The sequence below is a fragment of the Hemitrygon akajei genome, chromosome 12, assembly GCF_048418815.1.
Source record: "Hemitrygon akajei chromosome 12, sHemAka1.3, whole genome shotgun sequence".
NCBI lineage: Eukaryota > Metazoa > Chordata > Chondrichthyes > Myliobatiformes > Dasyatidae > Hemitrygon > Hemitrygon akajei.
The window spans coordinates 21379434-21501329 of record NC_133135.1 but is presented as its reverse complement, the minus strand read 5'-3'; the positions used below and the strand labels follow the sequence as shown (position 1 = coordinate 21501329).

The window sequence follows — 121896 nt, the reverse complement described above, 5'->3', positions numbered from 1 at the left end:
TATGTCTACATTGTAAGGGTCGAGGTGTAGGAAACTGGTTGCTAATCTAGTTGACTTATATGAGTGAGTTAGAATTTTTTAAATAACTTATTGATTTATTATGTTGACCCTATTTTAATACAATTCACATTTGAAATAGTTTATCTTATGTTTTGCAAACCCCAGTCACCAAATAAAACCCTTGGTTTAAACCAGAATGAACTAAAAAAGAGCTCAGATTGACAGAGTAAATCATCTCCAATGGAGCAACATGAGAACGAAAACTTGTACCACTTCTTTCAAACTAAATAACTGGCAAGATACAATATATAGACAAACTTCTTACAGGTCAAAGTAATACCTTCAGGGCCTAGGATTCTTAATTAAGTTTTTGTCCAAGTTTAGTAAACTAAGATGATAATTTCTTTTATTTAATGCTGTGAAATACATTTTGAACATTGCAGCTCTACCATAAGTACATTGTCACACATTTACAATATGTAAGGATTACACTCAATGAATTCTCATTTAATATAATAAAAATGCAACCAGGCCAGAAGAAGATAAGACCTTATTAGGGAGAGAGAGAGAGCCTGTAGTATGTCGAATACCGGATGAATGAGTGGTCTCTGGGGTAACTGCAAGTCTGTGTCTGCTGTTGCTTTGCTCACAATTGAGTGCTCGGTGGTGGGTGCCGATGGTTTTTTTTTGCTGGTGGGGGGTAGGGGGATCGTTGCTTGCTACCACTTACACATGGGAGGAAGGGGAGCTGGGGGATACTTTGGGGTTCTAACATTTAACTGTTGTTCATTCTTTGGGGGCACTCCTCTGTTTTTGTGGATGGTTGCAAAGAAAAAAACATTTCAGGATGTATATTGTATACATTTCTCTGACATTAAATGTACCTTTGAAACCTTTGAATATGAGAGCAGGGGCTGGAGTTGATTCAGACATGCCCACTAACTCAGTAAGGTCATGGTTGTCCCAGCTCCAATTTCCTGCCTATCCCTTGATCCCCTTGTTCTAAAACTCTGCCCTGTTCCCATAACAGGAAACATCTGGCCAGCATTTAAAGCCTTCATAACCGAGAAATTCTCTGCATAGTTTCCTTCTGAATGCCTGAAATATTGATTTTTTTAAACAAGGTCTGACGTTAGATAGACACAATTCTTCAATGTTTTATCTTTCAGAGGTCGATTGTAAAATACTGAACCGTCATGTCAGGGAGGAGCACAGATCTACCAGTAAGTTACCAAATGTTATATATTGATGCTTTCACAAATTCGTCACCTTGGATGATTTCTGTTGTACAATTAGTTCTGCCTGCTTTTGTCTGAATAATCATTTCATAATATTGTTAAATAAACACACAACTTGACCTTGTGGATAGCCAGAGGCTTTTTCCCAGGGCTGTAATGGCTAACACGAGGGGGCATAGTTTTAAGGTGCTTGGAAGTAGGTACAAGGGGGATGTCGGAGGTAAGTTTTTTTACACAGAGAGTAGTGGGTGCATGGAATGCACTGCCAGTGAAGGTAGTAGAGGTGGATAGAATGGGGTCTTTTAAGAGATTCTTAGATACGTACATGGAGCTTAGAAAAATAGAGGGCTATGCTTTAGGGAAATTCTAGGCAGCTTCTAGAGTAGGATACATGGTCGGCACAACATTGGAGTATTTCCATATTCTATGTTCTAAATGGACAATGCATACCTGCATAAAAGTTTTTTTGTGAACATCTAGGGGATGGCTTTGAGAATTTCTTAACCTAATAGAAAACTTTATACAGGTAATGATGAATCTTTTTTGAGATCATAATACTTCGATATACCGTTATCTATTAGGTATGACAATGCTATGTAAGGACAGAAAGTTCCTAGATTTCGGATGGGCTGCAAGGTGGATCAAAATGATTTAACAGTGACACCAGCAGCAATTGGAACAGCTGGGATAACTGGAAATCAGGTGGGATCTGAATGGCTAAGTGACATCAATGGGAGTAGCACTGGAAATGATCTTGATTTGTGCATTATCTTTACCAACAAGAACATCTCTGTTGCCACAGCTGTTTTGATATTTATGTAATAAAGCAAAATCCATTGGGTATTTGAGATAGAGAATTAGCCTGTTACATTATAACGTTGCCTGCTACATATGATGGCAGTCATTTTAGGAGTGAACTATAGTGCATGGTCACTGGGGTAGTCAAAAGTGTCCAGATCCAAGTCCACGGGAGCTGAAGAATATGGAATGTATTGGGCTTAGAGAATGTGTCTGTGCATTGGTTGGTGGGAGGGAGGAACGGGTCTTGTTTTGCTGCTGCTGTTCTGTTGCTCATCATGTTCTGTGTTCTTCTACCGAGCATTGTGGGCATGCTATGTTGGCACGGGATGTGCGGCGACTCTTGTGGGCTGCCCCCAGCACATCCTTGGATCTGTTGGTTGTTAACGCAAATGGCACATTTCACCATATGCTTCAATGTACACGTGATAAGTTGCTCAGTTCTGGTCGCCTCACTACAGGAAGGATGTGGAAAGCATAGAAAGGGTGCAGAGGAGATTTACAGGGATGTTGCCTGGATTGGGGACCATGCCTTATCAGAATAGGTTGAGTGAACTCGGCAGAGGATGAGATGTGACCTGATAGAGGTGTATAAGATGATGAGAGGCATTGGTCATGTGGATAGTCAGAGGCTTTTTCTCAGGGTTGAAATGGCTGCCACAAGAGGACACAGGTTTAAGGTGCTGGGGAGTAGGTACAGAGGAGATGACAGGGGTAAGTTTTTTTACGCAGAGAGTGGTGAGTGTGTGGAATGGGCTGCTGGTGACGGTGGTGGAGGCGGATACGATAGGGTCTTTTAAGAGACTTTTGGATAGGTACATGGAGCTTAGAAAAATTGAGGGCTATGGGTAACCCTAGTAATTTCTAAGGTAGGGACATGTTCAGCAGAACTTTGGGGGCCGAAGGGCCTGTTTTATGCCGTAGCTTTTCTATGTTTCTATATTTTATAAATAAACTTGGATCTTCAAATCTACTCGAACGGGAGATGCTCAAGATGAAGCAGCCAGTTTCAATGCCAGTTCACCTCTGGCAAAGTAACTAAATGGAAGGGAAGTATCAAGTGATAGGACATTACCTTAATCATTTCTATTCAATGTTTCAGGACATCATTGTTGATCCTGCCCAGGACACCCCCAGGCCTGCTAACTAATTCCCCAATCTGAAGTTAGGAATTAAAGGGTATGAACTATGAGGAGACCTTGAACAAACTCTGGTTGTTTTCGCTGGAGCATTGGGACTGACAGAAGCTTAAAACTGATGAGAAGCTAACAGAAGATAGACAGTCAGAATCTTATTATCAGTGCAGAAATAACAAATTCTAGAGGACATGCATTTAAGGCGAATGAGAGAAAATCTACAGAAGATATGGTGAGAGAAGTTTGTGTAGGGGAACGCTTTGATCATAATGCCATTAGTTTCAAGGCAATTTTGGAAAAGGATAGGTCTGGACCTCGGGTGTAGATTCTAAATTGGTGAAAGACCAAGTTTGTTGGTATCAGAAAGGATCTGGCAAGTGTGAATTGGGATAGGTTGTTCTCTGGCAAAAGTGTACTTGTTAAGTGGGAGGCCTTCAGAAGTGACAGTTTGATTGTACAGAGTTTGTATGTTCCTGTCAGAGCAAAAGGCAAGGATAACAGGTTTACGGAAATGTGGTTTTCAAAAGATACTGAGGCCCTGATTAAGAAAAAGAAAGAGGTACATAGCTTAAGAAGGAAATCAGTAGGCGTGAGGTTGCTCTAGCAGACAAGGTGAAGAAGAATCCTAAGGGCTTCTATAAATATATAAAGAGCAAAAGGATAGCAAACAACAGATTGGTCCTCTGGAAAATCAGCATGGTAATCTATGTGTAGAACCAAATGAGATATTAAATGGATTTTTTGCATCTGTATTTACTTGGGAGATGAACACAGACGTGAGCCAATGCGGCAACGTGATCATGCAGATTACAGAGGAGGAGCTGTCTGCTGTCTTGAGGCAAATTAGAGTGGATAAATTCCCAGAGCCAGACAAGGTGTTCCCTCGGACCCTGTGAAGGCTAGTGCAGAAATTGAAAAGGCCCTAGCAGAGATATTTCAAACATCCTTCGCCATGGGTGAGATGCCGGAAGACTGGAGGATAACTAATGTGTTCCATTGTTTAAGGAAGGCTGTAAGAATAAACCAGGAAGTTGTAGTGAGTCTGACATCAGTAATGGGCAAGTTACTGGAAGGTATTCTAATGGGCTTGGTATATAAGTATTTGGATAGACAGGGACTGATTAGGGATAGTCAGCATGGTTTTGTGAATGGTAAGTCATGTCTGACCAATCCTATGAAGTTTTTTGAAGGAGTGACCAGGAAGGTTGATGAAGGCAAGGTAGTGGCTGTTATCTACATGAACTTTAGCAAGGCCTTTGACAAGGCCCCACATGGGAGGGTGATCAAGAAGGTTCAGTCACTCGGCATTCAAGATGAGCTGGTAAATTGGATTAGACATTAGCTTTGTGGGAGAAGCCAGAGAGTGGTAGTAGATAGATGCCTCTCTGACTGGAGGCCTGTGGCTAGTGGAGAGCTGCAGGGTTTGATGCTGTGTCCATTGTTGCTAGTCATCTATAACAAAGGTCTGGATGATAATGTGTTAAACCAGATCAGCAAAATTGCAGATGACAGCAAGATTGTGTGTGTGGTGGACAGTGAGGAAGACTGCCAAAGCTTGCAGCGAGATCTGGACCATCCAGAAAAACAGGCTGAAAAATGATATGGAAAAATGAAATTTAATGCAGACAAGTGTGAGGTTTACAAGGATGATTACAAGATTGATGAGAGATTTGGTAGAGATATGTAAAATTATGAGGGATATAGATAGGGTAAATGCAAGCAGGCTTTTTCCACTGAGGTTAAATGAGAATACAACTGGAGGTCATGGGTTAAGTTTGAAAGGTGAATTGTTCAAGGAGAACATGAGGGGTAACTTCTTCACTCAAAGGGTGGTAAGAGTGTGGAACAAGCTGCTGGCACAAGTTGTAGGTGCAGGTTGATTTCAACATTTAAAAGAAATTTGGATAGCTACATAGATGGGAGGGGTATGGAGGGCTATGGTCCAGGTGCAGGTCGATGGGATGAGGCAGATTAATGGTTCAGTGCAGATTAGATGGGCCGAAAGGATTGTTTCTGTGCTGTAGTATTCCATGACTCAATGACCAAGATAAGCAAGACAATTTTTTTTACACAGATAGTGGTAGTTGCCCAGAATGGTCTGCTGGGGGAAGCAGATAACAGAGTTTCAGAGGATTTTAGATAGACACATGAATATGGTTTAATTCAGCGTTGTATTCTAAGCAGACATCATGGGGCAATGGGCCTGTTCCTGTGTTGTACCGTTCTGTGCTCTATGAAGAACAGTAACAATTTCAGAGTCTGAGGTACATTAGTTCTTTTTCCCAACACTGTGATTCCATCTAATTACCCACTTGGAAACTGGAGCTCCAGTCTGTTTAGGCTCTTCGCTCAGTGCCATCGATCCTGAGCCCAAAAATCAGGACTCCTTCCCATTAGAGGGTTGGGACTGCTAACACTGCTGGTGAGAAGTCTGAGGACTTTCCCGAATTTCCCTCACTTCTTTAAATGTGGTCAGTCGTTTGAACACTTCTAGAGAGCTGAGTCACACTTTACAGTAGAGGCAATTCCCTCAGGCCTGTATTATGAAGGTGGCATGGTAGCGTGGAGTACAGCGATCCGAGTTGTCCCGCTGTTGTCTGTAAGGAGACTCTACGTTCTCCCTGTGACCACATGGGTTTCTTCTGGGTGCTCTGGTTTTCTCCCACAGTCCAGAGATGTACAGGTTGGTAGGTTGTTGTAAATTGTCCAGTGATTGGGATTAAATCAGGTGACTGCTGAGCGGTGTGACTCGCAGGGCCTATTCCACACTGTATCTCAATAAATTAAAAAAGCAGACTCAACTAAGAACTAACATTAAAAAGAGATGACTACTAGCTTTTCCATTGTTGTGGTGAATATGGCTACTCCTTACTGCTTGCTTTACCTAGATTAAAACTCTTCCTGCTTCTCCACCTTAGCAATTTAATGAAATTGAGGCTGGCATGGAAGACCTTGTCATGATGGAAGACCATCTTGTAGAAGGTGTCAATGGGGAGATCTCCATTAGGATCTGCATACTTCAGAGTTGTCATGGGGGTATAAAGGGTGTTTGTTTGGTGACGGAACGGTGGGTTGTCTGACAGGATGATCTTCATTGTATGCTGGTTATAAAAACAAAGAGAAAATTTGAGTAAACTTTAAGCCACAAAGTGAGTTAGAATTCATAAAGAATTAGCTCTAGAACTTTCTCTGTGTTGTCCCTCACCTGCCTCCTCTCCAAAATCTCCACAGCCTAAGAGTCTTTGGTTTTTGATTCCAAAGCGTTAAGATCATGCTTTAGGGTAAGGGTTCCCAACCTAGGGTCCACGGACCCCTTGCTTAATGATATTGATCCGTGGCATAAAAAAAGTCAGGAACGGTGGGACATTCAAGAGACTCTTAGATAAGTACGTGGATGAAAGAAAAATGGACATAGCAAAATTAGACCCATTTGACCCATTGTGGCAATGTGTGGATTGCTCTTGGAATAGGTTAAAAGACCAGCACAACATCATGAGCCAAAGGGTCTGCACTGTGCTGTAATGTTTTATATTCTATTTCACTCAGAATCAACGGGGACCAGAGAAAATGGTGTCCAGCTGGAGAGATCTCTGTGGTGGCAGGCAGTCAAGGTTATTTTCATCCCAGTGAAGAGGTCTTGCTCTGGAAAGCCTGTGCAGAAACGTTTTTAAAAGCTTTCCTTACTGGACAAGATTGCAGTTTACAGAGATTTGTTATGGAACTATGGGACAATCTCACTGCCATTTAAAGGTGTCGTTGTTGCTTTTCACGCCTTGTGGCGCATCGGGTGCCATTTTTGCAGCTTCTTTAGCATTTGTCTGTTTTTTACAAGGCCAAGTTGCTAGCTCGATGCTCAACCCATCAAAGGGCCAGCTGGATTGAACCCAGGACCACTCACCTTGAAATCTGGTTCTGTTGCCACTACACCACCGGCTGGCATCTTCAGATTCCGATTCCGATTTATTTATCATATATACATCGAAACATACAGTGAAACGCATCATTTGCATTCAAAACCAACACCTTTAAGGATGTGCTGGGGTCAGCTCACAAGTGTCACCACATACTAACAGCGCCAACATAGCATACCCAACAATGTTCAGCAGAACATCATAGGCATCAACAACAACCAAAGGTCATTGAGGACATTTGCAAAAGGCGATGACTCAGAAAGCTGGCATCTGTCATACAGGGCCCCCATCACCCAGGACATGCTACCATCTGAGAGGAGGATCAGGACGGAGCCTGAACACAAACACCAACATCAGATTTCTCAATGGCCAATAAACTGCGAAGACCACCCCACGATTCTTTTGCTCTCTTTTTGTGCTACTTATTTAATTTTTAAACATATAAATATTTCTTATAGTTTATCATATATTTATATATTGCACTGTACCACTGTCACAAAACAGCAAGTTTCATGACATATGTCAGTGATAATAACTCTGAATCTGAAGAACAAAACAAGCCACAGAAAACAAACCCCTTTTTTCTTTTTTTTCCTCACAGACAGCCGCACACACGCACACACACACACACACACACACACACACACACACACACACACACACACACACACACACACACACACACACACACACACACACACACACACACACACACACACACACACACACACTCACTCCTTGCAGAAATGTTTGGGTTAAACGGCTACCACTTTAATTTATTAGTGGAATTACCATCACACCCCACCCTGAGTTGGTCATATTCCATCATTGCTGGCTCAGAGTTCTGGAAATCCCTGCTGTAAAAATCTCTTTCACTCTGCAAAGCAGCAAGTTAAGATGTTGGTTCATCATTACCTGCTCAAGTATAATTGGGAAGGCACTATTTCTCTATTGCATTTCATCTTGTAACTTATAAATGCCACCCACATCTCCTGAACAATTAAGTCTCACAGATGGTAAGTCTGAGGACAGAAGAGTTTAAAATGACCAAATACTTCCCTTTAAGTAAACTTGCACCTGAAATGATTTCAATCATTATTACTCTGCACTCCAAAGTTCAATAAATTCTGTTCAATTATTGTACCTCAGCCACTTCATCTGCACTTTGTCCCAGGCTTGAGAATATTTCCTTATAGTTTTGCAAATAAATGTTTGTGAACATGTCCCTCGTTTCTTGGTCTGCGGCAGACAAATCAATTTTCATTCCTTCTTCATAAACCTTCTTCTCAAACTCAGTGACCACAGGACCAGGTTCGATCAGAGTTATGCTGCCAGATAAAAAGTAAAGTTGATTTATCAGGTGGATGATTACTTAGAGCAGTAATTAATGCAGAAAGTCTTCTTGTTTAATAAATTTATTTTCTAACAGCTGAACTGTGCCAGCCAGACCACCATACAAAAACAAATTCAAAATGAAATGCTTAATAAACGTTTTGTTATATTCTAAGAGAAACAGTTACATAATTATTGTTAGGCATTTGTTTAAAACAATTTATATTAAAATAACAATGCCAAAATTAGCTTTCTGAAAAAAGTCAGTGTTTATGTTGTAATTGTTTTAACAGCCATCTCCCCCACTGAGAAAACATCAGATCAATTTTAATCGATGATAATATCCATTTAAGTTTGTGCTCAGTAAGAAGGTTGTGGTCTAATTGTACCATGGACTATGTACCGTGTATAGAATCTGGTCTGATATCTCACTCGGCATTGAGGGACTGGAGCATTGCCAGAATGGGATATCAACTGGCCGCCCAAGTGGTCATGACAGCATGAGACAAAAATGGCAAAGGAAAGCTCTGGTGGTGCCTGCACTAATTCTTCATCAATGAGCACCCGCAAAATCTGAAGAATCTGGAAACACTCAGGAGGTCAGGCAGCTTCTGTGGAAAGAGATGTTAATGTTTCAAGTTTAAACCCTTCTGGTAATCACCAACGCCCACATTACTGTCAATCATTGATTTTCTGTTTGCAGCGTGCAAACCAACTGTCACATCTGCTTCCAAAACAGCCCCTTAACTTCATTTTCGAAACAATCCTTTGGCTTCTTTATTTTCCAGCTTGCAGTACCTTTGCTACAATCCGCTGGAAGATCTGCAAGCTTTTTGCTTCAGTTAACTTTATTAGAAATATCTTTTTCAATGTACCAGCATTCTGCAAGACTTGCACCTGGTTGCAACATTGAAAATTCTACTGCTGAAAAGCAATTTAATAAGTTCTGAGGATATGACAAGGCTTCAGCTAAGTATTTAATTTAAGATAAATTACGATCAGCAGTGCAGTTGTACAGCCAGAAAAACACTCTCTCAAAGCGCTATTGACCCAAGTACATTCAGAATCACAATCAGTTTTATCATCACAAACGTACATTGTGAAATTTGTTGTATTGCAGCAATACAGTGCAATATATACAAAAATTACCATAATTTATAATAAGAACTATATAAAAATATGTAAATAGTGCAAATAGAGAGCAAAATAGTGAGGTAGCGTTCATGGGTTCATGATGGAGGGGAAGAAGCTGTTCTTAAAGCACTAAGTGTGTATCTTCAGGTTCCTATACCTCCTCCCTGATGGACCTCAGGAGATGTCTGTGTGAAGTCTGGATGTTCTCTCTAACTACACATTTCTTCTGCTTATTCTGGTTTCCTCCCACACATCAAAGACGTGTAGTTGGTAGTTGTAAGCTGCCCCTCCTGTTTAGCCAATTAGCAGAATCGAGGGAGGATCCTGATGAAGGATCTCGACCCAAAATGTCGGCTCTTTATTCCTCTCCATAGATGCTGCCTGACCTATTGAGTTCATCCAGCATTTTGTGCATGTGTGTGTGTGTTACTCTGGATTTCCAGCATCTGCGGAATCTCTTGTGTTTATCAAAGATGGGTAGTTTCCATTTCAGGCCTCGGAATCATCCCAGATTTTCACTGCCCCACAACTGGATACTGTGGCTACTGCTACCAAGATCCTTTGCTTTGTATCTCTCTTCTTAATCGTTCCAATTTTGCCTCCTTTAAATGGACTTTACAATTGACCTCTCATCAAGCTATTGGTTATCTCCCCATACAATACCTCTATGTGGCATCCTGTTCAATTTTCGTGTGGCAGCATCCTTGTGAAGTGTTTTTGGATAAATTGCAGTGTCAAAGAATGCTGTACTGATACATTCCTAGAAAGCTCAATGGGTTAGATGTGGATAGGATGTTTTTGCCAAGACCATAAGATATAGGAGCAGAATTAGGCCATTTGGCCCATCATGTCTGCTCTACCATTTCATCATGGCTGATCCTGTTTTCCTCTCAGCCCCTATCTTCTGCCTTCTTCCTGTATTCCTTCATGCCCTGACTAATCAAGAATCTATCAACCTCTACCTTAAATATACAGAAAGACCTGACCTCCACAGCTGCCTGTGGCAAAGAATTCCACAGATTCACCACTCTCTGGCTAAAGGAATTCCCCCTCATCTCTATTCTAAAAGGATACCCCTCTATTCTGAAGCTGTGTCCTGTGGATACAGGATAGAGTCCTGTGTCTTAGACTCTCTCAACACAGGAAACATCTTCTCCCCATCCACTCTATCAAGCCCTTTCACCATTTGATAGGTTTCAATGAAGTCACCCTTCATTCTTCTGAATTCTAGTGAATACAGGCCCAGAGCCATTAGATGCTTTTCGTATGACAAGCCATTCAATCCTGAAATCATTTTCATGAACCTCCTTTGAACCCTCTCCAGTTTCAGCACATTCTTTCTAAGATAAGGTGCCCAAACCTGCTTACAATACTCCGTGAGGCATCACCAGTGCTTTATGAAGCTTCAACATTACATCCTTGATTTTATATTCTAGTTTTCTTGAAATTAATGTTAACATTACATTTGCCTTCCTCACTACAGACTCAACCTGCAAATTAAACTTTAGAGAATACTGCACAAGGACTCCAAAGTTCCTTTGCATATCAGATTTTTGTATTTTCTCTCCATTTAGAAAATTGTCAGCCTTTTTTTACTTCACCAAAGTGCGTGACCACACACTTCCTGACACTGTATTCCATCTGCCATTTCTTTGCCCATTCTCCTAATCTAAGTCCTGTAGCCTCTTTACTTCCTCAGAACTACCTGCCCCTCCACCAATCTTCATATCATCTGCAAATTTTGCAACAAAGCCATCAATTCCATCATCCAAATCATTGTCATGTTCCTCCAAGTATGCTGAGACCTCATCCTTAATAATCGACTCCAATATCTTCCCAACCACTGAGGTCGGAGTAACTGGCCTATAGTTTCCTTTCTTCTGCCTCTCTCCTTTCATGAAGAGTGGAGTGACATTTGCAATTTTCCAGTCTTCCAGAACCATTCCAGAATCTGGTGATTCTTGAAAGATCATTGCTAATGCCTCCAAAATCTCTTCAGCCACCTCTTTCATTGGTCCAGGTAACTTATCTACCTTCAGACCTTTCAGTTTCTCAAGAGCCTTCTCTCTAGTTATGGTAGCTTCTCACAATTCATGCCTCCTGACACCTGGAGCTTCCACCATACTGCTAGTGTCTTCCACAGTGAAGCCTGATGCAAAATACTTATTCAGATCATCCGCTATTTCATTGTCCCCCAATTACTACCTCTCCAGCACTGTTTTCCAGCAGTCTGATATCCACCCTCACCTCTGTTTTACACTTTATGTATCTGAAGAAACTTCTGGTATCCTCTTTAATATTATTGGCCAGCTAACTTTCCTATTCCATCTATATCTTCTTAATGACTTTTTTAGTTGCCTTCTGTTGGTTTTTAAAAGCTTCCCAATCCTCTAACTTCCCACCAATCTATTATATACCCACTTTTTGGCTTTTATGTTAGCTTTGAATTCTCTTGTTAGCCATGATTGTGTCATCTTTCCTTTAGAATACTTCTTCCTCTTTGGGATTATATATCCTCTGCCTTCCAAATTGCTTCCAGAAATTCCAGCCATTGCTGCTCTGCCATCATCCCTGCCTGTGTTCTTTTCCAATCAGTTCCGCTCAACTCCTCTCTCATGCCTCTGTAATTCCCTTTACTCCACTGTATTACTGATACATCTGACTTTAGCTTCTCCTTCTCAAATTTTTAAGGTAAATTTGATCATATTATGATCACTTACTCCTAAGGGTTCTTTAACGTCAAGCTCTCTAATCAATTCTGGTTTATTGCACAACACCCAATCCAGAATAGTTGATTCTCTAGTGGGCTCAACCATGAGCAGCTCTAAAAAGTCATCTCGTAGGTACTCAAGAAAATTCCCCTCCTGTAATTCAGCACCAACCTGATTTTTCCGATCTATCTGCATATTGAAGTCCCCCATGACTGTTGTAACATTGCCCTTTTGGGCACATCCTTACTAGTGTTTGGGGCTCTGTATACAACTCCAATCAGGGTCTTTTTACCCTTGTAGTTCCTTAGCTCTAAACAGAATGATTCAACACTTTCCAACCCTATGTCACCTCTTTCTAATGATTTGATTTCATTTTTTTTTACCAACAGAGCAACACCAACTCTTTCCCCCCAACTTCCTCTCTATCCTTGCAATACAATATGTATCCTTGGACGTTAAGCTCCCAGCTATACTCTTTCAGCTGTGATTCAGTAATGCCCTGTGGTGAACTACATATACCTGTCTGGACACGCCCCCTGATGACTGCTCCTGTGGCTCCTCCCACAGACCCCTGTATAAAGGTGATGGAGGTTTGAGCCAGGCCTCTCTGTCTCCAGGATGTAGTATAGTGGTCACTCACTGCTTGTTCCTTCTTCCAGTCAATAAAAGCCGATACCTCGCCTTTACGTCTCAGAGTGAGTTATTGATGGTGCATCATGCCCACAACATCATACCTGCCAATTTTGCAACTGTGTTACGCACATTCAGGTACAACACCTTCAGTCCTGTATTCATCCTTTTTGATTTTGTTGCACCATTCTCAACCTTTTGATTCCTAACTTTGTCTGAGGTCTTACCAACATATGCCTCCACAACCTCTCCACTAACTCTGATTCCCATCTCTTTACAACTCTAGTTGAAATCCCACCGTGTAGCATTAATAAACCTTCACACTAAATTATTAGACCCCTCCACTTCAGGTGCAAACTGTCCCTTTTGTACAGGTCCCATCTTCCCTGGAAGAGACCCCAATGATCCAAGAATCTTATGCCCTCCCTCCTACACCAACTTCTTAGCCACGTATTAAACTGTATAATCTTCCTAGTTCTGGCCTCACTAGCACATGGCATGGGTATCAGCCCTGAGATCACAACCCTGGAAGTCCTGCCCTTTAACTTAGCACCTAACTCCCTGAGCTCCCTATGGCGAATTTCATCACTCTCCCTACCCATGTCATTAGTACCAACATGGACCATGACATCTGGCTGTTCGCCCTCTCACTTAAGAATGCTGAGGACTCAATCCGAGATATACCAAATCCAGGCACCCAGGAGGCAACGTACTATCTGGGAATCTCGTTCTCGCCCACAGAACCTCCTGTCCCTGGCTGAGGAGTCTCTCTCTCTGTAGCTTCATTGATTACATTTGTACTGAGATTGATGAACATGCCAGCGGCTGAACTTCATTAGGATTTGGTATGTCACCAAAGACTTAAGCAAAGCTCTGCAGTTGTATGCTGGAGAGCATTCCGACTGCATGGAATGGAGGCTCCAATGCACAGAATCAAAAGGGACTGCGGAAGGTTGAGAACTCAGCCAGTTCCATCATAGGCCCTACCTTCCCCACAATCGAGGACATCTTCAAACGGGGGTTCCTCAGGAAGATGGCATACTTCATTAAGGACTCTCACCACCCAGGACATGTCCTCTACTCATTACTACCATCAGGGAGGAAGTACAGGAGCCTGAAGACCCACATTCAAATTCTTTCTCTATGCCATCAGATTCCTGAACGATCCATGAAGCCACACCCATTTCCTTACTGTTTCTTTTTGGCATGTTTTATGTCTTGCACAGTACTGCTGACACAAAACAGCACATTTCATGACATATGTCAGTGATAATAAACATGTTTCTGATTTGATTCTTCCGAATCATATTTTAGATAATAAAGCAATCAGGATATTAGGAGGATGATGTTATGGTAGAAGATCAACCCTGATCTTATCGAATGGCAGGGCAGACTCGAGGATCCAGATGGTCTACATTTATGTATTGTTCGTACATTCTATGTATGTAATTGGAAGTTATTTGTGGTTAAATATTTATAGACCCTGGCACCAAACTAAGATATATGTTATCTAAAGGTATTAAGTTCTCACTGATAAATAGCAATTCATATGGGAAGGGATATACTGTAATGTTTAACGTATGCCATAAGTTTCAGGAACAGTTGTTACCTTTCAACAATCAGGTTACTGAACCAATGTAGATAACTTCACTCACCTCAGCACCTAACTAGTTCCACAACCTATAGATTCATGTTCAAGGACTCGACAACTTGAGCATGTTGTTTAGAAGCAGTGCAAGTTGAGACTAGCAATGCTGAATATCATCTGAGGCAGCTTTCACATCCAGCTCAACACTGCCTTTGACAGAGAAGTTTTCAGTCACCGCCTTTCCAGTCCATGGTCACTTGCTCAACTGCTCTGTTTAAGGCAGGAGTCCATGGACCCCTCGGTAGGGGAATCTTAAAGGTGTGACTTAGAGGGAAACAGCCTTACATCTAATTTCAGGACTCAAGTACTGATGTCCAGGCTGACACCCAAGTACAGGCCAAAAGAGTGCTGTACAGTTGGATCATTTGGAAGAGATTGTAGATCAAAGTCCTATCTGCTCCATCAGATAGACTTCAGCGAAACCCTGCCACTATTATGAAAAGGAGCAGGTTGGTTTTCTCCAGCATCCTGGCCAACGTTTCTTCCTCAAGGGACAATGCACAGCATTGGAAGAAGAGTTTGAGGAACCATCATGATATTAAATGGTGAAACAGACTTGAACGGCCTACTCCTGTTCCTAGTCTCTTCTGATCTTGAACTCATCTGGCAAAGACTTTCTGTGCTGACAGCAGCCTAGGGCATGCAAGCCTGCTTACAGTTGGAGCCTGCATGTGGGTAGTTTGAATCAGGGCTCAGGTCCAAAGCTGATTAAAAATGATAAAATATACTTCAGAATGAGTGATGACCTTGGATTTATTCAGCTCTGCTTGTAAATCATTTGTTGTCCAGGGCATATTAGCAGTCATAGAGTCCTAGAGTCATAGAAAAGTACAGCACTGAAAAGGCCCTTCGGCCTATCCAGTCTGTACTGAACCATTTAAACTGCCTAGTCCCATCGACCTGCACCCAGACTATAGCCTTCCATACCCCTCCCATTCATGTACCTATCCAAACTTCTCTTAAATGTTGAAATCGAGCTTGCATGCACCACTTGTGCTGGCAGCTCATTCCACACTCTCACCATCCTCTGAGTGAAGACAGTGCCCCTCAGGTTCCCCTTAAACTTGTCATCTATCACTCTTAACCCATGACCTCTAGTTGCAGCCTCACCCAACTTCAATAGAAAAAGTCTGCTTGCATTTACCATATCCATACCCCTCTCAATTTTGTATACTTCTCTCAAATCTCCCCTCTATCTTCTTTAGTTCCAAGAAATAAAGTCCTAACCTATTTAATCTTTCCTCATAACTCAGGTCATCCAGTCCCGGCAACATCCTTGTAAATTTTCTCTGTTCTCTTTCAACTTTATTTACATCTTCCCTGTAGGTAGAGGACCAAAACTGCACACGATACTCCAAATTAGGTCTCACCAAAGTCTTATACAACTTCAACATAACACCACATCTCCTGCACTCAATACTTTGATCTACGAAAACCAGTGTAGATAGGGTCATAAAGTTTTCTTTATGACCCTATCTGCCTGTACCACCACTTTCAATGAAATATGGATCTGTATTCCCAGATCCCTTTGTTCTACCGCGCTCTCATTGCTCTACTGTTCACTGAATAAGACCTACCCTGGTTTCCAGGTCGGACCTGAAAATCTTGAAGCTCCATGTGTTTAAAGTTTGTTTTGGAGCAGACTGAGGTAAAACCAGCAAAGGATTTTCCTGATGAAGGGTCTTGGCACGAAATGTCAGAACTTTATTCCCTTCCGTGGATGCTGCCTGACTGTTGAGTCCTTCCAGCATTTTGTGTGTGTTACTCTGGATTTCTAGAGCCTTCAGAATCTCTTGTGTAAAGGGCTTTTCTGATGATCCACTCAATTTTCTCCTTAAGATCATGCCCATCAAATTTGGATTGGCAGTGGATGTAAATGTAACAGAAATGGATCTCCAGGCCAGTAATCTTATCTCGAGGACCCTTCAAATGATCATATGATGATTCGTATGAAGGATCACAGACTCTTTATTCCTCTCGTAGATGCTGCCTGACCTACTGAGTTCCTCCAGCATTATCTCTGTATTAATTTGTGATGCTCCAGTTAGGATCTAGTGCCTGTTCAAGAGGTTTTTCACCTCAGCAATGGCTCTTCTGTAGCCTTCAGCTCCTAAGCATTTGTTGGAACAATTTCTCATCTACTCCCCAACTGTTTCTCCATCCATGGGTGCCAATGGACACTGGGATCAGAAGATGATGTCTGGTCAAGCAGACTTCCATTAGCAGGGTTGAACAGACAACAGATACTAAGTGAATGGGTTGCACCATAATCATTCTTAAATGAATGATTGTAGTCTACATTGCAGTCATTGAGTCTGCCCTCTATTGTGGACCTGTACTCTTCCAGGTTGAAGAAGAGGGCGGGGAACATCATAAAGGACTCCTCCCATCCTGCGCACGGACTGTTTGATCTGCTTCCGTCTGGTAGGCGCTTCAGATCCCTCCAGACTAAGACTAATAGGCACTGGAGAAGTTTTTTCCCTACTGCGGTCACTTTGCTGAACAGTTAACTGCCGGTTAACTGTCAGCTAACTATTACTTGGATTGCACTACCTGTATGTACAATTTATATTTTCATTTATATTTATCATTATTATTGTTATGAGCAGAGAGACAACATATGCCGGAAGTAAATTCCTTGTATGTGCATAGGTACTTGACGATTAAAGTCTGATTCTGATTCTGATTCTGATTCTGATATTATGAATTATGAACTTCAAGTTTTGTCTATATCAATCACCAAATATACACACCACCCATTGTAGTGCAATAACATGGCTGTTTTTGAACAGTGATCATTTGAATAATGGAGTGAACTACACAAGAAGCAACTTGTCTTTATCAAAGTAAACACAATGACACCTACTTCAGTTTGAATTTGATGGCCTGGATTGCCAAACTTTCACAAAATCCTTCCACTGCAAATTTCGAGGCAGCATAGACGTCATTGAATAATATCCCTATAAAGGAAAGTATTAGCCAAATCATTCCCACATCAAAGGCAAAGCAAAAAGCAAGAAGCCATAATTTCTTTGCAGCATTCTTTAAATTAATGCTGAGCTGTGGAAGAATTTTAATTGATCTATTCTCATGAATCATCACGCTGTAAAATGTACACTCAGGGTCCATTTTATCAGATACAGAAAGAACCTAATAAAGTGGTCACGGAGTTATGTCCATGGTCTACAGCTGCTGTAAACCATCCACTTCAAGGTTTGACATTGTGTACATTCAGAGATGCTCCTCTGCACACTACTTTTGGTTATTTCAGTTACTGTCATCTTGAACTCATCTGGCTGTTCTCCTCTGATCTCTCTCATGAACAAGACAAACTGCCACTCACTGAAAGTTTCTTCCTGTGCTTCTCTTCTCACACCATTCTCTGTAAATTCTAGAGACTGTTATGCCTGAAAATCCCACAAGGTCAGCAGTTTCCATCCCATCTGGCACTAACAATCATGGTCAAAGTCACTTAGATCACATTTTTCCCCATTCTTATGTTTAGCCTGATCGACAGCTGAACCTCTTGACCATATCTGCATGCTTTTATGCATTGGGCTGCTGCGACATGATTGGCTGATTAGATATTTGCATTAATGAGCAGGTGTAAAAATGCACCTAATAAAGTGGCCACTGAGTGTACTGTAGATCATACCTTGAATGCCCATGACACTACTGATCACCACGATGTGGCCCCTCTTCCTCCTTTTCATGTCGGGCAAGATTTCTTTAAGGAGTCTAACAAGTCCAAAGAAGTTAGTGTCCATAACTGTCTTCATCTCATCCAAGGTTTGGCACTCAATGGGTCCAATCATCCCCATTCCAGCATTGCTAACTGAGATAAAAGGTACATAGATTACAGAAACACAGAGCAACTCCTTTTTAATTCTCCAGACCTGGTTAATCTCTGATGATGTGTAGATTATCTGTATTTTAATATACTATACTCATTATACCAAAATCTCCCAAATTTATTATGAGATTTTCTTGGATAATGCCACTCTCTAATTTTTCTGTCCTGTATTGCAAACCCATTCATTATATTGTTTAAGCTACGAGTGGAGAAATTAAAATTAGTCACTGGGAGGAGGGGAGAGGTAGTGTTTTACAACCCTCAGCTTTGAATGGTGCCTTGCTTCCTATTCCTATTTCAAAGCATCCGTCTACAGTAGAACTCTTTTGATGTGGTGCATCAGGATTTTGGTAGCGCTAGATGAGCAGACTTTCCAGATCATTGGATCTTAGTGTATTCTTACTCCAAGGGGATAAAGGGATCAACTTTATTTAGAATTTGACTGTGGTGTGTTGGGTCAGAGCATGATATGCAACAATAAACAACAATCAACAATTATAAAGAATAAAGAATTACACAAAATAAATTTAGAAGTACAGATATGGACAAAATGTGCATAAATACCGACATGTATTTACAATGTAAGGAGCAGAAGATGAATTTCAATGTTGTATATGGTATACATACTTGGAGAATAAATTTACTTTGAATTTATAAAAAGTGCTTTAAAATGTTTATAGTATGGTGCAGAGACTGAGGTAAATGTTAGAGAGAGGTGGGCTAATTAGAATAGTTGATCAGATTAATTACTTGAGGAAAGAAACATTTAAGATGGTGCAAAGTTTTTTCTTGTTTTAATAACCCTGTAGCACTTTCCAGAAGAGAGCTTTAGGAAAAGGCAGTTTGCTGGGTGGGTGGTGTCTGTGATAATTTTTCCTGCCTGCTTCTTTGTCCGGGACACATCCGAGTCCTGCAGTAATGGCAGACTGCAGCCAATGAAGCCCTCTCTGATGGCAGTGTAGAACTGCACCAGTATGTTCTGGGGAAGATGGAATTTTACCCGCTGCCTCAAGAGGTACCGAGCCTTTTAGTTAATGAAGGAGATAAGATTCTCCCACATAAGGTCCTCACACTTTTAATACAATTTTTAAAACATAAACTTTTCAGTAAACCTGATCAGTTTAAAGGAAGGACAGGAAACAGAACAAGGTAAGTTTCATAGGAGAGCAATAACCATGGCCACAATGAAGGAGAGGGAGCATGGATCCAGGATCCTGGTGAATGGAAAGACTTTGGGATCCAGGGCCCCAGTGAGTGGAGGAGACTGAGGGAATCTGAGCCCTGGCAAGCCAGAAAGAAGAGTACGAACTGGAGCACTGGGGATTTGGAAACAAGCTGGGGAAAATATTAAGGAAACTTTTGATATTGCTCTGTTATTGGATCAGTGATTACATCCTTCGCAGCATCTAACAACATAAAGCTTCGTTTTATTTTTTCTTTAAAATTCCAGAGTTGCCACATATTTTAAAAAATGCCTATCATTGAAGTAACTTTATTGGTGAAAATACTGCATTTTGTTCCAACAAGATGTTAGTTTTATCACCAACAGATCTTATCAATGAAGCTAATTCTACTGATAGGTGCCTGTTTTAAAATTGGGAGGATCAGTAGAGTAAGTCACCTCATAAGAGAAATTTCTCTTGAAATGGATTGTTTTGTTTACTGATATCTGATTAGATTTAGGTGGAAAGAAAGTGTGTGTCACGAAAGCAGTGTGCATAAGAACTATATGAGAGAGTGAAAGGGAGAGGGAGAAGGATAGGGAGAGGGAGAGGGAGAGGGAGAGACCATGCTCAGAGGTGCAAGGAATGTATTATAGATTAGGAGTTTGAAACTGGTGGTGAGGGATCTGTTTTGTGGGCCCATCATGTACTTAAACCGGTGAAAATAAATCAGTCACCTATACTGATTGGTACCAGAGCCAAGTGGGTTAAATTGTGGGAACAGATTGTATAGTCTAGGCCAGTATTTGTCTGAGTGTAGAGATTAAATAATGATGTAATTGAAATGGTGAAGATGATTAAAGGATTTGACTGACTACTCAGAGAGAAAAATACATTCTTCTCTGTGGGGGAATCTGTCAGAAGAAGATTAAATAATTAAAGGTAGCCCCCTGCTGTTCAGAACAAATTCAGGAAACATATTTTCACACAAAGGGCAGTGTAGATCGTGGATTCAGATTAATTTATTTATCACATCTACATTGAAACGTACAGAGAAATGTCCCATTTGCATTGACAACCAACACAATGTAGAGATGTGCTGGGGGCAGCCCACATGTTGGAACTCTCTCCCACTTTAGAGGCTGGGTGACCACTGATACTTTTAAAACTGTGTTTTGAGTCATGAAGGAACGTGGAACCAAGGCAAGTGAATAGGGCTAAGGTGCAGATCAGCATCAATTCAGAGGAAAGGCAATGGGACAGGGGATGAATAACCTGCTGTTAACGTTCTGGAGAGGTTTCCTATATGTTACATTTATAAGCAAAATTTACTTCAACATCAGATTGCCTTACTGAGTATATCGATTTTCCTGTTGGGGATACTGTTGATGCAGTCTCGGATAGATTTTTCACTGCAAACATCCAGCTGTTTAATCTCCAGCGTTTTTCCCAGTGTACTTCCAGCAATATCCACAAGATCTCTCTGTTTGTCCAAATTTCGCATGGTGGCATAGACTGCAAATGAAACCACAAAGAAAGAATATGGTCATATTGATCGTATCCTTCTCCATGGGCAAATATCTCAAGTTCAGAAGCTACCAGAACATTTCAGCAGAACTACCCAAGAATATATCCAACAATTGGAGCAGGCGTAGGCCACCAGTTTTCTCAAGCCTCTTTTTGCTCCTGGCCTCCAGTCTGCTTCTAAGCCAGGGGTTTCCTACCATTTTTAGCCATGGACACCCACCATTAACAGGAATCCATGTTGGGAATCATGTTGGGAACCCCTATTCTAAACCAATTCAAAATGACCTTCAATCTTTCAAATATTTATCTCCAATTTAAATATATCTCACAATCTGTCTTTCACCACCCTTAGGGGTAGAGAATTCCAGAGATTCAGTGCCAAGAGAAGAATACTCTACAGATCTCAGTTTTAAATGACTGGCCCCTTGCTTTGTAGCTTGTTCATGCTCTCAACATTTTCCCTGTCAAATACCTTTAGGATTTTATTTGTCTGAGAAAGGAAATCCTTCTAAGCTTCAGGGTGCGCAGACCCAAACAGTCAGGCCTCTCTTGATGGGACAAAGCAGCCCATAAAACCATAAGACCATAAGTAACAGGATCAGAATTAGACCATTCAGCCCATCGAGTCTGCTCCATCATTCCATCATGGCTGATCTATTATCCTTTTCAACCCCATTCTCCTGCCTTCTCCCTGTAACCTTTGACACCCTTATTAATCAAGGACCTATCAATCTCTGTTTCAAATATACCCAGTGACTTGGCCTCTACAGCTAATTGTGGCAATGAATTCCACAATAAATTCTACTGTCACCCAGGTGTTAACCCAGTGAATCTCCTTTGTACTGCTTCCAAAGCTACTAAATTCTAAGAAGACCAGAACTGTGACTTCACCAACATCCTGAACAGCTTTAGTACTAAATAATTAAACACAACGGCTTCTGGTAAATAAAGACAGAAAATGCCAGAAATACTCAGCAAGTCTGGCTGCATCTGTTGGATGGAATCAGATGAGCGGTCTTCAACTGAAACAGTGCAGTTTCTCGTCCGTCTGATGTGGTTCATCCTGCTGAGTATTTCCAGAATGTTTTGATTTTTTTGTTAGACTTAAGCTGCCAACACTTATAACAATGCATTTTCTGTAGTGACTCCCACCTCCTCCCTTTAGCTCAATCAGTTAGCAAATTGTATTAACAATTTGTTTGTATTCAGATCAATGATCCAGGTAAACAGGTAACAATGAGAGATATTCACCTTAAATGTCAACGGATCCAGCTCAGTTCTGATGAAGAAGGTTCAACCCGAAACACTAACTCTCTCTTTCCACACAGCAACCTGCTGAGTATTTCCAGCATATTTTGTTTTATTTCAAATTTCCAGTTTCAAAATCTGATTTTCTTAAAATTTTCAGATCCATATTAGTATTATCTATTCTTTCACATTACCATAAACAGCCTCAGTCAGACCCAGTTATAGTTACTATTCTGTACTTTACCTCAATGTATAAATTTGCAAATGCGACAGAGAGAAAAAAATCAGTGCCAAGAAAGTATAAGTGAGTTTACAGTTGAAGCAGACTAAGGGTGATTTTTCATTGTGTACATCCAGCTGTTTATCCTCTTGTTCTTCACCCAATTCCTACTCACCTTCATACAAGCAGTGGGTCCTGGACCCAAGAGCAACAAATGAACTGCTGTTTGGCCAGTTTAAGCGCCGAGCCAGGTTGAAAGGATCGGGACGTCGGTGCCAAGTGCAAAGGACAAACCGGTGTTCAGCTCACTGCTCCGTGAGGTTCACTCGCCTCAGCGCCAAGCTGACTTTGCAGCTGTTGACATTCACTCACTCACCTCACTTGCTCCGTGGCTTTGGCCTGCAGCCATCGGGCACCTGGGCCAGCTTCACTCACCTCAGCGCTGAACGGGCTCCGTGCCCGTGTCCTGCAGCCATCAGGCTGCTCGATCAGCTGCAGTGCTGAACTGTCTTCTTGCCCGTGGACTCACTTTCAGGATTCTGCGGTTCATGTTCTGTGTGTTATTAGTTAACTTTGATCTGTTTTTTTTGCACGTGGGCGGTTGTTGCTGTGTGAGTTTTTTAAATGGGTTCTGTTCTGATTCTTTGAACTTTGAATGAAACCATTCCTTCCGATATCCATTTTTCCCTGTTCATCCTTGGTTTTCACTTCATTTCTGCTTTTTATTTTTATTTTTATTACTTCTCTCTTCTACTAATGTTCAAGTTCTTCTTGCTCAATCTTAATGTACTCATCCAATTACATTCCATTTCTGTCCTTTTTTCTTTCTTTACCTGCACCATCTATCCTCCCATGTCCTTGATTCTGTTTAAATATGAACATAAGAACATAATAAATAGGAGCAGGAGTCGGCCATCTGGCCCGTCGAGCCTGCTCCGCCATTCAATAAGATCATGGCTGATGTGACCATGGACTCATCGCCATCTACCTGCCTTTTCCCCATAACCCTTAATTCCCCTACTATGCCCCATAAACTAACTATAGCAGCCCCTAATACCAGACTTTTATTATGAAGCAATGATTACGTTCTCCTTTACACTCTACTGAAAAACGACACTAAATCAATCTTGAAACTCTTTCTATTAACGTCAACGTGTTGTCTCTTCAGAGATTTTCATTATCCCTGCTCTGTTTATATCCCAGTCACAGTCTCCCCGAGGGACAAGACATTCTGTTTGCAACTCACCCAGAAACCGCTTTTTTTCATCCCTGGCTAGTTTATTTGCGATGGCCAAGCCAATCCCAGAGGAACAACCCGTGACCAAGACCGTTCTTTGAGCCATCCTGCCAGGCTGAAGTTGCAAGGTGGAGAGAAACGATTTGGCTTTGAGAAAGCAATGCATTCATTTATCAGTGGCACAGTGGACTCAGCACTTCCTGAACTCACATCCCTCAGATCAGAGGGATAATCTCACACAGACAGATGGCCAGCACAGAAAGACTGCTGTAAGCATGATACAAAATATCACCCACACTTGTACATTAAGTAAAGCAAACCTTGTCAGTAATTGAATAGGCACACACATGTCTACGTCCTATTGACTGTTAAATTAACTAAATTTATCTTGTTTTCAAAGTCAAAGTTTGGCAAGTGTTTTATTTTAATATTTCAATGATATGAAGTGATGGATGACTTACTACATGAATGGAAAGAGTTCTAGTGAATTTTTTGCTTTGCAGTTTGCAGTTCCAGGTGTGATAGGACTGAGGTAAAAGGAACTTCCTTATAAAATTATTTATTGCAGAACAGGCCTGTCCTGCCCTTCGAGCCAGGCCGCCCAGCAATCCCCCCGAATTAATCACAGGACAATTTACAATGACCATTTCACCTAACAACCTGTACGTCTTTGGACTGTGGGAAGAAACCAGAGCACCTGGAGGAAACCCACGCAGTCATGGGGAGAACGTACAAACTCCTTACTGGCAGCCGTGGGAATTGAACCTGGGTCACCTGTACAGTAAAGCGTTGTGCTAACCACTAAGCTACCGTGCTGCTCTATCAGACAATAGTTTGCACTTATTAATACACACATTGAATTTATTTGAGTTTGTACAACAACCACGATTTAATGCCCTACTAAAACACGTTTATTTAATGCAAATATTTTGACTAAAGCTAATGCCCCATTGCAGGCTTTTGGCATCTTGTGTTAAGTAATGTTCATTCTCCAATAAGTCCAATAGGACCATCTCAGCTGTACACAAACTCCCAGCTCTCTTCACCAATGTATATAAATTGGGCATCCCTGTGCCCCTGGTCCACTTCATCAGGAGGCTAAAGAAATTTGCCATGCCCCTGTCAATGCTCTAGTATTTTGTGTCGTTCTGAATATTTCTCTTATTGAACCAATTAGCTGTTTAGTTCATCACTTGGTGGAGAGGACTATTTCTGACTCAAAGCCAAAGTACAGCTGGCAGATCTTTGCTGGGATTAGAATCTGTAGGATGGGAACCAGAACAGCGAACAGAATGCTGGGAGAGTTCAGTCTTGACGCAGAGTTTCAAACCAAAGTTTCAGCTTACACCTTTTGCCTCCACAGACGCTGCCTGGCCCAACTTGAGCTCTTCTGCATTCTGCTCATTTGAGATTCCTGCATCTTTTTCGACTTCGTAGATAGGGCCTGTTTGCACTGCTTAGAGAAATGGTATGATTAAGCACAAAGGAACCAAGGGAATATATTTATATCAATATCATCTGGGAAGGTGCTGGCTCAAAAGCTGGCGAAAGCAGTTTCAGTGTAACATTGAAGGAAAACTTCACCAGGCTTAGCCAAAGGATCAAAAGTAAATGGGACATTGCTTTCAAAGAACTAGCAGTAGTAAGAGGGGCTGAAATGCCTTTCTTCTACTGTTAGAATCTATGAAATTCTGCAAGCAGTTGTCTCAGAAAAGCTGGTACTCTTTTTGACATGGCCTCTACAGCATATAGTCAAATGACCAGACGTGGAGGTTTTGACACAGAATGTTAACCTTAAACATGAAACTCAGTAAGAACAGTCCCTATGAGCAGGCAACTTTGTTTGTGTTGCTCAGGACCTGCTCTTTTAATTTAATTCAAATACTATGAAACATTTTAACTGTAAAAATAAATGTTTCGATAGGATTGTCTGCAGAGTCTTTGATCTCTGAGTTTCAACACAGATGTTATAAATTAACTTATCACAAAATATTTTGTGTAATGCAGAATTTTTTTTTTTTTTTTTAAGAGATACAGCACAGTAACAGGCCCTTGTCGGAATGGGAATGGGAAGTCAAATTAAAATTAAAGTGGATGGCCACTTGGAGATCCTGCCTTTTGTGGTGGATGAAGTGCTTAATGAAGCAGTTTCCCAATCTACGTCATGTTCTCTGATGCAGAGGAGGTGCTGCACGTGCACTGGGTACAGAAGACCCAGTGCACAGAAGAACTGGCCGCCCAGTTATGCTTCTGGGCCCTCAGTCGCAGCATGACAGAGCAAACTCAGTAAGAACAGGGACACCAAGTGAAGGTGTTTCTATGAGCACAGTAGTTTAGGAGAGGCCATATTCGAGTGACCTCCTGCATGGCAAGCCAGACAGTGGTCCTATGGTGAGCACTACACCTGGAAAGGAGGCTTTGGGAGATGCTTCACCTTCCTTAAGTGAGCAGGACGTCCAGCCCAGGACTCATACCATCTCCCAAACTGCAATGTCCCCTCGCCTAAACCCCAAATATGTTAACTGTTGCACTAAGTACCTCCTAAGCTTCCAGCCTAACCTCTCTTCTGAACTCAGACACTAAGTCTCTTCGCTTAATACACTCTTAGAATTAGATTGACCCAGTTTCTTGTGGGTCCTCTGTAATAGTTCCATTTTCAGTCTACTGAAGACCTAACCTCAGTCCAGCCAAATGGAATTTTCTCACACCAACCATTTACTGGGTTTCCTTTAATAAACTATTCAGGAATTAAGTCTTGAGATTTGTTTTGCTTTAGATTTTAGTTTAATATCTTATTTTTTAAAAATTTCTCTGTCTCGAGGAATGTGATTGAGTCAGGTTTTGCATTTTCTCTTAAAGCTCACTTTGCCCACCTCGTACAAAATGATTGATCCTCTCAACAAACAGGGTCTCGGTGCAGAATCCTCGTGGTGTCGTCTGCAAGCTCCCACTTCAAAGGATCATCAGATACAAGAGGGCAGCTGTAAACTCACTCTGATTGCTGTTTTCTTTAAAAAAAAATCATCTGCCCATTTCTCAAAGTCAGTATAAAATACACAAAATGAGACAGAGAAATAATTTTCCAAATAAAAAGACTTTATTAAGATTCAAGTTAAGAATAAACCAAGAATCTGGACACACATACATTTTTTTTCTCTCTGAGCCAAGCAATTCACGCAAAAGCCTTACTAAAATCCACCCCTAAAATTACCCTACGGTCTGCAAGAACTGGAAAGTCATTTGCTGGCAGTGAAAGGTGACAGCAGACAGTCCAGTACTGCATTGCTCAAGTACACCCCCCACAAGTGGAAAGAAATTCAGTTTCAAGGCCACAAAGGTTCAGAATATTCTTTGTAAATTCATGATGCTGTGCAAAAGCAATATTTTTTTTCAAAGTTGCATCACCTCTAAGGCTAAAATTTAGCATGCAACCAAAGCGTCCTCAAACCTATATATGATGCTGACTCCAAGTGCTTGCCAGTGAATAAGGCACTACCAGAGTTGACAGTGATGTTAAATGAGTGAGTGGCAGTCCGTTCACATCTTCTATTTCCAAGTCACAAACATTTACTGTACATCCCCTCACCAACTTACTGCAGGGGCATCACATACATTCCCTACATACTAAACACCCAACTTCCACAGTTCTTGTCCTATTATTTTACTGCAAGAGGCGGTCAAAACTTTTCAAATGATTTTGGTTATGAATAGCCTGGAGTATATCACGTGCAACACTGGATCGACTTACTTTCAATGGACTTCATCTGGTCAAGAGTTAAGTCAGAATTACAGCACCATTGGAAGGAATTATTGTTCTAGGTCTAGCAATAATTGGTTTTCAATAGATGAATTTTGGTGCACATATGGCAGGAGTGATACCTGTGAGTGTGTGAGTAGGGGTGGGGGAGGGGAGAGACAGGGATGTCAAACTGCTGGGTGAACAGTGGTTTTTGATGCACTGTAGGTCATGGTCTCTTTGGGCACTTTGCTATTGCTTGCCTGGTGAGTGATGAGGAGGCAAAGCCTTTTTGCTAGAATGTGAGGAGGGGTAGGGGGAGGGTTAATGTTTGGTTCTGCTTGTGTATAGGAGGGGGTGGGTCTTTTGGATCCCAACAATTTTCCTATCATTCATTCTTTGGGGTCTTTCTCCTATGTCGTGGATGTCTGTGAGGAGTAAGAATTTCAGGTTGTATATTGTATACTTTCTGTGATATTAAATAGAACCATTGAACATGTTGTAGTTTCTAAAAACAAGTCTGAACCAGCAACAGGGGAAACTTGGAAGTACATCACTGTGATTATTATGATTATTACTTGTGATGTGTTTTAGCTGAGATCAGTGAATTAAATACTCAATCACTCACGTATCCTTAAATTGTGGAGTAAGTTGCCAAATTTCTACTGGCACTGGCGAACCCAAGGCTTCAATGCATTGCAGCTAGAATATGTGAACGAGCAGAGAGGGAGCATCAGTGTATTTCCTTCACATCACTGCTGCTGGAACTTAGCTAGAGCCTTTTGCAGAGGGCTCATATCCCACATGGTTGTATCCCAAGCAAGGAACCAGCCAGTGAAAGTCAATGGCTCATTTTGCTGTTTCACGGTAATGATGGGAGTCCCCATGTCTCGTCCAGCTGGATCAGATTCCAGGTATTTCTTTGCTGTAAGAAAGCAAATGAATGAATGGAAAATTGATACAGGCTCAGTTTTACATCTGTGTCGAATGCTTCCCCCAGTTACTGAAACATCGCTCCCCCCCCCCCCCCCGGCTTCTTCTCTCCTCCCCCCCTTCTCAAAGTAAACTGAGACAGAAGAGCACGTCTGGTGAAGAGGCTTGTCGTGTCCACTCTGGGGCAGCCCACTCACCTTCAGCTCCAAGTAGCTGTTTACATGAAGCCACACCCGGGTACACTGTTTTGACTGGCGGGCTAAACCAGGTAAGGGTAGCCTCCCCCAGTGAGATAGGGGCAAGCCTATCCTAGCCTGTGATTTCGGCTCCAGCGGACTGGGCAGTGAGATCCAATGGCCAGGAAGGTGTTCATGCAATTCTTTGTGGAGAGCAAAGGGCATGACTCAGGCACAAAAGAAGTCAAGGTCATCCACTGCAACCAATGTAGACCCCAGTTGTGATGACTATTCATTCCACCGGACCCGAACATCCAAGATCGAGAGGGTGGAACTGCCCCAGGGCGATGGATTTTCCACTTTAAAAGCTCTCCTCCACAGGTTTCATTGCACTTTCAGAAGAACTACATAAATCTGATCGTCATTGTTGGATACAACAACCAATCAAAATGAGTTTAGATAACTGCCAGAACTAGATTTCTTCGCAGTAAGAAAAGAATCCAGACTTTGTGAGGAAAAATTAATTCCTTGGTCCCCACTACGTCTCTTTGCTGTAACTTTAACCCCTCTTGTTTCAAACACTTCTACACTGGAGAAATATCAATTACCCTGGCCTACATTCTTCATGGTCTTATAAAACTAGAAATACTCATGCAACTTTTCTCTTCATCTATAATTGATCAGGGTTCTGCTGAAGTGAGGAAAACACTGAAACCATAATCTTGCTTGTAAGACAACATTCAAATTGATTGAGTTAACTCTGATCACATGCACCCCAAAGATTATTTAGCCTGCATATCATATTAATGCAATATCAGTGAATAGTTCATGGTCATTCCGAACCCTTTAACACCCTACAATCTTTAGACTGTACAGTAGGTCACTGGGCCAATCTGAATTTGAGTTCAATGTACAAGTGGCCTCCTGATGAGAGATAATGATGTCCAACAACCACGATGCCTGATATTGAAAAGAGCAACTGGGAATGGAAATGAAGTTAAAGTAGGCAGTACACTGACACCTCTGAGGAGTTCACCAATCCCTTTTGTTTAAAATGGAGAAGTCCAAAGAGTGCCCCTCCACTTCTCCAGCTGACCAAAGTAATGGCTGCTCCTGAATTTTATTGTTTGTAACAATAGGGGGGGGGAAAGAGAGAAGCCAGCAATTCTGCAAGTTGTGCAGATTATATTTCAAGTATATTTCAAGCAAGTGCCACTATGACTGATTTTGCGTTTCCTGTATATTCACATCCTCCCCAGCTACTCACCGCATGTTAGGGACTCCGACTTTTCCACTTCGTTGGCCTCCTTGCCAAGCCAAAGAAAGATCTACAAAAGTACGAAAAGAGAGAGAAAGAAAAAAAGATCACATCTCCTGACAGTACAAGTGATCACCACATTACAGCCATTCCAGCAACTAAAATTCACCTGTATAAAACTCACAGATCACCACTTAAAGATTACAGGGGACGCACAGCAGTGTAGGAGCTAGTTTAACGTTAAGTAGCGTCAGCGATTTGGGTTCAATTCCCACTGCCATCTGTAAGAAGTTTGCACGTCCTCCCCGTGACTGCATGGGTTTCCTTCTGATGCCTCGGTCTTCACCCACATTTCAAAAATGTACGGGTTAGGGGTAAGTCGTGGGCGTGCTACGTTGGTGCCAGAAGTGTGGCAACCCTTGCTGATTGTCCTCAGCACATCGTCGTACTGTGTTGGTTTTTGACGCCAGTGATACATTTCACCGTGTCTTTCGATGTACATGTGACAAATAGAGCTAACCTGTACTTTCCACTCTCACAGAATATGGGTGGCACAGTAGCGCAGTGGTTAGCACAACACTTTTCAGCACCAGTAACCCCGGTTCAATTTTCCCCACTGCTTGTACTTTCTCCTCATGACCATGTGGGTTTCCTTCTGGTCCCACAGTCCGAAGACGTTCCGTGTGGTATGTCATTGTAAACTGTCCCGTGATTAGGCAAGGATTAAATCGGGGGTTACTGGGCGATGCAGGTAGAAGACCCAGAAGGGCCTTCTCCATAAATAAATAAATATGATAAAAAATTCTTTTCCAACTTTTGTTTCTTGACATATGCAGAGTTGATATAGCCTTGTGTATGGGAAAATGCCAACATAGATTCTTTCCTGGCCCCCTCTTGTAACTCTTTGTCCTGCTCCTCTCCCCGTAGTCAGAACATTTCCTCCCCCACCACCCACCATGGAGATGGCAGAGCTGAAATTTATTAATTTATCAAACTGGGAGAAATCCTGAGAGCCTGCCAGGGTTACATTCAACCTTTCCTCGGGACGAGGCAATTTACTTGTTGGTGCCCGAATAAAGTGAAAATAGAGCTAACCAGAGGTTGTAGGGATCAGGGAGGGATGTGTAGGGGCAAGAGAAAGCAGGAGCACTGACTCAGTTATTTGCTGGGATCACAGGGACAGACAGCAGCCAGCTGTACTGGAACTGGTCTGGTACCCAGGGTCACACTGGGAGATTCAGCCTGGCCAGGAACATACAGCACAAACCCTGTTTGAGGGTTAAGCACATCTGTATAACTTCAGCACCATTAGAAAGGAGGAACCGGACCATGAGATGTAGCCTGGATTTCGCACACCACAGGGGAAACTTTACGTCAGTGCACGAGACGTCAAACGAGTCACAACTTACTTGATCCCATGTGTCCAACAGCATAACATCATCAACTGCCAGGTCGTTCTGTGTGAAGTCTCCTGGGACTTCCTCAATCTAAGTGAGAAAGTACATACAGGTATTACTCTCAAAACACACCTGAAAGCCAACCTGGTAAAGCTTTAAAAATCCGAGTTTTTTTTTTGCCAAATAATTTCAAATTCTCCCACAATTCAAAAGGTTCCACTCACAACAAATGTCCCTGTTTTGTTTGAGCATCCAAACAGACGAATTGGGTGAGTAACAACTTCATTTTTCAGTGATTTAGAGGTCTGGTATTCCTTCTTCCCACCGAGCGCTTTCCAGAAACTTTCTGTGTTTGGGTAGAAAAGAGAGTGAATTATAATCCTTGGATGGAATTTAAACAGTGGTCCTTCCAACTTCCAACTGACAGGTTCCTCCAACTCTCCACATTTCTTCAGCACCACAGAGCATGAGGACCACTGCAAACATTGCATCTGACACCTGCATGGAAATAGTATTACTTGAGGTGGAGACAAATTCTTAAGACATTAAAAGAATCAAGGGTTCCAAGACCATAGATGTAGGAGCAGAAACAGACCTCTTGGCCTATCGAGTCTGCTCTGCCATTCCATCAGGGCTGATTTATTATTCCCCTCAACCCCATTCTCCTACCTTCTCCCCATAACCTTTGACACCCTTACTAATCTAGAACTGATTTACTTCCACACTGTACATAGTATGTACCCAAGGACTTGGCCTCCACAAGCAACTGTGACAACGAATTCCACTGATTCACCACCCTCTGTCTGAAGAAATTCTTCCTCCCTGTTCTAAAGGGACATCAGAGGTTGCACCATCTGATGCTTGACTCCTCTGCTAAAGGAAACATCCTCTCCATGTCCACTCTGTTGAGGCCTTTCAATATTCAATGGGTTTCAATGGCATCCTCCCTCATTCTTCTAAAGTCCAGTGAGTACAGACCCAGAGCCATTAAACATTCCTCATGTATTTACCCTCTCATTCCCGGGATCAATTTTGTCAACCTTCTCTGGATCCTCTCCAATGCCTTAGATAAGGGGTGCAAAACTGCTCACAATACTCCAAGTGCAGTCTGACCCTTATGGGGAGCAGGAAGGGGAATGGAACCAAGATCAGAGCAGCATTAACGGTGTTGAATGACAGAACAGTCACAAGAGGCTGTCTGGTCCATTTCTGCTTTTACTTTTAGATGTTGACGTGCAACAAGCTGCCAGAGGTGGTGGTAGAGACAGATACAATTAGAAAGTTTAAAATCAGACAGAAAAGGGAAAGAGAGAGATGCAGGCCTAATACAAGAGAATGGGATTAGTGTAGGCAACATGGTTGGTGCAGATGAGTTGGACTGACTATTTTGGTGCCACACAGCTCTACGACTCTAAATTGTGGCAGAGTGATTCAGAAGGACCTATGCCACTCCAGTGATAATTCAGAGTAGCAGGACGTCAAGTTAGGTTGTATAGCATAAAAATCATAGGACAATTTGGCCCAGAGGTGTACTACATGGGTAGATCACAGTTGAAAGTAAATTTATTATCAAAATACACTTGTGTCACCATATACAACCCTGAAATCCATTTTCTTGTGGACATTCACAGTAAATACGAAGAAACAACAAAATAATAATAATAATAATAAATAAACAAATAAACAAACAAACAAACAAACAAATAAATAGATGAATAGATAGATAAAGCAGAAAATATCAAGATCACGAGAAGTCCTTGAAAATTAGTGCATAGGTTGTGGGAACAGATGAGTGTTGGGGTGAATGATTGGGGTGCTTTGGTTCAAGAGCCTGATGGTTGAGGGGTAATAATTGTTCCTGAACCCGGAGGTTCTTGTACCTCTTCCTTGATGGCAGCAGCAAGAAGAGAGCATGACTTGGGTGGTGGGGGTCTCTGATGATGGACACTGCTTTTCCTGCAATAGCACTACATGTAGCTGTGCTCAATGATGGGGAGGGCTTTACCCGTGATGGTCTGGGCTGTATCTTTTTGTAGGCTTTTCCATTCAAGGGCATTGGTGTTTCCATGCCAGGCCGGGATGCAACCAATCAATATACTCTCCACTGCAAATCTATAGAAGTTTGTCAAGGTTTTAGATGATGTGTCAAATCTTTGCAAACTTCTAACACTGCCATGTTTTGTCATAATGGCATTTATGTGCTGAACCCAGGACAAATCTTCTGAAATGATAAGACCAAGGAACTCCAAATGATACCATTCCATATCACTGTTTCCCTTCATTACATTTACACTAGAACCTCTGTACATTACATGGAGAGGAAGAAGAACTCAGGGATTTGGAGAATGGAATTAATTGTGTCATAGACAAGGCCAAGTGTCCCTTCTGCACTACATAGTTTCTTGCTCATTTGATCCAACTGGTTTACACTCAGGAGATCCATCTTCCATCACTCTTCATCTGACACCACCTACCCAGCCCTTCCAGTGAGGCTGGAGATCTGTCCTGAAGTTGGGGAACTGTCCAATGTGTGTGGGTGGGTGGGTAGGAGGGAGGAAAGGACCTTGTTCTGCTGTGATTATTTTGTTGTGTTTGCATTGTTCTAAGTATTGTGGGCATGCTATATTGGTGCTGGAATGTGCTCCGGGTTGCCTGCAGTCCATCCTTGGGTGTGTTGGTTGTTAACACCAATGAAGCATTTCACTGTATTTCCATGTAGGTATGACATAGGCCATTATAGCAGAATTAGGTCATTTGGACCATCGAGTCTACTCTGTGGTAAGTAAATCTGAATCTATTCACCATAACTACTCTTTGCTAGAGAAGTTTGTACTCTAAGCACATCCTGATGAATAAAAAAGTACAAAAAGAAAAGCAATCCTTTGTCTTAAAGGAATTGAACACATCACCTGATTCGTTTCCTTCTTGGATCTCTTTTAGACTTCCCTTCAAAACACCGGCCACCATCTTGGCAGTCTTTAATTCACCATCACTAGCACCCACGCCTTTCCAAATATATGTCTCCTGAGGTGTCTTCAGCACAAACGCATCATTGCTGTTGAGAGACTTGGCATCACTATTTACCTGCATATCACAGACATAAATAAATATTGGATGTTATAATGTACCAGCAACCCAAAGATGGGCAATAATTTCTTAAAATAAAGCCCCTTAAATAGATTCAAACCTTTTCAGCTTTCTTAACAGGTTCAACTAGATCAAATGGTTCAATTTAATATCAGAGAATGTATACAGTATACAACCTGAAATTCTTACTCTTCACAGACATCCACAAAACAGGAAATCCAATAGAACGGATGACAAAACATCAAACCCCAAGGCCTTTCTCCCCCACGCACAAGCGTCGACCCTCCCCCTTCCCCCACATGAACAGTAGAAGCACTGACCCCCCACCCCCACTCAGTATCTTGGTATCTCAGACAGGCTCTCTTCCCCCCGCCTATCGAGGAAGAGAAAGGTCGCCCCTGTAACACAAGAATGGAGACCAGAAACTCGCTGTTCCAATGTACATAGAAGGCCACTTAGCCCAAAGGGTCTATGCTGGCTGTCAGAGATATCGTTGTGTGACTTATTTGCACGGGACTGCACAGTGACGGAAAGAGCATTAAATCATAAACACAAGAAATTCTGCAGCTGCTGGAAATCTTGGGCAACACACACAAAATTCTTGAGGAACTCAGAAGGTCGGGTAGTGTCTATGGAGAGGAATAGACAGTTGATGCTTCAGGCCGAGACCCTTGCTCGGGACTGGAAGAGGGAAGATACTAAAATAAGAAAGTGGGGGAGGGGAAGCAGTTTAAACAAGTGAGTGAGACCAGGACAGGGTGGGCAGGGTAATGGGAATAAAGTAAGAAGCTGGGAGGTGACAGGTGGAAGAGGTAAAGGACCAAAGAAAGAGGGATCTGATAGGAGGAAACAGTGGACCATGGAAGAAAGGAAAGAAGGGAAACCAGAGGGAGGTGAGGAGAAGAGGAATGGGGAATGGAAAAAAATAGAGAAGGGGAGAACAGGGAGAGAGAAGAGAGAGCAGTGGCAGGACTTCACTGCTGGAGGTGCAATCTGTCTCTGACCTCGGCTGCCTTCAGCTCCAGGCTGAGACTTTTCTCACAGCCGCTGAGTGCCATGGCTCCCCCTTCCCCACCACGATTTTAAACTCCATTTCTCTGCAGTGTCCCTGCCTCCGTCATGGTCTTGGCTCAGGTCCCAGCTACCAACCGTTTGAACGGTGAGACAGGTGCTCACACACCCCAACACGCTCGCCCCACCGAGCCAGCAGGGTTTTGCACTCAACCAGAGGAGATCAGGACGGCATCTGTTGAAGGCAGATGAGCCCCTAGCTCTGTCATTTGGGGACAGGCACACCGGCCACAGGTTGCCATTCCAGTGCAGGGCAGACCTCCAGCTTCTCAGGCCTTCTCCTCCTTTGCCCCATCCCAACCCAACAGCTCAAAACCAGCATGGAGCAGATCTAACATCATTTAAAGGAAACTCCAGCACTGAAATGGGCCCTTCTACCCATCTAGACTGTGCTGTACTATAATTCTGCCCAGTCCGATCAACCTGCACGCACTTCATAACCCTTCCATCCATGTACTTTGACTGATCATCCTTACTTCCTTCCACACAGTTCACAGCGTTAGGATACGGGCAATGTCACCTTTGCATTCCCTCGACTTCACTTACCTCAACGGCTCTGCAAGCTCCCGTTGAGCTCAGCCTGATGTGGAAAAGTCGCACGGGTGCCGCAGAGGTTTGGCCACCCTTCCTGGAGGTCCCTCCGAGGTGCACGATGACTGGTTTGTCTTTAAATATGCTCAGCAGGTGAGGAGGCTCCTGACCCTGAGTGACCCGCACCTAGGAGACAAGGAGCAGCCCCTCTCAGTAACAACAAACATGTTGGGGGAGAAAAGCTTTGGTTCCAACCTACAGCAAACAAGGCAGTGAACTCGGTGAGAAAGCACTGGATTGATTTTTGATCTGACGCAAGAAGCAGGAGATCATGTTCAAGTGAGAAAAAGAAAGACGAGCTTTACTTGCCGGATGTGCATCGAAACAAACATCATTTGCATTAAAGACCATAACAGCCAGTGCCAGCACCTAACGTGCCCTCAATTTACTAACCCGTACATTTTTTTTTAAATGAGGGAGGAAAGCCACATGGTCATGTGGAAAACGTACAGATTCTTCATGGACAGTGGTGGGAATCGAACCCCCTATCCCTAGCTGCTACACTACCATGTCACAGTGGAAAGGAGGAGGTTGGGCAAAGGCCCTAATGAGTCCAGTCAGCTAATCCCACCCAATTAAGATGGTGACTGTGAACCATGGCGATGTGTTGCATGTGGTGCTAACAAAATCTGCAGCCTGGAGTTTCCCCTTAAGCAATGACCTTTTGAACCGTCTTAATGAACAAGTGATGTCCCACAACCTGTCGACTCACTTTTGAAGACTCTTCATCTCATGATCTCTTTATTTATGGCTTATTTATTTGTTATTACTATCTCTTTTGTATTTGCACAGTTTGTTGTCTTTTGCACAGTCCTGTTGGGTGTGATCTTTTATCAATTCTATTGTGTTTCTTTTGGATTTACGAAGTATGCCCGGAAGAAAATGAATCTTGGGGTTGTATATGGTGACACACACGTACTTTGATAATAAGTTTACTTAGAACTTGAATTGCCCTCACTTCAGTGGAAGCATAGTAATGAAATTCCTAGCAGGTGGAATGTTTTGGGAGGAACAGTACTCAAGACAAGGCAAGATAGCGGCTATACTTCATTAGGAGTTTGAAGAGATTTAGCATGTCAACAAATACACTCAAAAACTTCTATAGCTGTACCATGGAGAGCATTCTGACAGGCTGCATCACTGTCTGGTATGGAGGGACTACCACACAGGACCAAATGAAGCTGCAGAAGGTTGTAAATCTAGTCAGCTCCATCTTAGGTATTAGTCTACAAAGTACTCAGGACATCTTCAGGGAGCGGTGTCTCAGAAAGGCAGCGTCCATTATTAAGGACCTCCAGCACCCAGGGCATGCCCTTTTCTCACTGTTACCATCAGGTAGGAGATACAGAAGCCTGAAGACACACACTCAGTGATTCAGGAACAGCTTCCTCCCCTCTGCCATCCGATTCCTAACTGGACATTGAATCTTTGGACACTACCTCACTTTTTAAAAAAAATACAGTATTTCCGTTTTTGCACTTTTAAAAAATCTATTCAATCTAGGTAATTGATTTACTTATTTATTATATTATTATTTTTTCTCTCTGCTGGATTATGTATTGCATTGAACTGCTGCTGCTAAGTTAACAAATTTCACATCACATGCCGGTGATAATAAACCTGATTCTGATTCATACAAGTTTTCAAGCAAGGATAGTTCCTGTGAACATTGCACATAGAACTTTTGGAGAGATACAGCATGGAATCAAGCCCTTCAGCCCATTGAAGGTGGCTAACCATCCAGCACTCATTTACTAATCCAAATGTATTACTTTGATTCTCTTCACTTACTCATCAAACCCCATCAAATTTGATCAAAACACACATAAAGTGCTAAAGGATCTCAGTTGGTCAGGCAGCATCCATGGAAATGAATAGACAGGCGACATTTCCGGCAGACACCCTTCTTCAGGACTGAGAGGGAAATCACACTGGGGGAGCAGAGAGAGGGTTTCACTGAACACAAGTCAAAAGGAAGATTTAAACTTCTTCGGGGTAGGCATTCCTCGAGGACACTTTACAGTGAATCAGCAAATCATAAATAAGAGAAAGTCTGCAGACACTGGAAATCCAAAGCAGCACACACAAAATGCCAGAGGAACTCCGCAGGTCAGGCAACATCTATGAAAATGAATAGGTAGTCAACGTTTTGGGCCAAAACCCTTCTTCAGGACTGATGTTCATCTACAGACTTGGGACAATTTACAATGGCCAATTAATGCACCAAGCTCCACGTCTTTGCCAGAGGAGAGATCTGATAGAATTTTATAAGATCACAAGTGGTATAGATTCTGGCTGTCTAACCTGTTCTTCTCCCTGAGGGAGGATGGCATGGTAGCATAGTGGTTAGCACAAGGCAGCAACCCCAGGTTCAGTTCCACTGCTGTCTGTAAGGAGTTTGTACGCTCTCCCCGTGACCACCGAGGTTTCCTCCAGGTGCTTTGGTTTCCTCCCACAGTCTAGAGACATGCCACATGGGACTAGCTGGGTGGCGAGGCCTTGTTTGGCCAGAAGGGCCTGTAACCATGCAGAATCTCCAAGATAAAAAAATGCCAAATACTAGCGAGCAAGTACTTTCAACAGGAAGGGAACGTTTATAGGGGATATGTGGGGCAAGATTTTTAAAAAACTCAGAGTGGTGGGAACCTGGAACACACTGCCAGCTGAGGTAGAAGAAGCAGATACAATAGTGGTGTTCAATAGGCTTTTTGATGGGCACATGAATATTCAGGAGATGGAGGAATATGGATCATGTGCTGGCAGGAGGGATCAATTTGGCATCACGATCATAATCAGGTTTTTTATCACTGACTATGTCGTGAAGTTTATTGTTCTGTGGTAGCAGTTCAGTGCAATACATGAATATACTATAAAATAAGAAATATATATAATTAAATAAGTAGAGCAAAATGAGAAGTAATAGTGAGGTCATGTTCATGGGTTCATTGTCCATTCAGGAATTGATGGTGGAAGGGAAGAAATTGTTCCTAAAATGTGGAGTGTGTGTCTTCACGCTCCTGTACCTCTTTTCCGATGGTAGTATTGAGAAGAGGGCATGTCCTGGGCACTGCCTTTTGGAGGCATCACCTGTTGAAGATGTGGTCAGTGGTGGGGAGGCTAATGCCATGATGGAGCTGGAAGAGTTTGCAAACCACTGGAGCTTTTACCAAATGCGTGCAGTGGCCCCCTCCTCACCAGACTGTGAGGCAACCAGTTAGACTATGGGTTGATGGGTCCGTTCTCTGTATGTTCCTCCAACAGCTTGGTGTGCATGGTCCAACTACCTTTGGTGCTCTGCATCCAAATAGAATCAACTCTACCAAAGGCAAGCACTACATAGACAAATCCATTTATCTGAAATATATAGCTTCCATTTCAATTGCCGGAAGTGGAATACATTCAGAATTCATTATCACATGTATATTGGAACATACAGTGAAATGTGTCATTTACGTCAACAACCAACACAACCCAAGGATGTGCTGGGGGCAGCTCACAAGTGTCATCACACATCCCGCGCCAACATAGCATGCCCACAATGCTCGGCAGAACACAATGAGCAACAGAACAACAACAACAAAACAACAAGCCCCTTTCCTCTCCCCCACCCACCTACATGGACAGTCCACCAACTCCATGACAGGCTTCGGCCTCAGCCACTGGGCCACAACTTCCGGACTTCCAATCGACCTTTATGCCTCGAACTTCGGTTTCAACCCCCAGACTAGCTGATGACAGTTCCCCATTTTAAATGTTAATAAACAGAAATACATGAGTAAGAGGATAATTGATAGACATAACAAGGGTCAAAACATACCTGGACAGGCAAATCTTTCATCTGCTGATCAAGTTCAACTGCAAGGGCAGCTGATGTTCCAAGTTCATCTGTTGTGGCCTTGCTGCCTTGCCTTAAAAAGTAAACAAACATTTTAAAAAAATATCCCGGCTAGCTCTCCTAGTCTGTCCAAAATTACCTCTTATGTGCACATGAACGGAGGCTTACCAAATGTAAATGAGATGTTTCTCTGTGTCACCCGACTTGTAAGTGTACAGGATAAGGTAGCAGTCTCCACCGTAGAACTGCCCATAAGATGAAGGGTCCACAGGTTCTTTCTTGAACCCCTCAATCCGCCAGATCTGCAGGAAGACAGTGAAGACATTTTCATGCTGGCCACCAACTCCAGAACCTCGTGCACAAAGGTACAAACTGTACTGCCGACTATTGACTTGTTACCTGGACCTTGCCCGACCCGTCATCCACCATGTTGTATTGTGCGGCCATGGCTGGCGATTCATGAAGCTTCTTGACATCAAAGGGGACTGATTTGATTTTGGCAACACTGCCAATACTGTACACTTTCCCAAGCCCTTTGGTCTGGCCTACCACCTTCCAGTCGGAAAAGAACTGAGTGAACAATGGTGTCTCACCATTCTCTACGAGAATTTCAATCTGTAAGAGAAGGAAAGAGTGGAGTTTCAGTTTATCACGGATTTAACCAAATCAACAAGTAGATTAACAAGTATCCGTGTTCCACTGGGCCAAATAAGATGCACCTCAAGTAAGATCCATCAGTACAATGAGATAAGCACAAAATATTCTGCAGATGCAGGAAGTCTTGAGAAACACACAAAAAGTGCTGAAGGAACTCCACACTGCTACCGGAGGAAGATGCCTGCATTCCGATGGTCTCCCTCTCTCCCTCAATGCTGTTGGAGGATGGTGCCAGATATGTGGGTTTTGGGCAAGGTTTATTGATGTGGTTTGTGGACTGGACTCTGTAGTTCACATTATGATGCGTTTCTGGCTTCAGTCACTCCTTTTTTTGTTGTGACACACCAAAAATGCTGGAGGAACTCAGCAGGCCAGGTAGCCCCTATGGAAAGGCCAACTGTTGACTCTTTTCCAAGACGCTGCCTGGCCTGTTGAGTTCCTCCAGCGTTTTGTGATTTCCTGCATCTGCAGACATTCTCTTTTCTTGTTGCTAATTTGGGCGATCTTGAATCAGGGCAGCTTGCAGATTATGAACACTGAGCTGAACTGAATATACTTGGACTCTTTCGACTGTTTTTTTTTTGCTTTTTGCCCTCCTTTTTGTTGTAGATTGCAAAATTTGTTTTTTTCTTGCATGTGTGGGGTGGGGGGGGGGTTGACACTTTTCTTTGAACTGGCTCCATGGTTTTCTTTGTTTTGTGACTGTCTGGGAAGACGAATCTCAGGGTTGTATACTTTGATAATAAATGTGTATTGAATCTTTGAAGTCAGGCAACATCGATGGAGGGGAATAAACAGTCAATGCTTTGAGCCAAGGCCCTTCAGCATCATAGATGCTGCCTGACTTGCTGAGTTCCCCCAGCATTTTATGCATGTTACTCAAGAGTTTTAGCATCTCCAGAATTTCTTGTGTGTAATGTTTTAGGTTTTTTTTGAACAGTAGAATAATCGAGGAAGTGGACATTACTTGTGAGCCAGAGCCACACCACACCCTCTGCCTACCTTCCTATCCCTCTGATATAACGTGTAACCTTGGACATTCAGCTCCCAACTACAGCCATCCTTCAGCCACAATCCAGTGATGGCCACAACATCACACCTGACAAACTGTAATAGCGCAACAAGATCATCCACCTTATTTCTTCTACTCCGTGCTTTGAGATATAGCACTTTGAGTATTGTATTTGCAACCCTTTTTGATTCTGCATCCCTAATGCACTTGCTGGCTGCAATTATGTCCTATCATCTGCCTACCCTTCCTGACAGTCTGACTGCATTCAAGCTTTGCCTTTTTACCATCCATCTCCACCTTATCCTGAGTCCCTTCACTCTGGTTCCCATCTCCTGCCAAATTAGTTAAAACCTTCCCCAACAACTGTAACAAACCTACCCATGAGAATATTGGTTCCCCTCGGGTTCAGGTGCAACCCTTCACTTTTGTACAGGTCATACCTCCCCAGAAAAAATCCCAATGATCCAAAAACTTGAAGCCCTGCCCCCCCCCCCCCCCCCACCGCACCAGCTTCTCAGCCACACATTCATCTGCCAAATCATCCTGTTTCTACCCTCACTGGTGTGTGGCACAGTCAGCAATCCAGAAATTACTGCCCTGGAGGTCCTGCTTCTCAGCTTTCTGCCTAGCTCTCTAAATTCTCTCTTCAGGACCTCCTTGCTTTTTCTTCCTATGTCATTGGTATCAACTCATACCAAGACGTCTGGCTGCTCTCCCTTCCAAAATGCTGTGGACGCGATCCGAGATGACATATCGGAAGTCTAGTTATGGGATGAGGTGGAAAGAACCAAAGTAACTGTGGCACGGTACTGTACTGTGGAGGCACGATCTGCCACAAACAAACCCTGTTTTGGAATGGAGAACTTCAAAACAGGCACAAAGCTCCTTGTTTGCTTTCACCAAGACCCCTGCTACTGTTGTCAGTTTTGGTAAATGATCCCTCACCCAACCTTGCGCAATATAGCTAGTCCATGCACCTCTGGCTGTGTGAAGGACAAATACTCTTAAAAACAAATGTTGGCACATAACACAGTTACTGTAGCTTTGATCTGCATATCTAACCAGTGGATCAACATTAAATACAAGAAAAAAAAGAGCAAAAATTAAGGAGACAAATTTCACACACGGTTTGATAGATCATGCATGCATGCATGCATGCTGACTCACACACACATCTACCCAATGACTACAGTTATATGGAAATAACTTCATCTGAAAGAGGAAATGTGCCCTTGCAGAATTCAATGCTAGAAATGGGTAGCTGTACAAAAACGTATACCCACAACAAATAGAGCGGGAAGAAGTGAGACTGAAAGATTAATCTCCAGTATATCCACCCATGAGCTACCAGACGTTGAAACTAAATTAAATGGACCAGAATGCATTGACATCAAAAGTGTGATGTCAGATTCGACCCCACCATTAATCTGCATTTGGGGATTAATCTGCTGGTGAACTTTCTGGAGTCTGTCCATGTTGAATCATTTGATAGTTTATGGGATGCCGTTTTAAGGTGTTCTCTTATTCACTTTCAGTGGAACATGGCATAACAGATTCTGAGGGGTGGGGAAAGGGGGAAAAACATTTTTTTAAATTACTTATCCTTTTATATTTCCACAGGACTACCAAGCAGTTAGGGCGGATGAGGAGAAACATATAAAGAAATTCCTCTACAATGATTACTGCCCATTAGTAAGTAAGATAACACGACAGCTAAATAGAATGAGGTAGTTTTCTATTAAAATGCGCGCTTGACTGAGATTTAATTATGGTCACTGAAGTCCAACTTTAGCCACAGTAACCTGATCAAAAACTACTTAAGGAAAGAATTGATCGGAGAGGTTGTGGACTCCATTTGGGACACTTTAGGGTTCACGTTGTACACCTTCCTGGATGCTGGTTACTCTTTTGTCTCTGCTGCTTTTGGGTGGCTTGATCAGGGCAGTCGAAGAAAGCTCTGCCCTGCGGCCTGCATGGGCTACTGGTGGCATGCTGAACTACACGAAACTGAATAATACTGGGCCTGTAGTTCAACATTTGATATTCTCTGCGCTTTTTGCCGTTTGCACAATTAGTTCTTTTCTCACTCTTTGGGTGTGCGTTGTTTTCTTGAACGGGTTCCATGGTATTTTGTTGTTCCGTGGCTGCCTTCAGGAGAATGCATCTCAGAGTTGTATATTGTATACATACCTTGGTAATAAATGTACTTTGAATCTTTGACTCCTACTTTTATATTTAAAGTAAGACGTTCACGATCCTTTTGCAAATGATCCTCACTTTTGAGGACCGTACAACTCATGTTCTCAATATTATTTATTATTATTAACTTTCTGTAATTGCTCAGTTTGCCTTCTAATGCACGTTGTTTGTCGGTCTTGGAGTTTTTCATTCATCCTTTCGTGTTTATATGCACCTACTGTGAATGCCCGCAAGAAAATGAATCTCAAGATAGTATATGGTGATATGTAGCATGTATTTTGTTAATAAATTCACTTTGAATCATATATGGCCTCTTCCTTTTGACACAGGAAATGATAAAACATTTCCACAGTTGCAGTCACATACCATTAGCTCCAATTGAAGAATGAAATGCTGGAAAGTTGTCATTTACCTGTGTATTTTTTGAATATTTGCGTGTGTTAATGAAGAACTCGCATGTTTCAAATCCAACCTTCCGTTCAGACTTGCTAGCAGATTTTCCTGAGGAGAGAAATACCTGTTTATCTATGAGCTCTAGGGTATTTAATCCAAATTACATCTGACTCACCATTTATGAAGCCATTACCCCTGAAAGCAGGGGTTCACAACCTTTTTCATGCCACGGACCCCTGCCCTAAATGCCAGCGTGACTAATCGCCTCAACAGACTCAGACCTCTTGCCAAAACATTAGCAGAAAAATTCAAAAAGGATCCTCTGCATGTTACACAAGAACAATCATGTTAAAATCGTTGAAAATGAATGGGAGTTAGCTTTTCTTTTGCTGCCTCTTGTTAGATATCATACATCATATAATTAGATGTCATTTAAAACTTCTGAAGTAGACCACATGCACTGTAATGAAAAATCAATTTGCCGCACACAGCCTGTTCCTTACGAGTAGCACCATTTCAGAATTTTTCAAAATGATGCCTCCTGTTTAAAATGGGAACTTGCTAAGCGCCAGCAACACTCGCATAAATCATGAACTGTCTTGCAACGCCTCCAGCTTCACCTTTAAAAGCTTTGGTTATCTGCATTTAGAATATTGTTTTCAGATCTGATCATCTCCATTTCCTCGCTATTTCCTTTCTTCTCTTCTGTACTTACACAGTATGCCGTCTTTTGCACATCGCTTGTTTGTCCGCTCTGTTTGACACGGTCTCTCATTGATTCTATTGTGTTTCTTATATTTACCGAGTATGCCCACAAGAAAACGAATCTCAGGTTTGTATATAGTGGCATATATAGAATATGGAAGACTACAGCACAGGTACAGGCCATTCGGCCCACAATGTTGTGCTGAGCCAGCTAAAAAGCAAATCAGAAACACCAATCCCTCCTGCCTACACAATGCCCTTATGCCTCCATCTTCCTCACATCCATGTGCCTGTCCAATTGCCTCGTAAAAGCCCCCACCGCCACACCAGGCAGCACATTCCAGGCAACCACCACTCGCTGAGTTAAAAAGCTTGCCCCTCACATCCTCTTGAACTGACTTTGACAAGAAATTTACTTTGAACTTTGTTTTAGGAAGGATGTGGATGCTTTGGAGACGGTGCAGAGGAGGTTTACTAAGATGCTGCCTCACTCAGAGGAGAGGTTGAATAAAACTGTTCTTTGTAGAGCGGCGAACACTGAGGGGAGATTTTATAAAATTATGTGAGGCACAGCTGGATACCCAGTGTCTTTGTTCCAGAATTAAAATGTAATTATTGTTGCACTTATTATTACCATGTACGTACACTGCTTACTCCGTGAACTTCATGCTAACAAACAATTTCATGGTACCCTGGTGCCTCAGGACCACACCACCAAGTTCAAGAACATTTACTACCCCTCAACCATCAGGCCTTTGAACAAAAGGGGATCACTACACTCATTCTACTTCTGGTGTTCCCACAACCAACAGTCTCACCTTAAGGACATACAAAATGCAGGAAAAACTCAACAGGCAACATTTCAGGCCAAGAACATTCATTCTCAGTCTGAAGCATCAACTGTTCATTCCCCTCCATAGATACTGACTGACCTGAATTTTTCCAGCATTTTGTTTGTGTTATTGGAGGATCTTAACAGGTCAGGCAGCATTTATGGAGGAAACTAGACAGTCAATCAATAAGACCTTCACCAGGGGTGAAGGGTCTTGACCCAAAGTGTCGAACATCCATTTCCCTCCATAGATGCTGCCTGCTGAGTTCCTCTGGCAACTTGTGTTGCTCTACATTCCATAAACTGCAGTCTCTTGTGTCTCCTTGGTGACAATTGCCTCATCATCAGATTAAATTGTAAATCATTGAAATCAATTCAAATAAAAACATTAAACTATTTCTTAATTGGGACAAGTAACAATGACTTGGATAACTTTGCCTTAAATAAACAGGGTACACTGCGTACATCTTGTAGATAAGGATAGGTATGATCTATACCTGGCTCACCTAGGGAGGACTGGACTGTGGGATCCAGTGAGTCCACATCCAGCGCCCACGGGTACAGAACACACTGAGACAATTGTGGCTTTCGGCACACCTACAAGCTCGCCCTCGGAGTGACCGTGTCAATATATTTGCAGGCGTGAGCAGAGCCCGCACCAGGATATGGTGCCACAGTGGTTAGCTCAACACTATCACAGCTCACAGTTCCGAGTTCAATCCCAGTTCAATTCCAGCGGTTGCTGGAGTGGCACTGCTTGAAGGACCAGACGCTCTATCACTAAAACTCTCCAAACCTCCATCACATGTGAAGCCTGATCCAGCCAAGCAACGATTCCCCAGGTAGAAGCTTTTAACTGAACTCACAGATAGGACACTAAAGCACGTTGGCCATTCAGCCAGTCTAGTCAATGCTAGTCAATTCTGTCCCATCTACCTCCACCCAGCCCATGGCCCTCCATACTTCTCTCATCCATGTACCTATCCAAACTTCTTACAATTGAACCTGCATCCACCACTTCCACTGGCAACTCATTTCACACTTACACCACCCTCTGAGTGAAGTTCCTCCAACAGTTTCCCCTTACATATTTCACACGCCCCCTTAAACCTATGGCCTCTAGTTCTAGTTTCCCCCAACCTCAATGGAAAAAGCCTGCTTGCATTCACTCTATCTATACCCTTCATAATTTTGTATACCTCTATCAAATCTCCCCTCATTCTCCTGCGCTCCAGGGAATAAAGTCCTAACCTATTCAACCTTTCTCTATGACTCAGGTCCTGAAGTCCTGGCAACATCCTTGTAAATTTTCCCTGCACTTGTCTAGTTTACTGATATCTTTCCAGTAGGTAGGTGACCAGAACTGCACATAGTACTCTGAATTCAGCCTCAGTGATGTCTTGTACAACTTCAACATAACATCCCAACCCCAGTAATGCCCCCCACCCTCCCTCTCCTTCACCTTTCCCTTTCTCACCTTATCTCCTTGCCTGCCTATCACCTCCCTCTGGTGTTCCTCCCCCCCTTTTCCCTTTTCCATGGCCTTTTGTCTCTTTCATCAACTTACTTCCCACCTCTTTACTTCATCCCTCCCCCTCCAGGTTTCACCTATCACCTTGTGTTTCTCTCTCCACTCCCCCCACCTTTTAAATCTACTCAGCTTTTTTCTCCAGTCCCACCACATCACCTGTACACTTTTCCCAGATGCTGCATGGCCTGCTGAGTTCCTCCAGCATTTTGTGTGTTTTGCTCGGATTTCCAACTCCTGCACTCAGTGCCTTGATTTATAAAGGCTAACGTGCCAAAAGCTCACAGTTGGACCCTATCTACCTGTGACACCATTTTTAAGGAGTTACCAATCTGTAATCCAAGCATGCTTGCTCCCAATTATACCCTTTTGTACCAGTGCACACAGAGATAAACTGGAGCCAAGATTACAACCACAAATATCAAGCAGAAACAAAAGTCACAGCTCATATAATTATGGAGTGCCTTTGGTCTATGACACAAGGCTGCTTTGAATCCACAGGGACCGTGTCTATTTACCACTTGTGCTTCAGGAGGAAACAATAAGTTGTACATCTTATCAAATTCATCTAAGCCCGACACTTGTTTCTGGAGAGAGATCGTCACTCAAGGTTTTTAACTCAACAGGAACGTGTCTGAATGCAGTACAAAAAAAAACAAACAGTGCAGTTAAAAAGCCGCTTTTTTGTCAACTTTCTTCTTCTTAAGCAACCCCTGGGAATGGAGGATGCCAGCCCTACACCACAGAACAGAGGAGATTACAGACTTGGTCTGGAACAGATCCAAGAATCACACTGAATGGAGAGCTACTCTGTTGGGAAACCCTCAGTACAAGCCTTGCAGAATGGTGGACTGACATACAAGAAACTCCTGGGGACTTGGTGAAACACAGAAGAACAACAGGTCAGATACACAGGATGATTAACAGACAGCCTCACAATTAGCCGGTAAAATTATTGTGTCTAATCCAAAACTTTGTATCCAAACTGATTTAAAATCTAAGTTATCAAATAGGAGAGGATGTAACTAGTGAGATATAGAACACTCAATTACCAGAGTCGTGCCCCATGACAAGCTTTAACTATCTTTGTGAATCATGTTTACTATCACCGGCATGGGTCATGAAATGTGCTGTTTTGCAGCAGCAGTATAATGCAATACATAGAATATACCAAAAATTACAGTAGGAAATGTGCATTAAATAAGTAGTGCACAAAGAGAGCAGAAATAGTTCATGGGTTCATCGTCCATTCAGGGACCTGATGGCGGAGTGGGAGAAGGTGTTCCTAATGCTGAGTGTGTGTCTTTAGGCTCCTGTACCACCTCCCTGATGGTAGCAGTGGGAAGAGGGCATGACATCGGGATACCAGTGGGAATTTACTTCAATTGCCCTTGTCAGATGCCCAGTATCCACTGATAACTGTGCTGTTTTCTTTTACATCTCTTATTCATGCAGTCTGCACCTGAAAGCCAGGATAACATTTAAACTTTGGTTCCTCATAAGCAGTCCCTTGGAATTTGGCATCAAGCAGCTGGTAACAGTTGGACCTAGGGCCTAGGGGCAGAGGTACCTGACCCTCAACCACAGTCAGGTTCCTTCAGGCTTGATAGCAGGGTTCTGGTGAATGTTGGTGAATAGAGCGACTTTGGGGGTACAAGGACATCATTCCCCAAAACTGGGAACACAGTTAGACAGGGTAGAGATGAGGGTCTTTAGCATGCTTGCTTTCATCAGCTGAGGAACTAAGTACAAGAGATGGGACATCGTACACTCCAGATTTTTTATATTGTTTCAAATAGCATGTCCTCCACAGAGCCCTGATCTCAACATCACTGAGACAGTCTGGGATTACCTGGAGAGACCAAAGCAAGCGAGACAGCAGAAGTCTGCAGAAGAACTGTGGCAAGTTCTCCAAGATACTACAAATAGCCTACCAGCCAATTTTCTTATAAAACTGCACAACAGCGTACCTAAGAGATTAGATGCAGTTTTAAAGGCAAAGGGTGGTGATACCAAATATTGATTTGATTTATTTTTTTTACTGTTTACTGCTCTTTATATTAAAGTTTTTGATATTTAGAAACATTACGTTTCATAATTTTTGAAAGCATCTTCACTTTACAGAATTGTGTTACAGGTGTCTAAGACTTTTGCTCAGCACTGTACCACTGTTGTACAAAATATTGGTTAGGCTGCAATTGGAAGATGAAGATTAGCTTTATTTGCCACATGTACATTGAAATGTAGGACTCCGTTAGTCTCGATAGACCACGGATTTGCACCTTGGAAAGTTTCCAGGGCGCAAGCCTGGGCAAGGTTTTTTTTTAATGGAAGACCGGCAGTTGCCCAAGCTGCAAATCTCCCCTCTCTACACCACCAATGTCGTCCAAAGGAAGGGCATTAGACATTGAAATATCAAAACGCTCAATGAAAAGCATCATTTGCGTCAACGGCCAACACAATCTGACAAAGTGTGGAAGCAGCCCACAATTGTCGCTGTGGTTCAGGCACCAACATAGCCTGCCCTCAGCTTACTAACTCTGACTCGTACGTCTTTGAAATGTGAGCACCTGGAGGAAACCCACACGGTCATGGGGAGAATGTGCAGACAGTGGCAGGAATGGGTCGCTGATGGCTGGCACTGTAAAACACTACACTATTGTGCCACCTTGAAGTGTTAGAGTATTGTGTAAAGATCCAGTCACCAGAGCGTAGGAAGGACGTGATTAAACTAGAGGGTACAGAAAAGAATCTCAAGGACATTGCCTGGACTTAACAGCCCAAGTTAGCAGGAGAGATTGGATAGGCTGGAACTTTAGTCTCCGGAACAAAAGAGGTCAAGTGTTGATACAATAGAGAAACAAAAAAAAAGGAGGCATTTTGACAGATACTGGAATAAGCAAGACATATGTACCGTACTTAATGCATACAAGTAGGATTGATACTGGGAGACAAAGACTAAACTATGCTCCCTGTGCTGTAAAGCCATGACTCTTGCAGCCGGCATATCTCTCCCACCTCATGTGCCCGAATCCCACTAATTTCAGTTTTAAGAGGGCTCAGAAGTCACACCTGGCCAGAACTGCTTGAAGGTCAAAGTCAGTTGCTCTCACCACACCTCTGGAATTCATTTGAGGACCAGGGTTGCTATGATATTTTGGGGGGTGTGTGTGTGTGTCTGTATGTGTCTGTGTGATAATGGCTGGCAGGAAACCGAGCACTGTGAGCAGATTTTGGTGTGGGGAAGTGATGCTTGACAGCACCAAAATGGTAACTTTCCACTTAGGTAATTGGATGAAACCATAAGGTTGGATGGCAGAGGGTGTTTTTTTTTAATACAGAGAGAGGTGAGTGTGTGAAATGCGCTACCAGGAGTGGTGGTAGAGGCAGATGTTTGAAAGAAAACTAGAAGGTTGTGTAGGAGGGAAGAGTTAGATTTTCTCTCGTTTCACTGTGAATGCCTGCAAGAAAATGAACCTCAAGGTAGTATATGGTGACATTAACATACCTTGGTAATAAATTTACTTCGAACTTTAAAGTAGGTTAATATGATGGCACAACATCAATTGTTAAACTGTACTGTACTGTTCTATCAGCTCATCAGTTTTCTAGGTTTGTAACTGTAACACTAGATTCTGCATTGTCCTTTCTTTACTTTGTACTACCTCAATGCTCTGTGTGATCTGTATGAACATACAGGACAATTTTTTTCCCTCTGTACCTCAGTATATGTGACAATAATAAGCCAATTTAGTTTGATTTGCAAGGCTTCCTGTAAAATCATACAATTGCAGGCCCTCACTAGCCAATATTTAAGAACAAAAGGTTTCAATTTACACCCTTCGCTGTGGTTTTTTGAAAATGTCCCACTCAAAAATCACTGAAATAAGGGTAACGTCTGTTGCTGAGAGATGGTTAAAATACAATAGGTAGATGAATTCAAAAAATACAAATGTGACATAGGATCAGAAAATGTTGAATCCTTGTGGGCTGAGTTAAGAAACTACAAGGGAAAAAGGACCCTGATGGCAGTTATATACAGGCCTACAAACAGTAGCTGGGATGTGGACTACAGAATACAATGGAAATGGAAATGGCATGTCAAAAGGGCAATGTTATGATAGTCACGGGAGATTTTAACATGCAGGTTGATTGGGAAAATCCAGTTGATGCTAGGTCGCAAGAGAGAATTTTTAGAACGCCTATGGGATGGATTTTTAGAGCAGCTTGTTGTTGAGCCTACTGGGGGATCACCTATACTGAATTGGGTGTTATGTAATGAACTGGAAGCGATAAGGGAGCTTAAGGTAAAGGAACCTTTAGGAGACAATGATCACGATATGATTGAGTTCAACTTGAAATGTGATAGGAAGAAAGTAAAGTCTGACAGAGGTATTTCAGTAGAGTAAAGGAAATTACAGTAGCATGAGAGAGGAGTTGACCAAAGTAAATTAGAAGGAGATGCTGGCAGAGCAGCAATGGTGTGAACTTCTGGGAAAAATGAGGAAGGTGCAGGCTAGATGTATTCCAAAAATGAAGAAGTACTCAATTGGCAAAAATAATACAACCATAGCTAACAAGGGAAGACAAAGCTAATGTAAAAGTAAAAGAGAGGGCATACAAAAAAAAGCAAAAATTAGAACATCCCAAAGGTTAACATGCGGGTTGAGTCGGTGGTGAGGAAGGCAAATGCAATGTTAGCATTAATTTCAAGAGGTCTGGAATATAAGAGCAAGGATGTGATGCCAAGGCTATTTAGAGCAGTGGTGAGACCTCACCTTGAGTATTTTGAACAGTTTTGGGCTCCTCATTTCAGAAAAGATCTGCTGACAGTGGAGAGGGTTCAGAAGAGATTCACAGTGATGACTCTAGGAATGAAAGGGTTATCATGTGAGGAACGTTTGGTGGCTCTGGACCTTAACTCGCTGGAATTTAGAAGGGTGAGGGAGGATCTCATTGAAACCTTTCAAATGTTGAAAGGCCTAGACAGAGTCGATGTGGAAAGACATGTTTCCTATGGTGGGGGTGTCTAAGACAAGAGGACACAGCCTCAGGTTAAAGGGGCGCCCTTTCAAACCAGAGATACAGAGAAATTTCTTTAGCCAGAGAATGGTGAATTTGTGGAATTTGGTACCACGGGCAGCTGTGGAGGCTGGGTCGCTGGGTGTACTTAAGGCAGAGATTGATAGATTCTTGATTGGCTATGGTGTCAATGGTTATGGGGAGAAAGCCGGGGAGTGGAGCTGAGGAAGGGAAAACAGGATCAGCCATGATTGAATGGCGGAGCAGACCTGATGGGCCAAATGGCCTAATTTTGCTCTTATCTCTTATTATGGTCTTATTAGTATATTTCAGAAAATGTGCCTTAAGTGAGGAAGCCAGACATTAGTTTTTATTTTTCTTAGATACAATGAATCTGTTTTACCTGCAGCCATCTTTAGTTCAGTTTGCAACTAATAACAGAATGATAAGCAACTAGCTCCCGGTAAGGAAGTAGCCACAACTGTGTAAAGAGCTGGCTGTTAAAAGAAATGTTATCCCAAATCCTTCAACCAGGATTTGTTCTTGCCTTCTGAAGACCATAAAAAGAAATCAAAGCTCTTCTCTATTTACAATAGGAAAGTGGAAAAAACCTTTGGGAAAGTTCTACCTCTACAATGGCACTACTACATTAGGGGTTTGGAGACTCCTGCAAATTTCTAGATGTACCATGGAGACCGGTTGCATCAGCACCTGGGATGGAGGGAGCCTCCAATGCACAGGACTGAAAGAGGTTGCAGGGGGTTGTAGACTTAGCCAGCTTCATCACGGGCACGAGCCTCCCCACCTTTGACAGGCCATGCCTCAGGAAGGCAGCATCCATCATTAAGGATCCTCAACACCCAGGACATGCCCTCTTCCCATCACCACCATCAGGGAGGAAGTACAGGAGCCTAAAGATTGACACTAACAATTCAAGAACAGCCTCTTCCCCTCAGTCATCAGATTTCTGAATGGTCCATGGACCAATGAACGCGACCTCACTATTCCCAAACACAAGAGATCTCTTCAGATGGCGCCTAATAATTCCTTTCTTTTTTGCACTATTTAATGTATTTATTTTAGAATATCTAGTAATTTTACTGTGCACTGTACTGCTGCTGAAAAACAAGCAAATTTCACTTCAAATAGTCCAGAAGCTTGATTCTAATATTTATGGATTGCAGTGCCTTCTCTGACATACAAGCAGATGAAGCCAGTGACAGAAGAGAGTGGCTGCAGGACATGGGCATCTTCTTACCAACTCTACTTTCACACATGCTGCATTACCACAAAGGCTGAAAGGGTAGAGGTTTTAAGAAAATAAAGATAGAGGACATTGCAGAGACTGGAATTTGGAGCAGCAGACAAGCAGGGGGATAAACACAAGAGATTCCGCAGAAGCTGGGATTCCAGAGTAATACACATAAAAATGCTGGAGGAACTCAGCAGGTCAGGCAACATCTATGGAAAGAAATTTTTAAAAATTATGTTTTCTGGCCAAGACCAAGTCAATACGAAGAGGCTCAGCCTGAAACATCAACTCTTTATTCCTCTCCATGGATGGTACCTGGCCTGCTGAGTTCCTCTAGCATTTTGTGTATGGTACTCAAGACGCTGGGTGAACTCAATGGGCTCGGCAGTATCTGTGGAGGGAACTGGACAGTCTATACTTTGGGTCAAGACCCTTCATCTGAACAAGTGAAGGGTCTTGACCCAAAACATCAACTGTCTACTGGTGTTGCCAGACCTTTGAGTTCCGCCAGCTTATCTTTAGTGGTTTTAGGAAAGGTATCACGACTCTGATCAGTGATAGTCTCATCCCAGCTGCCTGTAGAAAGGATCAGTAGATCACAGGCGTCGTCAAGTAATAATTATGAGAATAAGCAGACAGATTGAGAAGGCAGATTAAAGCACAAACAAATCATTAAAAGCCAGCTCTCTCACCTTTCCACAGAAATATGTGACCACATGACCCATTGTCAAGGATGTAACATTCGTTGGTAGAAAGCTGAGCCATTTTAAATGGGTTCTCCGCAGCTATTTCTGTTAATTTCAACTCCCCACTGGCATCAGAGACCTAAGAGTAATCAAATCACCCAGGTTTGTTACAATGTATGATGTAGTTGACGAAAGTTTTGCATTTGATTGGCAAAACCGTATCATTAAGACTTGACAAAGAATTTGCACATCATCTTAGAAGAAAACTGTTACCATGTAGAGTTTGGCCTTTTGCTTGCTACGGGCATCAGCGGTGCTATCTTCAACAACTGCGTCTGGAATGTCTGGTTTCGGACCCAGTAACTGCCATTTAAAAAAAGAGGAAATGTCAAATCAGAACAGAATCCTTCTTGCGTGGTATCAACTTTACAATAAATCTTCACGTGCCCACCTCAATGACCTCCTTGGGCTCACATCCTTCTTCCACCACTTGCACCTTGGAGCGCCCTCCTCTCTCTTTATCACGGATACTTGTAATAAGTTGACAGCACTTGAGCTTCTCATAAACATTGCTCTTTGATCCATTCCACTGGTAAATCATCTGCAATTACAAATTTAAACAAGACCATGAGTCCTCTGTGGCCAGATGTAAACTTTTTTCAGAATTGAGTACATTACTTGTCAGATTATGTTCAATCTCCTCCCCACCACACTTACAACATTCTGCTCCTTTCACAAGAGTCCTAGGTCAAACAGCATTCCAAAAGTCCCTTCATCCCATTGAGTCCATGTTGACCATTAACATTAATCCTACATAAACCCCATTCTATTCCCCTCACATTCCCAATAACTTACCCCCAGATCCTGCCAGCCATGTGAACAATCCTGAAATACCTTCATTATCGTAGCCAGGCAGATCACATGGGGAAGCACCACAGCTGAAAGAACCATGGAGCAACATGTACCTGTTGCCTCTCATTGCACAACTTTTAACTTGTTGTACTCACAGCTCCAACATCGATGATGAAGCAGTCTCCCTTGTTAAAGCTCTTCCATGAAAAAGGCACTTCACAGGCCCGCACATTTCTCCTGCCCTTCACTTGCAGAACCCTCTTTACGCTGACGTCATTGGTGACGACGTGTGTGAAGCCAGATGCAATACCTCCTTCCTGCAAAAGGAAACATACCCTACATGAGGCAAAAATATGGTTTAAATTTAAAAAGGGCAAAATTATCTTACCAAAACCCAAAGTCCTACTGATGCAAGCTTCAAATATTTAACTTAGAATGAATTTTACTTAGAAATACAGGATGGTAACAGACCCTTCTGGACAAACTGGTCTGCACTACTCAATTACACTTGTGTGACCAATTAACCTACTAATCCGCACATCTTTGGAATGTTAGAGGAAACCGGAGGACACCCACAGGGAGAATGTACAAACTCCTTACAGACAGCAGCTGATGTGAACTCGTATCACTGGTGCTGTAATGGCTCTATGCTAACCACCACATATATAAATCTTTGCAGAAAGGGCATCGAATGACAGAGCAAAAATGTTCTTGTGTCTGTTTAAAGATAGTACCTTGTGAATGGGGTCCTCTTGCTCTCCCCCCTCCCCCCCACCATACTGAGGAAGGACCACAGCATAGGGTCCTTCCGCTACCCCACTTGATTGGCAACAATCCTATTGGCTTTAAGGGATGGAATAAAAAAGTACTGAAAGCATTGACTATGAATGTAAGAATAAAAGAGATTGCACAGTTCATTGTTGTAAATAATTTTTGATTGTGAATAAAGTTTATTTTGATATATAAAAAATAATCTTGTGAATGGGATACATCCTATTATAGGTTCACGACTTCAAGAGACTTGAAGTAAAAGTGTTCTCAGCACTCAATGTAATTCAACAACCCAAATTTGTAACGAGTGCAAGGCACTCAGACCAATTCACACAGACATGCCCCTTAGGGATACGTATCACATTGGTGCAGTAAAGGCTGCTTCGTTCTTTATTTATCCAAAGTCTTTAACCCAGATAAATGTGAGGTGTTAGGTCTTGGTAGGGCAAATACAAGGAGACAGAACACTGTTGAGGGCAAGACCCTTAACAGTGTGGCTGAACAGAGAGATCTTGGAGTCCAAGTTCATTGCTCCATGAAAGTGGCTACACAGGTCTATAGGGTGGCAAAGAAGGCTTACGGAATGCTTGCTTTTATTAGTCGAGGCATTGTTCAAAAATTGAGGTTATGTTGCAACTTTAGAAGACTCTGCTTAGGTCACATCTGGAGTATTGTATACAGTTCTGGTTGCCCCACTGTAGGAAGGATGTTGAGGCTTTGCAGAGGGTGCAGATAAGTTTTACTGGCTCAGAGGGCATGTGCTATCATGAGAGGCTGGATAAACAGGATGTTTTCTCTGCAGTGTCAGAGGCTGAGGGGCGATCTGATAGAGGTTTGTAGGATTATGAGAGGTATAGATGGAATGGACAGAGAGTACCCCTTTCTCCCCAGGGTACAAATAACTAATACCAGAGGGCATCAATTGAAGGTGTGAGGGGGTAGGTTCAAGAGGAATGTGAGGGGTAAGTTTTTTTACTTAGAGTGGTGGATGCCTGGAATGTGCTGCTGGGTACAGCGGTAGAGAAAAATACATGAGAGTCTTTTAACAGATGTTTAGATAGGCACATGAATGCGAGGTAGGAGGGATATGGACATCACATAGGAAGGAGGAATTAGTTTTTTTTTACTGTTTTTGATTTATTCTTTAGCTGGTTCCTTTGCTGTACTCTTCTGTGTTCTACAATCAATGTTCTTTCAGGCCTGGGAATCCTCAAATCAATGCCAGAGACATTTGAAAATCTAAACTACACAAACAATGCGAATAGTAGCTGGCAAAACCACACATTAAACAGCAATGTAAGTTGGGAAATGGGTATAGTGAGTTCTTCCTTGGACATTGCCCCAGATTGGGAAAATATTTACACACCCAACATTTTAGGAAGTTTCTTCCCTTCCACCATCAGATTTTTGAATGGATGATCGACCAACCCAGAAACACTATCTCACACTTTTACTCTCTTTTTGCACGATGTACAGTATTTAATATTATATATATACTTTTTAAAATAAGTGCAAAAAGAGAGCAAATGTATATATATAAAATTGTAATTTTTTAATGTCTACCTGTACTGTCACTGCAAAACCAGAACTTTCATGACATACTGTATGTTGACAATATTAAACCTGTTTCTGATTGTGAAAGGCTTTGCGTAGGGAGCAGTGACTAATTCTCAGATAGCTCAGATTACACTCCAGTGAGTCTCCATTAGCTGTTGTTCAGAATGCCAAACTGCACGCTGACCAGAAATTAAACTAATCAAGAGTCGGTTTAAAAATGAAAAACCTTCACAACATTTTGAAAAAAAAAGAAAACATACGTTGCTTGGTTATGAATTTTTCCCACTTTATGAGTAACTGAATAAAAAGCTGATTTCACCTATCCTCCCTCTTGGTGGTTCTGTTTCTGAATTTAAATAACCAGAAGTGCATTAAATTATTTACAAAGTCAGAGAGCTCCCGGATAGGAAAATCGATATTTCATCCATTACATCAGATGAAGAGCAAAGACAATGAATAACTGAATCTTAATAACAATTCAAGGACTTGAAAGATACTTCAAGATGGTTTCTGGGTTGTCCCACTGACCAAACTCACCACTGCATACATACGGACAGACATAGAACAGTTATTATTATTTAACAAGTAACCCTGAGACATCAGCTGGGACTAATTTTGGAATGTTCAGGCATAGAAGTGGAAGTGAAACCACGAAATGTTTAACAAACATTGTTCTGATCCAATGTGCTCAAAGATGCTTCTGATTGAACAAGGCAAGTTGAATGAGTTCCACTTTTTTATTATGTTGGTTTGGAATTAGGAGTCCTGCTTGGGTGGAGTTCCACTATAACCCTGGGGAGAACCCCCCCCCCCATGACCCAGGCACTATGTAATCAGTCGCACCAATTCTCTTCCTCATATCCTTTTCTCTTGAGACAAGATGAAGTAGGTACAGGATCTCTTTAGACTGTCCTATGTCTGTCCGTATGTATGCAGTGGTGAGTTTGGGTCAGTGAGACAACCCAGAAACCATCTTGAAGTATATTTCAAGTCCTTGAATTGTTATTAAGATTCAGTTGTTCATTGTCGCTACACTTCATCTGATGTAGTGGATGAAATATTGATTTTCCTATCCGGGAGTTCTCGGACTTTGTAAATAATTTAATGCACTTTTGGTTCTTTATATTCAGAAATAGAACCAAAGTTGATGCTCTGACAAGATAAAGACAAGAGATTCTGCAGATCACAAACATGAAAAAGTCTGCAGACACTGGAACTCCAAAGCAACACACACAAAATGCTGGGGGAACTCATTTTTCGTTTTTTTAAGCTTGACGTCATGACAAGTGTGGAACTCAATGAGGTGCGGGCGAAGGGGGCAAAGGTGAAGCGCTTACCAAGGACAGGAAGTTCTGCCTCGGAGAGGGGAAGGCCAGAGGGAATAGCGGAGACCTGGCAAAGATGAGAGCTGGGATCAGGTGGGGGGCGGGGGCAGGTTTGATGGTGGTACTTCAGAGATAACACACACAAAATGCTGAAGGAGCTCAGCAAATCAGGAAGCATCTATGGAGAGGAATAAACAGTCGACTCCGCATGAAGATCTTTTATTGGGACTTTATAGATGCTGCCTAACATGCTGAGTTTCTCCAGGATTTAGCATGTGTTACTCTGTGAACATTGACAGATCTTATCACAGATATTGGACAACTTAAAAACTTAATTCTCTTGCCTATTCCAATTGTCTGCATAGCAAGAGAATTGCTGGGCTACAGAGGACAATTAAGAGTTAACATATAGGATGAGGTGAGGATGCATTTACTTTAAGTACACACAGCATATCTTATCTCCTACAAACAAAAGTCTGGCACGCCTTTAACTACAGATGAAATCAGCAACTCTTAATATTTAAAATATCACCAACATCAATCTTAATTTGCTCATTATTGCTTTGAATATTGTCCACTTATCAATTCTCACTGTTCAAAGTTTGTTTTAATTTTTCAGGTCTACCTGCTCCATACAGTTTATTCTCCTTTGTATCTCTGAAAAGGCATTCTGAATTATTTTTCTTCACCCAACCTAATTTTCTTAATCACATAAAGCTGCCTTCCAAGTCGCTGCCAGGGTTCATGTGTAGCCTTGGCAACAGTGGGTGTAATTAGTTAATTTCAGGATGTGACCCAATCACAACAGCACACAGTTTAAGCACAACTTTTTAGTGTGTTTCAGTTACGTATTGCAGCATCTAGTTTCCATAAATAGCACTGACGACACCATTCAGTACACATCTCTTGGTAGAAAAACTCTATTAAGCAGATTTCCCTGCAAATTACTCTCACAAAAATTCAATTTGCCATATACTCACATTTACGTGTACTGTATTATGAATTTGCTGTGGTATGTTGGTGTGATAGGCAACAAAAAACAATTATAAAGAATTATATAAAGTTAAAAGTACAGTTACGGAGTACAATGTACCTAAATGCATAAATGCCAGCATGGATTTAGAATGAAAACAACATTATAAAAATTGTTTACAGTGCAGTGCAGTGATTGAGGTAATAGAGAGAGCCGGGGAGAGCTAATTAGATTGATTGATCAGATTCATTACCTGGTGGACAAAACTTTTAAGATGGCATGAAATTTTTGTTTCAATAGCCCTTTTGTGTTTTCTGGAAGGAAGCTCTTGAAAAAGGCAGCTTTCTGGGTGGCTAGTGTCCACAATGATTTCTGGGTGGGTAGTGCCCACATCCTCATCCTGGACTCATACAAGCCCTGCAGTGATGGTAGACTGCAGCCAATAACCTTTTCAGCTGTCCGACATTTCATTGTAGTTTCCGTGGATTGCAGTTTGATGTTTATTTTTAGAAGCTTTTTGTATGACGCACAGCTCCGGGTTTCAACACCTAATGGGTTCTTTTTCTTTCTTCTCACCTTTTTCTTGCTTTAGTAGGGTTTTTCTTCTTTTCTTTTTTTTTGTGTCACCATATTTTTCAATCCTTAATATTGTTTTTTTCCCTTTTGAGACATTGTGTTACTTACTTCGATGTACTCTTGTTATTTTGGATAATAATAATAAAAAGATTTGAAAAGGAAAGTAGTTTCCGTGGATTGTGAGAGTCTGCTGATGTGAGGATGCTCTCAATGATGTCGAATTGCACAGGATGTTCTGGGAAAGATGGAATTTTACCACCTACAGCAAGAAGTTTACCCTCTGCAGAACCTTTCTGTTAATGATATGGTTTCCAAAATGAGGACCATACACTGGTCATACAAATTTTTAAACATGTTATACAGAAGAGTCATAAACTCTCCTGCATCTATGGAGGAGAATAAACAAGATCAGGCCTAAACCTTCAATGATTTAAACCCCTCCACAAATGCTGTCTGACTTGCTGCATTCCATCAACATTTTGTGTGCCATCTACTCAATAAACAGGGTTACACGCCCTTGGGTTTTCAGTGAGGAAGCCAAATTCTAGGCTTGAAGTACAACGAGAATGGATCTATATTCAATAGCTGACATTATGTGAAATTCCGAGCTTGCTCAACAATGCATTCATATTACCTGGTACACAACTCCATTCTTAAAGTAGCCCAGGAAACAGTTTGACTCATTGCCTTGTGTTTCCCTGAACTGCACGGGAGCACCTTGCAGACTGTTATCCAGTTGCACACAGTAAATGGCAGCAGATCCAGATTCATCCTTTTGGCAGTGATTTCCTGGAAGAAAATATCCATTAAAAACCAAACCATCCACACAAAAAAAAACCAAGAGCTGCAGCATCTGAAAATACGAATGTACACATACCCAGCCACATATGGATATTATGCTTAAGATCCGAATTCGTGTTAAAGACGATGTAGGCATCACCAGTGTAAAAGTTCCCATGCTGTGTCTCGGGGACTAACACAGGGTTCATGCTCTCGATCCTCCAAATGGTGAGTCCTGGCTTTTTGCCGACATTGTCAAATGCTTTGTGGAGAGTCATTGCCTGCAGGTTAGAAGGGAACAAAGAAGAAACTGTAGATAGGAAATAAACAATTAACAGAACTTCTTTTTTTTAGAGATACAGTAGATTCCAGTTAATTGGGACACATTGGGACCAGTATGTTTTGGCTTAATTCAGCTGCTGCCCCAAACAGCTTAAGTTTCATGGAAATAGTTAAAAAGGTATAAAAAAAGACAAACTGAGTATCAAATTATGCAGTTAGATGAAATACAAAACAAATTAGAGCACTACCAATAGTACTACAGTACTATAACACAGTAATTAGTCCCTAATAGTTATTGACAGAGGAATTCATCTAGTGTACGTTATGACAAAATCAACACAGACACCTAGTGTGCAGATATTGGACTCTCTTCATACAATGCTTCAAACATACCACACTGACACAACTTAAAATACTGTTCACTCCAAGGACGGAGTAGTGTCGAGCGGCCACACAAGTGTGTGCAATTTGCGCTGGTTAGAAACCGTTCAGCAAGTCTCCTAAATAAACAAAGGGAGTCTTGGCAATCTTCTTGGTGAGTTTTTGTCTTTTTAATAGCCATCCCAAATAAGCGGCTGCCCTGATTAACCGATGGCCCCAATGAACTGGAATCCATGGTAAACCATGGGCAGTAAAAGGCCCTTCCAACTCAATAAGCCCATATCTCCCAATTCCATATGAGTGACTAATTAACCAGCTAACCCAAACATCTTTGGATGTTGGAGGAAAATGGAAATCCATGCGGTCATGAGGAAAAAGTACAAACTCCGTACAGACAGCTGCGGGAATTGAACCTGGATCCCTGAAGCTGTAATAGTGTTACGCTAACTGCTATGCTACTGTACTGTATAATAAATGTAATGCTAAGCTGCAGATCCTTTTTCCTTTGTACACTGCCAGCCACAATTGTTTCAAAGAAAGGGGGAAGTAAATCAAGCAATTTAACAGGAGAGATTTATAACTGATCCAATCCCTAAAGTGTAGTTACTACCCAGCTCCTCCACATAAGAGGTAGGGAGCATCCTGGCTTATTTCACTTAATTCCAGCAACACCTCCAAAAGAGGAAAATAATAAAGGGTTTGTTGCAATAAATCTGAAACTTGAAGTTTTGCCAAAAATCAGGTTTCTTGACTTTAAAGTGTACAGATCTTGCAATTCGAGAACAATATTAAACTACAGATACTGGTTTTCTGCAGAACATCCTTTTAGATAGTTGGAATACAGACTATATATATATACCCACATTCCCTAAATAAATGCCACAACCAATATCCCCAAGTCAAATTCAACGCCTGCTGAAAAACTCTTTCCTGTCTGAAAGCTTCGCTCATAGCAGACTCTAAGCAATAAATATTGTACTGCGGCTGGACTGAATTCAGAGAGGATCATTTCCTGTGAAAACTGAGAGAACACACCACTTGAAAGCTCACTCTCTTCACTGCAAGGGAGAACAAAAAGATGGGCTCTGAATACCACCACTTTGTGATATACTGTGGAAAGCCACTCTAACCAGGTTAGACCATTGAACATGCACAAAATGCTGGTGGAACTCTGCAGGCCAGGCAGCATCTATGGAAAACAGTAACCAGTCGACGATTCAGGCCGAGACCCTCCCCCCATCTTCTTACTCTGATTTCTTATAGTTTTTCTCCAGTCGTGATGACTCTTTACTCTTTTCCACAGATGCTGCCGGGCCTGTTGAGTTTCTCCAGCATTCGATGCGTGTTGCTTGGATTTCCAGCATCCGCAGATTTGCTTTTGTTTTATACCACTGAAGACAAGACCATTCTAATCTTCAAAAAGTGATGCCTCAAAAAGGTGGCATCTGTTAGTAAAGACCTCCATCGCCCAAGATATGCCCTCTTATCATTGCTACCATCAAGGGGGAGGTATTGGAGCCTGAAGACACATACTCAATGTTTCAAGGCAACTTCTTCTCCTCCACCAGCAGATTTCTGAATGGAAAATGAACCCATGTACACTACCTCACTACTTTTTTCTCTCTGTTTGCAAAACTTATATATAAAATTGTAATTTTTATCTTTTTATTATGCATAGAAATGTATTGCTGCCACAAAACAACGTATTTCATGACATACAGTGTTGCTAGAAAGATTATGAACCCTGTAGAATTTTTTCTATTTCTGCATAAATATGACCTAAACTGTGACCGATCTTCACGTAAATCCTAAAACTGAAGCCTAAAAGCAAAAAACATTATACTTGTTCATTTATGTATTGAGAAAAATGATCCAATATTACATGTATTTGTTAGAAAAAGTATGTGAACCTCTGGGGTAATGCTTTCAACAAAAGCTATTTGGAGTCAGGTGTTCCAATCAATGAGATGAGATTGGAGGTGTGGGTTGTAGAGGTGCCCTGCCCGATAAAAAAGACACAAAGTGAGATTACTACAGAGCCTGCTCTTCTCACGAAAGATCTGTTTAAGTGCACCAAGCCTCGATCAAAACTTGCAGAGGACCTCAGAAGAATTATAGCTGGAAAAGAGAGTTAGATAGAGCTCTTATAGATAGTGGGGTCAAGGGATATGGGGAGAGGGCAGGTACTGGGTACAGATTGTGTATGATCAGCCATGATCACAGTGAATGGCGGTGCTGGCTAAAAGGGCTGAATGGCCTACTCCTGCACCTACTGTCTATTGTCTAAAAGGCTACAAAAGCATTTCTAAAGACCTGAATGTTCATCAGTCCACAGTAAGAGAAATTGTCTACAAATGGATGAAACTCAATACTGTTGCTACTCTCTGTAGGAGAGGGATCCTGCAAAGATCACACCAAGAGCACAATATGCAATGCTGAAGGAGGTGAAAAAGAGTCCAGGGTAACAGCACAATGAACTGCAGGACTCTCTAGAATTTGCTAAAGTCTCTGCTCATGTGTCCATTATAAAAAAAACACTGCACAAGAATGGTGTTCATGGAAGGGCACTACCGAGGAAACCACTACTCTCCAAAAAAAAGCTTTATTGTACGTCTCAAGTTTGCAAAAGACCAGCCGGATGTTCTACAACATTTCTGGGACAATATTCTGTGGATAGATGAGAAAAAAGTTGAACTTTTGGTAGAAAAGCACATTTCTATTGTTACGAATGTGGAGCAACTCTGATGGGCCGAAGGGTGCAAAGTCGCCCCCTCCTTTTTGAGAATCGCAAGATCGCTATTATTTCGGGTCTGAGACCCAGGAAATGAGAGAAATACACAGCATGTCAGGAAATGAGTGAGAGAGAGAGAGAGAGAGAGACGCAGAATACACAACAAGGTGGAATGTCTCCTAACAAAGCGGAACGGAACCACTGATTACTGCTATTGTCTCTTGGAGAAGGAATTGTGTATTGTAGGAACTGTACTATTCATTGAAACCCCTCAGGGGACAACCAGAGTGGTCTGGTTGAGGGATTGCATCATCCCAACCTGACTGACATCTGAGACCCCGTGAGTGAGGATAAAAGAGGGGTCTGGGGAACACCCCTCAGACACACCAGGAGAAACGCTAGAAATCCAGGGACAGCATTTTATAGCGAAGCTAGTGACAGCTCGTGTGTGTCCTCCCTTGCCTGGGTGGCGGGCTCATCATGGAAGAACGGTTTAGCTAAAGGAGAGGTCACACTTGAACGGCCACAACAACGAGACACCGATGGATCGAAATCATAAAGGAAGGTTGGCAAAACACTTAGCGGTAACTGTTCCCATTCTTCTATCTCTCTCTCTCTCTCCAACAATTACAACACAGCGACAAACAAACGACGGCAGCCTGTGTGAACTGAAACGAACTTTATATTCCCATCGGACAATTCATTATCCCCTAGACAACGATAGAGCTTATTTCTTATTGATTATTATTATACCCGCACTTTTAGGTTTAGTATTGATGACGTATATTATCTGTATATTTGCATTGATACTATTTTTGTGTATTTTTACTAATAAATACTGTTAAAAATAGTATCACCAGACTCCAACGGACACCTCTATCTTTGTTGGTAAGTAACCCAGTTACGGAGTTCGTAACACTATCGTTTGGAGGAACAAGGGCACTGCACACCAACAGCAAAACCTCATCCCACCTGTGAAGCATAGTGGAAGGAACATCATTGTTTGGGGCTGCTTTGCTGTCTCAGAGCCTGGACAGCCTGCAATCGTTGAGAACAATGCATTCAAAATTGCATCAAGACATTTTACAGGAGAGTGTCAGGGTAGCAGTCTGTCACTTAAAACTTAATAGAAGTTTGATAATACAACAAGACAATGATCTGAAAGACAAGAGTAAATCAACAGCATGATTTAAAAAGAAAAAAATTTGTGTTTTGGAATGGCTGAGTCAAAGTCCCGACCTTAACCCTATAGAAATGTTGTGGAAGGACCTGAAGCAAGCAGTTCACGCAAAGAAGCCCACCAACATCCCAGAGTTGAAGTAGTTTTGTAAGAAGGAATGACCTTCCTCCAAGCCGATGTGCAGGACTGATCAATGGTTACTGGAAATGTTTGGTTGTAGTTATTGCTGTACGAGGGGATCATACCAGTTACTGAAAGCAAAGGTTCACATACACTTCTCAACAAATGCATGTAAATTTGAATGTAATATTCTCAATACATAAATGAACCAGTATAATGTTTTTGTGTTATTTATTTAATTGGGTTCTCTTTACCTATTTTTAGAATTTACATGAAGATCTCATCACATTTAGGTCATATTTATGCAGAAATAGAGAAAATTCTACAGGGTTCACAAACTCTCTACCCAGTGACATTAAACCTAATTTTATTCGCTTTTTGTTTTAGTTTGAAAATGGAAAGAAAATTGTTGAGTTTTATTTGACTTATCAACTTCTATATTTTGCTTCTCCAAAATTTATGTTTGCACTAGAAATAAATAAATAAATTCAGTTAATTATACAGGGCCAGGACACCACCAACTTCACTATTACCAAATCATAGTCTACATCATTTTAGGGGTGGGGCTGAGAGATTTTTAACCGGGGCAATTTATTACTTGAAAAAAAATTATAGATGCTGGAAATCTGAAGCAAGAACAGAAAGTGCAGGTAAACTCTGCAAGTCAGGCTGCAAGAGAAACAAAAAGTCTGTGGCCTTTCTACATTCTCAACATATTTTCAAGGCCACTACAGGGATTAAGTGGGCTGATTTAACCACCTCCCATGCCTGCAATGTTTCCCCAAACCATATTTTGATTATTAATGTCTCCATTAAAATAAGGTGTCTTCACTACCACTTTTTTTCACCATACCTTTCAGTAAGTCAACTGTGGAAAAATTACTTCTCAAAAACAAGCAGCAATGACACCTCCAAAAGGCTGCAGATGCAGACTGGGTTCAGCATGGGCAGTGGGGTGGCAAATGCAGCTTAACATGCAGCAGTACATTCCGTACGTTATGAAATGATAAGCTGTGGGGAAAAAAACTCATGTCCTTTTTGGAACCATGAAACAAACCTATTTTCTTTTAAAAAGTAGCATGCAAGGCCATAATACAGTATACTAAGCATTCCTTGCCAAAAGACTCAACCACTAACCACAGACACAATTTACTTTTGTCCATGCTGCACCAGAATACGTGGATCACCGATCAGCCTCCCCAGCCACCTGTGGATGCACTAATAGGCAACCCCTTAGGAGAACATCATGCCCAACTTGAGTGATGACACTACTACTGATACAGCATATATATATATATATATGAACTTCCTGCCATATAGATAGGAGTTTGAACAAAATAGCAACAGTTTAATGTTGAACACATGGAAGACTACAAATGGAACATTGCTATGGGTACCCTAGCACAGGAATATCATTTAATAGTGCAGACAAGGGACAATCTGCAAATGCTGGAAATCCAAACAACACACACAAAATGCTAGAGGAACTCAGCAGGCCAGGCAGCATCCATGGAAAAGAGTAAATAGTCATTTCATGCCAAGACTCTTCATCAGGACGGGAAAAGAAGATGAGAAGTTAGAGCAATAAGGTGGGGGGAGTGCAGGAAGAAATACAAGGTGGAAGGTGATGGGGGTGAAGTTAAGAGCTGGGAAGTGGAAAGAGATAAAGAGCTGGAGATGGGGGAATCTGATAGGAGAGGGTAGATGACCATGAAAGAAAGGGAAGGGAGAGGAGCACCAGAGAGAGGTGATGGACAAGTGAGGGGATGAGTTGAGAGAGGGGAATGAGAATAGGAATGGTGAAGGGGGGGGGAACAATTCTTTGAAGTTTGAGAAATCAATGTTCAAGCCATCAGTTTCGAGACTGCCCATAATGAATATAAGGCGTTGTTCCTTCAACCTGAATGTGGCCTCATCATGGCAATGGAGGAGGCCATGGATGGACATATGGGAATGGAAATGGGAAGAAGAATTGAAGTAGATGGCCATTGGTTGAGCCTACTTTAACTGGCAGTCGGTGAAGCGATCTCCCAATCTATACTGGGTCTCACTGATATACAGGAAGCCACACCAGGGGCACTGGATACAGTAGATTACCCCAAAAGACTCACAGGTGAAGTGTCACCTCACCTGGATATACTGTTCGGGGCCCTGAATGGTAGTGAGGGAGGAGGTGTAGGAGCAGGTGTAGCACTTGTTCCATTTGCAAGAATAAGTACCAGGAGGGAGGTCAGTGGGGAGGGACAAATGGGCAAGGGAGTCGCATATTGAGTGGAGGTGGGGAGAAGGGAAGAATGTGTTTGGTGGTGGGATAATCTTGGAGATGGTGCAAGTTATGGAGAGTTTTGTGGTGGGGTGGTAGGTGAGGACAACAGGAACCCTATCGCTGGCGGGGTAGCGGGAGGACAGGGCGAGGCCAGACATGTGCAAAATGGAAGAAATGCAGGTGAGAGCAGTGTTGATGGTGGAGGAAGGCCTCTCATTAGTTCTGGAATGAAAAGCCTCATCCTGAGAGCAAGTGTGGCGAAGAGGGAGGAACTGAGAGAAAGGAATGGCATTTTTACATGTGACAGGGTGGGAGGAGGTATAGTCCAGGTAGATGTGAGAATCACAGAGCAGATTCACCAGGGAGTTGCCTGAAATGAGGTTTATAATTAGAATCACGGTGGCTTGGAAAATTAGAGCTCATTATGAGAAGTTATGCCAAATGGCCTGGTGGAGTTCGCTGGAGTTTTACAAAGACTCATGATCTGAGAGATGGAAAGCTGGTTAGACGAGTGGCTTAAAACGTGCAACAGCGCAAGCCCTTGCGTGGCTGTTGCACTGTCAAAGAACAGAGCGGATCCGCCCACTCCGCTCAGTTTCAATATTGTATAACAATTTCCCAACCTTCCCGACTCCCCCCCCTCCCCCCCGGAGACACATAGGATCAATCCAGGGATACAGGACCTAGGAAAGGTGGGCGCCTCCATTCCGTTGCGAATTCACTTCCCGTCCATCTGCCCATTGGTAAATGCGCCCTGATTTGAAAGAGGGTTTCAATGTGCTTTGGTGGCAGGGCCAGGGTTGCCATTTCTGACCGGACCAGCTGAAGACTGGGAGAAGTAAAGAGATGGTGCAGCTACGGCAAGGAGTCGGTGGGGAAGGACCACGTCTAGAGCTCTGCCGCTATTGGACAGCGAGGGGCCGAGATGGGCGAGGATCAAGTCCTTCAATTACGGGACTGTAGTGCATCACCACAGGGTGTCACATGAGCCGCACCAGGTCTATTGGTTTTAAGAAGTTTAATAGAATGCTACGCAAGACATTGATTATGAATGTAAGAACGGAAGGGTTTTTATTGTATTTTATAATAAATACGATATAAAAAAAAGGGTCGGAGAGGAGGAGTGGGCCGCTGCACATGCCAGCGGGAGCGGGTCCAGTTTTAGAATACAATGCGGAGAGGCTGAGACAGGTCCCTTGTCAACTCCCGGCTCTTTGTAAATTTATACGCAAGAATTGAGTTTGTGACCGATTCCCGGAGCTTCCAACCTATTATAAATGTGCTAATTTTCTAGATCAGGGGTTCCCCGTCTTTTTTAATTCCACGGACCCTTACCATTAACCGTGGACCCCAGGTTGGGAACCCACGGTCTAAATGGAAGCGTTCCATCTATAAATCTTAAACCGCCTCTCTCCGCAGACAGTACTTGACTCGCTGAGTATTTCTGGCATTTTATGTGCCTCTTTGCTTCTAACTTTCCGACCTAATCCCCGATTGTTTGACAGCACCCATAGAAAAGTGGCGAATATTTTAATACTGCACCGTAAGTAACTTCTGCTCAGGACTGCCGCATAAATGATCAATTACTCCGCCGCATCTCATTTCTTCAGAAGTGGAAAGGAAGCCGATTAAACGCGCGTTTGAGTTACAAGAAAGCAGCCTGCACGGCTCAGTCTACAGCTAAATGTGTAACATCTAGCCAATCTCTGTAGATTTTTTTTAAAAATAACGCTTAATTTTAAATAAAGACTTGTTCTCCCTAGAGCGCAGGAAGTGTGATGGGGTATTGAAAATGTTAAGAGCACTCGACAGAGCAGACTGTCACCAACGGCAAAGGAGCCGGGTGCTGGCGATACCTTTAATGCGAACGGCATAAACAGAGACGATACTGAACAAACACTTCGTGTTTTAAAAAAAACATTTGGCTACTCTTGGCGGTGGAGGCAGATTTAGTGGCGGTTTTCAACTGGGGGTCTGGGACCAGCCACAAAAACGAAAGCACGACGGGACAGCGGGCTCAGGAATGGGGCTTGGTCGCTTTGCCCCAATGGGGCGAGTGGCCTCTCCCTATTCAACTGCAACTCAGTGTCAGCGGTACCAGCGACACCCATATCCTGGCGAGGGAACAGTCCTCTGCTAAAAGCCTGCAACATGTAGCAAACTTAGTCCGCAAACACACCGATTAATGTTACCGGTTCAGACCCCCTGACGGGATGGTTGCGCAAACCGACCCTCATTTTTAAAGAACTTTTGTTTTCTGTAGTTTATATCTGTCACCTCTCCGATTCAAAATTCCTAGCACGATCTTAATGCTTCTGTTTCTTTCCACGAGCTCGATGAACTTTCCCAGATCTTTTCAAAGACGGAAACATCCCCTCAAAAATGAAGTAAACTTCCATTAGGGTTGATTGCACTCATTACCAACGTTGTAAGCGCAACGGGAGCGGAACACTCGACATTTCATCTGCATTTATCCAAAAAAAAATGCAACCAAAAGAAGAGGGTAGCCATTTTCGCCTCAAGGAGTGGGTTGGAAATCTGAACAAAGCGGCAGTTTCTTAAAACTGCTTGTAGTTTGCGTGAATTGTAGCATTCTCCGAGACAAAAAAAAAGCTTTTACACAGTTACCCTCGCTGCGTGAATTAATCTACCAAATGCAGATGCCCCGCCAACGCAGACATTAAGTGGGTGTTGTTCGGAAACAGCGGGGATTGAAAACGAATCTGCTCTTAGTGAGAATAAAAACAGACCCCAAAGCAATGCATAATGTTTCAATCGTTATCAGCAAAAGTTTAAGACTTACTAAGAACAAGGCGAAGTCCGGTTCTGATTCAGGGAGTAATATCGGGTACGGATGCTAAATCCCAGGGATTGTCTCTGCTTTTAACCGACAAGGAGTAAAAGCCACGCTGCAATCCTATTGGTCAACCTTCAGTTTCTATGCTAATTGCCAGCTGTTCTGTCATCGTCGTTATCGTCCAACTGGTAAGAAGTAAATATAAAATAAAAATATTCATGAAAGTTGTAATGCTCCGGGCCTATTTAATGTTTAATTAAACTGTAAACCACCATATGTAAAGAATAAAAGGAGGAGGGTTCAGTCCAGATTCAATCGTTTTCAAACCATAGTGATGGTCGGTCTTGATGTAACTATGGGAGAGGGTCGGCTGAAGGCTTATTAATGTACTTAATAAAATAGGAAGACAATTGTGAGAAAAACAACTTTTCACAAACATGCAGTGATGACATTTGGAGGGGCTGCTGATGACATACTGGGTCCAGGAGGGGCAGAGGGTTGGCAAATGCAGTTTTATAATGTGTTCTGGGAAATTACAAAATGGTAGATTGTGAAGAAACAGTTCACGTCCTTTGAAGAGCCTTGAAAGGAACATATTTTATCTTAAAAGGTAGCACAGGCAAGGACTTTAAAATGTCCCTATTCTCCTGCCTTCTCCCTGTAACCTCTGGTTCCTCCACGTGTGCATTTTAAATTTCATTCAGCATCAGTCTTCCGACTCACATTATTTGATCCATCCATTTTGCAAGGTCCAAGTTCCCAAGCTATCGCTCCACAATTTTCACCCAGTGGAAGCATGCGTCTCAACACATGATACTTTCAGTTTAAGAAATTTCATGGTGCCAAGATTACATCAGCTAAAACATACTGTATTGGCTCTGAGGAATGAAAACTGTTCCTGACACATCAGGGAAAGACATTTATAAATGGTTCTGTGTGGCCAGCGTTAACCCCATTGGTCATATGCAGAAACCATAATATAGGAGCAGAATCGGGCCATTCGGCCTATTGAGTCTCCTCCTCCATTCCGTCGTAGAACATAGAACAGTATAGCACAGTACAGGCCCTTTGGCCCACAATGTTGTGCCAACCCTCAAACCCTGCCTCCCATATAACCCCCTACCTTAAGTTCCTCCATATACCTGTCTAATAGTCTCTTAAACTTCACTAGTGTATCTGCCTCCACCACTGACTCAGGCAGTGCATTTCACACACCAACCACTCTCTGAGTGAAAAACCTTCCTCTAATATCCCCCTTGAACTTCCCTCCCCTTACCTTAAAGCCATGTCCTCTTGTATTGAACAGTGGTGCCCTGGGGAAGAGGTGCTGGCGGTCCACTCTGTCTATTCCTCTTAATATCTTGTATACCTCTATCATGTCTCCTCTCATCCTCCTTCTCTCCAAAGAGTAAAGCCCTAGTTCCCTTTATCTCTGATCATAATCCATACTCTCTAAACCAGGCAGCATCCTGGTAAATCTCCTCTGTACCCTTTCCAATGCTTCCACATCCTTCCTATACTGAGGCGACCAGAACTGAACTAATCATGGCTGATTCGTTACCCCTCTCACCTCATTCTCACGCCTTCTCCCTGTAACTGTTGATGTCCTTACTAATCAAGAACCTATCAACCTCTGCTTTAAATATACTCATTAACTTGGCCTCCACTGCCACACATGGCAATGAATTCCACAAACTCATTACCCGCTGCCAAAAGAATTTCCTCCTTTTCCCTGTTCTAATAGGATGTCAATCTATTCTGAGGATGTACCCTCAGGTCCTAGACTATCCCACTATAGGAAAAATCCTCTCCACCATATCCAGGCCTTTCAAATTTCAGTAAGTTTCAATGAGATCCCCTCTCATTCTTCTAAACTCCAGTAAGCACAGGCCCAGAACCATCAAACACTCCTCATATGTTTACCTTACCGTCTCCAATGCCAGCACATTCCTTCTTAGAAAGGCACCAAAAACTCCTCATACTACTCCGTGCAGTCTGACCAATGGCTTCAGCATTACATCTTTGCTTTTATATTCTAATCCTCTCAAAATGAATGTTAACATTGCATTTGCCTTCCTTACCACTGATTTAACCTGCACCTTGGAGTTTTGAATTTTTTCTCTGTTTAGAAAATAGTCTATGCCTTTATTCCTTCTACCAAAGTGCATGACCATAAACTTCCCTATGCAATATTCCATCTGCCACTTCTTTGTCCATTATCCTAATCTGTCTAAGTCAGAGGGTTCCAACCTTTTTGGTGTCTGTGGACCCCAGTTTGGGAACCCCTGGTCTAAGTCCTTCTGCAGACTCCCTGCTTCCTCAACACCACTGGCTTCTTTGCTATCTTTGTATCATCTGCAAACTTGGCCACAAAGCCATCAATTCCATCATCCAAATCAATGACATATAACATGAAACACCGACCCCCGCAGAACACCTCTAGGTACTGGCAGACACTCAGACAAGGCTTCCTTCATTCTCACTCTTTGCTTCCTGCCAGTCAGCCAATCTTCTATCCATACGAGCGTTTTCCTGTAAAACCATGGGCTCTTATCTTGTTTAGTAGTTTCATGTGTGGCATCTTGTCAAAGACCTGAAAATTCAAGTAAACAACATCTACTGACTCTCTTTTGTCTATCCTGCCTGTTATTTTCCCAAAGAATTCCAACAGATTTGTCAGGCAAGATTTCCCTTTAAGGAAACCATGCTGATTCAGCCCGTTTTATCATGTGCGTCAGGAAGCCCAAAACCTCATCCTTAATAATGGACTCCAATATCCTCCCAACCACTGAGGTCAGGTTAATTGGTCCATAATTTCCTGTCTTTTGCTTCCCTCCCTTCTTAAAGAGTGAAGTGACAGTTGCAATTTTCCATTCCTCTGGAACATTAGATCATTAATAATACCTCCACAATCTCTTTAACTACCTCTTTCAGAACCCTGGCTGATGCACCATCAATAACTCTCTCTGAGACGTAAAGGTGAGATATTGGCTTTTATTGACTGGAAGAAGGAACAAGCAGTAGTTGACCACCATACTACATCCTGGAGACAGAGAGGCCGGGCTCAGGCCTCAATCGCCTTTATACAGGGGTCTGTGGGAGGAGCCACAGGAGCGGTCAGCAGGGGGCATGTCCAGACAGGTATATGTAGTTCACCACACTGGCGTCTGGTCCATCAGGTCCAGGTGACTTATCTACCTTCAGACCTTTCAGCTTCTCAAGCAGCTTCTCCTTAGTCATAGCAACAACACTCATTTCTGACCCCTGACAGAAAAAGCATCCTTCAGCAGCACTTTGGGTGCTTGATGTCGTCCTGTAAGACAAACCTCCATGGCCTTGATGGAACCAAAAGGTACTCACAGGTATTATGAGTACATGATTACATCTCAACTTTTGAATAGATACAGTACTGACCGCAAGTCAAAACATTGAGGCCTCCACATTATAATGATTTTTGCACAGAGTCACAGAGTAATACAGAGTGGGAACAGACCCTTTGGCCCATCTGGTCCATGCTAACCACAGCATCTCCAAGCAAGTCCCAGGTGCCTGTGTCCCATAACCCTCCAAGCCCTTCCCTCCATGTACCCGTCCAAATGTTTCTCAAATGTTGCAGTTGTACCAGCCTCAGCCACTTCCGCTGGTGACTTATTCTAGGTATTCACTGTGTAAAGAAGTTACTTCACAGTTCTCTTTTCTTGTATCCCCTGGAGTAAAGACAACGGTCGTCCCTCTCATCTATACCCCTCATGATATTGTTAACTTCTATGAGGTCACACCTCATTCTCCTGAGCTCCAAAGGATAAAGATCCAGTGTGGCCAACCTCTTCTTATAACTCAGAGACGGTATATATATCAGCTAGTTGAGTGGTGTCATAGTCACAAACTGGCACTCAACATTAGATAGACCAAAAGAGCTGAATGTGGACTTCAGGAAGGGTAAGAAGGAGAACACAATCCTCACAGAGGGATCAGAAGTGGAGAGAGTGAGCAGCTTCAAGTTCCTGGGTGTCAAGATCTCTGAGGATCTAACCTGGTCCCAACATATTGATGCAGTTATAAAGAAGGCAAGACAGCAGCTATACTTCATTAGGAGTTTGAAGAGATTTGGCATGTCAACAAATGCACTCGAAAACTTCTGCAGATGTACTGTGGAGAGCATTCTGACAGGCTGCATCAGTGTCTGGCATGGGGTGGGGACACTACTACAGAAAATCAAAGTAAGTTGCAGAAAGTTGTAATGTTAGTCAGCTCCGTTACGGTTACTAGCCTCCAAAGTGTAGAAGATACCTGCAAGGAGCAGTGCCTCAGGAAGGTAACATCTATCATTAAGGACCTCCACCACCCAGTACATACCCTTTCTCACTGTTACCATCAGGTAGGAGGTACAGAAGCCTGAAGGCACACACTCAGTGATTCAGGAACAGCTTCATCCCCTCTGCCATCTGATTCCTAAATGGACATTGAACACATGAACACTACCTCACTACTTTTAACTTCTTATTTAACTTAACTATTTAATGTACATATTTATACCTCCTGAATTTCAGGTTTTTTGTATACTTATCATGTATAGCATTGCACTGCTACAGCAAAGTTAACAAATTTCAGGACATATGTCTGTGTTATTAAATGTGATTCTGATTCTAATTCAGGACCTCGACTCTGGGCAGTACTCTTGTAAATCTCTTCTGCACCATCTCCAGTTTAATGATGTCTTTCCTATAACGGGGTGAAATAACTGTCCAAAATACTTCAAGTGTAGTCTCACCAAAGGCTTATAAACTGTAACATAACTTATAAATTTATAAGCTCTGACTGATGGAGCGCAGAATGCTAGCTACCTTTTTCACTACCCTGTTTATTTGTGTAACCACTTTCAGTGAACTCTGCATCTGTGCTCCCCGTGTGGCCTCCTGTAATTCAGTGAGACCTGATGTAGATTGGGAGACCGCCTCACCGTGCACCAACGCTATGTCTGACAGAAAAAGTGGGATTTCTCAGGGGCCACCCATTTCAATTCTACTTCCCATTCCCATTCCAACATGTCAGTCCACGACCTCCTCTACTACCCCAATGTGGCCACAGTCAGGTTGGAGGAGCAACCCCTTATAGTCCATCTGGGTAGCTTCCAACCTGATGGCATGAACACCAGTCTCTTCAACCTCTGGTAATTGGCCCCCACCTTCACCATTCCCATTCTCATTTCCTTCTCTCACCTCATCCCCTGACCTGTCTGTCATCTCTCTCTGGTGCTCCTCCCCCTTCCCCTTTTTCCATAGTCTTCTACTCTCTTCTATCAGATTCCACCTTCTCCAGCCCTTTATCTCTTTCACTTATCAGCTTCCTAGCCCTTTACTTCACTCCTTCCCCCTCTCCCAGTTTCACCTACCACCTGCCACCTTGTACTTATTCCTCTCCTCCCCCCACCTTTTTGCTCAAACTTCTCATCTGTGTTCCCAGTCCTGATGAAGTGTCTCAGCCTGGAATCTTGACTGTTTACTCTTTTCCATAGACGCTGCCTGGCCTGTTGAGTTCCTCCAGCATTTTTGCGTGTGTTGCTTGGATTTCCAGCATCTGCAGATTTCTCTCAACTTTACACAGTTGTTCTCCCAGTTCCTCTGTTCTACAACACTCATCGGTACCCTGCCATTCACTGTATAATTCCTACTCTGGTTGGAACGTCCAACATACAACACCTCACACTAAGTTGAAATCCATGTTTGCTATTCCTCAGCCCATTTCCCAAACTATTCAAGATCTCTTTGCAATTCATTGTAACCTATTTCATGATCAAGGAGACTCCAAATTTAGTACCATCAACAAACTCGCTAATTGTACCGTGTACAGACATTCAATCCAAGCCATTTACATGAATAATGAATAACAGGGTCTCAAACGGTGTCCCATCGGGCACAGCACACGCTGCACTAACTTGGATGATCTTCCCAACAGGGTTTGAATCTCATGAATGCCTGTCTATTTAAAATTAGCCTGTACTAAAAGTGGTCTTGGACTTCAGAAAGGGGATGTGCACTGTGGTCACAGATGGTAAAATTGTTTGGGACAGGTCCAGGAATGGCACCGTGTGGGAGAGCACAGGATTCAGGACTTCAGAGCAGGAGCAGAGAGATGTGCTCTTTCTGCAGAAAATCAGAAAGCCCCAATTCTCCTCCACCTAAGACTGGAGTGGCGGGGTGGGGGTGCAGGAACTGAGGTCACCATTAGGATACAAGCCTGGGTGTCTGATGCCACATGGATCTCTCAGCAGGAATCAAGTTCAGTGTGTGAGCCTGTCGCCATCCCTAGCCTCATCTCCGACCAACAATTTCCACCAATCAGAAGTGATACTTTTATACACGTTTGCCCCACCACATCTTCACAATTACTGTCAGAAGCTTCACACCCCCACCTCATAGCTTGCAAGCATCTGTTTAAGCACAGAAGCCCTGTAACCCAAACTGCCGATGACTACTGGCTCCTTGCCCTCTCTCAAACAGGCCACAACGATGCACAGCTGTAGAGAGCTGTGGCTGCCCACAGGGCACAAGTGTGGCTTGCACTGTTCTGTGCACAGGAGAGGGTGTGGGCTCTCTCAGGCTAATGGCAATGAGGGAAAAATTGAAGACAGAGTATTGCAGCTATTCATGTTGCGTCCTCCACGTCTCTGGTTCCGCTTCCAATCACGCTGTACTCCAGGGACGATTCCCAGCTGATGCAGTTAACAACAGCAGCAACCAGTTTGAGCACGATCATGAAATTCCTCTGTGTGTACACAATCTACATAGTGACAGCCAGATAATTGATGGGAATATTGAGAAAATAAAATGGGATTAGGGCGGCCGGGCAGAGATATGACTCCAGCAAAGGAGGTACAAGGTGCTCCTTCCCTCTGCTAGCCTGCAGGTCACCTTGGGCAAGGTGTGGCACCTGATTAGCTTCCCCCCCCCCCCCCCCCACCCCCAGGATCAGGGCCACATGAAGCCATGGGAGCAGGTGGTGGATGGTCGCATGTGCAGCTGGTGCATATGACAAATCTTAGTTATGCGACCACTGACAATCTCTGAAGAGACTGGGGTCACCCGTCTCGTAAAGACACTGCCCAGAAGAAGGCAATGGCAAATCATTCTGCAGAAAAATCTGCCAAATGACAATAAAAGGTGAATTGACGTGACTTCCTGTCGGCTTAAATCGGTCTGACCATTCTCCTCTGACTCCTCTCACTAACAAGGCATTTTCACCCACAGAACAGCCGCTCACTGGATGTATTTTGTTTAATGCATCATTCTCTGTAAACTGAAGAGACTGTTGCGCATGAAAATCCGAAATCAACAGTTTCCAACGCACTGAAACCACCCTGTGTTGCACCAACAATCATTCCACTCTCAAAGTCACTTAGATCACATTTCTTCCCCTTTCTGAGGTTTGGTCTGAACTGCTTGACCGTGACTGCAATGTGCCGCGCAGTGGGAGCATGCTCAGCAGGTTCTCCGAGGCTGCAGGTGAAAATTGGGGTGCTGGAAATCTGAAATAAATGCAAAAAAAAAAATGCTGTAAGCACTCCATGGGTCAGGCAGCACTTGCGGAATGAGAAACCAAATGAAGGTTTCAAACAGAGGACTTGAGGCTGTCTAGGCACGGCCAGACTGGAGTGCAGGTAATTCACACCTCATTCAGGCAGGATATGTTCTGCTGTGCGCCTGACTCCCTCTTGTTGCGCTCCCTGTGCTTTCTGGTTCTACTCCCAGTCACTTTGTTCTCCAGGGAGGATCGCAGCTGGTGCAGTCATGGGTAGTAGTAACCAGTCTGAGCACGACCATGAAATCCCTCAGCACCTATTCACTCAATGATGAATTAGGGAGTCATAGTAACAGCCAGCAGATATCCAGTCGGATAGGCTATTGCTTTAAATAACAATGGAATGAAACAAGCTTTCTGCTGATGACTGTATGTAAGGTTAAGCAGTTATTGTTCTACACTGACTGATGTCAACACCTGACTACTCTGCAACACTTCAGGATTCAAGATTGTTCATTCCAGTTCTTCAATACACAAGTGTAAAGCAGAACAAGATGATTATTACTCCAAATCCGAAGCAGCATAACAAAACTCAAGAGGCATAAATAACAATAAATGTGAAAGCATTGTTATAAAACACAGTGTATAAGTGTAACATGCTGTAGGGTTTCACTGGTAATGTAATGGTTTCTCTGTAGCAGCAATGTTTGGGTTATGACTCGAGATAAACGGGTTTGGAATGCTGTTGTTCTTCCTTGTGAGTCTGGAAGAGAGATATTCGCGGGCTTTTGCTGGAGAGAGAAGAGGAGAGAAGCCGCGAATGGAGACCGCTGGACGGGGTGGACTTGGAGCGAGGGTCCACAGGGCAGCGATGATCGGAGGAGGTCGATGGTGGACAATCGGCTTATCAGTGAGCTCCAACCTTGCGCAATAGACCGTTTCATAAGAATGGGCCCTTTTTTCTTTTTTTTTGTTTCTTTACTAACCATAAAGTAAGAATTATAAAGCTTAATCGTTTAATCGCATATTGTGTACTGCTTGTTATTTCATGGTACTGATTTGTAACAGGAGACACATCGCGCAGCATCCACCCGAACGAGATTTCTTAGGCTTGGCCGGGCCAGGAGCTATCACCCCTATATTAAGCCGTTAGCCGAAGCGAGAGTTACACAAGTAACTGTCATATACATACCTGACTGTATGTACATGATGTAACATATTAAGCCGTTAGCCGAAGCGAGAGTTACACAAGTAACTGTCATATACATACCTGACTGTATGTACATGATGTAACATATTAAGCCGTTAGCCGAAGCGAGAGTTACACAAGTAACTGTCATATACATACCTGACTGTATGTACATGATGTAACATATTAAGCCGTTAGCCGAAGCGAGAGTTACACAAGTAACTGTCATATACATACCTGACTGTATGTACATGATGTAACATATTAAGCCGTTAGCCGAAGCGAGAGTTACACAAGTAACTGTCATATACATACCTGACTGTATGTACATGATGTAACATATTAAGCCGTTAGCCGAAGCGAGAGTTACACAAGTAACTGTCATATACATACCTGACTGTATGTACATGATGTAACATATTAAGCCGTTAGCCGAAGCGAGAGTTACACAAGTAACTGTCATATACATACCTGACTGTATGTACATGATGTAACATATTAAGCCGTTAGCCGAAGCGAGAGTTACACAAGTAACTGTCATATACATACCTGACTGTATGTACATGATGTAACACTAGGTAGTGTTAATAGTGGTGGGGTGGGTTAATGGGTGAAGGTGTTGATCAGCCTGATGGCTTGCGGAATGTAACTGGTTTTGAGTTTGGTGGTCCTGGTGTGGATGATTCACAGCCTCCTCCCTGATGGGAGTGGGACAAGCAGTCCATGAGCAGGGTGAGTTGGATCCTTCATGATGTTCCTGGCCATTTTCCAGCACCTTTCCGCGTGTAAGTCCTTGATGGCAGGTAGGCTGGTGCCGGTAATGGATTGGGCAGCATTAACTCCCAATTGTAGAGCCCTCCTGTTGTCCACAGTGCAGTTTCCACACCACACAATGATGCAGCGCTTTCCTAGGCTACATTTCTAATCCTACAATTGTGTATACATTTCAAAACTAATCCTGCACAGGCTGCAAGCTTGCTGGGTATGCACTACAGTCAAGAGCAGTGTTGTTTTTCAAAAGGTTTCAAAACCAGGAAGCACTGTTTATCTTGGCTAGATAACTCAAGAACAGCACCTGAAGCTAAGCAAAGGTGGATGTTTTTAACATTTAAATACTGGCAGAACAGGTACTTGACTTAAAATTTGGAGCTTTTCTTGTGAAAAACAATTCTTCAGAAATGAAAGAGAAGAAAGGGTTTTAAAATATCTGTGTACTGTCATTCTTCTCTAACAGGTCTAACCTGTGGAGTCCTGGATATAATAGGTTTCTATGCTTGGTATATTTATATAATTTACACATTTTATTATAGGCACCTTGATTGCTTAGACTTTGAATCAAAATTTTGAATGGGGTAGGTTATCTTCCAAAGAGATTTTTTTTCACTATTGTAAGTTCAAATAAACTAAAAGCAGCTTATTAACCTTATTGATCGGGAAAGAAAAGACCCAGAGTGAGATGTCGTAGGGTGGGACAGTAGCTCCAGGTGTTTAGGCTCAGTCCTGACCTCAAGTACAGTTTGTACAGAGTTTGCACACTTTGCCTGTGACCACATGGACGTCCTCATGGAATTCCAGTTTATTCCCACATCGAAAAGGTGTGTAATATAAAAGCAGAGCTTTTACATCAAAATTAACTTTATTTATAATAAACTGTATTTACAAGAATATACCTTGTAATGATTTTTGTAATGATTTTTCATTCTTACATTCATGGACAAAGTGTTAATTATTACATTACTTGTAATATTTGGAGGTGCTACATTTTGGTAGGAATAATCAAAATAGGACATACATGATAAATGGTAGGGCATTGAAGAATGCAGTAGAACAGAGTGATCTAGGATTAATGGTGCATTGTTCCCTGAAGGTGGACTGTCATGTGGATAGGGTGGTGAAGAAAGCTTTTGGCATGCTGGCCTTTATAAATCAGAGCATTGAGTATACGATGCACCATCAATAACTCTCGGAGACGTGAGGCGAGATATAGGCTTTTATTGGCTGGAAGAAAGAACAAGCAGCAAATGACCACCATACTACATCCTGGAGACTGAGGCCAGGGCTGTGTCTCCAATCGCCTTTATACTAGGGTTTGTGGGAGGAGCCACAGGAGCAGTCAGCAGGGGGGGGGCGTGTCCAGACAGGTATATGTAGTTCACCACATTCACCCCCCCTTTGTTTTAAAAGAGAGTCCCCATGGGGCGAAGTTTCTTACAAGTATATTTACAGGTTAAGTCTATCAGGTGGTCGAATCTGTCACTGCGATCTACGTAGCACCGGCTGTGATTGCACAGGTGCCGGTGGTGGTGGTTGCACAGGTGCTGATGGTGGTGATTGCACAGGTGCCGGTGGTGATTGCACAGGTGCCGGTGGTGGTGATTGCACAGGTGCCGGTGGTGATTGCACAGGTGCCGGTGGTGGTGATTGCACAGGTGCCGGTGGTGATTGCACAGGTGCCGGTGGTGGTGATTGCACAGATGCCGGTGGTGATTGCACAGATGCCGGTGGTGGTGATTGCCCAGGTGCCGGTGGTGGTGATTGCCCAGGTGCCGGTGGTGATTGCACAGATGCCGGTGGTGGTGATTGCACAGGTGCCGGTGGTGGTGATTGCACAGGTGCCGGTGGTGATTGCACAGGTGCCGGTGGTGGTGATTGCACAGATGCCGGTGGTGGTGATTGCCCAGGTGCCGGTGGTGGTGATTGCCCAGGTGCCAGTGGTGGTGATTGCACAGGTGCCGGTGGTGGTGATTGCACAGGTGCCGGTGGTGATTGCACAGGTGCCGGTGGTGGTGATTGCCCAGGTGCCGGTGGTGGTGATTGCACAGGTGCTGATGGTGGTGATTGCACAGGTGCCGGTGGTGATTGCACCGGAGACGGTGGTTGTGCTGGTTCCGGCCTGACTTGAGGTGTCAGCCCACTAGGCGTCAGTGATCCCTCATGCGTGTGCGAGGCGCCCGGTATGGGAGTGTCGTGAGGAGTCTGTGTAGGGCTCGGTGTGCACTGTGTCACCTTGGGTACAGGGTTCATAGTTACCGTGGAGTGTTCGGGGTAGTGGTCTGCTGCTCCTGCGGGCGCCAGGTCGCGGACGGAGACCGTGTCCTCCCGCCCATCAGGTAAGACCACGTAGGCATACTGGGGGTTCGCATGTAGTAGGTGAACCCTCTCAACCAGCGGGGAGTATTTATTGCTCCTCACATGTTTCCGGAGCAGCACTGGCCCTGGGGACATCAGCCAAGCTGGTAGGGTGGTCCCAGTGGCAGACTTCCTGGGAAAAGAAAATAGGCGTTCGTGAGGGGTGGCATTGGTGGACGTACATAACAGAGAGTGGATAGAGTGGAGTGCCTCGGGGAGGACCTCCTGCCATCAAAGAAACTCGGCGCTCGACTCGCCGGTTTGCTGCTGCTTCATTGCTAAGCGATGTCTTGCGTAGACAGTGTTCACCGGACGCAGGTACTGTCTTTTGAGGGCGTCCAGTGCCCCTTGGTAGGTTGGCAGGTCTCTGACAAGGGAGAATACTTTCGGACTGACTCTGGAAAGGAGGATTTTGTGCATTGTGGCAGGCTCAGTCACTGGAATCACTTCCAAGTATGATTGGAAGCATGCAAGCCAGAGTTCAAAGGCAAGAGCTGCTTTTGGAGCATGGGGGTCCAAGTCTAATTTTTCCGGATGTAAAATACTCTCCATGTTTTAAAACTTACAGCCAATAAAATTGATGCGCCATCAATAACTCTCGGAGATGTGAGGTGAGATATAGGCTTTTATTGGCTGGAAGAAAGAACAAGCAGCAGATGACCACCACACTACATCCTGGAGACTGAGGCCGGGGCTGTGTCTCCAATCGCCTTTATACCGGGGTCCGTGGGAGGAGCCACAGGAGCAGTCAGCGGGGGGGCGTGTCCAGACAGGTATATGTAGTTCACCACAGTATAGGAGTTGGGATGTAATGTTAAAATTGTACAAGGCATTGGTGAGGCCAGATTTGGAGTATTGTGTACAGTTCTGGTCACCGAATTATAGGAAAGATGTCAACAAGATAGCGAGAGTTGAGAGTTGAGAGTTGAGAGTTGAGAGTTGAGAGTTGAGAGTTGAGAGAGTACAGAGGAGATTTACTAGAATGTTACCTGGGTTTCAGCACCTAAGTTACAGAGAAAGGTTGAACAAGTTAGGTCTTTATTCTTTGGAGCGTAGAAGGTTGTGGGGGGACTTGATAGAGGTATTTAAAACTATGAGGGGGATAGACAGAGTTGACGTGGATAGGCTTTTTCCATTGAGAGTAGGGGAGATTCAAACAAGAGGACATGAGTTGAGAGTTAGGGGGCAAAAGTTTAGGGTAACACGAGGGGGAACTTCTTTACTCAGAGAGTGGTAGCTGTATGGAATGAACTTCCAGTAGAAGTGGTAGAGGAAGGTTTAATATTGTCATTTAAAGTAAAATTGGATAGGTATATGGACGGGAAAGGAATGGAGGGTTATGGGCTCAGTGCAGGTCGGTGGGACTCGGTGAGAGTAAGCGTTCGGCACGGACTAGAACGGCCAAGATGGCCTGTTTCCGTGTTGTAATTGTTACATGTGTACAATGTACTGTGTATGTAATCAAAATGGCTTCTTTGGTTTGCTAGAGTAGGAATGCTTTTATGTCTGACAAGTGTTTTTTTCTCGTAGTTGTTTAGCTTTGGACTTGCTGATATGGGGATTGTATTCATTTGTTAACCAATGGGGAATGTTATTTTGTCTTGTGGGGCTGGGAGCTTGGGGGGCTTCGCGGTTTTTTCAGGGGAGTCGGGAAGAAGACGCCGAGGAAGGTGGACGTGCGCTGCACTGTTCGGTTGACCACTGGGGGTGGTCCCAGGTGCGAGGACATGGAGGTCGGAGGAAAGTGACGAGGGGTCAAATGGTTTGATGGTTGAGCTCCAACGATGTGCACTAAACTGACTGAACTTTGATAAGTTGGCGCCTTTTGCTTTTTCTTCTCTTTTATATATATTGTATTGCATAGTACTCTTTTAGTTTTAGTAAAATCTTTAAAGTGTATTTCATAACGGTATCTGGTGTGAATTTGATACTGTGTGCGTGCGCGCGGCATAAACTTGATTCTCACAGCACCTGCGTGTACGGGAGGTGGGGTTAGTGAGTGGCTGGATCTCCTTTTCCCCTAGACATATACCAGCCTGTTGAGTAAGTGTTACACATGGTTATAAATGGTTAAAGCCAATAGGACTGTTGACACTCATGTGGCCCCCTGTACACTATGACAATAAGTGAGGGGCTTCCTCGCTCTCAGAAGCCAAGGCTGGAAACGCTCAGAAGGTCAGGCTGCATCAGTGAGAAGAGATGTGTTGATGGGTCAGGTAACTGGCCACTGTAAGTTTCCCTTTGTATGTAGGTGAGTGTGGGATCAGCGGAAGAGGTAATGGGAAGAATAAAATGAGGTCCTGAGAAAGGGTCTCGGCCTGGAGCGTCAACTGTTTGTTCCTCTCCATAGATACTGCCTGACCTGCTGAGCTCCTGTAGCAGTGTGTGTGTGTGTGTGTGTGTGTGTGTGTGTGTGTGTGTGTGTGTGTGTGTGTGTGTGTGTGTGTGTGTGTGTGTGTGTGTGTGTGTGTGTGTGTGTGTGTGTGTGTGTGTGTGTGTGTGTGTGTGTTGCTTTGGATTTCCAGCGCCTGGAGCCTTTCTCGTGTTTATCATTTCAGGATTAGTGTAAATGGGTGCATTATGTGTGGCAAAGATTTGACGCTCTAAAGAGCCTGCTGTCATGATGTATGACTCTATGTGTTTGGTATCTTTTGTGAGGTTCTTTAACCAGAGGGTGGTGAATCTGTGGAATTCCTTGCCTCAGAGAACCGAGCACGAGTTATTGGATATATTTAAAAGTCGGTAGGTTCTTGACTAGTAAAGGTGTCAAAGTTTACAGGGAGAGGTGTCAGTACCTCCAGTTGAACTCTGTCTTTTTGTGTGATAGTCTGTGGTTTTGTATTGCCATGTGCTCCTGTCCCCGCTCCTGCTCTACTCCGGCCCCTGTAACACTGAGTACTCCGCCTCTCATCTGTTTCTCGTACCTGTATTTACCTGTATTGCTGCCACCTGTGTCTCACTGTGCTCCACCTATCATCTGCCTCTCTGTTTATTGCTCAGTGTATTTCAGTCCTGTGCTTTCACCTGTTTGTTGCCAGATTGTGCCAGTTAATTTTCCTGAGCCCTTCCAGCATTCGAATTTGTACTCTGTCCGTCTAAATATCGACTCTGCCTGTTTGCCGATTCTGGCTTTTGGATTTCTCTGGATGTTTTGATCTCTGTCTGAACTTTGACACTGACTTTGTTTGCACCTCGGGATTTGTTACTCAATTAATGTCACTGTGTGCACAGTACTGGGTCCGCGATTGAATTCCTGCTCCAGCATCCCGACAAGAAGACAGGCGAGTGGAATTGAGAGGGTTAATAAATCATCCATGATGGAATGGCGGAGTAGACTCGACAGTCCGGATGGCCTAATTCTACTCCAATACCTTATGGTCTTATAAACCAGAAACAGTTCGGAGTTTGGTCACGGGGATATTGGGAGCAGAGGACTTCTGGTTTTCTCAGCGAACATATCCAGAAGCATTCTTATATACGAGACCACGTTTTATAAAGTTAATAACGTCTTTCCGGTGTGTTTAAATATTAGCTTACAGCTCATGATATTTAGATTTTAGCTCTGAGTAAGAGTTGAAAGCAGGCAGACTGGTGTCCTTCTACGCTGGGCAGTGAGGCACCAACCAGTACTCCATGCCCTGAGCCAGCCTTCAGTCTCCCTCAGTACAACTTGGGAGGATCCATACTCAAGGTTTGGAATGTATTGGAGGGAGTTCTACCTCGGCACAGTGGAATGGTTATGTTCTGTACAGCCCGAGGAAATGGCTCTATTTTTGAAAAAACCTTTGTCTTTGCATGTCTGGCTGACACTGGGTGTGACCAAGTATTGAACTTGTCAAACAGCAGGTTGGATCCTGTGCACGTCCAGTTGGGTCCTGTGCATGGCTTAGGATCATAATCTATATTTTAAACTGGCACATGAGAAGAGCCAGGAGATACAGAGGAAGGGAAAACTACCACAGCTAGAACAATCACAGTGACAGAGCCATAACTATGTACTAGTCTGTCCAGTTCAATGCCAACTTGTTAAACTGTGGACACAAGACTGTCAAATCTCCCCTGTCAAAAGAGTCATTTCTCGGAAACCATTGACCACTAATTCTTTCTGATCTCGATTATCTACCACATACATAAATTATCTCAGTGGTGCTAATATAATTAGACAAGTCCTCAAGGTGTTTATGTGCCATCTTTTTGCTGAACGTATCAGTGAAAATGGCCTGGTTCATTTCCGACACTTCCCTTCACTTTCTCAATCTCACTGTCTCTATTGCCAGAGACAGCTTATCCACCAATGTCTGTTATAAACCAACTACCTGGACTACACCTCGTCCCACCCTGCTACTTGTAAATATGCCATCCCCTTCTCTCAGTTCCTCTGCCCCCACCGCATCTGCTCTCAGGATGAGGCTTTCCATTCCAAAACTAAGGTGATGTCCTCCTTTTTCAAAGAAAGGGGCTTCCCTTCCTCCACCATCAATGCTGCCCTCAATCACATCTCTTCCATTTCATACACGTCTGCTCTTACCCCATCCTCCCACCACCCTACCAGGGATAGGATTCATCTTGTCCTCACCTCCACTCCACCAGCCTCCACGTCTAGCATATAATTCACCAAAACTTTGCCATCTCCAATGGGATCCCACTACTAAGCACATCTTTCTCTCCCCCTCCCCACTATCTGCTTTCTGCAGTGATCACTCCCTACGTGACTCCCTTGTCCATTCGTCCCTCGCCACTAATCTCCCTCCTGGCACTTGTCCTTGCAAGTGGAACAAATGCTACATCTGCCCCTACACCTCCTCGTTCACTAACATCCAGGGCCCCAAACAGTCCTTCCAGATGAGACGACACTTCACCAGTGAGTCGGCTGGGGGATATATACTGTGTTCGGTGCTCCCCGTGTGGCCTCTTGTATATCAGTGAGACCTGTCGTAGATCGGGAAACCGCTTCACCGAGCATCTATGCTCCATCTGCCAGAACAAGTGGGATCTCCCAATTGCCACCAACTTTAATTCCACTTTCCATACGTCCATCCATGGCCTCGTCTATTCTCGTGATGAGGCCACACTTAGGATAGAGGAACACTTTATATTCCATTTGTGTAGCCTCCAACCTGATGGCATGAACTTTGATATCTCAAACATCCAGTAATGCCTCACCATTTCCCATCCCCTTGTCCCTCTCTCATGTTATCTCCTTGCCCGCCCATCACCTCTCTCTGGTGCTCCTCCCCCCACCTTCTTTCTTCCATGGCCTTCTGTCTCTTTCACTAATGAACTTCCTAGCTCTTTGTTTCATCCCTCCCCTTCCAGGTTTCACCTATCGCCTGGCGTTTCTGTCTCCCCTCCACCTACCTTTCAAATCTTCTATTCAGCCTTTCTTCTCCAGTCCTGCTGAAGGGTTTCGGCCCGAAATGTCAACTGTACTTTTTTCCCTAGATGCTGCCGGGCCTGCTGCGTTCCTCCAGCATCGCATGTGTGTTGCCCTCTTTTCATTACTAGGACCGGCGAGGAGTCTGAAGACCCACGCTCAATGTTTTAGGAACAGATTCTTCCCCTCTACCATCATATTTCTGAACAGTCCCTCAATCCATGAACATTGGGTTATTCCTCCTTAGCAGAATTTATTTATTTATTTAAACTCATATTAGATTTTGCAGTCTACAGCTGCCACAAAACAAAATATTTCACAACATATTTCAGTGACAATATACCTGATTCTGCTTTTGAATTTGTCACTACACCCAAGTATCAGTATCACTCAGTGGGGTACTGAGCATCAAGCTAGCACAAACCTTACTCGCTGTCTTCAACTTTACTGCACACACGAGTACAGACGACAGTGTAGAATATAACCACGCTATCACGCTGTAACCACAGAATTACAAAGCTCCCCACACCTTCAGGAAATGAAGCCTGAGTGTAAGAAAAATCTTGTGGAAGGAAACAAGAGAAAATCTGTAGGCACGGGAAACCCAAGCAACACACAACAAAATTCTGGAGAAACTCAGCAGGCCAGGAAGCACCTATGGAAAAAAGTGCAGTTGACATTTCGGGCCAAAACCCTCCGGCAGAACTCCTTGTGGAAGGAGTTGTGAAATGAGAATTTCCTTGTACCTGGTGCTTACAGTAAATTGGAGTTAGACCATAATACAATGAATTAGACCATTCAGCCCATTGAGCCTGCTCTGCTATTCCATCAATACAAAAGCAAGGATGTAATGCTGAGACTTTATAAGGCATTGGTCAGACTACATTTGGGAGAATTGTGAGCATTTTTGGCCCCCTTATCTAGGAAAGGATGCACTGATGAAGGGTCTCGGCCCGAAATGTCGACGGTGCTTCTCCCTATAGATGCTACCTGGCCTGTTGCGTTCCACCAACATTTTGTGTGTGTTGTTTGAATTTCCAGCATCTGCAGATTTCCTCGTGTTCACTGGCATTGGACAGGGTCCAGAGGAGATTCACAGAAGTTATCTCAGGACTGAAAGGGTTAAACTAATTGGCACATTTGGTGACTCTGGGCCTGTATCCTCTTGAATTTAGAAGAATGATGGACGAGGGGAGGGACCTCATTGAAAAGCCTAGATAAAGTACACAGGGCACAGCCTCAGAGTAGAAGGACATTGATTTTGAACAGAGATGAGGAGGAATTTCTTTAGCTAGAGGGTGGCGAATTCCTTGCCACAGATGACTGTGGAGGCCAAGTCATTGAGTATATTCGAGATTTGGGAACAGCTTCTTTCCAACTGCGATAAGACTGCTGAACGGATCCTGACCTGGATCTGGGCCGTACCTTCCAAATATCCGGACCTGACTTGCACTACCTTACTTTCCCTTTTCTATTTTCTAATTATGATTTATAATTTAAATTTTTATTATATTTACTTCGATTTGTACTCCAGAGAGCACGAAGCGCAGAATCAAATATCGCTGTGATGATTGTACGCTCTAGTATCAATTGTTTGGTGACAGTAAAGTAAAGTAAGTAAGTAAGTCTTTAAAGCCGAGCTTGATAGGTTCTTGATTTGTAACAGCATTAAAAGTTTCAGGGAGAAGGCAGCAGAATGAGGTTGAGAAGGATAATAAATCAGCCATGATGGAATGGCAGAGCAGACTCGATGAATTTAATGGCATAATTCTGCTTCTAAGGCGCCACGGTAGCGTGACATTATTGCAGCTCAGGATGTTCCAGAGTTCGCAATTCAATTCCCACGGCATCCTGATAGGAGTCTCCGTATGTCCTCCCTGTGGAATGCCAGGTTTTGGGGGAATAGGGGAAGAAATGTGATCTAAGTGACTCTGACTGTAGAATGATTGTTGGTGCCAGATGAGGTGGTTTGAGTATCTCAGAAACTGCTGATCTCCTGGGATTTTCATACACAACGGTCTCTAGAGTTTATAGAGTAGATGGCGACAGCTGCAGAAGACCATGAAAGTATATTCAGTGGAGAATTTATTAAGTACCTATAAAGTGGCCACTGAGCGTAACAACAAGGCAGCGAGACTTCGCCCACACCCAGTTCTACCATTCACAACAATCATGCCCATGCTGACCTTAGCCTCAGCCCCACTGACAAGGACCGGAATGGGAAATTGAGTATTTTAAGAATAGTTAGGGCAGTGGAAACAAAGTTGAGATCAGATGAGTCAAAGGCTCAAATAGCCATCCCTGATCGTAATTCTCCTCTTCTCACCCCGTTGATCTTCCTTCCTCAAAGGGTGGCAAATTTTTTACCATTATAAATCTGTATCAACCACAAACTCTTTCAGCTGCTTCCTTCTGGCAAATGGTACCACAGCATTAAGGCCAGGACCAACAGGCTCTGGGACAGCTTCTCTCACCAGGCCACCAGGCTGATCAATACACATCGATCTGATTGCACATCTGACTGTACATGTATACAAAACAATTATGCATACAATCTTAGTGTTTGGGCAATATCCTCCCACATTTCCTTTCCTTATTGCTTGTACATAGTGACGGAAACGCAACATGAAGGTTTTCACTCCTCACGTTGTGACATGGGTGTATGAAAATAAAATTCTATTTCTAATTTAAATTTTAATCTGTTGATGAGGTTGCCATTCAATATTCTAAACTTGTGATAAGCCATGATCTGTTAATGCAGCCTTTCTTCAAATTCTAACACTTCACATTCAAACCTGGAAATATAAATACTTCATGCAGTTTTTCTGGTGTAGCCACATCCTTCCTGCAATGTGGTAAGCAGAAGAGCACGCAATCTCCTCTTGTGAACAAATTTGTCAATTGTGCAAACCTAGCGTGTCTTTCCTGTTCTTATCTCCTTAACATTGGCTAATAAACACAAGGATCCCATAACATTTCTCAAAATTTACCAACATCTCATTACTTACAGGGATCTACAGACATATTTAATGTTTGTATATAAATATTTCCTATTCTAATTTAATTTTTTTATGCCACAAAACAACAAACTTCATGATGTATGAGTGAGCACCTCCCTGTCAGTGCACTCAGAGCAGTCCAGCAGAGTTTCCTCAGATGCTTTTTTCACAGTTTGACATGGTTTTTAGCTGCGCCCTCCTTTTGAGGTATTGTTCAGTAGGCGGGCACTAGATGCATGACGTTGTGGTCACCGACCCACTCTCTTGGCATGGACGATGCAGTACTGACATCACTGCACTGTACCTACACACACCTGCAGAGTCCCAGATCATTTGTTAGGATGGTATTTGTGGACTTGTCCAGCACATTTAACACTGTGCAACCTCGCCACATGGGACACAAACTCCGGCAAGTGAATGTAAAGCCCCACCTCTCCTTCTTCACAGACAGAAGGTGCTACTCCCCAGCACCTTAAACCTGTGTCCTCTTGTGGCAACCATTTCAGCCCTGGGAAAAAGACTCTGACTATCCACATGATCAATGCCTCTCATCATCTTGTACACCTCTATCATGTCACCTCTCATCCTCCGTCGCTGCAAGGAGAAAAGGCGAGTTCACTCAACCTGTTCTCATAAGGCATGCTCCCCAATCCAGGCAACATCCTTGTAAATCTCCTCTGCACCCTTTCTATGGCTTCCACATCCTTCCTGTAGTGAGGCGACCAGAACTGAGCACAGTATTCCAACTGGGGTCTGACCAGGGTCCTATATGGCTGCAACATTACCTCGCGGCTCCTAAATTCAATTCCACGATTGATGAAGGCCAATACACCATATGCCTTCTTAACCACAGAGTCAACCTGCATAGCTGCTTTGAGCATCCTATGGATTTGGATCCCAAGATCCCTCTGATCCTCCACACTGCCAAGAGTCTTACCATTAATACTATATTCTGCCATCATATTTGACCTACCAAAATAAACCACTTCACACTTATCAGGGTTGAACTCCATCTGCCACTTCTCAGCCCAGTTTTGCATCCTATCAATGTCCTGCTGTAAACTCTGATAGCCCTCCACAGTATCCACAACACCTCCAACCTTTGTGTCATCAGCAAACATACTAACCCATCCCTCCACTTCCTCATCCAGGTCATTTATAAAGATCACAAAGAGTAAGGGTCCCAGAACAGATCCCTGAGGCACACCACTGGTCACCGACCTCCATGTAGAACATGACCTGTCTACAACCACTCTTGGCCTTCTGTGGGCAAGCCAGTTCTGGATCCACAAAACAATGTCCTCTTAGATCCCATGCCTCCTTACTTTCTCAATAAGCCTTGCATGGGGTACCTTATCAAATGCCTTGCTGAAATTCATATACACTACATCTACTGCTCTTCCTTCATCAATGTGTTTAGTCACATCCTCAAAAAATTCAATCAGGCTTGTAAGGCACGACCTGCCCTTTACAAAGCCATGCTGATTACTCTCAATCATATTATACCTCTCCAAATGTTCATTAGTCCTGCCTCTCAGGATCTTCTCCATCAATTTACCAACCACTGAAGTAAGACTCACTGGTCTATAATTTCCTGGGCTATCTCTACTCCCTTAGTTGAATAAAGGAACAACATCTGCAACCCTCCAATCCTCAGGAACCTCTCCCGTCCCCATTGATGATTCAATGATCATCGCCAGAAGCTCAGCAATCTCCTCCCTCACCTCCCACAGAGGCCTGGGGTACATTTTGTCCAGTCCTGGTGACCTATCCAACTTGATGCTTTCCAAAAGCTCCAGCATATCTTCGTTCTTGGTATCTACATGCTCAAGCTTTTCAGTCTGCTGCAAGTAATCACTACGATCACCAAGATCCTTTTCCATAGTGAATACTGAAGTAAAGTATTCATTAAGTACCTCTGCTATTTCCTCCGGTTCCATACACACTTTCCCACTGTTACATTTGATAGGTCCTATTATTTCACATCTTATCCTCTTGCTCTTCACATACTTGTAGAATGCCTTGGGGTTTTCCTTAATTCTGCCCACCAAGGCCTTCTCATAGCTCCTACTGGCTATCCTAATTTCCTTCTTAAGCTCCTTCCTGTTAGCTTTATAATCTTCTAGATCTCTGACATTACCTAGCTCTCTGAACCTTTTGTAAGCTTTCCTCTTCTTCTTGACTAGATTTATTACAGCCTTTGTACACCATGATCCTGTACCCTACCATAACCTACCTGTCTTATTGGAATGTACCTATATAGAACTCTACACAAACATCCCCTGAATATTTGCCACATTTCTTCCGTACTTTTCCCTGAGAACATCTGTTTCCAATTTAAGCCTCTAATTTCCTGCCTGATAGCCTCATAATTCCCCTTACTCCAATTAAATGCTTTTCTAACTTGTCTGTTCCTATTTCTCTCCAATGCTGTTGTAAAGGAAATAGAATTATGATCACTGTCTCCAAAATGCTCTCCCACTGAGAGATCTGACACCTGACCAGGTTCATTTCCCAATACCAAATCAAGTACAGCCTCTGCTCTTGTAGGCTTATCCATGTACTGTGTCAAGAAACCTTCCTGAACACACCAAACAAACTCCACCCCATCTAAACTTCTTGCTCTATGGAGATGCTAATCGATATTTGGGAAATTAAAATCTCCCATCACGACAACTCTGTTATTATTACATCTTTCCAGGGTCTGTTTCCCTATCTGCTCTTCGATATCCCTGTTACTATTGGGTGACCTATAAAAAACACCCAGTAATGCTATTGACCCCTTCCTGTTCCTAACCACCACCCACAGAGAGTCTGTAGACAATCCCTCCATGACGTCCACCTTTTCTGCAGCCGTGACACTATCTCTGATCATCAGTGCCATGCCCCCAACTCTTCTGGCCCCCCTCCCTGTCCTTTCTGAAACATCTAAAACCCGGCACCTGAAGTAACCATTCCTGTCCCTGAGCCATCCAAGTCTCTGTAATGGCCACCACATCATATCTCCAAGTATTGATCCACGCTCTAAGCTCATCCACTTTGTTCATAACACTCCTTGCGTTAACATAGACAAATCTCAAACCTTCAGTCTGAGCATGTCCCTTCTCTGTCACCTGCCTATCCTCCCTCTCACACTGTCTACAAGTTTTCTCCATTTGTGAGCTTACCTCCTGTTCCCCAGTCTCTTCAGTTCGGTTCCCATCCCCCAACAATTCTAGTTTAAACACTCCCCAGTAGCCTTAGCAAACTTCCCCGCCAGGATATTGGTTCCCCCTGGGATTCAAGTGCAACCCGTCCTTTTTGTACAGGTCACACCTGCCCCAAAAAAGGTCCCAATGATCCAGATATCTGAATCCCTGCCCACTGCTTCTATCCCTCAGCCACACATTTATCCTCCACCTCATTGTATTCCTATTTTCACTATCCTGTGGCACAGGCAGTAATTCCGAGATTACTACCTTTGCGGTCCTGCTTCTGAACTTCCTTCCTAACTCCCTGTAGTCTTTTTTCAGGACCTCTTCCCTTTTCCTACTTACGTCATTGGTACCAATACGTAACACGACCTCTGGCTATTCTCCCTCTCACTGCAGGATACTCTGGACGTGATCTGAAACATTCTGGACCCTGGCACCTGGGAGGCAAACTACCATCTGAGTTTCTTTCCTGCGTCCACAAAATTGCCTGTCTGACCCCCTAACTATAGAGTCCCCTATCACGACTGCCTTCCTCTTCCCTTCCTTACCCTTCTGAGCCACAGGGCTGGACTCTATCCCAGAGGCACGGCCACTGCTGCTTCCCCCAGGTAGGCTGTCACCCCCAACCATACTCAAACAGGAGTACTTATTGTCAAGGGGTACAGCCACAGGGATACTCTCTAGTACCTGATTCTTCCCCATCCCCCTCCTGACTGTAACCCACTTGTCTGTCTCCTGAGGCCCCGGTGTGACCACCTGCCTATAACCCCTTTCTATCACCTCCTCACTCTCCCTGACTAGGCGAAGATCATCGAGCTGCATCTCCAGTTCCCTAACTCAGTCCCTCAGGAGCTGCAGCTCGGTGCACCGGGTGCAGATCTGGCTGTCCAGGAAGCTGGGAGACCCCAGGACCCCCCCACATCTGATACCTTGCACAGAAAACTGGCCTCACACACATACTTCCTACCTCGCCTCATCTCGTTACTGCCTAAGCCCGTTCAGCCAAAGCCTTACCACTCTGCTGCCTCTCACTCCACTGCCTGCTGGATACGGTGGTCTTCTTTTTAAATGTTTCGCACTCTACTGGCTGATGTCACGTGCCTGCACAGTCACGCCTCTCTTTAACCCGAGAAGTAAAAAAACTCCCTTCGCTCCGAAAAATCAGCTGTTCACTCACAGCCTTCTTGCTCTGAATAAATTCTTAGAATTTATTATCTATTGTATTTTATATTGTGTTTAAATGTGTATATATATATATATATATATATATATATATATATATATATATATATATATAAATAGCATGGTGTTGTGTATCTGAAGCCCTGTGATATTGTCCTTATCACTGAACAAATGAAGTTCCTCATGGAAAATAAAGTGAATTGATAATAAACCTAATTTTGGTTCTGAAATGTCTGTCCCGCCACACTTTTCATTGCTTTATCATTTATTCTGCATTCTCTTATTGTGTTTGACTTCCCCAAAAGTATTATTTGAAAACAAATTCAATAATTATTTTCTTCCCATTGACAACTACCTCCCCTCCTTTTCCTCACTGGCATGGTCAAAGTTTGTTTTAATTCATCAGGTTGTACAATCACAAGAGGGATTTCAAAAAGAAACCGAAGGTTTAATGAATAGCCTGGCTTTCATTGAGTGTGAAGAAAGAAGGAGATCTTCCAATACCTTTGCCAAAATTCCTTCCGCAAACTTCATCTAATCAGTCCACTAGGACTGTCCACAGCAATACTGCACCAAGGACTCACCTTAAGAGCAATTGGTTCAGTAAGGCTGAAGGCAGAGGAACAGGATGCGAGAGGTTACACTTGTGACTGTGCGGCTAAGCACAGCTCCAATGCCATATTTAAGTTTGCTGACAACACCACTGTCATTGGCCAGATCAAGAGTGGCGAGGAATCGGCATATGGGAGGGAGTTTGAAGATCTGGTTGAGTGCTGCCACAGCAACAACCTCTCATTCAATGTCAGCAAGACCAAGGATCTGATTATTGATTTCAGGAGGATGAAACTGGAAATCCGGTCAGCCAGTTCGCATCCAGGGATCAAAGGTGGAAAGGATCAGCAACTTGAAGTTGCTCAGTGTTATCATTTCAGAGGATCTGGCCTGGGCCCAGCACATACGTGAAATTATGAAGGAAGCACTATCGTGCCTCCACTTCCTTAGAATTTAATGAAGGTTTGGCATGACACCTAAAACTTTAACAAACTTCTATAGATATAGAGAATATGTTGACTGGTTGCATCACAGCCTGGTATGGAAACACCAATGCCCTCGAATAGAAAATCCTATAAAAAGTAGTGGTTACAGCCTGGCCATCATGGGCCAAGCTCTCCCTTACATTGAGCCCATCTGCCATGAGCACTATCCCAGGAAAGCAGTATCCATCATCAGGGACCTCCACCACCCAGGTCATAATGCTCTCTTCTCACTGCTGCCATCAGGAAGAAGGTACAGGAGGGTCAGAGCTCACACTACCAGGTTCAGGAATAATTATTACCCTCAACCATCAGGATCTTGGACCAGTGGGGATAACTTCACTTGCCACATCACTGAACTCTTCCACAACTAATGGACTCACTATCAAGGATACTACATTTCGTGTTCTCAATATTTATTCCTTATTTATTTGTTTGTGTGTTTGTTTACTTATTTACTTATTTACCTGCTGTTCCCTTTCTTTATTTGCACAGTGTGTTGTCTTTTTATGCATTGATCGTTTGTCCTCCCCAGTTGGCTGCTGTCTTTCATTGAGTCTATTATGGTTCTTGGATTTACTTAGTATGCTCGCAAGAAAATGAATTTCAGGTTTGTCTATGATGACAAGCATGTACCTTGATAATAAATTTACTTTGAACTTTATTCAACAACAAATTATGAAGCCATATAAATAACTCACACAATTTATTAGGAGTGGCATGGTAACATAGCGGTTAGCATCGTGCTTCACAGTGCCAGTGATCTGGGTTCAAGTATGTGTACATTCTCCCGCAAATACATGGGTGTCCTCTGAGCCCCCTGGTTTCCTCCCATATCTGGAAGATGTGCAGCTTGCTAGGTTAATTGGTCAGATGGGTGTAATTAGGACTTTGCTCCAAGCCCAGCTGCTAAAGGAGGAAGACTGGGCATGGGACTAACAACCCCATTAACACCCCGAGTTACAGAAACGCCAGCAAAAGCTCCAAAGAACTCATCCCTGGAAGAGGAAGGATCTTTGCCTGGAAGACGGGGGACTCTGGTGAGCTGCTGTTGGTGACCCATGCCCCAGTAGGTGTGATGGGCTTAAGTAAGTGTAATTCAGCTCATTGGGCCAGAAGGGACTTTTACCTGCAGTTTCCCTAAATAAAAATAAAACAAAGTTATAAAAACACGTACAGCCTCATGGGATGGGTATGAAGAGGTGTATTGGGACACCTACAGTAAGGTCTGCAGCCTGAGAAGATTTCTGTTAATCTTCCATGATAACTTCATAAAACAGGAATAAGCGTCTTAAGAGATTGATATTCCCAACAGATATAAGGTTTCCTGCAGCAGGATCAGTAAGGTTAAACCACAGCATCAAAATAGTACACAGTCTGTAGAGCTTTGCAGGCCAAGGACTCTCCAGACAGTTCTGGCTAAACGAGCACACAGTGTAGATCTTCAAATTAGTGCCTCAAGCCAGATCAAAAGATCAGTTTTTATGCAAATGGACAGTTGAGCACTGAATCAAAATTTCAACTTTATTCAAATATTGGATTATTGTGGAGCTGGAAGCAATCAGTTTGGGAAATGGTTGAAATCCAAATGCTCTAACTGTTCCAGCAACTGCAAATATTTCAGAATTTACTTTCTTTAAGGTCTTGGAACAACAATGATTAATGATTAGTTTATATAAGTGATGAATGATGTCCTATGTAGAATTTGTCATAAATTATCAATAGCTAAGATGAAGATAGAGCAGAATATGGACTTTAGTAAGGCATTTCACAAGGTTCCCCGTGGTAGGCTCATGAGGAAAGTCAGGAGGCATGGGATTGAAGATAACAGGCTGTGCGGATTCAGAATTGGCTTTCCCACAGAAGGTAGAGGATGGTAGTAGATGGACTGTATTCTGCCTGGAGGTTCGTGAACAGTGGTGTTCCATAAGGATCTGTTCTGAGACCCCTGCTCTTCATGATTTTTATAAATAACTTGAATGAGGAAGTAGAATGGTCAGTTAGTAAGTTTGCAGATGACGCAAAGATTGGTAGTATTGTGGATAGTTTAGAAGGTTGTCATGGGTTACAAAGGGACATTGATACAGTACAAAGCTGGGCTGGAAAGGGACACATGGATTTCAATTCAGAAAAGTGTGAAGCGATTTACTTTGGAAGGTCAAACTTAAAAGCGAAGTACACAGTTAATTAGCAAAGTGGAGGAATAGAAGTATCTTGGGCTCCATGTCCATACATGATTAAGAAGGCATATGGTGTGTTGGCCTTCATTAATTGGGAGAACTGAGTTCAAGAGCTGTGAGATAATGTAGCAACTCTATAAAACCCTGGTTAGACCACACTGGGAGTATTGTGTTTTGTTTTGGCACCTTATTGTAGGAGGGTTGTAGAAGCTTTAGAGAGAGTGCAGAGGAGATTTACCTGGATGCTGCCTGGAATGGAGAGCATGTCTTGTGAGGAAAAGCTGAATGAGTTGGGGCTTTCCTCTTTAGAGCAAAGGAGTTAAGCAGGGAGTGGTAACTTGATAAAGATGTATAAGATGTTAAGGTGTATTGATAGAGTGGACAGTCAGCACCTTCTTCCCAAGATGCAAGTGGCTACTACGAAGCTATTATATTTTGTAACTCCAGAAATTAATTGGAAGAAAAACACAGGAACTGGGATTAACATGTCTAATTACTTTTTCCTTTAGTGAGGCACTCACATATGGTTTGGTGGCATAATTGTGTATGCCTTTCACATACTCCTTACATATAACCCAAAAACAAATTATGTAAACAACAAAGAACACTTCATCAAACAACATATTTACAATATTACACAAATATTACTGGAATATTAAATATTCTACACTTCTCTCTGCTTAGCTATAAGCTCCAGTTCAATATAGAATGCCTCAACTCAAATATGTAGCATATTGCTCTGTAGTCATCTTACATACACAGTATATTATAAAATACATTGAAATTATGTATTATAAAATACAACAATATATTGACAATTATATAAGACATCCAAAGCATAGTAAATTTTAAATTGTCCCATTTAGACCTAAAGATTTAATCATTGTGGAGGATTTCTTACCCTTGTGGGGTGACATCGTTCCTGACAAAGTGGGTCACTCTCCTTGGCAGGAGAGACTTGTGGCTGTGAAACAATCTCAGGTTCTGGGATCTCCTCTGTGGTGGTTGTAGGAGTTGACTTTGGGACTGCAGAAAGTGGTAGTGTCAGCTCTGAAAACCTTTCGGCCAAGCCATTTGTAGCTGGGTGGTACGGTGCAGGTGTATTATGTCTTATTCCATTCATTTTCATGACTGACTGAAACGGTTTCACAATAAGCTGTGGTCCGTTGTCACTGACTGAGTGCTCTGGAACACCAGTCCTTGAGAAGACTCTTCTCAACGCACGTAGCTCCTCCAACACTTTAGCTCTCAGCTTGGATGGTACAACTCTCAATCCCCCACCAAGTTAAAATTTGGATAATTGGAATTCCTTCTGCACATTCCGGCCATTTTGGGTGGCCATGCAGACCTGAGACAGTGCGGGATCATTTCTGGTTTCCCTTTCAATCATCTCTGCCATAAAAGGGAGACTTTCAGTTTGCATTAGGGCAAATATGGCAAGAGGGGTATCCTCTTTTTCAAAACTTTCAGGCATTTCCTTTTCAAAGGGTAAACAGGACAATCCAACAGCATTTCCTTGAATAATTGTCATCTTGAATTCGATCTTGAAATTGTGTCCTCCAGGAAACAGAGCCCATCTCTACATTTATGCTGCTGTGGATTGAAAATGGACACTAGTGGCTGATGATCAGTAATGAGGGTAAACTCTCTCCCATACAAATACTGTTTGAAATGTTTAACATTCTAAACCAGACTCAATCAATCTCTGTATATATTTTTTTCTCGGCAGCGGTAATGGAACGTGATGCAAAGTCTATGGGACGTTCACTTCCATCACTTATAACAATATGACATGACTGTACCTTTACCATAAAGCAACATGTCACAGGCAAGCTTTACCCGACTGTTGGACATTACCAGTTCCTTTACATTTTTGAAAGCCACCTCACTCTGCTTTGTCTGTTGCCATTACTGTTGCCATAGTAATAAGTTCAGGGGGTGAAGTACAGTAGCTAAATTTGGCAGGAGCTTGTTACAGTAATTGACAAATCCCGAAAAGGACTTCAACTGAAGCATGTCCTTTGGCCTTGGGGCTTCCATCACTGCTTGAATTTTCTCAGCACAATTTATTCAATACTTGAGCATTGATGTGATGCTTGTTTTAAAGAATTCACACCCGTTGCATTGTGCTCTAAGTCCATAATCTTCTAACATTTTTAACTCTGTCTTGTGATTTTGGAGGTATTCCTCGCCATCCTCACTGGTAACAATGATGCCCTCCAGGTAACATTGAGTTCCTGGACAGGCTTGCAGCACCTGGCCCATAGTTTTCTGCCAGAGTGCTACTGCAGATGCTACTCCAGAAAAGTAGCCTATAATAGTGAAAGAGTCCTTTGAGTGTTTATGTTGAGAAACACTTTGGACTCTTCTTCCATCTCCGTCTGTAGGTAGGCCTCGGCTCAGTTGTCTTTGCTGAAGTGTTTCCCTCCAGAAAGGTTTTCAAAGATATACACACCCAATATGGTTCATGTCACTCCCACAGGAGTTACCTTTTCTCCAGTATAAGTTCTTCATTGGATATCGAAGGATCCAGTTCTGTTTCTTTGTAGTGCAGTTCAAACTCATTTTGTGGAATGACAAACAGCCAAGCCAGTGTCCAATTCCATTACAAGTAATTTGCCATTCACCTCTGGTGTAAGCCATTTGCTTGCCTATTGTTAGTTTCCACATTGTAAATCTTCTCAGTCCTGTGTCACTCATTGTAAATCATTATCAGATTTTTCATCAACAGCATGCAGATTAGTGTTCTTTTTGAAAGTTCAACTTAACCTTTTATCTTTTTCTCTTCCCTGTGCTGTCCATTTATTTTTGCCTGTCTGGCATGCTCTTTGTTGCATTTTCTACAAGTTTTACCTTTAAGTCTGATAATCTGGTGTATGTGAGCCCCTGCCACAATGGTAACAGAATTTGTGCAGCCAGTCCAGTTCCTGTTTAGATGATGCAATTTTGTTCACACTCACTTTTATTCCTGACTGCAACTTAATTGTGTGTCTGTCTGCTGTTCCCATTGATACAGTGATTTCATCTGCTCTTTTAAATGTGAGTTGTGCTTCAGTTGGGAGCCATTTTTGAATGCTTTCTTGTAAGATTCCACAAGCTAAACAATCTCTCAGTACATCATTAAGCCCATCTCTGAACGGACAATGCTCAGTCAATCTCTTCAGTTCAGCCACGGAAGCTGAAATGGACTCCCCCTTCCTTTTGATTACATTTATGAAACCTAAAATGTTCTGCAATCAACAATGGTTTCAGTTTGAAATTTTCCTGCATTACATTCACAATATCAGTAAAGCTCGTTTCGGCTGGTTTGGATGGAGCAGTCAAATTTGTAAGTAAACTGTATGCTTTTCCATCTATTACACTCAGCAACACCGGCAATTATTTCTTATCAGCTGTTCCAGCTGAATTAAAATACTGGCTCAGTTTGTCCAGTATACATCATCCAGTATCTGTTGTGCAATTGAAAGCATCTATCTTTCTGATATAGCCAGCCAGTTATGCTGTTTATAATAATAATAATAATAATAATTATTATTATTATTATTATCACCCCATACTCGCTGTTTACAAACCTGTGGCCATACCCATTGCTGTTCATTTTGTCCATTTTCTGCCTTTTTAAAAACTCAACCATCTCTCTCCCCTTCCAAAGAAACACATGCTGTGCTTTTTTTAACAGTTCTAATGTCTCTCTCAATCCACTTCCGAAGAATAAACAGGCGACAAGTTTCAACAAGTAGGTAGTCATCTCAGGCTTGTTTTAAAACTTCCTGGTAAATCCAGAAGCTAATTAAAAGAAAAACATGGAAGCCAAGCCAAGATGAACTTGTGTACTTAGTTTTTCTTTCAGCAAGGCGTTCACATATGGCATGCTGGTGTAATAATGTATGCCATTCAGATCCTTACACAGTCCCCATGACGAATTATGTAAACAACAAAGAATGCTTAATCAAACAATGTATTTACAATATTACTGAAATATTAAATATGCTACAGTGGGAGCATAATATTAAGGTGACTGGAGGAAAGTATAGTGAGGATGTCAGCGGTGGGTTTTCACGCAGAGAGTGGGTGGGTGTGTGGAACAAGGGTAGTGGTAGCGGCAGATACAATAGGGGCTCACGGATGAGAGAAAACAGGGGGGCTATGTAAGAGGGAAGGGTTAGATTGATCCTGAAGTAGATTAAAAGGCCGGCACAATGGCTTGGGCTGAAAAGCCTGCACTGTGCTATATTGTTCTATGTTCCAACAAAATTGGAAATGGATTTATTGATTTTCACAAAGTGTTTGCAGAGGGATATGTCAATACTGATAACTTGATATTGTATGCGTGTGGTGTTTAACAGTTGGAAAGTGGAACACAGAACAGGAAAAATCCCTTTGGCTCACCTTGTCTGCATTGCTCATGATGCCATTCTGCCTGCACATGGTCCAAATCCTTCCATTCCCCATCTGCTCGCACGATTGCCTGAATACCTCTTAAATGTTAGTAGTATCTGATTCTACCAGCTTCCAGGCACCTACCCCTCTCTGAAAATCCTTGAAAATCTATGTGAAGCTTTCCCCCTCTCACTGTAAAGCTATGACCTCATGTATTTGACATTTCCACTCTGGGAAAAAGTCTGAATATGTACCTTCTCTGTGCGCCTCATATTTTTTTCAAGATCACAGCTTCTGACTCTCTGAAGAAAAGAATCCGATTTGTCCACCCTTTCCATATGGCTAATACACTGCAATCTAGGAAACATCCTTGTGAAGCTCTTCTGCACCCTCTCCACATCCTTCCTATCGTCTGATGACCAGAACTGCACACAATACTTTGAATATGGCCAAACAGAAGTTTTATTCATCTGCGATATGACTTCACAAGCTCAGTGCCCTGACTGATGAAGGCAAGTAGGCCGAAGGCCTTGTTTGCCATCATATCTACTTGTGTTGTCTCCGAAGGATGTCAGAAAGGATGTATCTATGAGAGGACCACAGAATCCGCAGAAAGGTAAATCTGGCAGCAACAATCCAGGTTTCTCTAAATCAGTTGTGACAATAAAAGATTCCCATGTCACCAGTTTCCTTTCTCTTCTCCTCAGACATACTGTAAAAATTTGAAAGTTATGACCAAATCCTGATATTCCTGAAATCAATGTTTTTAAAGATAATGGAGCCCAGGTTATCCTGGAGAGAGATGAAGGGCTGTCCCTGCTGCCAAAAACAGGCCTACCACTTAATTAGTAAGTAAGGCACAGAAACCAGAGTCAACTAGTTTTAGAGAAACATTCAATATGCCATATGATCACAAGCAAGCATTATAATCACAAACAGAATATCCTTTGGGGACTTGGGAACAGAACATCACTGAATCACTTGCATTATGTTCTGTTTTCCTCTTTCTCTAAGCCTTTTTTTTCTGGTTCTAGACTAACTCACACGGTCTGTTTTTGCGGACAGCTACTGAACTAGTGTCAACAGTGCAGTGCTCGGGTCATTCTATCACCCCTGTGCTTTATTTTCCCTCCATACTCGTCCTCTCTGCAAAGTTTCTCTTATTCCCTACCCCTCAGTATATTAATTCTAATATCTTGGTCCTTATACTTATCTTCAAATTTCTTCTCCAAGTATTTTCCAGTCATCATTCCCAGTTTTCCAAATCCATATTGTTGGCAAAACTCTTGCTGCTCTACAACCGCACTCCATTAGAACTCTCGGGTATAACTTCACCTTATTAACACACTTTTCCTTCAAACGTTCCTAAAAGTCTGTCCTCAGTTCAACCTTCCCATCCTTCTCTGGCTCTTCTCCATTCCATCTCTGCTTATCCACTTCTGCTCCACCTTCGCACAATCCCTTCACAGATTCTTTTACTTGAGGGAGCTATTGATTCTTATTCCAACCGAGCATCTGTTCTTCAGGGACATTTTGGTGCAAATCTTGCCTGTCTTTTAGGCTGGGTGCTCCACACTGCCCTAAAAACTTTGACTTGACCAGGATGCCCAAGAGGGTTGAATAGTGTTGACTGGCTCTATGATTGGTAACAATACATTCAATTTGAAACACGCACAAAATGCAGGAGGAACTCAGCCAGTCAGGCAGCGTCTATGGAGGGGAATAAACCAATGGCTTTTTGGAACCAGGCCCTTCATCAGAACTGGAAAGGAAGGGGGCAGAAACCAGAATAAGAAGGCAGGGGAGGGGAAGGAGAACATTGGCATCTGATAGGTGAGACCCAGTGAGGGGGAAGGTGGGTATTTGGGGGAGGATGGATAATATCAGAAGCTGAGAGGTGGTAGGTGTAAGAGGTAAAGTTGCAGAAGAAGGAGAAATCTGATAGGACAGGGCAGAAGACCATGGGGAAAGGGAAGAAGGAGGGGAAACAGGGGGAGATGATGGGCAGGAGAGGAGAAGAGAAGGGCTGAGAGGGTAACGAGAATGAAGCATGGAAACAAGAGAAGGCGGGAGAACAGATAAATTACCAGAAGTTGGAGAAGTCAATGCTCATGCCATTAGGTTGAGGCTACTCAGATGGAATACGAGGAGCTGCTGCTCCAGTTGGGTCTCATTGTGGTAGAAGAGGAGGCCGTGGACATACATGAAGTCTGCTTTTTGTAAAATTAACTGATTTCCATCACACAATAGGTATTTCTATTCATGGTACAAAAAAAAAAATCTGTCAACAGCAGCACAGGCTTTTTGCTTCACCACTTCAGGGGAATAATTGTTTACCTGTTAAATGTTTTTGGAAAACATTTCAGGTTCCCTGAAGGCCCTGTGATAACAACGTTGACTTAATGAAAGAAATGACAAGGACCCAGGGTTAGCTCCTGGATTCGCAGAGCGGAGGGAGGGAGTTGCACCTGTGTGTTGTGCGGAACATCGAGGATTCAGGTAGTGATGCTCAATGCTACCTCATCCCTCGCATTGGATTCACCTCCTCCTGTCGCTAGGGAATGTCAAACAGTTCCTCGCTCTCTACTACGTGTGCAAAAATGAATGGTGGAGAAAGCTGATCACAACCTGGTTTTGTTACAGTCAAGATATAAATCAATTGTGATGAGGCATCCCACTACCACACGCTCTTTTAGAAAGTGGACTCCTGAAGCTGAACAGGCCCTGAGAGATTGCTTCGGTACTACTAACTGGGATGTACTGCAAGGGGGGCTCTGTGGGGGCGTTGAGGAGGTCACTGAATGCACAACGGACTATATTAATTTTTGTGTGGATGCGGTTGTTCCTGTTAGAACTGTTCGCTGCTATCCCAATAATAAGCCCTGGATCACTAGTCACATCAAAGGCCTCCTAAACCAGAAGAAGAGGGCCTTTAAAGATGGTGATCGGTTGGAGCTTAAAAGAGTTCAGAAGGAACTCAGAGTACAGATAAGGGGGGCAAAGGAGCAGTATAGGAGGAAGTTAGAACAAAAGCTGCAGGAAAAAAGCATGAAGGAGGTGTGGGATGGGATGAAGATCATCACCGGATGTGGTGCAAAGCGGGGGGCAAACATAAGTGGAGATGTGGAGAAAGCGAACCAGCTGAACAACTTCTTCAATAGGTTCGACAGCACAATCTCACCCTCACTGCAGAACTCCACACCAGGCTTACTTCCCTCACAGGAAAATATCCACTCACAGGAGACCTGGCCCACGCCCAGGTTTACGGCTGCACAGGTGGAAGGTCAACTGAGGAAGATCTGTACCAGCAAGGCGGCTGGACCGGATGGAGTTTCCCCACGATTACTGAGGGCCTGTGCAACTGAACTGGGAGAACCACTACAGCGCATCTTCAACATGAGTCTAGATCAGAGAAGAGTACCCAGACAGTGGAAAACATCTTGTATTGTCCCGGTACCGAAGAAACCACAACCAAAGGAGTTGAATGACTTCAGACCTGTTGCCTTGACGTCGCACGTGATGAAGACCATGGAGCGGCTGATAATACAGAATCTGAGGCCACAAACCAGGCACGCCCGGGATCCGCTTCAGTTTGCGTATAAGGAGAAGGTGGGAGTGGAGGATGCTATCACGTATTTGCTGCACAAATCACTCTCTCACCTAGATGGGGTCAGTTGTGCTGTGAGGATTACATTCCTTGACTTCTCTAGTGCCTTTAACACCATCCAGCCCAAGATCTTAAAGCACAAACTAACGGAGATGGGAGTAGACTCTCACATGGTGGATTGGATAGTGGACTACTTGACAGATAGACCTCAGTATGTGCGGTTGGGAGACTGTAGGTCTGACACAGTGGTCAGCAGCACAGGAGCGCCACAGGGAACCGTACTCTCTCCGGTCCTGTTCACCCTGTACACATCTGACTTCCAATATAACTCGGAGTCCTGCCATGTGCAGAAGTTCGCTGATGACACGGCCATAGTGGGGTGTGTCAGGAATGGACAGGAGGAGGAGTATAGGAAACTGATACAGGACTTTGTGATATGGTGCAACTCAAACTACCTGCGTCTCAATGTCACCAAGACCAAGGAGATGGTGGTGGACTTTAGGAGATCTAGGCCTCATATGGAGCCAGTGATCATTAATGGAGAATGTGTGGAGCAGGTTAAGACCTACAAGTATCTGGGAGTACAGTTGGACGAGAAGCTAGACTGGACTGCCAACACAGATGCCTTGTGCAGGAAGGCACAGAGTCGACTGTACTTCCTTAGAAGGTTGGCGTCATTCAATGTCTGCAGTGAGATGCTGATGATGTTCTATAGGTCAGTTGTTGAGAGCGCCCTCTTCTTTGTGGTGGCGTGTTGGGGAGGAAGCATTAAGAAGAAGGACGCCTCACGTCTTAATAAGCTGATAAGGAAGGCGGGCTCTGTCGTGGGCAAAGTACTGGAGAGTTTAACATCGGTAGCTGAGCGAAGGGCGCTGAGTAGGCTACGGTCAATTATGGAAAACCCTGAACATCCTCTACATAGCACCATCCAGAGACAGAGAAGCAGTTTCAGCGACAGGTTACTGTCGATGCAATGCTCCTCAGACAGGATGAAGAGGTCAATACTCCCCAATGCCATTAGGCTTTACAATTCAACTGCCAGGACTTAAGAACTTTTTTTTAAAGCTATTATTAATGCTTTTTGAGTTAGTGATTTAGATGCATATCATATTATTACTGAGTTAAGTATTGTATGTAATGAGTTTTTGCTACAACAAGTGTATGGGACATTGGAAAAAATGTTGAATTTCCCCATGGGGATGAATAAAGTATCTATCTATCTATCTATCTATCTATCTAGAGGAGGATTAGACAGATAGACATTTATTCCAATCCATTCACAACACTATACTTCCACAGGAGGCATATCCCCTTTGACACCCTTGAGTTTTTATTGGTGCTTGGTACGGCCGTGACTGCAACAAACTGCAGAAAGTTATGGAACAACTCAGTACATTACACTAACCAGCCTCCCCTCTATGGGCTCTGTCCATACTTCTCGCAGCCTCGGGGAAGCAGTGAGCAGAATCAAAGACCCACCTGCCCCTCTCTTTTCCACACTCCCATTGGGTTGAAGATATAAAATTCTGAAAGCACGTACCACCAGGATCAAGGACAGCTTCTACCCCACAGTTATGACTATTGAATGTTTCTCTAGTACAACATGATGGACTCGACCTCACAATCTACCTTGTTATGACCTTGCACCTTATTGTCTGCGCATTCCCAGTAACTGTAACGCTTTATTCTGCACTCTGTTATTGTATTACCTCATACTACTTCAATGCACCTTTGTAATAAATTGATCTGTATGAATTGAATGCAAGACACCTTAAAAACCAACTTACCTAAGGGTTTCTTACCAATTCACTTCACTTATATTTCATGAACAGTTTGAGGGGATTTAGTACGTCGCCAAGACTGTTTAGCAAATTTCTACAGGAGTGCTGTGGAGAGCACCCTAGCTGGTTGCATCACCACCTGGTAGGGAGGGGCCACAGCACAGCACCAGAGCAGAAAAAGCTGCAGAGGGTTGCAAACTCAGCCTGCTCCGTCACTGGCACCACCCTCCCCAGGGCTGAGGACATCGTCGACAGACGATGCCTCAAAAAGGCAGCATCCATGGTTAAGGACCCTCATCATCCAAAGCATGCTCTCTTCTCAATACTACCACTGAGGGGAGATACAGCAGCCTGAAAACACACACTCGATCAACTTCTTCCCCTCCACCATCAGATTTCTGATCAGACAAGGAAAAAACCTATGAACACTACCTCATTATTTTTGCTCTCTTTGGTATATTTTTATTGTAACTTATAGTATGTTTTATGCATTGCATTGTACTGCTGCTGCAAGACAACAAACTTCATCACCTATGTTAGTGATAGTAAACATGATTTTGATTCTGATTTGCCACTACTGCCTAGACCAACATGGAGAAGACTGTGGTAGGCCCCTGGGAGTGGCAGTACAAATGCCCAGTTTCCTCAGTCATGGGTCTGTGGGTGTCTATTTCACCTTGGAGCCAGAAGGTTGGTGCCCTGGTTACCTTACAAACACCTTCACACCATATAAAAATATCCAGGCCGGCATTGCAGAACGGTACAGGCGAAGGTCGATATTTCACAGGTTCTGATCATCGGGTGAACTGAGGTCCTACCTGGTGGGCTTCAAAGATTCTGAAGAAGGAAGCTCCAGAGCCTTGTCCAACTCAGGACTGACCCACTCCAGTAAAAAGTGAATTTTCTGATATGTGGGAACTTGCTGGGCACAAGTTACTGCTTTAATGCCATTTACACATTTGTACATGAAACCACTGTAGCAAGCTATTTCTCAAACGATGATGAGCCAGAGTACAGGAAGGAGATAGACAGCTCAGTGGTATGGTGCCATGACAACAATCTTTCAAGATTCAAGATTGTTTAATGTCATTTCCAGTACACAAGTGTAAAGGAGAACCAAATAATTGTTACTCGGGACCTGACACAGCACAAGATAAAGAACACAATAAAAATAAAAACACAACACATATAAGTACACACTGTAAGAGAGCTTATGTATATATGTACCTCGATTGTATGTCTATAAAGTGACACTGGGCTAGGAGTCTGACTGGAAATAATAAAGTAGTGGTGGAGTTAGTGGGTGGAGGTGTTGGTCAGCCTTATTGCTTGGGGATAGTATTGGTTTTTGAGGCCGGTGGTCCTGGTGTGGGAGCTGTGTAACTTGTCCCTGATGAGGGTGACACAAACAGTCCATGAGCAGGGTCATTGGGATCCTTCATGATGTTACTGGCCCTTTTGTGGCACCTTTCTGTATATATGTCCTTGATGGCGGGTAGGCTGGCGCTGGTGCCGCATTGGAAGTACTGACTACCCATGGCAGAGCCTTCCTGTTTGCTGCAGTGCGGTTTCCGTACCACGCAGTGACGCAGTTTGTTAGGATTGTCTCTGCTACGGATCTGTACGCTGACGTGAGTGTGCAAAGTCCAGCTCTCTTCACCCTCCTCAGAACTTGAAGGCGCTGGTGAGCTTTCTTGATTGTGTGGGATGTGTTCTGGGACCATGAGAGGTTGTGTGTGATGTGCACTCCCAGGAGGATAAAATGGCTTTCAGTTTCCGCTGCTGTGCCACTGATGCAAAGGGTGGGGTGGGGAGGAGGTGTGAGTGGTGTGAGACCTCCTGAAGTTGACAACCATCTCCTTTGTCTTGTTGACACTAAGGAAGAGGTTATTTGTCTGACATCAGACCATAAGATCACAAGACATAGGAGCAGGATTAGGCCATTCAGCCCATCGAGTTCACTCCAACATTTCATCATGACTGATCCCATACACCTGCCCTCTCACCATATCCCTTGATGCCCCAAACAATCAGGAATTTATCAACTTCCACTTTGAATATACCCACAGACTTGGCCTCCACTGCAGTTTGTGGCAGAGCATTCCACTCATTCACCACTCTTCGGCTAAAAGAATTCCTCCTTGCGTCTGTTCTAAAAAGACACCCCTCAATTTTGAGGCTGTACCCTCTAGTTCTGGATCCCCTCACCAGAGGAAACATTCTCTCCACATTCACCTTATCTCGTCCTTCAACATTTGGAAGGTTTGAGTGCAGGTTTTCAAATCAGGCCTTGAGCTCTTCCACCTCGTCCCTGCAGGCCATCTCAGCATTGTTAAAAATGAGCCCTGACACAGTCATATCACGGGTGAACTTGTTGATGTGATTGCTCGGGAGCTTGGCCATGCAGTCATGTGTGAGCACAACAATGGTCTCAGCACACTGCCCTGGGGGCGTTCATGTAGAGGATGAGGGAGGAGCGGTTGTGCATCCTGACAATTTGAGGTCAGTTAACTAAGCCAAAGATAATGTAAGTGACTTCAGGAAAGGGGGGCAGTGCACGTGTTCGTGTCTAAATCAACAGTGTTTAGGTTGAGCAGATTGAGAGCTTTAAGATCCTAGGTGTGAACATCCCCAGTAGCGTGCCCTGGTCCAACCACATTGCTATCTCAGCCAAGGAAGCTCACCAACGCCAGGGGGTTTGGCACGTCCCCATCAAGTTCTAATAATGTTTATCGATGCACCTGAGAAAGCATTCTGTCCAGACCCTCGATAGCTTGGTGTGGCAACTGCTCTGCACATGACTGCAAGAAACTGCAGAGAGTTGCGGACACATCTCGGCACATCACAGGAACGAGACTCTGTCTATACTTCTTGCTGCCTCAGTGAAGCAGCCACTCCCCTCCCCAGACGTTCACCCTTCTCCTCTCTTCCATTGGGCAGAAGATAAAAAAGACTGAAAGCACGTACCACCAGGCCGAAGGACAGCTTCAATCCTGGTGTTATCAGACCCTTGACCTCGCAATCTGTCTCATTATGATCTTGTACTTCATCATGTACCTGTACTACACTTCTGTTTGCATAACTTTTACACTTTATTCTGCTTTATTGTTTTACCTTAATCTAGCTCAATGCATTGTGTAATAATTTGAAATGCGTAAACGTTATGCAAGGCAAGCTTTTCATCCTATCTTGGTACATGTGACAAAATTAAGCCAATTTACTACTGCAGCTCCCACATTTCAACAGTGTCCGCGCTTCCAAAGGATTTCATCAGTAGTAACGTGACTTTTTATCTAGTTTTTAAAATGCACTGTATGAATATAAATCTTTATTACGAAACCTGCCAAGTTACTAAAGCATTGACCTCTCTCATTTCTGCTTTTAATGTTGACATTTGATTTGACTCTGCCAGGGGTTGTCAAAGAACCCGTTCAGCAGGTTTCCATCACTAATATTCAATCCATTGTCCTGTGATGCATGAGGAATCAACAGAACAGCTTTTCTGCTGGTCTTAGGAAGAGGTATGGTAACGTTTGATGTTGTTGAGCATGACCCACCACAGCACTGGTGTGCTGATATGATGGAAAGCACCTTTAAGCAGACGCAACGTGATTCAACATCAGTCGCACCAACACTTATGCTGTGTTCCCACTTACACTATTTGAAATCCCCTCAACCGGCAATATAGGACTTCTCTACTGGCGAGCCCCTGATGAATGATCTTGATCCAAAACATCGACGGTCCATTTTTCTCTACGGAAGCTGCCTGGCCCACTGAGTTCCACCAGCAGATTTCAGCGTCAGTCTCCTGAGTCTCTATTCTGACGACAACCTTGACAAATATGTGCCCTTGGAGATTAGGTTTCTGTCTCGTCAATAGGCCTGCTATTGAATTAATTACAGCAAATCAATTATCCGCACCAGCCCTTATTATTTTGAAATGATTCCTGGCTCCACCTTGGTTACTTTAACGTTGCTCAGATTTTACAAACAAATCGCCGCATTGGAAAACATTTGAACAGTGGGGAGCACATATGTGCATTTCAAAACTGCAGCTAAAACTCAGACTCAGTTCTTGTGGTGAGTTTGTAATTTGGCCTGAAGCTTTAAAATCCACCCTCTATATGTTGTCATCGGAACAAAATAATCAACAGCTCATACACAAAGGACACACCTGCAATGAAGCTGGGATTTCATCTCTCTGGCAACTGCACAGGTAACACGCGAACCAGTGGGAACCTAGTCCCACAAATGAACTTGAACCCAACAACCAGAAAACAAATCGCCCCTCTCTTGAACCAATGGAGACACAAGACCTAGGAGCAGAATTAGGCCATTCAGCCCATCGAGTCTGCTCCATCATTTAATTAGAGCTTATTTCTTTTCCCTCCCAACACAATTCTCTCACATTCTCCCCATAACCTTTGACACCCTTACTGATCAATCTCCACTTTAAGTGTACCCAAGAACTTGGCATTCACAGCTGTCTGTAGCAATGAATTCCACCCTCTGACTAAAGAAGTCTCTCTTCATTTCTGTTTTAAAAGGATATCCTATTCTGAGTTTGCACCCTCATGACCTAGACTCCCCCACCCCCATTTGAAACATTCTCTCCACATCCACTGTACCTTAGGCCTTTCAATATTCGATAGGTTTCAATGAGATCCACCTGATTCTTCTAAACTCCAGCGAGTACAGGCCCAGAGCCATCAAATTCACCTCATACATTAACCCTTTCATTCCCAGAATAATTCTCATGAACCTCCTTTGGACCCTCTCCAATGCCAGCACATCCTTTCTTAAAAATGGAGCCCAAAACTGCTCACAATACTCCAAGTGTGGTCTGACCAAAGCCTCAGCATTACATCCCTGTTGCAAGCAGTACAAGCATAGAATTTGCAATTGCCCCACCCGTACTATCATCAACCTCTACTAAAATGTGAACTCTTGTGACTTGGCTGATGTCAACACACAAACAAGTAATTTCATTATGACTTCTACCCCCTTCCTTTCCAGTCCCAATGGTTTGCCCTGAAATGTTGACTATTTATTCCCCTCCGTAGATGCTGCCTGACCAGCTGAGTTCCTCCAGCATTTTGTGTGTGTAGCTCTAACTTCATTCTAACCTCGAAGCAGTTGGTCATGGTAGATTGACATTTCCTTAGGAAGACTGGACTGAGGAGGCGTTTGAGTGTAAGAAATCCAAATGCCAGGAGCTGGTAGAGCAGTGCCAGAGACAGGGGTGGAGGGCACGATGCGAGCCTATAGAGATGGTGTGTAGACGTTTTGCTGGCTGCTCGTTGTGCAGAACCTACTCTCTCCTAGGTATTATGGGGGCTGCAAAGAAAAAACCTTCAGGACCATCACAGAGGCTGCTGAGGGAGCCTCCAGGTGGCTATGGACCAGGGTGTGTGACCCAGTGATCAGTGCTGCCAGGAGACAAGCCACGGCCTGCCCAACCCAGGAAATTGTAGACCAGTGAGTCTTACTTCAGTAGTTGGTAAGTTGATGGAGAGCCCAATCTCCTGACTAGTGAAGGCCATCCCACTATATGCCTTCGTAAGCATCCTTTCAAGTTGCACGATAACTTTGAGGGAGTTATGGATGTGGAGCACAGGATCCCTCTGATTCTCCACACTGTTAAACTTCCTGCCATTAACCCTGTACTCTGCCTTCAAATCTGACCTTTCAACGTGTATCACTTCACAGTTTTCCAGATTGAATTCCATCTGCTTCTTCTCAGCCCAGATTGGCTTCCTATCAATGTCCCATTTTAACCAATGAGAGCCTTCCGCACTAACCACAACACCAACAACTTTTGTGCCATCTGTAAACTTACTAACCCACCCTTCCACTTCCTCGTCTAAAAAACACAAAGTGCAGGAGTCTCAGAGCCCCACTGGTCACTGACCTCCGGGCAGAATATGCTCCATCTCTGACTGCCCTCTGCCTTCTGGGGGGCAAGTCAGTTGTGAATCACACAGCCAAGTTTCCCTGCATCCCATGCCTCTTGCCATTTTGAATGAGCCTACCATGGGGGAAACCTTGTCAAATGCCTTGCTGAAATCCATATACACCGCATTCACTGCTCTATCTTAACTGGTTTGCTTTGTTACTTCCCCAAAGAATTCAACCAGGCTCATGAGGCACAAGCTGTCCTCACAAAGCCATGCTGACTATCCCTCATCAGACTTAGCTTCTCCACATGCTCGTAAATCCTGTCACTAACAATCTGCTCCAATAGTTTGCCCAACACTGACGCAAGTCTCATAGGTCTATAATTCCTAGGGATTATAATCCCTACTCCCTTTCTTAAAGAAAGGAATACCATTTGCCACTTTCCAATCATCTGCGACTACTCCTGTGGACAGTGAGATGAAAAGATCATCACCAAATGTGGAGAGATCTACCCTAATGTTTTTCGGTGTTCGAGTACATCCTCTTTCTTAATGCCAACATGCTCCAGCACATCAGCCTGTTATATGCAGTGCTCGCATTCATAAAGGTCCCTTTCACTAGCAAATACTGAAGCAAAGTATTCATTCATGACAAACAAGAGAAAATCTGCAGATGCTAGAAATCCAAACAACATGCACAAAATGCTGGAGGAACTCAGCAGGCCAGGCAGCATCTACGGAAAAGAGTACAGTCGACGTTTCGAGCCGAGACCCTTCAGCAGGACTGAGTATCACTGAGGACAGAGCCTAGGATGATGGCGCCTAGCGGCAACTCCTTTGCTTGCACCTTTGGAAACAGCTCTATTTCTATCTTTAATATCTCTTTTTTTTCCTTTTCAGGGTTCTTTTGAAGACCCTGACCTGGAGTTACACACTGACTTTGGTTCTTTGCGGGAATGGGACCCGCTCTCAGGCCCTCACAACCAGCCATTTTTTGATATGCCAAGGACACGGCCTAGAAGACTAGTGAGTCTTCAGGGTGCCGGATCTTTGTGGCTCTGGAGGCAGGCGGATTCAAAGTCAGTGCCACACAGAAAACCGGTATGTCGTGGGAGTCCATGGAAGATCGACAGCAGTGAGCTGGCTGCTGGCTGTGTGTCCAGAGACCTAAGATCTTTGGGTACAGAGCTCAGGAAAAGCGAAGCAACAGACTTTTAACACCATAAATCAGTGAGTTGTTTTGTTATGTTTCCCCTCTCACTGTGTAATGGGGACATCTCTTTTCCTCTTATTAGGGAGACAGAGAGTCTGTGGTGTGTCGAATCACTGGGTGAACGAGCAGCCTCTGGGGTACTGCAAGTCTGTGTCTTTATTGATGCTTTGCTGCACGCGTGAGCGCTCAGTGGGGGGCGCTGATGATTTTTTGCTGGGAGGGGTCGTTGCCTTGCTGCTGCTTGTGCATGGGAGGGGGGAGCTGGGGGTGGGGCTACAGGGTTCCAACATTTAACTGTCTTTCATTCTTTGGGGCACTCTGTTTTCGTGGATGTTTGCGAAGAAAAAGAATTTCAGGGTGTATATTGTATACGTTTCTCTGACATTAAATGTACCTATTGAACCATTTTGTGTATACTCATTAGTGACCTCCTCTACCTCCTCCAACACTAGGCACATGTTTCCTCTTTTATCCCTGATCAGCCCTCATTCTCATCATCCTCCTGTTCATCACATATGTGCAGAACGCCTTGGGGTTTTCTGAATCTTACTCATCAAGGCCCCTTCTAGCTCTCCTAAATCCATTCTCACTCCTTTCTGGTCACCACATAACTCTCCAGAGCCCTCTCTGATCCTTACCTCCCAGACCTTAAGTAAGCTTCTTTCTTCCTCTTGACTAGATGTTCCACATCTCTTGTCAACCATGTTTTCTTCACCTTACCATAGTTTCCCTGCCTCAATGGGACAAGCTGATCTAGAACCTCATGCAAGCACTCCCTAAACAACCTCCACATTTCCATTCTGCATTTCCCTGATACATTTGTTTCCAACTTACACTCCCTAATTCCTGCCTGATAGCACCATTCTCCCTCTCCGAGTTAAATACTTTCCCATACTGACTGTTTCTGTCCTTGCCCAAGGCTATGGTGAAGGTCAGTCAGCCAAATTCTTTTTCCCGAATGTCAAATATTGGAAGGCAGAGCTTTAAAGTGGGGGGGGGGGGGGGAGAGAGATTAAAGGGAAAGTGAGGGGGAGATTAAAAGGAATGTGAGGGGGGAGATTAAATGGAATGTGAGGGGGGAGATTAAAGGGAATGTTTGAAGCAAGTTTTTTTTACTCAGAGAGCAGTGAGTGCCTAGGACACACTGCCAGGGGTGGCAGTGGAAGTAGGTACAATAGTGGTGTTCAAGATGCTTTTAAATAGACACATGAATATGCAGGAAAAGGAGGGATGTGGATCATGTGCAAGTAGAAGGAATTGGATTAATTTATCACCATGCACAGCAGACATTCTGAACCAAGAGACCTGTTCCTGTGACCCACCACCAGATCTTCGAAGTGTCCATGAACACTACCTCACCTCTCCTTTCTGCCCTATTTATTTACTTTGTCATTTATAGTAATGTTATGTCATTGACACAAAACAACAGCTTTCAGGTCATATACAACTGTGATATCACCCTCACCCTCTTCTCCTCACTACATTCATGGAGGAAGCTACAGGACCCTGAAGACACCCACTTAACATTTTAGGAACAGCGTCTTCCCCCTGCCGTCAGATTCCCAACTGGTCCACAAACCCATGAACATGAAGTCACTATTTTGCTCTTTTTTTGCACTATTTATATTTTTTTTACATATTCTGGTTGTAACTAGAATAGTTTTTATGTTTTTCTGCTGCCAAGCAACAGATTTCATGACATATAGTCTGTCAGTGAGGATAAACCTGATTCTGAGTCTGGTATAAACCCAACTTGATTTTGAAATGACAATAAACTACTCTGAACCTTCTAGTTTTTAAATCTTCTGAATCTTCTAGGATTTTAGTAAGGATTTTGACAAGGTTACACACAGTAGGCTTATTCAGAAAGTCAGAAGGTATGGGATCCAGGGAAGTTTGGCCAGGTGGATTCAGAATTGGCTTGCCTGAAGAAAGCAGAGGGTCATGGTGGAGGGAGTACTTTTGGATTGAAGGGTTGTGACTAGTGGTGTCCCACAAGGATCGGTTTCTGGGACCTCTACTTTTCGTGATTTTTATTAACGACCTGGATGTGGGGGTAGAAGGATGGATTGGCAAGTTTGCTGACGGCACAAAGATTGGTGGTGTTGTGGATAGTGTAGAGGATTGTCGAAAATTGCAGAGAGACATTGATAGGATGCAGAAGTGGGCTGAGAATTGGCAGATGAAATTCAACCCGGAGAAATGTGAGGTGGTACACTTTGGAAGGACAAACTCCAAGGCAGAGTACAAAGTAAATGGCAGGATACACAGAAATGTGGAGGAGCAGAGGGATCTGGGGGTACATGTCCACAGATCCCTGAAAGTTGCCTCACAGGTAGATAGGGTAGTTAAGAAAGCTTATGGGGTGTTAGCTTTCATAAGTTGAGGGATAGAGTTTGAATCGTGGAGTAGTGATGCAGCTCTATAAAACTCTGGTTAGGCCACACTTGGAGTACTCTGTCCAGTTCTGGTTGCCTCACTATAGGAAGGATGTTGAAGCATTGAAAAGGGTACAGCGGAGATTTACCAGGATGCTGCCTGGTTTAGAGAGTATGCACTATGATCAGAGATTAAGGGAGCTAGGGCTTTACTCTCTGGAGAGAAGGAGGATGAAAGGAGACATGATGGAGGTATACAAGATATTAAGAGGAATAGATAGAGTGGACAGCCAGCACCTTTTCCCCAGGGCACCACTGCTCAATACAAGAGGATATGGCTTTAAGGTAAGGGGAGGGAAGTTCAAGGGGGATATTAGAGGAAGGTTTTTCACTCAGAGAGTGGTTGGTGTGTGGAATGCACTGCCTGAGTCAGTGGTGGAGGCAGATACACTAGTGAAATTTAAGACACTACTAGACAGGTATATGGAGGAATTTAAGGTGGAGGGTTATTTTGGAGGCAGGGTTTAAGTGTTGGCACAGCATTGTGGGCTGAAGGGCCTGTACTGTGCTGTATTGTTCTATTTTTTAGTTACCCAGAAATCTCACACAGATGAAACTCTTCCACATGTTTTAAACATTTTCATTTCTAACACCATATAGATAAATGTGATACTTTCTGGATGAGGAAGTTCATATTACTTCCTCCCTTTGATACACTCAAAAAGTGTCAGAAGTTAACCACGTTAAAAGGTGCCTTTGTTTGGCACACAGAACAACTGGTTAACATCCATCCATACCAGTGCTCCCTTTAACCATTGCATCCACCCGGTATTGTTACAGCTCTATAATGGTCTGGTCAGACCACATTTATAACATTGTGTTCGGTTCTGGTTTCCTCATTATCAGAAGGATGTGGAAGGTACGGATGAAATTTAGCAGGGTGCTGCCTGGATTAGAGAGCATGACTTATGAGGAAAGGCTGCATTTTCTCTTTGGATCAAAGGAGAATGAAAGGTGACTTGATAGAGGTGTATAAGAGGTATAAATAGAATGGACAGCCAGTGCCCTTTTTCCCAGAGTGGAAATGGCCAACCATTTTAAGAGTGAAGGAAAGTTTAGGAGAGATGTCAGAGGTAGATATTATAAAACAGAGTGTGGTGGGTGCATGGAATGGCCTGCCAGGGTGGCTTCAGAGCCAGATACAATAGGGACATTTGGAAGGGCACATGGATGTAGGAAAAATGGAGGGCTATGGGCTGTGTAGGAGGGAAAGGTTAGACTGATCGAGGAGAAGCTTTATATAGTTGGGCACAACATTGTGGGCCAAAAGGCCTGTATAGTGTTCTACTGTTCTGTAGTTTATGTTCTACAAATAGTCAGTGAATTAATACAGAGGCACAGTACAGTATTGCTTAGTTCTGAGCAGGCCTCTTCTTTGAATGCTGGTCAATTGGTGCTACGTGAGGTCTGAAGCTGAGCCACCGTTACACAGTCGGTCTTATCAATGCGAGGTCTCAATACAACATTTTACCAATTAATGGAGAATCCAAGAATCAATTTTGTTTTTCTGGTTTTATTCGTGGGAAATTGCCATGGTAATGACCACTTTATTACGAATGCAGAAATCACATGCATTTGCACAAGTGGCTCTGCCTATATTTTTGCACAGCGCTGCAACTAATGAGATCTGTGAAGATTTTCCAGATTATATTTGTTAAATCATTTTACTTATAATGCTGATTGTTTAAAACAACCAGTCAATTCAGATAAGCTTCAGTTTTCTGATGAGAGTTACAGTTCACCATGTTGAGCAATGCAAAAAAAATGTTGGCTTTGCTCACACTGTGATTTGCAGTGATTTACAATTCGATGCAATGATCACATGGTTTCCATTTACTTGCTTCTGTCTGTTTGGTCTTCTGTGTCGTGGTTGAATCGGGTGAATCATGCTCTGGTGATTGCTTCCACAAAGACCAAGCCCTAACAGGGACTCTCATTCCAGATGCATTTGTACATTCTGCTCAAAAAATTAAAGGGCTCCATGGTTTCCTTTGGATCTTGCACTGTCTTGTGATCAGTTCTATAATTATCTGTTATACTGAATTGAGCATTTTGGGTTTGTTGATTAATGACTGCAGTAAAAGCACTGCCTTTAGATTTATCTTGGGAGGAGCCAAGGCAAACTATTCCTCAGGAATTAACCAGAGGGAAATTCCATAACAGAATGGAAACACCTCTGTGGAACATGTTGATTGAAAGGACTTGTAGCCACATACTGTGGTTTTCTGATGAAATAATCTCAGTTCTCTTCTATAAAATAAAACCAATTCCAGAATAGCTCATTGCAATTATCACTTGGGGAGATTTTAATCACATCATTGAATTTGGGAATACGTACACAATGCTGGAAGAACTCAGCAGGTCAGGCAGCATCCGTGAGAAAAGAGTAGCCAACGTTTCGAGCTGAGACCCTTCATCAGGAATTGGGGGGGAAGAGAGGGCCGAAGCCCAGTAATAGAGATAGGGGAGGGGGTAGGGCCTAGAGGCGCCAGGTGGAAAACCAATCAGAGGAAAGATAAAGGGGGGAGGAGGAGGGGATAAGCATGAAAGAACTGTAGAGATAAAGAAGCAGAAAGTTGAAAGGGGAGAGAGGCAGAGAGGGACCTGGGATAGGGGGAGGGGGAGGGGGAGGGGGAGGGAATTACTGGAAATTGGAGAATTCAATGTTGAATTTGGGACTCTGCGTCCTATCGAAGTTTCCTGTTAATTAATACTCAGTTTCATGAATGCCATCACAAATTTAGGATCACCCATCTCCAGATCATTTGGAATGAGTCAAATTTTTGAGCTAATCCCAGAAATAACCCCATTTGGTATAGTCTGCACCGCAGTAATTCTGACCCACACTAATTTCTGAGGGAGCTTTGTACATTCAGCTGGTAGGCTATTGTATCTGTGGAAGTTAATGAGTGCTTATGGTATATTCAGTTCAAAAGGTTCAAAGTAAATTTATTATCAAAGTACAAATATGTCATCATATACAACCCAGAAATTCAGTTTCCCTGCAGGCATACAGAGTAAATCCAAGAAACACAATAGAATCAAAGAAAGCCAGCTCCCAACAGGACAGACAAACAACCAATGTGGAAAAGAGTACAAAGTGTACAAATACAAAAGAAAAATAAATAAGTATCGAGAACATGAGATGAAGAGTCCTTGAAAGTGAGTCAATAGTTGGTGGTGGGCTCGGTATATGGTCAAACCACAGTAATGGGCCGAGTGAGGTAGTTGAGCGAAGTTATCCTCTCTGGTTCAAGAGCCTGATGGTTGAGGGGTAGTAGTTGTTCCTGAACCTGGTGGTGTGAGTCCTGAGGCTCCTGTACCTTCTTCCTGATGGCAGTAGCGAGAAGAGAGCATGGCCTGGGTGGTGTAAGGGTCTTTGATAATGAATGCTGCCTTCCTGCGACAGCGCTCCGTGTAGATGTGCTCAGTGGTGGGGGGGGGGGGGGGGGGAGTGGTTGTAGGATTTTCCATTCAAGAGCATTGGCGTTTTCATTTCAAGCCATGATGGAAGTGGTCAATATACTCTCCACTACATATCCATAGAAGTTTGTCAAAGTTTTAGATGTCATGTTGAATCTCTGCAAACTTCTAAGAAAGTAGAGGTGCTGCCATCCTTCCTTCATAATGGCACTTACATGCATGGCGCAGGAGAGCTCTTCTGAAATGTAACACTGAGGAGTTTAAAGTTGATGATTTCCCCAATGAGGACTGGCTCATGGACCTCTGGTTTCCTCCTCCTGAAGTCAATAATTGGCTCCTTAGTTTTGCTGACCCACACTAAAAGGTTGTTGTTATGGCATGACTCAATCTCCTTCCTATATGCTGCTTTGTCACCAACTTTGATTCATCCAACATCAGTGTGTCATCATCAGACTAAATATGGTATTGGAGCTGTGCCTAACCACGTAGTCATGTATAAAGCGAGTAGAACAGGGGGCTAAGCACACAGCCTTGTGGGGCACCTGTACTTGTAGAGATTGTGAGGGAGATGTTGTTGCCAATGTGAACTGACTGGGGCCTGCAAGTGAGGA

At 43.2% G+C, this 121896-nt stretch overlaps 2 protein-coding genes across 2 annotated transcripts; both read right to left on the bottom strand.

Moving 5' to 3' along the window:
• Positions 1–379: 379 nt before the first annotated feature.
• On the bottom strand, positions 380–23983 carry LOC140736780 (retinol dehydrogenase 8). The gene is made up of 6 exons (XM_073062699.1): positions 23796–23983; positions 20908–21069; positions 18194–18373; positions 17405–17498; positions 8228–8411; positions 380–6273 (listed from the first exon to the last, which is right to left on the bottom strand). The coding sequence occupies exons 1-6, from the start codon at positions 23950–23952 to the stop codon at positions 6034–6036; spliced, it is 1017 nt and encodes a 338-aa protein (XP_072918800.1). The 5' UTR covers positions 23953–23983; the 3' UTR covers positions 380–6033.
• Positions 23984–26861: 2878 nt separating this feature from the next.
• LOC140736778 (scinderin-like) lies at positions 26862–70898 on the bottom strand. The gene is made up of 17 exons (XM_073062698.1): positions 70754–70898; positions 61088–61271; positions 60845–60999; positions 55164–55325; positions 54608–54757; positions 54430–54519; positions 54163–54295; positions 44151–44239; positions 40270–40485; positions 40039–40172; positions 39853–39943; positions 35991–36161; positions 34196–34370; positions 31511–31632; positions 31299–31376; positions 29899–29959; positions 26862–28447 (listed from the first exon to the last, which is right to left on the bottom strand). The coding sequence occupies exons 2-17, from the start codon at positions 61266–61268 to the stop codon at positions 28275–28277; spliced, it is 2181 nt and encodes a 726-aa protein (XP_072918799.1). The 5' UTR covers positions 61269–61271; positions 70754–70898; the 3' UTR covers positions 26862–28274.
• Positions 70899–121896: the final 50998 nt, after the last annotated feature.

Coding starts and splice junctions, on each gene's coding strand:
- LOC140736778 (XM_073062698.1), bottom strand. CDS start 61,268: ATGACTCTCCACAAAGCATTTGACAATGTCGGCAAAAAGCCAGGACTC. Junction 61,000..61,087: donor TAATATCCATATGTGGCTGG/GTATGTGTACAT, acceptor ATTTTCTTCCAG/GAAATCACTGCCAAAAGGAT. Junction 28,448..29,898: donor GTCGGAGTCCCTAACATGCG/GTGAGTAGCTGG, acceptor GCTTTCTTACAG/CAAAGAAATACCTGGAATCT.
- LOC140736780 (XM_073062699.1), bottom strand. CDS start 23,952: ATGCATTGCTTTCTCAAAGCCAAATCGTTTCTCTCCACCTTGCAACTT. Junction 21,070..23,795: donor TGAAAAAAAGCGGTTTCTGG/GTGAGTTGCAAA, acceptor TTTCATTTGCAG/TCTATGCCACCATGCGAAAT. Junction 17,499..18,193: donor TAGTGTCATGGGCATTCAAG/GTATGATCTACA, acceptor TTTCCTTTATAG/GGATATTATTCAATGACGTC.